This window comes from Myotis nattereri, assembly GCF_964212035.1.
Source record: "Myotis nattereri genome assembly, chromosome: 17".
Classification (NCBI taxonomy): domain Eukaryota; kingdom Metazoa; phylum Chordata; class Mammalia; order Chiroptera; family Vespertilionidae; genus Myotis; species Myotis nattereri.
The window spans coordinates 31,222,311-31,344,206 of record NC_138092.1 but is presented as its reverse complement, the minus strand read 5'-3'; the positions used below and the strand labels follow the sequence as shown (position 1 = coordinate 31,344,206).

Sequence of the window (121,896 nt, the reverse complement as noted above, 5' to 3'; positions counted from 1 at the left end):
CTGCCTGGCCATTCTGGCTCAGTGGTTGAGCATCGACCCAGGAAATAGGAAGTCACAGTTATATTCCTGGTTTGGGCACATGTCTGAGTTGTGGACTCGATCCCAATGAGGCGCATGCAGGAGGCATCAATGACTCTCTCTCTCTTTCATCATTGGTGTTTCTGTCTCTCTCTCTCCCTCTCTCTTCCTCTCTGAAAGCAATAAAAATAAAAAAAAATGAATTGTGCTACTGATGTGTAGTGTTAGTTATGCAAACACTAAAAGTAAATAATATAATGTAAGGAATCAAATATGGTCTTAGGTTGAAATACATTAAAATTATATAAAGGGATATGTGGAGTACTTGTGTTCAAATATAGAGCATGGATATTTTTAGATTCTTTGGTATTAGATTGAGGTGTGCTTGTTCTATTTTGTAAATCCAAGAATTGCCCTATATCTTTGATCTGTGTGCTTAGGTTTTATGGTGGCAGATACCTTATAATAACTAGAAATAGAAATTCCATCTTTAGTGATAATATAGTACAGGGACCTGAGAAGAGAAGGTCTTAAGGTGCTGTTAATTAGCAGAAATCTGAAGTATATAGTCTCAAAGCAATTAAGGCTGTTAATTGAATATTTGGATGTACAGTGAGTGGAATGGCTCATATGTTGATGGACAGGGTACCGTAGGCTTGAGAGGAGTTACATTATACACATGATGTTGAAAAATTCAGAAAGAACAAATGCGGATAAACATGTTTGTCTGGTAGTGAACTGCATGTATGAATGGTGATTCATTGCTGGCTATATGCGAAATTATCTGTTAGTGGCAAAATTCAGTATTAACAATTCAGTCTTTTAGCTTACCTGCTATAAATGTGGCACACCATTTACTTGTGGAAAGTGGAGTTTTTACCATGGTGACTTTACTGTCCTCTGGTTTGGTAAACATGTCTATCATTCATGTAACACTTTAAATACAACTGGTGGTCACACCATGGCTATGATGTAGCATCTACATACATTTGGGGGCAGAGAGAAAGGAACATTGCTGATGGGCTCAGGGTGGCAAAAGTATTTTATGGAACCTTCAATGAGGTCCATTAGCTGTAGCATTTGATGAATGCATGGACATATTTCTAAAAGAAAGTTTATAAAACTTTCAAGATTCTGAAAAAGTTTTCATGAAAGGAGAAAGAAATGAAATGTTCCTTTAGAAGAAAGTGGTTAATATTTGGGGTAGTGTTTCTTTTCTTTTTTAAACTAGCCATAGCTTTAGCCCAGCCAGTGTGGCTCAGTGCTTGAACGTTGACCTATGAACCAGGAGGTCAAGGTTCAATTCCCTGTTAGGATACATACTTGGGTTGTGGGCTCCATCCCCAGTGTGGGGTATGCAGGAGGCAGCTGATCAATGATTTTCTCTCCCTCTCCCTTTCTCTCTGGAAAATAAATAAATAAAAGCTATAGCTTTAGGATAGAGTTCTGCTCTGTCAAGCTCTGGCTCACTAAGGTGCAGAGGAGCGAGGCTACTCACTCAAGAACACCCAGAAGACACTTGGTAAAGAAAGAATTTAGTTTCTCCCAGACTGTGGCTCAGTCCTCTGAATGGTGGACTTTCTGGTGTGGTGTTAAGGAGAAAGACAAATTACTTGAATTACAGGAAATCCCTCACAGCTAAAGTTGACCAATAGTTTTCACCTATTTTGCTAAACATTCCAGAAAGTGGCAGATTGTTGAATCTTTTCAGTTCCAATCCATTTTCTGGAGAAATTTCTAATGGCCTGTGAAGTGGCTTTTTAAAAAAGGGGAGGGCTGAGCAGGCAGTGGACAACAGAACCCCAAATCCCCACACTGAGCATCTCTGTCTTTATACGAGGAATGAAGCATTCATAAGGACGGAATGATTTAAGAACCCACGACCCAAACTGCTAACAGACATTTTAATGAGTGCACAGCGCATATAAAAACAAGCTTTCCTGAAGGCCCACATCGGGGTTTATTATACACAGATACCGTCTAAAAAAGTGGTGTTACCTGCTCAGGGGTTGCTGGCTAAAGCGTTTAAAAGGCATGGGAACAGGGGGCTGAAGTCATTAACAGGGGGCTGGGAGGTAGCAATGCCACCTCCTTGGATCAGGAAAGTTCCTGTTTGTTATGCAATGTGTGCATTTCATTATTTACACGATTTCATTAGGCGACCGGGAGCTGTGTACACAGCCAGCTCGTCCGAACCAGCACCCCAGGGTCTGAAACTAAAAACAAATGCGCTTTATTGCCTTTCACTACGCTTGCCTTGGAAATATATTGTTTTTAATGGAAAAATATCCCCAAATTATATTTACTTCTCTAGATTAAAACAACAAAACATTTTTTTTCTTAAATGTTTTTTAGGAACTACAAATTTCTTGGAAGTTTTCCATACTCGTTTCCACTGTGTTGCAAGGACGGACAGAAAGTCGATCCTCAGTAATAACGATTCCGAGTGGGGGACCGCTCCTTAGCGTACGCGCCCTCCCAACCCTCTCTCTTCCCCTGCCCTAGGCAAGCCATCTCTCCTCCCCGACCCCCTTTCTTCCTTTCTTTTGGTAGTTCCTGGAGTTCGGATGAAAATAAGAGTAGAAAGGCCCTGGCTGGGCCCTGCACACCGGGGTCCTGAGGACAGACCCGGGTGACTCACGGGGCCGTGGACGGCAGGCGCGAGGCTCAGGAAGGGCGGCGAGAGCGGGGAGGGAGCGGACCCAGCGGCTTCCGAGGTTTCTGCGCGGTCGCCCAGGGCCTTTTCCTGCGGTCCCCCACCCCCCACCCCCCGCACCCCCCGCCCCGAGACGGGCCACCAAGCCAAGGGGGCGGGTCCTCCTGTGCCAGACACGCCCCCGCCGGGTTTATAATTCGCCGCCGTGGCTCCCGGGGCTGCCGCTGCCCCCGCGCTCCGCCCAGACTGGGGCCGCGCTCCCCGCGCTGACCGCCCGAGCGCTCCGGGCCCGTCGCACGCGCTTGCTCGCACCCACGCGGCCGCCCACACCCGCGCCCACACCCCTCGCCTTTCCCCCCCGAAGGCTCTCGCCCGTCCACCTGCGCTCCCGCTCGCACACGCGCGCCCCCACGCGCGCCCCGCCCCACGCGCCCGCACGCTCCCGCTCCCCCTCGGCCCGCTGACCCCGCGGGGGCGCAGGCACCGCCAGCGAGAGCGCGGAGGACCCACGGGCTCCCCATGGCTGACCTGAGCTTCATCGAAGATGCCGTCGCCTTCCCGGAGAAGGAGGAGGATGAAGAGGAGGAGGAGGAGGGCGTGGAGTGGGGCTACGAGGAAGGTAACCCGCCCGCCGCAGCCGCAGGTGGACGTGGCCCGGGTCCCTGGACGGCGCGTCGGGGGCTGCGCGCCGCGTGTGTCCCGCCCAGCGCGCGGCTCCGCACCCCGCCGCTCTCACGCGCTCCCAGCACCCCCGGGTCCCCGCTTTCCCACGTGGGTCCCTTGTCACTTTCCCGGTCCCCCGGCCGGTTTCGGGGCACAGGGGCACAGGGTGGAGGGCGGGCCTGCCACCTGTGTCCGCGTTGGGAAGCCTGGCCTTACTGTCCGGCAGGTGTTGGCACTGCCTCCACCCGGAGGGCGAGCATTACAGCTGCGTCTGGGACATTCCTGTTTTCTGAGTAGCAAGAGGAACAGCGCGCTACCTTTTGCTCCACCCCTTGGGAACACAGTGTTGGTGGAACTGTTGGTGGAACTGTTGGTGTCTTCTTGCGAGGAGTTCGCTGGGGGAAGCATGTATTTCTGCCTCTACTCTTTCCCCGAAGGATGCTAGCAAGGCTCCGCTCATGCCAGACACGTCCTCAATTTCAGGCTGAGTCAGTGGCTTGGCGAGAGGGGGGTGGACTCTTTTTTAAAAAGTTTAGATTCCTAAATTTATCCCTGAAGATGTAGGTCTCTTCATGGAGCCGACCCCTGGTGCTGATGTTGACTACATCTATTGAGAAAAAAAAAAAAAGCGTAGTTTATAATTTTAATTATAAAAATATGGAAAGAGTATATATGAGTGAATACATAGGTATGTGTACATGTACACTTCAACATACGGTATTTGCATTTTTGAGAAGAGGTGTTTATTCCCTAGCATCAGATTTATGGTTTTGGGTTCTCACTAAGCCTGTGGAGAGTTACAGGTTTTTCCCAGGTACCGCACGTAACTGAACGGATGAGCAGAGAAAAACTTTGTGGTATTACTTTTTTTCTGATCCCTTAAAGATGACCTAAATTTCTTAATCATAAATTACTACCCCTTTGTGGACAACTACAAGCAGAATATTTTGTTAGTTCAGGATTTTGTATGTAGTATTGGAGACTATTAGATCATACGAAGTATAAATGCAAAAATTCACACACATTTACCATAGTTCATCTGTATAGAGATGGTAGTCATAATCCACTTAATGATGTCAAGGATTATAAACAGTTTCAACTAGCTTTAACATGTTTACTTTTACTGTAACTTTTTTTGTAACCTGTTATAAATGTGCTTCATTTTGTCCTTAGGTGTTGAATGGGGGTTGGTGTTTCCTGATGCGAATGGGGAGTACCAATCTCCCATTAACCTGAATTCAAGGGAAGCCAGATATGACCCCTCCCTGCTGGATGTCCGCCTCTCGCCAAATTATGTAGTCTGCCGAGACTGTGAGGTCACCAATGATGGACATACCATTCAGGTTATCCTGAAGTCAAAATCAGGTATTTTAGAAGATGCTCTGCATACTCTCGTAAACTCAAGTCATCTTGGGGCTGTCGAACTCTACTTTAGCTTGCATGACCTTAAAGGTAGAACTAACATTGCTCTATTGTCAGGTACCCTTATATGTTACAAGGTGCATTTTGGGGATTTATTTTTGAAAGGATGAAGTTATGAAGATGCCAGTTTGGTTGTTTTATGTTGTATGATGTTACTCGAACAATCTTAGTTGGTCAACTTACACCTTGTGGGATTTGTAGACAGGGGTACACAGGTGTATCAATCTGCATTTTGTCCTAAATTTTTGATTAGCTTAAATCATTTGGATAATGATAATTCTTTGTTTTACTGCATTGTAAAACTAAAGATTAGGATTTCTTGACATTATCTGGCATTTAATGTAGACTTTCCAAATTTATTTTTTCTACTATGTTAATGACAAGAACATTTTTAATGAATAGCAATCAAAAATATCCTCTAAACTCAGCAAAAGATTTAACTAGTAAACACAGCTTTTGCTTTTATGTATTTATTTTATTTTTTAACTCCTCTTCTCCCCATCTGAACCTATTTGAGGTGGATCTGAAATGTTTTGTAAAAAGGGTGTTGGGCAGTTACCAAGGGAATTGGTTTTTAGCCTAAATGCAGGGAAGAGGAAAACAATTCTAAAAAATTAGCATTAATATTGTGCTATTCATAGTGAATAGTTACTTATTTCCCTTTTAGAAAGAGTGTAAAATTAGAAATGATAGGAAGTGCTTACTAGAGACCAACTGTGCTCAAATTCTGGATCAATAAGTTTGATATTTTAAAACATAAAATCTTGAGATTACTTATTAGGCTGGGCAGGTATTGAAGAGCAACTATGGCTTTTTCACTCATTGTGAATGTTCCTGAGCTTTAATTTAGAAGCTATGAGGTAGTCAGAGGTTCATGCAGCCTTCTCTGCCTTTCTGAGGTCAAAGTATGGGCATCGCCCAAAACAGAGTCTAGGTAGCATGCGTACTTAGAGAGACAGCTTCAGATGCAAATTTGAATTTAAATCAGAGTATTTGTGTAGGGGGGAGTTACCTATGAAGGGACATTATGTATTATTATTATTATTTTAAAATATATTTTTATTGATTTTAGAGAGGAAGGGAGAGGGAGAGAGGGACAGACACATCAGTGATGAGAGAGAATCACTGATTGGCTGCCTCCTGCACAGCCCGCAGTCCAGGCATGTGCCTGGCCAGGAACCTCAAACCATGATCTCCTGGTGTATAGGTTGATGCTCAACTACTCAGTCACTCTGACCGGGTACAGTATGTATTCTTTTAAAAATGTGTAGTAAAATTACTGAATACGGACTTCTGACCTATAAAAACATTTTAAGGTAATACATGTGTGTTGGTGTAATGACATGCTTTTGTACTGCTGGAAAGACAATATTTCTATATCTGTACAACAGAAATGCATTTCCTGTCAGGCACCACTGTGAGTCAGTGTTGGTTGTATATAGATGGACAAGATGGTTCGTGAGGATTCATAGTTTAGTAGGAACACAATCCTTTAAAGTACTAGTGTTAACACGACAATGGTGTTAGAAAGCTTTATGAGAGCACAGAGGAATGACTGAGTACAAATGCTGTCAGTTAAGACACAGCGTGCGTCTGTCCTGCGCTAAGATCAGATTTACTTGATCAAATTGAGGTTAACATTTTCTTCTGGTAACTTCTCAAACATTTCCCTTGGCCGCCTCAAAAAAGAGATTGTCCAGCACTGTGTTGGCCTTCTCACCTCAGGTATGTGTCTTCCTCAAGTAGCTTTCTTTGCCGGTTGATTCTTCTCCATCCTCCACCCCTGATCACTGAGGAAGAGCCGTCTGTTGGTCTGTCTAGGCCTGTTTTGGATACACAGGCCCCAGACCCCTTCCTCCTGTCTCCTCAGGGGAAACTCGCTCCTTCAGATGCCACATCTCCTTTCTGCCTCTATGATAACTTCTTCAGTGTTTCCCCAAACTTAAAGTAACAAAAAGTTCCATGTCTGGACCAGTTTGTTTATTTATTTTTCTAGGATATTTGAGCTTCGTAAAGGGATAGGTTGCAAGCCCAAACCCCCTGCCATTCATTTATTTAATGTAAGTTTTATCAAAATAGAGTCTAAATATAATTGAAATAGTTGACTCATACTGTATTTCTCTCTGCCTCAGGGTATAACCTGCTCCTCCCACCTAACACTCTTTGTCCTGGTGACAATCACTTTCAGCCCTTAGCTGTTTCTCCTGCTGTCACCGCCATTCTGCCATTCTTCTTAATACCGGGGGAGCTGTGGGCTCCCTTTTCTGAAGATGAGGCCAGTTCTCTTATTCCCCTCCCACATTGTGGTTTGCTCCCCATTGTCCCTATACTTAAATTATAATTTCTACTTAAGTTAATACTCATTGTTCTTCTTATTATGATTGTGTAGCTATTATTTCTGGCTGAGATTATAGTCTATTTTCTTTACTGAATAATATGTCCCCCCCCCCCCCCCCCCGAGTTAATGTATTTTTGTTTTTTTACTTTTTAAATTGATCTTTCATGATTTCATTTTCAAAGTCTCTGACAGATGGCAGATCTCCCTGGTTACTGACACATATCAGGTTATCCTTCCCTCCCTCTCATCCATCCTTTCTCCCCCGCCCTCCAGGCCTCTCTTCCATCTATTCCTGCCCGGCTGGTCCCTTTGCTCTCCAGGCCTGCTGCACGGCCATGCCCTGCAGCTCCCTGGAACCCAGGCCCAGGAAGTCCCTGTGCTTGTCTCCCGTGCCCAATCCTGTGTTTTCTAGATGCTGTGATGTGCTCTTGTGGGGTCGTTAACTCATTTCAAGGAATGTTCTAGGTTTATTCCCTTCTGCAGTTCATCCTCTAGTAACCTCCCAAGGAGAAGGGCACATGAGGGTAAACGTTGGGAGACCTGTGTGTTTGCACGTGTCTCACTTGTATGGAGTTGGCCTGGGCAAAGCAGCTGGGGCTGGAACGGTTCGCCCTCAGATGTTGGATGTCACTGCTGCATTACCAAGAGCTCTTCTGCCCTCCAGGGTTGCTGTCGAAAGGTCTAACCTGCTTGTTAATTCTTTTATATGACCTTTTCCCTCTTTTAGAAGCTTTACCATTTTCCTCTCTGTGGCGATTGCTTTGAGATTTTACAACCCTATGTTCTGGTGTGGTTCCTTTTTCACTCTGTGCTGGGTACTAGGTGGGCCGCTTCAAATCAGGATTTCTGAGAAGTTTTCGTATATTATTTCCTGGATAAGTGTTCTGATTGTTCCTTCTTCTTTCAGTCAATCTTATTTTTTGTTGGTCTTTTTCTTCTACTTTCTGTAGTGTCCTCAACGTATATCTTTTAGATTTCCTACTGAACTTTTAACTTCTGCTAGTTATTTTTAATTTCTGAGAAGTTGTGCTTATCCTAGGAATTGTTTTAATTTTTAACATCCAGTATCCAGCATTTATTTCATGAGTGCAGAATCTATCTCCATTCTTTGTGTATTGCTTTTTTTTTCTTTTTTTAAAAAAATCTTTATTGTTGAAAGTATTACAAATATCCCCTTTTCCCCGTTGACCTCTCCCAGCCCGCTCCCGCCCCCACCCCCAGGGCTTCACCACCCTACTGTCTGTGTCCATGGATTGTACATGTATGCGTACAAGGTCATTGTGTTGCTTTTTTTTCTCCATCATGTGTTTGTTTATTCTGGGTTCCTTCTTCTGTTTGTTTTGCTCTCTTTTGTTATTGGAGGTTTTCTGAAATGTCTAGTGATAGCTGGCTCGTGGTTCATTTTTTTTTAAAAAAATATTTCTTTATTGATTTCAGAGAGGAAGGAAGAAGGAGAGAGAGATAGAAACATCAATGATAAGAGAGAATCATTGATTGGCTGCCTCCTACATGCCCCCCACTGGGGATCGATCCTGCAACCCAGGCATGTGCCCTTGGCCGGCATTGAACCTGGGACCCTTCAGTCCGCAGGCAGACGCTCTATCCACTGAGCCAAACCAGCTAGGGCTCATGGTTCATTTTTAGGAGTGGGTCTGAAGAGGGGATTAGAAGTTCTGTGCACCTGGGCAGGAATATGGCCTGGTGGACGTCACAGGAGTGTAATGAGGTAGGGACCTGGCATGTTGTAGGAGGAGCCTTTGTAGGTTTTGTCTGTTTCTCTGGGGCAGGGCGCGTGGGGGCTCACAGCTGGCTGTTTGCAGCTGGTTACTGACCGCAGGCAAAAGTGTCACGAGAGAGTGCACATCTGTGACAGCTGGTGACCCTGCATTATTGGCACATCATCATCTGCGGAAGTCCACAGCTTACCTGAGGGGTCACCGTGGTGTGGTACACTCTCTGGGTTGGAACAGATGGAGAATGACATGTCTCCATCCCTGTGGCGTCATTCAGAGCAGTTTCACTGCCCTCAGGTCCTCTGTGCTCCGCCTGTTCCTCCCTCTCTTCCCAGCCCCAGGCAGCCACAGATCTTTCTACTGTGGCTGTCAGTGGCCTGGTCTCCGTTGTCTCACCTTTTCCAGAATGTCACAGGGTTGGAATCATACTGTATGTAGCCTTTTCAGTTTGACTTCTTTCTCTTAATAATATACATTTATGTTTTCTTGGGTGCTGCCTTTTTAAATAGAAGGTTCATAGAATAAGCACCGTTATTTTAAGAAATCAAACTCATTTCATACACACCACCCACTGAGACATCTGGCCTCACGGAGGCTCTCAGTGGCCTGGGCTACTTTGTTCTTTCTTTCTGTTTTTTCTTGGTTTGTTGTTGCTTTGTTTATAGTAACAATAAAGAAGAATTGCCAAAAAGAGTTACAAAAGTTGTAGCATAATTTAAGTGGTGACACTTACTAAATTAAAGCTTTTAACATAATTCTGATGATATAGTGCCTGTATATAAACCCATCTGGATATAGTGCCTGACTTTAAACTTGAGACATGCCCTGAGCATGAGCCCTTCACTCCCAACCCCTGCTGGAGCTCCCAAACCAAGGCAATGGATGATCTTCTCATCCCACAACCAGTGGACACTTACAATTTCTTTTTCTTTTTTAAAATATATTTTATTGAATTTTTACATAGAGGAAGGGAGAGGCAAAGAGAATTAGAAACATCGATGAGAGAGAAACATCAATCAGCCGCCTCCTGCACACTCCCCACTGGGAATGTGCCCGCAACCAAGGTACATGCCCTTGACCAGAATCGAACCTGGGACCCTTCAGTCCGCAAGCTGATGCTCTATCCACTGAGCCAAACCGGTTAGGGCACTTACAATTTCTTAACATACTTTAATTCTGCTGCATTTGCAGTGGGCTTTCTGGAAACTCTCTCTCAGATTGGTCTCTGCGACACATCACCTCCTGATGTTTCTTCTTCTTTTTGACTATTGCCTGTTCTCTTCCAGTTCTTGATTCTCCATTTCATTAAATAATGGGGTTTCTCAGGGTCTCCTCCTCGGCCCCCCTCTCTTGTACAACATGCATCCGTAAGCAGTGCACTCATGCAGACTACATGCTATCGGTTCAGTGTTCTGCTTTCCAGTAAGACAGCACGTGAGTCTGGGAAAGGGGCTAAAGTCATAGAGTCTCGGAGTGCAATGGGCCCTGGAGGGCGGCCAGTGCAGCCTCCTGTCTGAGGTCCTCTGGCAAGTGGCTGAGTGTCCTCAGCTTGAACAGCGCGGGAGAGGAAATTCATTCCTCACTGAGAAAACGCATTTTGTTTTTTGAGTAATTTCAAGGGTTGAAAAGTTCTGTGATCTCCCTCATTGTTTCCATTTCAGGGTTCTGGACATACTTAGGACAAATGTAATTGTGATTTCCACAGTGTCATCCTTTAAAATATTGACTGCCATCATCATATTATGAAAATGCCATTTTTCCTTTTGAACATATTCGTTTCTTCAGCTGTTCCTCAGACACAGTCTTTCATTCATAAGTATTTAGTTATTGACCATTTACTACAGGAATTACACACCTATCCCTGAGTCCAGGCAGGCACCACAAGTGAGAGCAGCCAGGAGAGCAATGGCTGTTGACCCTCTCCTTTCTGTGTCGTGTTGGGAGGCAATAGGGACTGGTGGAGACTGTGGGAAACTAGCACACCTCGTTTGCCAGATGTTTAATGTGTCAGGAAGAGGTGGAGTTGTGGGTCTGTGAGCCAGACACACAGCCACTGGGTTCACCTGGCCTGGAAGGTGCAGTCTGCAGTCTTTGCTTTACCTTAGGCAAGGTGCTCCATGCTTTGGGGAAGGTAAGCACAAATCACACCCAATGCTGCCCCACGAAGGTAACAGTGGTAGGTTGTGAAGAATAGGTGTACAGGGGGAGATTTAAAAAAAAAAATTTAATTGTTTTTTTGCAGAGAGGAAGGGAGAGGGATAGAGAGTTAGAAACATCTATCACCTGCCTCCTGCACACCCCCTACTGGAGATGTGCCCACAACCAAGGTACATGCCCTTGACCGGACTCGAACCTGGGACCCTTCAGTCTACAGGCCAACGCTCTATCCCCTGAGCCAAACCGGTTAGAGCGGGGAGATTATTTTTTTTACCTGAAATTGTTAGGGAAAGATTTGGGGGAGGAAGTGGCATTTGAGATGATCCTTGAAGGGTAAATAGCATTTGGATCTGGGAGAATGGGATGAGTGGGAAGGGAGAGCAGTATGCAGAAAAGATATGGATACGGGAAGGTCTAGAGATCGTACAGGGAAAACACATCCTTAAGGCACATCTAGAAGAAAAGTTTCATTCATGATAAGTGAGGTTAATAGGAAATATAATGGAGAGGGTATGTTGGAGCAAATTCATGAGGGACCTCAAACCAAGTCTACCGAGTACAACCACTTTTTATTCTCTGTCGGATAATCAGAATGTTGCTTTGGGGAAATTAACCTGGCAGCGCTGAATAAGATGGGATCTGGGGAAATTGGGAGTCAGTTTGCAAGTTATTGGGTGAGACTCAGTTTACCAGGACTGCAGCTACTGTGTTGGCAGCGTCAGTGGGAGGAAGGGATGACGCGAGAGATTTCGGAGGTGCCACCTTCGGACGTCAGGGGCTGGCTATGTGGACCAGGGGCGAGGAGGGTGGGCTGGGGTGGAGCCCCTGCGACTGGACCACATTTTAGATCCTGTCACTTTTCTTCTCCCTCTGCTCCGAGCATATTTCAAGGTGACAGAGTGCCTCCGACGCAGAGTTGAGCACAGGTTCATGTTCCAGGTGGGACCGACCAGGCTGTTGGCCCGTTGTCTCCCTCACTATGGAGAATTTCATTAATGCTCCCGCATGTGTCTCTATGGGACACATGCATCATTGTTCTGTGGGAATCGTAGCAATTTAGTGTACACAGACACATTTAAGATGGAACATACTTATGGTGATATAGAAAGTAGCTGAAGTGTAAAAATATAATTATTATAGGTTTCTCGCCTGAGTGGTTTGATACTTAACGTTGTGAAAAAGTGTGAGACTGCCCAAGCTTGTGCAATAGGACGTCATTGCATCTGACGGCAAGCAGTGTGTTAAGGGTGATGGCATTGTTAAAGGGCCATGGGCATGGGAGAAATTGCTAATCAAGGTAGGTCACTTGTGCCCTTCCCTGCAACTTATTATAGAAACCCTAATTAGAAAATTCCACTCCTGGGTCTTTTATAATTCTCAATACTAATTTTAGGCTAGATTACTTTTTTTATTATTAATCATACTTTAAAAAAATGACCACTTTTTATAGTGCTTTTTAGCAGCCTTGCTGATTTAAATAGGGGGCTGTCAGAAATACCTTAAAAATTGTTTTTTCTCATCTTGAGGCCCGACTTTGGCCACCAGTGACCTTTAGCTTCATTCTCTTGGGACACATTCAAGCTGCTTCCCATCTCGGAACCCCTCTCAGCCTGCTCTCTCTGCTGGCCTGCGCTTTCTCACTTCTCTTAGCTTCCTTTTCAAAGCTCTGCTTGGCAATTATCTCCTGTGCCAAGTTCCCTGACTTTCTGATGCCCTTGGTTCTGGCTCGGCCCTTGCTGGGTGTTCTAGTGCCTTATGCACTTTCCCTTACTCTTCTGATGCAATTTGTGTAAACTGTTGAATCCAGCTCCATAAGCACTGAGAGGCCCCGCCAGCACCGCGGCTGTATCCTCTCTCTGTGAACTGGGTGCTTGGCACAGGGCGTGGCGTCCATCTTGCAACGTGCATGTTGAACTCAAAGGCAGTGAGGGAGGTAAGCCTTGATGGACAATAGCCTTTGAACGATCTGGCAGATTTGTTTTCAGTGAAAGGAGAGAGAAGCTTTGATAGGTTGAGGTAAATGTATCTATATCATGTCTTTATGAGGTTCCCAAATTTTGGAGAAGGATCTCTTTATATCTCATTAGAGGCCCGGTGCACGAAATTCATGCATGGGTAGGGTTCCTAGGCCTGGCCGGCAATCAGGGCCGATGGGGGCCTTCCAGCTGCTGGCAGTGACCTTCCTTCGTTCTGTGCTGCCCCCTGGTGGTCAGCGCATGTCATAGTGAGCAATCAGACTCCCTGTCTCCCAGTTGAACTCCTGAGGGGGCACTTTGCATATTAGCCTTTTATATATATATATATACTAGAGGCCCGGTGCACAAAAATTTGTGCACTCGGGGGGGGAGGGGGGGTCCCTCAGCCCGGCCTGTGCCCTCTCGCAGTCTGGGACTCCTCAGGGGATGACCACCTGCTGGCTTAGGCACGCTCCCCAGGGGATTGGGCCTAAGATGGCAATCAGACATCCCTCTGGCAGCCCGGCAGCCCTCGGGGGATGTCCACTTGCCAGCGGGGAGCAGGCCTAAACTGCAGTCAGACATCCTTAGTGCTGCTGAGGAGGCAGGAGAGGCTCCCACCACCACCGCTGTACTGGCAGCCATCAGCCTGGCTTGTAGCTGAGCAGAGCTCCTCCCATGTGAGAGCGCCCTGACCACGAGAGGGCAGCTTCGGCATTGAGCGTCTGCCCCCTGGTGGTCAGTGTGTGTCATAGTGATCAGTCATTCCCAGTCCTTCTGTTAGGGTCAGTTTCCATATTACCCATTTACTATATAGGATAGAGGCCTGGTGCATGGGTGTCCCAGATCAGGGTTGGGGTCCTGCTTGGGTGCCTGGCCAGCCTGGATGAGGGGATGATGGCTGTTTGCAGCTGGTCACACCCCCTTCAGGGTGGGGGTCCCCACTGGGGTGCCTGGCCAGTCTGGGTGAGGGGCTGAGGGCTGTTTTCAGGCTGGTGGGCGACTGAAGCTCCCAGCCTCTCCTTTTTTCTTTCTTTTTTATTCTGGGATTAATTTACCTTCTATAGCTTCACTGGAGCTGAGAGCAGGCTCCAGCTCTGAGGCTGTTGCCGGCTGAAAGCAGGTACCTGGGTTTGTTTAGATTCTATAATTGAAACTCTGTTGCCATCCCTGGCTGCTCTAAGCTCTGAGGCCAAGCTGGCTGAAAGCAGGTTTCTGGGGTTTGTTTAGGTTCTATAATTGCAACATTGTTTCATCCGGAACTCAGAGCTGAGCTACAGCAGGCGGGGAACGTTTACTTCCTCCATCATTGGAGTAAGCAAGCCTCATGTTTATGTTCTCTTCAGCTGCCTGGGTGCCAGCCGCCATCTTGGCTGGCAGTTAATTTGCATATCGCCCTGATTAGCCAATGGGAAGGGTAGCGGAGGTATGGCTAATTACCATGTTTCTCTTTTATTAGATAGGATAGATAAGCATAGTAGCTGTGACTACTGTATTAAAATGGGTGCAACAGCAATGACATCAGTTTATTTTATGTTTTCCCCCCCACAAGTTTGTTATTCTAAGGAAATGCAGTATGTCATCAATACGAGTTTCATTGTGAAACATTTTACTGACCTTAATGACATCACAACTAATTAACCTGCCATATGGTGACACACTATCACACAGCAAAATTTGATAATCATAAATATAGGGGAAGTGTACACCTTTTGGTATGAGTGGTCTCCTTATTTTAAGAAAAGCTATACAGAGGCAGAAAAATGCCCTTACGCGGATGTTGCCAAATGGGTAAAACAGAGCTACTGTTTATTTTTAGTCTGAAAACAGTCATTCTCAGGGGATGCACAGGTAATACTTACCTGGCACCTCCTAAAATTCTGCATTCAGGATTTTGTCACTCCTTATGGCTTTGTACAGCCACGTGATTTTAGTGCGGTTTAACTTTGGAATATTCATCTGCGGCAAAAGTGAAAGGCCCCCAGTGCCTGATTCCTGGCTGCCGCTGCCTCTTTGTCACCTCTCCCTGGGGACCAGGCCTGGGCAGAATGCTTCCCTTTTTCGTACGCATTGTAAAAATCCATGAGATCACGAAATGTCTCTTTTGTCAAGATCAGTATATCTTGCCCTGGCTGATGTGGCCCAGTTGGAGCATTATCCTGTATACCAGAAGGTGACAGGTTCGGTTCTCTGTCAGGACATATACCCAGTTGTGGGTTCAATTCTGGTTGGGGCGTGTGAGGGAGGCAACCCATCGATGTTTCTTTTCTTCTCTCTGTCGCTCTCTCTACCTCCTTCTCTTCCCTTCTCCTCCCTCCCTTCCTCCCTGCTTCCTGTCTCTCTCTAAAAAAGAATCAGTGTATCTTTTTTTAAAAAAAATATATTTTATTGATTTTCTACAGAGAGAAAGGGAGAGAGATAGAGAGCTAGAAACATCGATGAGAGAGAAACATCGATCAGCTGCCTCCTGCACATCTCCCTCTGGGGATGTGCCCGCAACCCAGGTACATGCCCTTGACCGGAATTGAACCCGGGACCCTTCAGTCCGTAAGCCAACGCTCTATCCACTGAGCCAAACCGGTCCTGGCAAGAATCAGTGTATCTTAAACAGTGTCTGGTACAATGTATGTGATGAGTGGATCCCTGTGGGCCTTGAACTTCTCCTATCAAGACAGATCTATGGAGTTTCCAGATCTTTTTCTGGTCTCCTAAAGTCACTGTCAACATCAGTTATAGCATCCATTTTTTTTTTTTTTAAATAAGAAAGTACCAGTAGACTGCTCTGTAGTGTTTCAGAAACACGTGTGTGTGTGTGTGTGTGTGTGTGTGTGTGTGTTGAGTGTGTGCGTTAAAGAGGTTCTGGGGAATTTTAAAAAAATCCTCTCCCATTTCACATGACTTTATTTCACAATATTTCTTTCCTTTTCCTTAGCAATGTGGAGCTGAGCCTCCTCTAAGACAATTTTTACCTTTAGAAAGTAGAACGCACCCCTGTGAAGCGCTCAGGCTGTGCTCGCGCATGGTGAGGGGTGTGTTCTCCAGTTCTCACGATGAGGCTGGGGTTCAGCCAGAGACTTCCTTGCTTCCCCCTCTTTTTGGTTGGGGAGGTGGGGTACACTGTGGGTAGACCGCAGGCCTCCTCCTGGGTTTTCCTTAAGACCAAGTTAGGACAGCTGTGGGGAAGGAAGAGAGAGTTTTGAGATTATTCAGAAACTGTGGCACCTGGTTGGAAAAGAAACATGTCAGCCCTTCTTCCATCACAGCTGGGTGTTTATTGAAGATGCCCCGTGAGCCCCACTGCAGCTCTGGATATCTGTGACCCTTTGCGATCCATGTACTTAAATTTTTTTTATTGTCCTGGGAAATAGAACTGCAGTTTAGAACCCTAGGCTTAAAGAACTCATTGTTCGCCTGGCCACGGTGGCTTAGTGGTTGAGTGTCGAAGCGGGAGGTCACAGTTCAATTCCCTGTCAGGGCACATGCCTGGGTTGCGGGCTCCATCCCCAATGTGGGGCGTGCAAGAGGCAGCCGATCAATGATTCCCTCTCATCATTGATGTTTCTCTCTCTCTCTGAAGTCAATAAAAATATATTTAAAAAAAAGAAGTCATTGTTTTTCAGGTCATGCTTGCAGGTACTAACATTTGGTTTTCCCCATCCCTGTCTCACCCTGGGCCGTGGGTCAGGCTCCTGGAACTTGCCGGCTGGGTGGCCAGGGCAGCCACATTACCCCCTCTCAGCCATGTTCTTCTCTGCCGTCCCTGGGGACCATCCCACCGACCTCTCAGATTTGTTGTGAGACTTCAGTAAGACCAGGTCTGAGGAGGAACATGAAACTGTGAAATATAGTATCCTAAAGGCCATGCATTTCACCTCCTTCCCCCATGATGTGAGGTTTATACACTTGAAAAGTTAACCCTGCTTTTTGCTCTTGTAGCTCTTTTTCTTCACTGAGCTGGCAGAAAGCTTAGGAGCAAATTTGTTGGGCACTTTTAGTAAGGACTTCTGACGTTGGTTTGTGCGATCGCCTCATTTCTCCATCTGTTTTCTGCCTCTGTCTTTGTTTAACCTTTGTTCTTCTCTCTAATGTATGCTCTCTGGCTATGTCTTATGGACCTTGATCTAAAAGCAGCTTGAAATTCTTTTTGGAACAAGTTCTGGGGTGAAGAACCGACCAAGCAAGTAAATACCTGTTGTACTAGTTGGCTTCCTTCTCCTTTGAGTTTTAGAGTTAGATAGACAACCAAGCTGCTCCTCAGGAGGGCAGTTTGGACATTGTCACTTTCTCTGCAATGGCAACCCAAGTGTCAACGCTAACCTGTTTGAGAGACCACTTCTGGGGGAACGGGGTGAATTTTGTTAGCCTCTTGACTGAAAAACAACCTTCAATTCTTAGCTGATTCCATTTAGAATGAACATTTTTTTACAAGAAAAATGCAAGCAACCTTTATTTATATTGAAATAGGTAATTTATAATAAACTTTATTTCAAGTTTTTCCATATGATAATCAGGGAGTGTTTAACTAAAGTAAGTATTTTATTGCTTCAAGACAAGTTCTTGTACAAATTTATTTGTCATTACTATTAGAGTGGACTTTTTTGGGACAAAGTTCTGAGTCATATCCAGAAATGAGAACTAGAGACACGGCCCTATAGAATCGATGTTCATATTTTCAGTATTAATACTTTATTAAATTTTATTTTGTTTGCATTGTATATGACACTGAATGGTAAATTGCTTTTTAAGAGTGATTGCATTGTTGGAAAATCTGATTGGCTTAAAAATAATTCTCTTCATAGATAATTTTATTAGCTTACAACTATTCTCTAAATTGAAAGCCTTTTGCTACAAATGGATGATCTGAAAACAAGGTTTAATTTATTGATACATCTATAGCAAGTTATTGGCTAATCTGAGACTTCAAACAATATTTTTGCCTCCTGATGAGTGCTAAGCTTATATCTCAGTGTAACTACTGCATTGGTTTTCTTTGTCTAAAGTTAACAAAGTTAAAATGAAATGATATACATATCATTATCAAGGTATTCCAGAGTTTTTGTACTTCTGCTGTTATCTGAATGGCATTATAAGAATTTCAGCAAAACTCACATAGTGTAAATTCACAGTTGTGATGTAGTTCTCATTTCGGCTATATGAATTGAATCTGTAGAGCTCACACGAGATTTTGGTAAAACATGTCCCCAGTGTTTCTATTGCTGTGCTGATGAATATGTTTGAGATGTAATTAAATAGAATTTATTTTATTTTTTTTCAGTTCTTTCAGGAGGTCCATTGCCTCAAGGGCATGAATTCGAACTGTATGAGGTTCGATTTCATTGGGGAAGAGAAAACCAGCGTGGTTCTGAGCACACAGTTAATTTCAAAGCTTTTCCCATGGAGGTAAGAATAACAGATCATCTCATAAAACTCATATTGTTCATGGAAAGTATTCAGTGATTTACTAAAAATGGTTCAATTTAAAAGTAGATGCATAGCTTTTGAATTTTTACCAATTTACATTAAAATTAAAAAGTGTGCAATGAGATGTAAGCTTGGGGCAGCAAATGAGGCTTCCCAGGGACTTCCGTGGGCTTGGAGAGTGCACGTGGGCTGTTGGCCATAAAGGTAATCTATTGAGTAAAGCCATTAAGTTTCATCCTATTATTATTACTGTTGTAAGAATTTTGCCGCCTCTGCAAATTCAGTAGGTCACTTTTGTAGATGCTCTGAATTGGTAATAAGCTGAAAATAAATAACTTTTGGAGAAACCTCAATAGTAACTAAAAGTCTAGCTTAGCTCTGATTAAAATTGGTAGGTTGGCTCTATTCGCCACAAGCAATTAGAGAGAGAGATTTTTAGAAGGTCATTTTTTTTTTTTTTAAAGAACTTCTTTCCTCATTATCTTTTTAGTCAATTCTTGTTCTTTTTCCAATATCTAGTTGAAGTAGCAATTTCTTCCTTGGGACTTGAGTTCCTTCTCGAGGCAGAATTAATTTCTCCCTGATCTTTGCTCCTGGGGTGCTTGCCAGGTTGCTGCTGGGGCACTGATCTCTCATGGATTGTAAAACCTTTAGTATCTAAAGCAGCGGTTCTCAACCTGTGGGTCGCGACCCCTTTGGGGGTCGAACGACCCTTTCACAGGGGTTGCCTAAGACCATTGGAAAACACATATATAATTACATACTGTTTTTGTGATTAATCACTATGCTTTAATTATGTTCAATTTGTAACCATGAAAATACATCCTGCATATCAGATATTTACATTACGATTCATAACAGTAGCAAAATTACAGTGATGAAGTAGCAACGAAAATAATTTTATGGTTGGGGGTCACCACAACATGAGGAACTGTATTAAAGGGTCGCAGCATTAGGAAGGTTGAGAACCACTGACCTAAAGTGTGTTTCTCATTGACTGTGGGCTTCTGTTATGGACTAAATGCTTGTGTCCTCCCCAACACCCCAAATTCATATGTGGAAACTCTATCCCACCCCAGTGTTACGGTATTAGGAGGTGGGGCCTTGGGGAGGTAGTTAGGGTTAGGGGAGGTCATGAGGGTGGAGCCTTCATGAATGGAATTCATGTCCTTGTAAGAGTCCAGAGAGCTTGCTTCTCTACTCTGCCTGGTGAGGACAAGATTTGAAGACAGCTATCTACCAGCCAGTGGGCCCTCACCCGGCATCAGATCTGCAGGCACCTTGATCTTGGACTTCCCAGCCTCCAGAACTGAGAAATCAACGTTTGTTGGTTAAGCCTCCAGTCCATGGTAGTTTGTTACACAGGCTGAGCTAAGAAAGCTCCTGAAGAAAAAGTTTCCCCCTCCTCCTTTCTCCTCGAATCCTTTAGTCCAGTGCCAGGAACATCAGAGACAATCCAAGCTGGTGAAAGGAAGGAGATGTCTCGGCTGGCCCCGGCCTTGTTTATATTTCTTTTCTAAGGACCCGCAGTTCTGTCCAGGATGTAGCCCGTCAGTGGCAGGGAACAGTGTATTTTGGGGGATGCTGGAGCGCAGGTCCCCCTTCTCTGTTGTTCCCAGCTGCATATCTGCTTAATCTTGTATAGCACTGCTCATGGTCAGATCCGGGCCCAGTTCCGCCTCAGCAACAAATCACTGCTGTATAATTTAATAATTTATTTATTTAAAAATATATTTTTATTGATTTCAGAGAAGAAGGAAGAGAGAGAGAGAGAGAGAGAGAGAGAGAGAGAGAGAGAGATCAATGATGAGAGAGAATCATTCATTGATTGCCTCCTGCACACCCCTCATTGGGGATGGAGCCACAACCCGGGCATGTGCCCAGGCCAGGAATCGAACTGTGACCTCCTGGTTCATAGGTTGATGCTTAACCACTGTATAATTTATATAAGGATAATTATGCCTCAAGGGAAAAACTCACTGTAGTAAGTTGAAGAGAATATATAATATATACTCTTGTGATAGTGAGGACAATAACAGCTTCTTGATGGCTTGATGGGGGAAGGTTGGGTCTTCAAATGTCACCTTTCCAGGAACTTTTTATTCTCAAAGCCCACAGACACCCTCTCACTTCTAACTGCCTTAAAACACTCCTGCCCTGTCTCTGTGGTACCTCTGGCTACTGCTCTGTCCTCACCCAGCGTGAGAAGGAAAAATTCACACCAGATGCATCAAAGAGGAGGACATGAAATAATCCAAAACAACTAAACCTACAGGTGTGGAGGGCAGCGTGTGGGGGAGGAAAGACCGGGCCTCCAAGACCTACTCTAATAACAAAAACTTGAGGGAGAGCTGCGAGTAATCAGGTAGGCAGTGACTTCTGGCTGGGAATTCAGTGGCCCTGCTTGTGACACAGTCTTGGGAAAGTTTAATTAGATTAGGTGAGTCAGTGGTGTGTGCTCTTTGCTCTGCAGTTGAATAGAATTTCCGGACCAAATGTTTAGGCTGGTCCTGCTCCTGGGTGGTGGTGGTGTAGCTGCTCCGGTCCATTAACCACAGGTAATGGTTTGTTTGGAGTGAAAATTAAATTCTGCTAGTAAGGCTTTGTTTCTGCAGAAATATTTATATTTCACATCATGGGATTACTGACTGTAGTTTTTCCAAAATAGGTGATGAATAATATTTATATTCTTTGTCATCCCAGATTATTTATCTCTGACCCAATCTAAGAGAGAATCCATGTACCAATCATTCAGTGTTTGTTTAGTGCTGCATCCTACTGCGGGCATGAATGCTGTGGGTATGCAGAATTAGAGGAGGGTATCTGCAAGCCAGGTAGGTTTTTGGCTTGTTTGTTTTTTTAAATATATTTTTATTGACTTCAGAGAGGAAGGGAGAGGGAGAGAGAGAGAGAAACATCAATGATGAAAGAATCATTGGTTAGCTGCCTCATGCATGCCCCACACTAGGGATTGAGCCCAAAACCCGGCCATGTGCCCTGACTGGGAATCAAACCATGACCTCCTGGTTCGTAGGTCAGTGCTCAATCGCTGAGCCACATTGGCTGTGCTCTTTTGTTTTTTTAAAATATATTTTTATTGATTTCAGAGAGGAAGGGAAAGGGAGAGAGAGATAAGAAACATCAATGATGAGAGAGAATCATTGATTGGTTGCCTCCTGCATGCCCCCTGGGGGGGGGATCAAGCCTTCAACCTGGGCATATGCCCTGACCAGGAATCGAACCGGTGACCTCCTGGTTCCTGGGTCAACGCTCAACTGCTGAGCTAACCCCGGCTGGGCTGGGCTGGGCTGTTTTGTTTTGTTTAATGGAGCCTGTGAATACCAAGCTGGGCTTTAAGGAGGAGAGGGCTCACAGGGTGTGCTGAAGGAGAGGAGAGAAGGACTCCACATAGAATTTCCAGGATGGAATGAGATGGCGTATGTGGAGACGGGTAGATAACTTCCTGAACTGCCATCGAGGGCTATAGGACAGCTGTGTGTGGGGACCAAGTACCCTTTGGGGTACATGATTAAAAAAATTTAGGACGCTTTTCATATTTTATTTACATTTTAGGACTAACTTTAATCTCTAGATCACGTATCAATCCATATTTCCTTTTTGTTGATTTCACTTAAACTTCAATGGATGGTTTATTAAATAAACACTATAAATAAATACTTACTAGTTTATTACATGTAACAGGAATGGCTTTTAACAGAAATTCATCAACCTCCTTCTTGGCTTTTTAAAATTATAAATACAGATGTAAAAACAATTTTGAGTATATTTTGTTACTACTAGAAGCCAGCACCCACATCGCTTCAAAAAGTAACACAATTTGTGACATTAGACATTTAAACTCTGGCTCTTTCATTAAGCAAGATGGATAAAGAATGCCATTTTTGTTTTTCTTAAGATTTTTATTTTTCAGAAACACATTTTTCTTGCCATGCTTTCATCTTGTAAACCTGACTTCTGTTGTGAATACTCAAGTTTTATGCTTAACGGCAGTGCCTTAATAAGGAAAAACATAGTGCAGCATTTTTCTTCCTGTTACCTGAAAATGTAATTTTACTTAATGTGTTGAGGTTTTGCATTATGAAATTTAATCAAGACAGCCACGAGAGTAGAATAGAATGTTGTTGGTTTAAGATAAGTTTGAGATCCCATCAAATTAATTTCTGTATGTTTTCCTGGTGGCTATGGAAGCTTCATATTTTCTTCAACGTCATTAAATGTCTTTGCTTTTGAAATCCAACCATCAATACTATGTGAATATGCATTTAACTCTTTTGCTAACACTGGTATGCTGTGTACATCCACCATCTCACTAGAATTATTCCATTCTTACTGATATTTGCTACAAATCTAACTGATGGGAGAACTTCTAGGTATTTAGGTTCACATTCAACTTTCAGGCTATATATTCTGTTTTCATCATTTGCTTTTTCAAGGTAGCCTAATTCTGTGGTCTGTGTAACTCTTGCTAAATTGTGTTACTCTTTACACATGAGCAGCTACTTTCATACTTCTGTGGGACAGTACTTCCCACGCATTTAGATGTTATGCTGGATTAGTAAATTTTTTTAATTTTTATTTTTCAATTACAGTTGACATTCAATGTTAGACATTTGTATAACTTATGAAGAATCCCCCCCCCCCCCCCACAAGTCTGGCACCATACCCACCTGGCACCATACATGGTCATTACAATATTACTGACTACTTTGTAACTACTGATTGATAGTTTTGAATCACTTCACCTTTTTTACCCAGGCCCGGCTCAGTAAAATAAAAAAAATAAAATTAGCGGATTGGGAGATCACGGCCAAATTTTATTTTTCCAAATAAAACATTACTTTCTGCTCTCCCCATCATTCTTTTAAGAGAGGATCTTTACTTTAATAGCTAAATGTAGGAAGGATATGGTCTGAGAATAATAAACATGGACATGTAAATGTAATAGTTTTAGCGTTTAGAAAACTCACTGCCTCATTTCTGTTGGTCTCATTTCACTTCACATGAGCGATAGCTTTGTCAGGATGGGCACTGGTCCTTCCCACAGGCCAGCCGGAGAGCATGTATGGTGGGTCTGACTTCCTTGCTCTTTGGACCTAATAAAAGTTTATGGTTGGAGAGTAAATACCAACAAAGAGGCACAGCATATTGTAGGTGAAATGCTTACCGTAATTTGTATTTAAAGTGCAGTTATTGCTTTTGTGTACTCTGAAAGGGCTGTGATAATTGAGCTAGCCACATACCAGCTGGTTATGGAAAGTTGAGTGCATTAGGAAGTAGAAAGAAAAAAATGAGTTTCATTGTGGAGAGCAAGATTCTTTAATTGTGAAGAGTCCAGGTCTTGGTTGCAAAATAGGCCAAAAATAATTAAGAAGAAAATGTCTCATAGCGTAGTGCCAGTCCTGTATGGTACCCACCGCCCTTAGCTTTCCAGGTCTCCAGGTATCTTACATTTCTTCTTTGCTTTTCAGGCATATATTGTGCTTACCATTTACGTGTTCTTTTAGTGAGAATGACCTGGCCTTGTGGGTTGCTGCCTCCCAAGTCATTTGCGCATGCTCATTTATTTTACTGCTCTGAGAAGATGCTGGGAAGAGTTTGCTTGTTTAACAGTGAAATGTTGGTCTTTTCAAGCTATTTCACTTCCGTAGATATCTCAGTAGAGCTTCATGTTTCTGAATTTCCTCCAAAATAGAGACTCCCATTGACTTTCCAAAGGAATGTAAGAGGGTGACTTTAGTGAGACAGGACATGGGAGGATTAGATCCATGAGATATATAATTAAGAACTTATTTTTAAAAGGAACTTTAGAGATCAGCTGGTCCAGTAACATAGGAGAAATCTGAGGCTCCAAAGGGTCACAGGGCAACTTAGAGGAAACCATGATGTGTGGCCCGGGTGAAGAAAGGTCTACTAGTGTTTTGGTTAATTAAATATTTCATTTAAGAAAGAATCATCCAGGGGGGCAAAAGGGAGACATCTGTAATACTATCAGTAATGAAGAAGTGAAAGAATTACCCTTTATTACTCCTGTTTTCTTAATGGCATAGATGGAAAGAGACAACACAACCATCTTTATCCCTGTGAGGAGCTTTTATGTACGCGCACCCCCATTCAGAGGCTGGTGCCTTTCAACCTTGCAAAAAACCATGGTAGTGCAGCTGTGACCTCATGCCCAGGACCACTGTAGTGCAGCTGTGGCCTCATGCCCAGGACCACTGTAGTGCAGCTGTGGCCTCATGCCCAGGACCACTGTAGTGCAGCTGTGGCCTCATGCCCGGGACCACTGTAGTGCAGCTGTAACATCATGCCCAGGACCACTGTAGTGCAGCTGTGGCCTCATGCCCAGGATCACTGTAGTGCAGCTGTAACATCATGCCCAGGACCACTGTAGTGCAGCTGTGGCATCATGCCCAGGACCACTGTAGTGCAGCTGTAACATCATGCCCAGGACCACTGTAGTGCAGCTGTAACATCATGCCCAGGACCACTGTAGTGCAGCTGTAACATCATGCCCAGGACCACTGTAGTGCAGCTGTGGCCTCATGCCCAGGACCACTGTAGTGCAGCTGTGGCCTCATGCCCAGGACCACTGTAGTGCAGCTGTAACATCATGCCCAGGACCACTGTAGTGCAGCTGTGGCCTCATGCCCGGGACCACTGTAGTGCAGCTGTAACATCATGCCCAGGACCACTGTAGTGCAGCTGTGGCCTCATGCCCAGGATCACTGTAGTGCAGCTGTGGCCTCATGCCCAGGACCACTGTAGTGCAGCTGTGGCCTCATGCCCAGGACCACTGTAGTGCAGCTGTGGCCTCATGCCCAGGACCACTGTAGTGCAGCTGTGGCCTCATGCCCAGGACCACTGTAGTGCAGCTGTGGCCTCATGCCCAGGACCACTGTAGTGCAGCTGTGGCCTCATGCCCAGGACCACTGTAGTGCAGCTGTAACATCATGCCCAGGACCACTGTAGTGCAGCTGTGGCCTCATGCCCGGGACCACTGTAGTGCAGCTGTAACATCATGCCCAGGACCACTGTAGTGCAGCTGTGGCCTCATGCCCAGGATCACTGTAGTGCAGCTGTAACATCATGCCCAGGACCACTGTAGTGCAGCTGTGGCCTCATGCCCAGGACCACTGTAGTGCAGCTGTAACATCATGCCCAGGACCACTGTAGTGCAGCTGTGGCCTCATGCCCAGGACCACTGTAGTGCAGCTGTGGCCTCATGCCCAGGACCACTGTAGTGCAGCTGTAACATCATGCCCAGGACCACTGTAGTGCAGCTGTGGCCTCATGCCCAGGACCACTGTAGTGCAGCTGTGGCCTCATGCCCAGGACCACTGTAGTGCAGCTGTAACATCATGCCCAGGACCACTGTGGTGCAGCTGTGGCTTCATGCCCAGGACCACTGTAGTGCAGCTGTGGCCTCATGCCCGGGACCACTGTAGTGCAGCTGTAACATCATGCCCAGGACCACTGTAGTGCAGCTGTGGCCTCATGCCCAGGACCACTGTAGTGCAGCTGTGGCCTCATGCCCGGGACCACTGTAGTGCAGCTGTAACATCATGCCCAGGACCACTGTAGTGCAGCTGTGGCCTCATGCCCAGGACCACTGTAGTGCAGCTGTGGCCTCATGCCCGGGACCACTGTAGTGCAGCTGTAACATCATGCCCAGGACCACTGTAGTGCAGCTGTGGCCTCATGCCCAGGACCACTGTAGTGCAGCTGTGGCCTCATGCCCAGGACCACTGTAGTGCAGCTATGAAGACAAAAGTTAGAGTGGCTTTGTGAAGGTATGGGATGCTGGATTGCAAAGGTAGGACCCTTGCTGTGCCCTGAGAACTAGGCTGGGTTTACTGGACCATCTAGTCCCACCCACCTTGCTGAGTGACACCTGGAAATGGCAGGTCACACGAGGCCTGTGAGCTGAGTTCTGCTCTAGGGAGTGTTTTTTTCACCTTCTAGAGCCGACTCTTACTAGGAAAATCCACTCCAGTTTGAGATTTTATTTGCAACGATTGCTAATACTTTGGATTGAGGTTGCTTTATATGCAAAAAAGAAAGCTTGCATGAAGAGGAGTTAAGATGGATATGAAAGGAAATAATTTGAATTTGAATGTTCAGCTTCTTTGGGAAATTTTATTATTTTGACCAGAAAAAGCATCTAGTCTAAATATAATGACTTTTATGATTATTGTTACTTTATATTCTGGAATCTTCCATAGGGCTAGCAGCCTAAGCCTCATGGATAAACAAGAATTAGATTGTGCTTTGGCCTCTTCAGTGGTCTAATTACAAAACTTCTTCTTACGTATATATTTTTTTAAATGTATTTTTATCGATTTCAGAGGGAGGGAGAGCTAGAAACATCAATGTTGAGAGAGAACCATTGATCGGCTGCCTCCTGCATGCCCCACACTGGGGATTGAGCCTGCTACCTGGGCATGTGCCCTTGACTGGAATCAGACCCGGGACCCTTCAGTCTGAAGGCTGAGGCTCTATCCACTGAGCCAAACCAGCTGGGGCCTCCCTCTTACTTCTTAATAAAAACAAAAACAAATTTACGTTTCCTGAATTCTGATGAACACTTGCATTTTTACTCTGTAAAAATCATGTTCCTGCTTTGATTTAGCATGTTAATTTTCTGCATTTATTAAAATGTATTTAGTGCAGAAACCTCACAGTTTACTGAAGGAAAATAAATTATAATGTTGAGCAAACAGAAATGTTCTTTTAGATGTTCCACATGATGTGGCAGTCTGCCGTTCCCACTTCGAAAAAGAAGTGTATAAGGTCAACTTGACCTTTGAGTGGTCAATTTGAACCTACCTTTGATTTTATATTTGTAAGTATTTTTTTAGTATTGTCATTGTTTGAAGTTTATAAAAGGTCTCTTAGCAAAGTAAATTTGAAAGAAGCATTTATATTGTAGCTGAGTTTACAATGTAAGGCAAATTTGTAGAAAATAACAAGTTAGTTCTTATAAATGAATATGATATGTAGTTAATTTATAAGTACTTATAGACTTGCTGCTGATAAAAAATTAAATTGGGTTCTAACAGATCTGTTTTACTGTAAAATATATCTCTTAATATACCTTTGGATAAAAAATGCTCTGATTTAAATATATAATCTATAATCAAGTGGCCAACTTTAAAAGAATTCATTTCCACTCATTCATCCATTGTGTGCCCATCTGTCCACCCATCCGTCCATCCATCCACCCTTCCTTCCTTCCATCCATCATTCCTCCATCCATCCATCTGATCAACAAATATTTCTTGGGAACCTACTGGTCAGGATTTGGACTAAGTGATAGGGATACAACAATGAGTGCAATGCACAACTGACTCATGGGTGTTTATTAAATTGGAGGAGTCCAAATGCAGTGTAAATGATTTGTCTCCATCCCGTTTCTCTTAATGAGTGTTTAGAAGATATAATTAAGTGTATCTGTGGCATTTAAAGGGCTTCATCCCCTCCACCCACCCTGTATAGTATACAAATTCCACCATTAGAAGCCAATTGGAAGATTTTTTGAGACACATATTAGAAAGCAAATATGTTGCTCTTTGAGATGTAAACGATTGTCAACCAAACAAATATTTATCAACTAGTATGTGAAAAGCTCTGTGTTAGGTGTAACCTTGTTATAGGTAGTTGTGGAATGGAGGAGAAAGTTCGAAGTCTCTTTTTTAAAACCCCTACTCTCCACCTTAGCTGAATATAATTTTCTATAGGTTTAGTCAATATGACATTTTCTGGACATTTTTCCTGACACACCTTTTTATTATTATTATGCATGCATGTGCAGTACAAATTATATTAACAGCTTTTTTTTGTAGTAAAAATCAAACAAATATTTTCTGTGTAAGATAGTTGGGTAAAACCTCTGATTGCATGGAAAGATGTTAAACAGTTTTTAACTCCGTAAGATCTTCACAGGTATAAAAACTATGTGTTTTTTTTTTTTAAGTCTTCATAGATGAAGGCCACCTTTTTAAAAAAAATATATATATTTTATTGATTTTCTACAGAGAGGAAGGGAGAGGGATAGAGAGTTAGAAACATCGATGAGGGAGAAACATCGATTCAGCTGCCTCTTGCATGCCCTCTACTGGGGATGTGCCCGCAACCCAGGTACATGCCCCTGACTGGAATCGAACCTGGGACCCTTCAGTCCGCAGGCCGACGCTCTATCCGCTGAGCCAAACCAGCTAGGGCTATATGTATTTTTTTGTTTGTTTAATGCTGTATTTATGAATGGCAGCTGACAATGTCACAGTGATGTTAGTAAGATCATTTTGCCCTGGTCACTGCTTTGCTGTGCTTTGAATACATTCATTTCTTTTTTCTTCTTAGGGCTGCACACAGCAAAAACTCACCATGGAATTCTAGCACAACATACCATGAGTCCTAGGGGAAATTGGACCTTTGGTGCCAGGGTTCCCTAGGAGGCAGCCCGCTCTGGCGATGTAAATGCTCGGTTAGGGAGAGCTACAGCCTGAGTCCAGTTCACCACGGTGTTTGCTATCTGACTTCTGGGTAGCTGTTTAACCTCCATTCCTTCACTGGTACAAAAGGATCAGGCAATTGTACCCACCCTTAGGAAACGTAGGGAGAGACTGGAAAAATTAATGATGTATTGGAGGCACCATACCTTGAATAATTGGGTGGTAGAGAATACTGTTATTGAACATAATCTGATATTCACTTAAAGTACCTTCTGAAAGCATTTTAAGTACATAATTAGCTGTATTGGATGTAAATGTTGTAACTTGGTACAGTATAGCTGTGGTCTTTTTTAAGAAGCCTTGCAATGAAGAGCAGGTTTTAAACTGTTGACTATAAACATTAAGTGTAGAAGGAAGGCCTTTCTGCCTATAAGACCTGACAAATGAAAGATAGATCTTTTATCATCAATTAATGCATTCACTTGGGGACCCTAAGGCAAGAACATTCTCTGAACCCAGCTTAATGAATCGCTGAGCGCTCTGGGTGAGAGAGCTCATTCTGTGGAACCAGTTTATTTGGTTTCAGAGTTAATGTGTTTCCCATGAATACTCCTTGGTGAGTTCTGTAAGCTGGTGAGTTCTCTGTGGAGCTCCCATAAAGAGGTCCCTTCTCCCCAGCTCTAGTTCTGAACAAATGAGGAGAGAGGGCATTGTGAGGGTCATCAGATGGTTAACAAAATTTCACCTCTGTTGTGGAGGGAACAACATTGGAGACATACTTAGTGTGGACGGAAAGAAAGGGCCTGCCCTCTAGGTTATAGCCTGGGAAGGCAGGCGGGTGCGGGGTGAGTGAGGTTCTAGGTAGGGTTTATTAGCTTGCTCTCTAAGGGTATCTCACATTTCAAAAGAGGGGGAAAAATAGGGAGGAGTGAGTAGAGCGGAAGGTCAGCCTTGTTTAGGGAAAATCCCTCTTTACAGGCATCAAGAAAACAGGGAAGAGGCATTTCCTGCTAGTAAGACCAACTATTCCAAATTCTCCCACTTTACTACTCTATGGCCCCTAGACACTAGCGAGAGAGCAGCCTCATCTGGGAATCAGTGAAGGAATTCCCATTTCCTTTTATTGCAGGTTTGTTCACTTGAACCATCTGGGACCTTGTTCCTTTTTGCTTGCTGCTCCATTGTACCTGGGATAGTCATATGGTTGCCCACATTCTGGAAAGAGTTGGGGGTGGAGTGAGCAAGGACTTTGAAGCGTGTGTAGGATTTTAATTTTTTTCTTTCTAATTTGCTTGGGTGAGGTTTTGCCCAGTTCACCATTGAAGCTTGGGCCAATCATTGTTTAAACCAAAGGCTCGATGCAGGGTGGTTTATAGATGTTTCATTTTTCAAAAGCTGACCTGGGTCCAGGGCTTACATCATTAATCCGATTCCAGATTTGGGTTGTACAGGGTTGGAACTATTTTGCAATAATTTAAAAACACATACGAATGTTACTTATCTACCTTGTTATGGAGAACAAATATTATAGATTTTTATCAGCAGGCATTGTTCCTAATTAACTTAACCCTTGCATGCTTTAACTGTGTTCCCAATCTGGCTGGTTTCTAAGTGGTCTGCTAGTAGAGCTTGGCTGTACTAAAGAGCTTGACTGCAATGGCTTCGGTCGTAGTGGGATAAAGTCTACACCATCAGTAATTGGGTTACCTTTTCCTCAGCTGAGCTCCGTGGGCTACTGCTTCCCATGTCGCTCTTTCTCTTCTAGAGACCGTTTTCCCCGGGAGCAAGGGAACAGAAAGATACTGTTGAGTTTTGAGTCTGTTAGGAAGGCAAGATGGTGAAGTGGTTCAGTTAACAAACATTTGCTAAGTGTCTGTATTTAAAGGCAAACCCCAAGAGAAATATAAAATGCAAGAAAACAGTATTTGTTTTTAATGATTCCTCAGTCGGGTTGAAAGAGGTGGAATTAAGATAGAACCATGTGAAAAGATAGCAACTGAAGGGTGAAATGATTGTTCCTTCCCATGATGGGCCCATATTACTTTTCAGCAGAGAAGTCCTATCCAGTCAGTGAACCCGATGGCTCCCACAAATTTCTGTATTTTAAAAATGAAAGACAGTAGCAATAATCTAAAAGATATGGACTGCGAAAGGAACACATGAAGGTGCATCCAATGACATGGATATTTATTTTGAATTTGGTATGGAAACCATATTTTTACAAGTAACACAGACTTTTACTTTAGAGCATTAGAATTTGTGTGTGGGCATTATTGATCTGGGTGAGCTAAAAATCTCTGGACAATTAGACTTTTTTCTTTTTGATTCTAGTTAAATTTGAGCCCTCTTTATAGGAAGAATTATTCTTGGTTGTTTGAGTCTAATGTCAAAAACATGTAAGTCCCATTTCTTATTGAATAAATATTGAATCTTGTGAGGACAGAGATTTGAGAGAATGGCAGATAATTTTGCCTTTCTATCCCCGGCACTCTTTTTGGGGGGCAGGTAAGTTTGGGGAAGATAATTGGACTGACCGGCTGCTATAATATCTTTTGGAATAATTTTCAGTAAGTATGTACATAATGTTATGCTTGTGAAAAATGAATGGATATTTTGAGCAGGAGGCTTGGGGGAACTTGTGTTGTTCAGTGACATGGGGATGCCAGGAGAGAGAGGGAATTGTAGGAAATATGTCAAGGTCAACCATAGTCATGTTGAATTTGAGATTGGTTGAGATTTTTATGTAAATTAGCTGAAAGATAAATCCTAGGGGCTGAGGAGAGGTCTAACATTCCCATAAGCTCTTGGCTTTCTGATATATAAATGCACTTGGGGCTCTGTTCCCATGGAGGAAAGGGGAGGAACTGGGTGGTGAGTGGAAGTCAACTGTGTCTGCTGAGAAAGGGAACATCCAGTTACACCAATTAGATGCCTATCTGAAAAAGTGACTTTTTTTGCACCACTAGATGTCTCTTCTGCAGTTATATTGAAAACCTGCGAGATCTTTTAGTTTCAGGACAGCTTAATAAATAAATATTTTCTAATTGTGATTATGTTTTCTCGTTTTAAAATGCATTTTTGTAACATTATATTTTTATTGCACTTGCCATTCTAGACTAAATGTCCACCTTGTGCAGTATAGTTAGTCTCATTGAAAGTGTGCTATGAAGTGTTCATTAATAAGGTGTTACCATTTTCCACAGAAACATGTTTTCATTAAACTTCCAAATTAATTGAAATATCTAATCCTATCTAATAAAAGAGAAACATGGTAATTGGCGTACGACCGCTATCCTTCCCATTGGCTAATTGTGCTTTTTCTGGTTCACACCCATTGATGCCTTTCCTGTTCCTAGTTGACCTTTTTTTTACCCAAGCTGTTTTGGTACAAGTTCCACCTCAATCAACGAGAGTGATCCTTTACCTTGTCACAGCATTGAAAAAAACTTGGACTCTGTGTTTAAGGTCAATGGTAGGTGAAAATCCAGTTTTCTAAAATGTCTTTTTAAATTATTTGGTTCATATTTGGTTCCTGGTAGCACTGCTCCCATGTTAGCAGGAAAGTCTTACCCAAATCTCAAGGAAGCCTCGTCGTCTTTAATTAGCACTAGAAGTGATGTGGTTTATTGTGAGTTTGCTAAAGAATTTTTCTTTGTGCAACAAATAAGTTGCATTAGTTTGTTATTTTCAAGTACATTACCAAATTTATATAAATAAGAAAGTACTTTGTAGGAAAAGCATAGGTGTAGATTTTTAAAAATCTTTTCCTAAGGACATGTTTATTGATTTTAGAGAGAGAGGAAGGGGAGGGGAGAGGAAGGGGGCGGGGAGGGAAGGAGGGAGAGAGGGGGAGAGGGAGGAAGAAGAGAAGAAACATTAATGTGAGAGAGAAATATTGATCAGTTGCCTCCCATAGGTGCCCTAACCGGGAATAGAACCCATGACCTTTTGGTGTATGGGAAGACACTCCTACTAACTGAGCCACCCGGCCAGAGCACAGGTGTAGGCTTTTACAGAGCTTTTTGTCTGTAAGATTAGGAAAGCCCTCTTCTGTAGCCATCTAATGTAGATGGGGAAATTCCTCCATTCCGTGGGGAATGTTTTGATGAAATTTGGTTACATATGTCTGTATGTATACATTTATGTGTTTAGCTTGTCAAAGTTCATTCTCCTCACAATATTTTGAGGATACAGTATTTATATTGTTGGAATTTATATTGTTTTATGTCCCTTGCATTATCTCATGGCCATAATGCAAGATGCATTTTACTGCAATCCTCAGGGACTTGTGGGGAGAGAGTTAACACGTATGAAGACAATCTATGTGCCAAGCACATGCCATATCTTATTTAATCACTAAAATATTCCTTAGAGGTAGATGTTATGTCTGTTTTTCAGCTGAATAATCAGTTCAAGAGGTGTTAAATAAGTTGCCCAAGGTGAGACTCGGGCTAGCTACTGTTCTCTTCTCTCTACAATATGTACCTTCTCATATTTCTAATAAAATTGTTCTGACTTTTACTCTAGATAATTGCAAAAAAAGTGAAAGCCTGTGAGTATTCTGTGCTACCAGTGAGGATTAAAATTTGTTTTTCCTTTGACATTTTCAGATACGTGCATTTTATTGTAAATGGTAACATTTTGAATATTATTGTTCCTGAAAACTAGGTCAGTAGGCAGTGTCTTCAGTGTATAAAGCTGGGAATGCGAGAAATGAAATAGTGCTGAATTTTAAATCCAATCAAAATTGTTTTATATGCATTTTGAATACTAAACAGAGCTTATTATTATAATGGTTATCACAAACTTACCTGAAACAGTCAATACATAATAAATCAAAATTGCCACACTTTTAAAGATCACAGAAAGACATATTTTTTAGTGCATTGCCTTTTAAGGAGTTTCGACTCTACCCTGTGGACTGTAGCAAGCCCCGGAGAACTGTCCCAGCAGGGAGGCACGGTCAGCCTTGCCACTGTTGTAACTGTTCGGTGGAGAATGAATTTGAAAAGCCAACTCTGGAGGCATGGAGATGAGTTAGGAGATCTGGGTTGTGATTCTAGTAATAGATTATCTATTTGTAAACTAAGGAATTGCTCATGGGAATTAGCTAAGCAGGCAGATTTGGGAGATTTTAAGAAGGCAGGAAAAGGCAGGACATAGGTCTTAGTGATGAAGAGATTTCTGGCTTGGGTCCATTAGCAGAGCAAGGAGTAAAGAGGGAGACATAGGTCTAAGGGGTGGTGGAGGGACTGCAGTTATGCTAGTCCCTTCAGTTAGGGACTTTGCTAACTTCAAAATATTTCAGTAGGCAGTTTAGTAAAGGGATCGAGACTCGGGATAAAGACTTTGGTTAAAGATATTCATTTTGGAACTATAGGCTTCTGGATGACAATTGAAGACATGGGGGTAGATAAGATGACCCAATAGGAATATGCTGATTGAGAAGAGAAGAGGTGAGAGAATGGAGCCCTGACAGAGCCACCGTTTGGAGGGTTGTCCGGGGAAAGAAACCAGTAAAGAAGCCCAAGATGAAAGGGCTGTTGAGGGAAAACCTGGGGAGTGTGCTGCCATGGAACCCACGAGAAGGGAGTGGTTCGAGAAGAACAGGCAGAGGTTTCCGATGCTATAAAGTAGTCAAGAAAGCTGAAAGGTGTGATATAGCAGCAGGAGGTTCCTGGTGATCTTGGGGAGTGATGAGGATGAGAGAGACATTTCAGTGAACCATGGAGGAAAAGGGAGGGAGGAAGCGGCCATGGGGAGTGTAGGTAAGGTTTTGAAAAAGTCTGCTGCCGAGAGCAAGTACTAGGAGGAGATGTGAAGTTAAGGAAGTGGTTTTTTTAAAGATGAGAAAAAAGTTACACAGATTTATAAGATGGTGAGTGGCTAATAGAGAGGGAAACGTCAGGTCACACCTCGGGAGACTGAAGAACTGATGGACCAAAGCCCTTCATGGGGTCAGGGGAAGAATGGAGCAGAGCAGAGGCAGCTGCTGGTCCTAGACAAGAGGCTGGACAACTCAGCCGGCAGGATGGGGGAAGGAGGAAAGCACAGCAGATGTCTGGGAGGACATGGAGATAGCTCAGATGGTGTTAGTTTCTCTTCCAGGCAGGAGATCTTGATGTTAAAATATTAATGATATACATGAGAGGTTGCAAACTGATGGTCTTTGGGTTGGATTTAGGGATGGGTCCAGCTGGAACTGTCTTTTTAAGTTTTGCAATTTAGGTAGCTTTGGGCAGGGCACTGATTTTCCGGTTTTCACAGCTATCCCGGTCCCTGCTTCATTCCATTCTTCCCTCATGCATCAGCCCAGTTCCTGGACGACTTTGAATTTGTGACTCTGATGGAGGTGAGCTGGCTTTCTAGAATGGAAGGCATTGATAGTTATCTTTAAACCTTCAGGAAATAAATAGTTGTGTTCAAGCAGCATAATGAGAACATAACCAAACTGAACGGAGGTGAGCATTTTATTTTTAAAGATCATGCTCTTTATTTTCACTTATTTTTAAAAAATTATAGTTGACAAGCAATATTATATTAGTTTCAGGTGTACCACATAGTGACTCAACATTTATATACCTTACAAAATGGTCACAGTAAGTCTAGTGACCATTTGTCATCAGACATAGTTATTCTGAGATTACTGAATATATTCCCTATGCCATACATTAATGCCCATGATTTCTTTTTATAACTGGAAGTTTGTATTTCTTTTTTTAAAATATATTTTTATTGATTTCTGAGAGGAAGGGAGACGGGGGAGACAGAGATAGAAATGTCAGCGATGAGGGAGAATCATTGATCTGCTGTCTCTTGCACACTCTACACTGGGGATCGATCCTGTAATCTGGGCATGTGCCCTGAGCAGGAATGGAACCGTGACCTCCTGGTTCGTAGGTCAACGCTCAACCACTGAGCCATGCTGGCCGGGCTAGAAGTTTGTATTTCTTAATCCCCTCCCCTTCTGTGCTCATCCCCCTCCCCCGTCTTCTCTGGTAAACATCAGTTTGTTCTCTGTATCTATGAGTTTGTTTCTGTTTCATGTTTGTGTTCATTTGTCTTATTTTTAGGTAGCACATGTAAGTGAAATCATATGGTGTTTGTCTTTATCCTACTTATTTCACTGAAGACCGTGCTCTTTAAATACAACCATTCCTACCTTGCCTGCAGCTTCTCCTTTTCCTCCCCACTCTAGTCAGCATTTCCTTCCTATTTATCAGGAGCTTTCCAGATAGTACCTCTTGCCTTGGTAATGGCCTTGCAGGTTAGAGGCTATGAGAGCTCAGGGAATTGTTGCAGGAGATCATCGAGTTTTCGTTCACACCAAGTGTGTAACTTGTCACCGTGTGCTGTTGGTGTTGGGCACAGCCCAGCTGGATGACAAGCCGTTTCTTGGGTTTTACACTCTCCATTTCGTCCCCCTGGTTTTTCTTGCTTCTGTAGAGAATGATGTTTGCGGTGTGTGAGCATTCACACTGAATTCCACCCTGACCCATGTTCTACCCTCCCACTCTGGAGGAGAGAGCTGGCATGGAAGTGGTGGGCCCGACCATCTGGGCCACGCCCTGGATCTTGTTAGCTGTGCAACAAAGGGGCAGGCTACCTCACCTTCTGTATCTCTATTTTCTTCTTAAGATAAAGTGTTGGTGAGTGTCTTGGACTTCACCATGATAAACATGATAGTGAGGACTGAGCGAGGCAATGTTTGCGAAGAACAGTGCCTGGTGGAGAATGTAACATTGGAGCTCATTAGATACGTACAAATGCTAAATACCTTCTATCATTTATATTGCACACTAACCCTTTTTACTCATCTTTTTCTTCTGTTGAACTGTCAATTTTATATTTTTATTTATTCACAGCCTGGATTCTTTTATAAAAAGATTTGAGCTCTTTGTATTTACAATATTGAAAGCATTGAAAACTGCAACCTTGGATGTTATTAGGACTCGGTAAATGTTTTGATGGATGCTGACATTATTTCAGACCTCATTTGTCAGTTGTAGTTCTTATGTGGGGACACAGGAGGGAGAGAATGCAGGCATTTTTCACTGATTCACCGTACAAAGTGAACAGATGAAATCTCTATGTGACTTATGTTCTATAACACCGAGACACTTTGACAATCTCCTTACCTTCTTTATTTTATGGAATAACAAATGAAATATAGAGCATTTAAGTTATGGCAATCTAGTTGCAGCCATAACCCACAATTCATTTTTTTTTTAAAGAAAATAAGAGAGATTATTTCTTGAAAACCAAATGTCAAAGAATTCGTTTTAACTGCTTCTGATCTTACATTAAACAAAATATTTCAAAGTGATGCATTTTTGCTTTTATTTTTATGACTGTTCCAACAACCCTTTTCCAGCCTTTCAAAGTCACTTCTTTTATAAAGGAAGCTTCACTTCCTGGGAGCAGCGCTCCAGCAGTATTACTGTGCCCTGTTCCTAAGAGGGCCGCAGACATTGAAGTAAACAAAAGGAAATTAGCATGCAAAGGGGACATCATTTTGCTTTGAAAAAAATCTTTTTGTAAATTACATAGAACTAGTGCCTTTTAAAATGAGGATTCTGCACCCTAAGAACACTATAAATACCATTTGGTATTAATATATTAATGGATGAAGATGCTCTGAAATGCTCCCCACACACCCTCCTCTTTCTTTTCCCCTATATGAGACGGTACATAATTAAGTTCAGGCAAACATAATGAGGAGGTGATAGAGATAGGCTTTCAAATAATTTATTTTCCATTCCATGCTTTACAGCGCTTTGTCACTATTATATCTGTCTACACCTTGAATGTCCTTCTCTGACTAATAGCTGCATAATATATTGACAATGACATCTCCAAGTGCAGGAGCACCTGAAAATAATATACACTAAATCTCAATGTATCTGCAGACGAATGGCTGCCTCATGTAATTACGAGTGGACCTGGAGAGAGGGTGCCTTCTCTGCTGTTTTTCAGTTATTTAATGCTTCCATTGTGTTACTCAAACATTTCACCAGTTTTCTTTTTTAAAAATTTCAATGCTTAACACTTTCTTTCTTTCAACTCCTAGTATCATAAAGGTGGTTGAGACATTAACTCCCCCCCTCCTCCCACTCCCTTTTTCTAATTTGATAGCTCTTTCTGAGTGCTCTGAGAAGGATATTTTAGGAGTGATAGGGCATGGGTGAGGTGAGATACTTGGCTTCCAAAACTCCAAATCTAGCTGGATTTTTCACAGCTCCCCACAGTTGCATTTCCTTGTGACTGAGGAAAACAGTTAAGCAAAGTTGGGACCCAGAAACTGGGCTCTGCTCTTGCTGAGCCTCTTCCTCTGCGAATCTCTACTGTAGAGGCCCAGCTCGGAGCAAAGCTCTTGATGACAATAGATTGGCAGAAAAATGTTTTGTAGGGTCACTTACATCTGTGTTCATAAGCGCATTGAGTATTTCTGACATAAAAATTTATAGTAGTCTGTGTGAATTTTCAGGTTTTACTTTTACCCATTAAAGGATTAAAGAATCCTGAAAGTGCAAGGTGCATTTTGCCTCAACTCCAACACACTGTCTCTCCTCATTAAAAAGAAATCACCTAATTTGGAAACAGCCCAAATGCCCATCAGCAGATGAGTGGGGGGAAAAAGCTGTGGTACATCTACACAGTGGAATACTACGCAGCTGTAAAAAAGAAAGAACTCTTACCATTTGCAACAGCATGGAGGGAGCTGGAGCGTATTATGCTAAGTGAAATAAAAAAGTCAGAGAAAGATAAATATCACATGATCTCACTCATAGGTGGAATCTAATGAACAAAAAAGCTGATGAATCAAATAGATCCAGAGACATAGAAGCATGGGACAGACTGTCAAGTCTCAGAGGGAAGGCAGGGGAGAGTGGCTGGAGAGGAAGAGATTAATGAAAGAACTTGCATGCGTAGATGCATAACACATGGACACAGACAATAGGATGGTGAAGGCCTGGGGTGGTGGGTGGGGCAGGCTAGAAGAGGTCAATGGAGGGGGGGGGTGGGGGGGGAGGGGGAAAGATAAAGGGAACATACGAAATACTTTGAACAATAAAGATTTAAAGAAAAAAAAAAAGGTATCACCCAGTACTCACTTCTCCCTTTTGATGTCTGTTTTCTCATGCTGCCCACCTGGCCCCACTCATTTCATCCTGAGGCCTTTACATTCTTCCTCTGTTCCTTGTACAGCAACTGTCTTCTCAATAATCTAAAAAAGTAGATCCCAAATATCTTGTTGTCCTCATTTTCTTTCGTTTCTTTGTAGCTATTGTAGCCTTGACATTGTGGACCACCGTTTCATCTAGAAAGCCTTCCTCTTTTGTCCTAACAAGACCTGGGGATTTTCAGGGTTTCCTCCTGCATGTTTGATATTCTTTTCCTCATGTCACCACCTCCCAAAGCTTCAGTTTTTCCCCTCTATCAGTCTCCTTCATGCCTTGCTCCAGGGGTGGCCTGAGGCTCTCTGTAGATATCTGGGACGATCTGCATTCTGTACCTGCATTCTGTACCACCAGCCCCTTCTTCTCAAGGCAGTTCTGGTTCTGCATCTCTTCCTTTTGGGAGACCAGCTGGACTGTTCTGATGTAATTTTCTACTCATCTAAAACTGAGCTCAGCTTACTTTTGGTAAGCAATTTAGGGTAAAAACCCCGGTTACCACTTTTCCTTCATATCCGTTGGTTCAGGTTGTATTTCTGTCTCCTCTCCATCATCTCCATCCTCTGTCTGTCTATCAAATGCCTGTCAAGGTCTAGGAGGAGAGGTAAAATTTGGAGAAGGGGGGAACAGCATTTCAAGGGAGTGGAACATAAACCGAATGGGGGGCTATTGTGAGGGGCCAAGAGATACACTTGATTTGAGTACTTTGGGGATAGTTAGAGAAATTTAGGAGTTAGAGAAATTTAAGCCTGATATGGGTAAAACAAAGAAATTAGACATTTTTGAGCAGAGACAATGTGGTGAAACCTGCATTAAAGAGAGATTAGTTGGGCTTTGTAAACAACTAGAGGCCAGGAAAGGCCTTGGTGAGTTGGAGATAAAGGGGGAAGGGGTCCCAGGCCTCTAGCCTGGGAGGTGGCGACCTCCACAGGGGACCGAGAAGGTGCCTTTTTATTTCTTGAGGACACTGATGTCAGTTCTAGACATACTCAGCTTCAGGTGGCATGGAAAGGACATGTCCACTAAGCACTTGAAGACAGGAGGCTTTACAGAACTTGTGTGAGTGCCTGGGGCCGGGGAAGGAAATTTGTGAGTCATAATTGCCTTTGCAGTTTTTACTGCTTTCCCCATTGCTCATGATTTATTCTTTGGTACTTGAATGCTGTCGCGTTATTTATGTTAATAATAAACCTCATTTATCTTGCAGATAGCTTTCTGTTAGGCTGCCATGAAATCTTCAAACTTATTTTTCTCAGTGACAAAGAAATGATTATAAGGCTTCGGCTTGTCACAGTTTCATAACTTTGGACAAATTTATTGCTGTGAGTTAAGTACATTAAGATGAACATTTCACAGGTACTAATGGCGTCGCAGGGTAATCGATTGCAGGCCGCTTGAATTTGTGAGCCCTGTGGGAAAAGCCCCGTCAAAGATTTTCTCTAAACACATAAAAGGATGTTTTAGGGTTGTCATCCCGTGGTCAGATTTTTTCATGGGAAGGCATGGTGGTCATGATGCTGGCAGAGTCATAATGGACCTTTGCCTTTTTATTTCTTTGAGGTACAAACGTTATTAGCACACCTGAGGCCACATCCACCCACACCCACAGAGACCTCTGTGGTTGGGGAGTGGCAGGTGCGGGGGAGAATAGAAGTGAGGAGACTCAGCTTTAATTGTTGGAGAGAACCACCTTTCCCTACTCTGACAGAGCTGAGTTGGGAGGGAGCCAAAGCCTTTGGTCTTTTGAGAGAATCAGTGAAGGGAGAGGGGAGAACCGCCCATTGTGTCCGTTGAGGAAGAAATCTTGTTCCCTTCCCCCCCCCCCCCTCCAACTACTGTTGTTGGTACCATAGTTGGAGTTTGGGTTCAAACTGCAAGAAGCAGCCCCTGTGCCACCTGCTGTGCTGTGTGTTTACGAGGTTCCAGAAGGTCTGAGTGAGGCTGAGTCCTGCCTGGGGTCATCTCCAGGCCAATGGACCCTAAAGGCGCGAAGTGACTGAGCAGAGTGGGGCCGTGGGAGTCTAGGCAGCAAGGGTAGTAATAGCTCTATTAAACCCTTATACTCCTTAGAAATGCTAAGGGGCCTTTATGTACTTGGTCCTTCCTACAAATGGGTAAGCTGCTCTCCATTCTCACAATGTATGAGCCTGCTTCAGTGCCTTTGCTGGCTGCATATAACTAATGCTAATGACAACAAACTGTGATAAGAGTATAGGAATAGAGCCCTGGACGGTTTGGCTCAGTGGATAGAGCATCGGCCTACAGACTGAAAGGTCCCAGATTTGATTCCGGTCAAGGGCACATGTCCGGGTTGCGGGCTCAATCCCTAGTAGGGGGCGTGCCGGAGGCAGCCGATCAATGATTCTCATCATTGATGTTTCTCTCTCTCCCTCTCCCTTCTCTGAAATCAATAAAAATATATATTTTTTAAAAAAGAGTATAGGAATAGAGAGAGTACCAGGGGAGGTCAGAAAAAGGTGTGGAGAAGCCAAGCTTTTAAGATATAACACTCCTTATGTTAGACTGATGCTCAAAGAAGTTAGTGCCTTGTGGAGTTCACAGAGCTGAAGAGTTGCGGAGCTGAAACAGGAACCTGATTCCCACCTCAGAGGTCTCTTCCGAGAGCCTGTTGTCTCTGAGAACCCATCAGTGGAGTTGCAGAGTGTGGCGTGTTTCTGCCTCTGCATTCTGAATGCTGCTGTAGACCAGACTCGCCCAGAGCCCATCTCATTGCAGTTCATCTTCCAGCTCCACGGCCTGATTACAGCATCTGCTTGGACCTCTGCTAAGCCTCCCTTAGACTCAGTGGGCCACTTCTTCATTTCCTAAGCCATATTCGTAGTGCCATATGTCTCCATTCAAAACCATCCTATATGATAAAAGCTCAGTGACCGAACGGCAGAACAACTGGTAGACCAGTCGCTATGGCGCACACTGACCACCAGGGTGGCAGACACTCAACGCAGGAACTGCCCCGTGGTGGTCAGTGTGCTCCCACAGTGGGAGCACCGCTTGGCTGACTGGGATGAGCGGCTGCTCCCGCTACAAACCCCAGGCTGACGGGTAGGAACCCGGGCTGCAATCTTTGTCTCCTGGCCCCAGGCTCCGGCTCCTCCTCCTCCTCCTCCTCCTCCTCCTCCTCCTCCTCCTCCACCTCCTCCTGCTCCTCCTCCTCCTCCTCCTCGCTCCCTGCTGCCACCTCTGGATGCCCATAGGCCATGCAGTGCCGCTGGGCTTGCAGAGCTGACCCTGGAGGCTGGGGGCCATGCTCAGAGGCTGGGAGGTGGGTTCATGGCCGCTGCGGGACTGAGGCCTACTCCGCTGCCTCTCAGTGCTATTGTCCCTAGGCCCGGCCCTGACTGGGTTCCCTGGAGAGGCGAGTGCTCTGTTTCCACGGAAGATGCCGGATCAGGGAGCAGCTGCTCAGAGGGTGGGTCCACAGCCGCATGGCTGACCTGAATGAGCGGCGCTCCCACAGGGGGCTGATCCCCACAGGCCACGTCCCCCACCAGTGCACGAATCCCGTGCACTGGGCCTCTAGTGTGTCTATATTTTTAAATAAATTACATTCATGAACTAATATGTATATTCTTTCTATCATTTATCTCTCTCTTTATATATCTACCTTCTATCAAATCTACTTTATGAAGCATAGGAAACTTGAAATACAAAAGGCTTTGGATAAAAATAAAAATCAGTAAAAGTTCTAATATGTTCCTTCTGATCATCAGTGGATTGTTGTGTTCCCATTTCCCTTCCCCAAAAGAACCGTGTTTACTGTTAGGAGAATAAATTCCAAATATTGTAATTTTAATTGTTAGAGCCATGACTTTATTCCTTTTGCTACCAGTCTTATTCAGATTAAAATCTCCATTCATCTTTATACTTTTTAAAATTTGTTTGCACAACCTGTTCAACAAACCTGTTAGGGTTCTCCAGAGAAACAGATATATATCTAAACAGGTCTATGTCTACGTCTATGTCTATGTCTATGTCTACGTCTATGTATGTCTGTCTATATCTATGTGTCTATCTACCTATCTATTTATTGAGAGATGACAAATTAAGATTTATTTTAAGGAACTGGCTCATGTGATTGTGGAAACTGGCAAATCTGAAAACTTCAGGGCAGGCCATAGACTAGAACAGCCGTGGGCAAACTTCGGCCCGCGGGCCGGATCGGCCCGTTCGGCTGTTCTATCCGGCCCGCGGAGCCGAAAGAGCGGAGGGTTCTCTTGCTCTCCCCTCCGCTCCTTCACCAGCAGCAGTGTTAACATGTATTAGTTCACACAAACACTCCATCCATGCTTTTGTTCCGACCCTCCGGTCCAGTTTAAGAACCCATTGTGGCCCTCGAGTCAAAAAGTTTGCCCACCCCTGGACTAGAAGCTGAGGTGGAATTTTTATGTTATTATCTGGAGGTAGAATTGCTTCTCCTTTGGGGGACCTCAACCACGTTATGGAAGGTAACCTGCTTTACTCAAAGTTTACTGATTTAAAGGTTATATCTAAAAAAAATGCTGTCATAGCAACATCTAGACTAGCAGTTCTCAACCTGTGGGTTGCAACTCCTTTGGCGGTTGAACGACCCTTTCACAGGGGTTGCCAAGACCATCCTGCATATCAGATATTTACATTATGATTCATAACAGTAGCAACATTACAGTTATGAAGTAACAATGAAAATAATTTTATGGTTGGGTCACAACATGAGGAACTGTATTTAAAGGGCCAGAAGGTTGAGACCCACTGAGACAGATGTTTGACCAAACAGCTGGGCACTGTAGACTAGCCACGTTGGCACATAAAATGAACCATCCCACACCCCTATCATGGAACTGTTGTGGTAGCCTCCCAGGTCTCACACTTCCAGTTCACCCCCACACTGCCAGAAGGACCTTTGAAGGAAAGACATTGGTATGGGGAGTTTGTTTGGGTCTAAACAGCATAAGTAATGATAATATTCGCTGCAATATTACTTTCGTGATTCCCAAAACACAGTCATGATAAAATTGAAGGCTCTGTGCAATCTGAACCCCTCTAGCTTTCTAGCCTCATCTTTCCTGTCACTGCCAGCCTTATGTACCCTTTAGTTACCCACAAGCTACTCTGGTTATTCAAATGCACTGATCATTTTTCTGTATCTACATGGCTTTGCTTTATGGAACAGAGCAACACTAACATAAGGCAAAATACAAGATGATAGGAAGAAGGGACTGTGGGAGTGCAGAAATTGATGTAAACAATTCAAGCTTTTGAGATTTGAAAAGCTTCATTAAGGTGAGGAAAAGGTGAGATAAATGGTGTTTGGGCTGAATTGTGCTCCCCGCTGATTCATATGTTGAAGTCTTAACTCTTAGTACATCAGAAGGTGACCATATTTAGAGACAGGATCTTTGTGGAGGTAATTAGGTTAAAATGAGGTTGTTAAGATGGGCCCTAATCCAGTATGACTGGTGTCCTTATAAAAAGAGGAAATTTGGACATAGATATGCCCAGAGAAAAGACGATATGAGGACACAAGGAAAAGGCAGCCACGTACAAGCAAGGAGGGAGGCCTCAGAAGAAACCAAACCTGCTGACACCTTGATCTTGGACTCCAGCCCCCAGAACTGGGAGAAAACGAACTATTTGTTGTTTGCACCACCCAGTCTGTGGTACTTTGGCAGCCCTAGCAGACAGGTGGAGTGAGGAAGAGCTCGGGGAGCACAGAGTGAGCTAACGCTGAGAGACAAGAAACTGTAGAGTGTTATTATGTTTGTGGATTGCGCATCTGAGTTACTACTGCATATAATTAAATATGTAGTATTTACATAGGTTACAGCTCGTTTCCAGAATGTGTCGGAAATTTGCTTGGTAATTGAATTAACCATCGGTACTAGCAACATGACTGATAACTGTTGATGTTGACCTTGATCACCTGGCTCAGGTAGTATTTGTCAGATTTCTCCACTGTGAAGTTACTCTTCTGTATTATACTCTTTAAAAAAAAAAATCCTACCCAAGGTTATGTTTTTATTGATTTCGAGAGAGAGACAAAGGGGGTGGAGGGAGGGAGAGAGAGGATACAGAGAGAGAAACATTGATCAGTTGCCTTCGGTATGCACCCTGTCTGGGGATTAAACCCGAAACCTTTTGGTGTATGGGACAATGCTCCAACCAACTGAGCCACCCTACCAGGCCTATACTACACTCTTGGAAATGAAGTCACCATGTGCAGCACACACTTACGGAGTGGGTACCCTTACATTTTCAAACACACAAAAAAATGTGCACCAGTTTTTGAAGAGTTGGTGTGAGTGATGATGTTGCTGGATTGTGAGGGGTGACAAAAAAGAAAAAAAAAAGAGGCCATTCTTTTTTGGTTTATTTGTTTTGTATCAGAAAATATACCCCATAATGTGGCTATGAGAAGTAAGAAAAATGTTGATTTGAACTTTGTAATTTGTCGAATAAAATTAGATTTCAACCTTGGGCCTTCTTTGTTGATTTAACTAAGGCAGTCAGTTCTTATCTATACCTCTGTACACTTATCTGTACCACTGGGACGGCTATGCTATTGTTGCAGCCAGAAAAGGAAAGATTAAAATTGGTCGGTCTTTCATTATTAACGGAAAGGTTATAAAACATTGTTTTCTTAAAGGCAGTGCCTTGACAGTTAAATTTATTGGGTAGTCATAGTCCTTGCGGATTTTTCAGAGCCTGACCTCCCCTTACTTTGGGTATGCTAGTAGTCTTTCCCTAGGCTACCGTTTCTATTACACATGGGCAGAAGACTTCATTACCTCCCTCTGGTGGTCAGCTTTATACTTTCAGAATCTTGGACAAATTTAGCAGGAAAAAACCCCACCAAATTTGTGGCAATCCTCATGATAATTTCCCATAATATTTTAATATGGATGCTGAAATGACCTGGTGATTGAATTGTAGCTATGTATTTTTGGATTAGAACTAATTTTTAAATGAGGCAGTATTTTAAGGTGGTAAGTAATTATGATTAAAAGCTAGAGTGACGAAGATAGTATTCTAGGTAGAGGCTTACCTAGATACTGTTATACTAAGAACCTCAGTGGCCATTTAATTTTAGCCAGGGAATTGAATTTGGCTTCTTGCAAGTGTTTTGTCAGGCTGTAGGAACAAGTGCATATTCTAGATAAACTTGGAAGCTACAAAACTTTGTGAGACCAGGAGGGAGGCAGTCCTCTTGAGCATTGTTTGTCATTCCTTCACAGATTAAACTTTATCTCCGCTGCCGGAAATGGCCTTCTTTTAGAGCTCCACATCAGCATTTTTTATTTCACCATGGCTTTAAAAAGATGCAGTATTTTTTTTTATAGGATCCTATCTCTGGATATGTTTAGGGTGGGGTACCTTTATTCTGCCAAGGGCCATTTGGATATTTATAACATTATTCACGGGCCATACAAAATTATCAACTTAAAAATTAGCCTGCTACATGTTGTCATACGTTTAATGAAATCACCCCTAATGCCTTGGCAGGGCCAGACCAAATTATTTCGTGGCCCTTGGGCCGGATGTTCCCCACCCCTGGCTTAGAAGGTTGAAATAATTTACCAGAATTTGAGACAGGCTTTGCCTTATTCTTGATGGAAATACTGCAGGTACTAATCCTTTGAGTTCTAGTGTTTGCACCATTGAGATCCAGGGGGTATGACATTTAAAGAAAGGCAACCAAATCAGTGGGAAATTTGCCAGTCTCCTTCGATGTGGTCCTGATTAGGACTGAAGCACAACTGGAGAGGCAGCAAGCCACTAAGCATTGCTTCTGCTCAGAAGTAAGAAGGAAGAAATTCCTACAGGGGAATTGCTGTGTTAAGGCAGTAATCTATTAGTGTCTCTTGGTGATACTCTTGTTGCTTATGACACCATATACACATGGTTACGGAAAGTTGGTCTGTCTTTGTTTTCCTCGATGGGGGGGACATTAAGTAACGCAGCCACCTGTCTGTTGTTGCTCACCCAGTTGCATCTGATCCACTGGAACTCCACCCTGTTTGGCAGTATTGACGAGGCTGTGGGGAAGCCGCATGGAATCGCCATCATCGCTTTGTTTGTCCAGGTAAATGGTCTCCTATGATTGTTGAATTGTTCAAATGCTTGTTTCCAATTCATTTTGCAAGATAGATATATACTTACGAAATGATCACCATGATAAGTCTCTAATAATCATCTGTCACCACACAAAATGTTTACAGTAATATTGACTGTATCCTCATGCTGTATCCTGTACCCTTCTTACTTATTTATTTTCTAACCGGAAGAGCGTACCTCTTAATCCCCTTCACCTTTTTTGCCCATAGCTCCACCCCTCTGCCCCCAGAAAACCATCAGTTTGTTCTTTGCATCTGAGCCTGTTTCTGTTTTATTTGTTTGTTTTAGAATTCACATATAAGTGAAATGATACAGTATTTGTCTTTCTCTGTCTGACGTATTTTATTCAGCCTAATACCCTCTAGGTCTATCCATGTTGTTGCCAATGGCAAGATTTCTTTTTTTTAAAATATATTTTTATTAATTTCAGAGATGAAGGGAGAGGAGAGAGAGAGAGAGAGAGAGAGAGAGAGAGAGAGAGAGAGAGAGAGATCAATGATGAGAAAGAATCATTGATGGGCTGCCTTCTGCATGCCCCACACTGGGGATTTGAGCCCGCAACCCAGGCATGTGCCCTGACTGGGAATTGAACTGCAACCTCCTGGTTCATAGGTTGATGCTCAACCACTGAGCCATGCCAGCCAGGCAAGATTTCATCCTTTTTTATGGCTGAGTAATATTCCTGTGTGTGTGTTTAATAATATATATTACATCTTCTTTATCCATTCATCTATCAATAGTCACTTAGTTGGCATACATATCTTGGCCATTGTAAACAATACTGCAGTAAAATTAGGGTTGCATATCTTTTCTAATTAGTGTTCTCATTTCTTTTTGGATATATACCCAGAAGTGGTATTGCTAGATCATATGGTAGTTCTATTTTTAACGTTTTGAGGAGCTTCCATACTATTTTCTGTCGTGGCTGCACTAATTTACAATGCCACCAACAGTGCACGAGGGTTCCTTTTTGTCCACATTCTTGTGAATACTTGTTATTTATTATCTTTTAGAGAATAGCCATTCTGACAGGTGTGAGGTGGTATCTTGTGGTTGTTTTGATTTGTATTTCCCTGATGATTAGTGATGTTGAGTATCTTTTCATTTGCCTGTTGGTCATCTGTATGTTATCTTTGGAAAAATGCCCATTTAGATAATCTCCCCATTTTTAAATCATATTTTTTTTGATATTGAGTTATATACATTCTTTGTATACTTTAGACACTAACCTCTTATTGGATATATTTGCAAATATCTCCTCCCATTCAATAGGTTGACTTTTTGTTTTGTTGATGGTTTCCTTCACTGTGCAAAAAGTTTTTAGTTTGATATAGTCCCATTTATTTTTGCTTTTGTTGCTCTTGTCTGAGGTGACAGATCCAAAAAAAAAATATTGCTATGACTGATATCAAAGAGTCTATTGACTATGTTTCTTCTAGGAGTTTTATGGTTTCATGTCTTACTTTTAAGCCTTTAATACATTTTTAGTTCATTTTTGTATACGGCATAATAAAGTGGTTCTGTCTCATTCTTTTGCCTGTAGCTGTCCAATTTTCCCAACACTGTTAATTGAAGAGACTGTCTTTTCTCCATTGTATATCCTTGCTTTCTTTGTCGTAGATTAATTGACCGTATATGTAGGTTTATATCTGGGCTTGTTACAATGTTCCTTTAGTCTATGTGTCTGTTTTGGTATGAGTACCATCCTGTTTTGATTATTTTAGCTTTGTAGTATACTTTGAAATTAGGAAGCATGATATCTCTAGCTTTGTTCTCCTTTCTCAAGATTGCTCTTTGGGGTCTTTTGTAGATGTTTTTGTTTGTGAGAGGAGATGAGCTCAGGGTTTTTCTATACTGCCATCTTGAACTGGAACCCAGAGTATTTGTTGGTCTCCCTTAAATTTTAGTAGTGGTGACATTAAACACATGTACAGAGAACACTGGCAATTTAAAAGTAGGGAACTTGGTCTTTGTGGGTCATGAGAGAGCAGTCATATTCATTAGTAGAAACTGGTTCATTTACTTGTTAGATATTTTTTCAGAGTGCCATTGAGGGCCTTGGGAGAAATGATTTAAAAAATGTGTTCTGAAAGCAGAGGAAAAAGAATTTGAAAATATTTGTGGACCCTGGCTTACTGCAAAATCTAAGAAAAATCAATAATGCAATCCTGTAGTGGATTTCTTTTGTTCTTTGCTATTAATAATTTTCACTCCAAGATGATTTGAAGTGCCTTATAGAAAACATGGATAAAATAAGACGGGCAAAGACCTTGATAGATATAGTTAATATAAAGTTGAGATTTGATCTCTGTGGTGGACAAAGTATATTATATAAATTGAGTGAAATGTACAAAAGTGGACCATATGCTTTCAGAGGTAAAAATTTAATCGAAGGTGAATGATGGCCAGAGGGAAGGAGGGGCAGAGGCAGTGGGCAAAGTGGGGTGTGGGGGTAGGGACATGTGTAGTTGTATCAAAAATAAAAATATAAAAATAAAGTTATAAAAACAAAACAAAAAATACACCCCCCAAATGAATCTAATTCCTAAGATGAATCTGTTTAAATTTGTCTTATTATATACTTGATGTGAAAGAAGACTTAGAGGTGAAGGAAGCCCTGGACATTTTAGCCTTCCTCCTCCTCTACCTTACAGAAGAGAAATGACGGGCCAGAGAGGCCAAGTCAGTGTTTATAGTCATACAGCGATTTAATGTCACCAGTTGGCACCAGAAACCATCCTTCCACTCTGTTGTTTCAGTGTCTCATTCTTTAAAAAAAATAAAAATAGGAATACCAATGACCAAGTGGTCATATATGGAAGGGAAGGCACAGTTAGAGCATTGGGTGGAAAGCCAAGACTTTTGAAACCAGCATGAGTATTTCCAGGAACACGCTCAATATTGGAGGCAAGGGGAAGTCTGAGAGCATGCACACTTGTTCTAACTTTCCATACGTGTGCTGTGAGGAAACATTCTGGTTATCTCTGTGACAGTGCCTTTCAGGAGAAAGTAAAATTACACAAACTTGAAAGCAAAATTTCATGAAGGAAAAAAGGACTGATAAAGATTGTTAGTTGGAGCAGAGAGGAGAGGGACTGTAGTTCACCCAGGGTGTCACACTTGGGTGAGAAAATGGGGGAAAGGGGACTCAGGGCAGTGAGTATAGATGTCCCCTTCAAGGAGTTTGACTCAAGAAAAGAAAGACAAAAGGGATAATAACTTGGGGATGTACAGTGAAGGCCCGTTTGTTTCATTTTTGAGATTTGCCTGTGTTTTTATTCTGAGCAAAAAGAGGTAGTGAGGGTGTAAGGTTTAAAAATACTGGCAAGAAAGGGGATAATGGACATAGGAAAGTCCTGGAGGGGGCAGGAGGGCATGGGATGGAGAGCATACGGCATATGTGTATGGACTAACCTTGGGTAACCACCCTTTATTCAAAATAGAGGCCCGAAGGAAGAGGTGGGTAGAAAGGGGATGAATTTGTAGGTGGAAAAGGAAGGAAATTAGGGAAGTTCATGCCTGATGACCTTTATTATCTCTGAGAAAGGAAAACAAAATTATTTATAGAGCAAAGGAAATGTGGATTTGGAATTGGGTTTTGGAATAGCCCAAAGAAGAATGATAATAGACCTGACAGTTGGTGTGGGAGACCCACATGAGCCTGGTTATCTCAGATTATACAGGACAGTGTACTGTGGATGGTTCTCAATCCAGGTAGAGGAGCAGAGGATTCTAGCAAATTGTTCCACTGATCTGTTACATAGCAGATGATTCAGGAGGACAAAAGGATTAGATAATGGAGAGTGTTTGCAGAGATGTCAGTCAGTGTAGGCAGGAAGGGAAGGAGACCAAGCCAAGAGTCTCCTAAGAGTTGGCTCCTTGCGCTCCATTAATGGGAAGAGAGGCAAGAGGGGAGAGCTGGGCAGGTGAGAAGTTTTCAGAGTGAAAACAAATCCAGAGTGCGTTCCCAGGGTGGTTTGCAGAGGTAGGATGGGGCTGAGGGTAAAGAGACATGCCAGGAGGGGACGGGTCACTAGCGTGGATGATGAAGTTCTCCAGAGTGAAGGCAGGGGGTGATGACTGCGAGGGAGTGACCAGTGTGTCAGTAAATGACCAGAAGAAAATGATAGCGACAGTGGCGGATGGTCCACTCAGAGGACAGCCTATGCATATGGGCTTGACGGTAACAGCAGGGCACTGACCACAGCTTCAGTCTCATGTGAGGGAGCTGCACAGTGTCCAGTCCAAGCCTGGGAGAGCTATGACTTTGTGTGGACCCGAGGGCATCCACATAGACCAGGAGGTGGTAGAAGAGCTTGTCAAAGATGCGGAATTACCCTATCTCAGAGGGCATAGTACAGTGGTTCTCAACCTTCTGGCCCTTTAAATACAGTTCCTCATGTTGTGACCCAGCCATAAAATTATTTTCGTTGCTACTTCATAACTGTCATGTTCCTACTGTTATGAATCGTAATGTAAATATCTGATATGCAGGATGGTCTTAGGCGACCCCTATGAAAGGGTCGTTCAACCACCAAAGGGGTCACGACCCACAGGTTGAGAACCGCTGGCATAGTGGGAAATGAGGGGAGGTGGAAAAATGCAAGGCAATGAAGAGCTGAAATTCTAGGAGAGGAAAGTGACCAGAGGACTTGCCTTTTGGGTGGTGGTGAAAGATGGCAAAGGTGAGAGGTAAGAAGTGAACTGGTCTCCTAGCTCCTGGTGGACTCTTGGCACCAGGTGTGTTGTCACCTCGGTTACTGTAGATTTTAGGGGTTGGGGTGTGCAGAGTGTCATCTGTACTTGCTTTTTGGTGCTTGTAACCTCTTCAGATAAAAATCTGGCCGAGAAGGGAAGGGAAGAGATGGGACAGTAGCTTGAGTTTGTGGCTGGATACAAAGCTTTGCCCACAAAGCGAAGAACCTCTATAGACTGAAGGGGCCAGTGATAGTTATTGAGTGCTGCTATATGTAAGAACGTACTTGATGCTGTATGGCTTTCTGAGTAAGAACAATATGGGTGATATTAATTGACTTACTTTGCACTGTGCCCTGGTCTAAGGTATCTGTTTGGTTTAGTCTTATCTTCAAGCCCATCGCTTTTATCCTCCGCACTGTACAGATGAGGCATAGAGGTTAAGTAAACTTGCTCAAGGCTGAAAAGTGAGTCAGAGTCGGAACTCAGGCATCCAACCCACATGACCTTGCTCCTGAACCACTACTTTATGTGGCCTTTCAACATTCACATGCGGACTCTTCGGAGTTATCATGTGACGGAGATGCAGGAAATGAAAACAGCTCTAGGCACAGACATCCAAATGCTACACCACAGTTAAACCAATAAAACAAAGAAGGGCCCATGTCGGCTTTTGCACTCAGGAACTCCAGGAACTCGGCTTTTGCACTCAGGAACTCAGTTGCCTCAGGTATTTCTTTCACCAGAGAATTTATTTCCTGTTTTTAGAGCCTACCTCAGGAATGGCAAACACTTGGAAAGTAAAGTCTTAATTATTGTTAACTGATTGGCATATCTTAGATTGTGCAGATTTCCTCTCTCTTTTCTTTCCTCCTTGATGCCTTTCCACTAGCATGTTTCACAGTTGATTCACATAGAGAGAAACAGAGAATACGCCTTAGAGGTCATTCCCTAGAAACTTATGTGGAAGAGAAAAAGTGAGCGATAGCAATGATTATCTGAGATTATAGATCCTCTCCCCTATCAAGGTGTCCCATTATCCTGGACCAGTGAAACTTGGTTGAAAAGTGGAAATCAGATTGCACTTACAATTTTTAAATGTAAAGTCAAGAATACTTAATGTAAGATTTTTTTTTAAAGTCTCAGTTTCCTTGGAGCATTGCTTACAAGAAAAAGATGTCATGATATATAATGTTTTAACATAAAAAGTCATGAGCAGCATATTATTATTTGAGAATACAAAGGTGATTATAGAAATTATGTGCAGTTGTAATCAAGAAATGTCCTGATGTTGGTGACTTTAGCCTATAAAAGCACATACCCACTTTTCTGAGTTAATGAAATTTTTCAACATTGATAAAATCTTTATAATAATGATCTAGACATGTCAGATATACTAGTAAATATGGGAGGGTTTGGGCATGTGATGAGGAATTTTGATTCAGAAATATCCTTGAAACTTTTGTATTGCTGTGTTAGATGATTTGACATATTTGCAGCCTTGTACACAGCATGATGAATTTAGATGAGTTCTTGGAAACGTCCGAGAACATATCTAATATTTGATTGTGCTGTAGCTTCTGTTACAGCTTCAGTTACCTTCAGTGAATGTTTCCCCGGTTATTCATGAAAAGGTCATTGATTTATTCCCCAAGGAGGAAATTTAAGTGGACTTGATCCTCGCTACTATAATTAGTTATTTTGAGCAAAAGCTAATATTCAATACTTTTGTGGTTAATGGCATATGCTTTATATATTTCAGATAGGAAAAGAACATGTAGGCCTAAAGGCTGTGACTGAAATCCTCCAGGATATTCAGTATAAGGTAAGTCACTGTTTTAAAGAAAATCCTGGTTGTCTAAGAGGTCGGTCCCCAAAGGCCACCCTCAGGCTAGAGGATTCACTAAAGGGACTCACAGAAAAGCTGTTATTCTCATGGTTGTGGTCTATTGCAGCGGAAGGAAACAGGTGAAAACCCAGTGCAATGAAAGGCTCATGGGCATAAGTCAGGAGAAACCAGGCACAGGTTTTGGGTGGAGTGGCATGGGGACACCCTTATTCTCCCAGGAGTGATGTAGCATAACACGTGTGAGATATTTATTGCCAACCAGGGAACCTTACTTGACCTTGGTGTCTAGGGTCTGCTTGTCTGTGTGACTGACCTCAGCCACTCTGACCCCAGCCCTTCCACCCCAATCTGCTGAACTAGACATTCATCATAAGTCACATTATTAGTCAACTTGTCTGGTCAAACTGGTACAACATGGGCCAAGGCCTCCGGCACACACAACACTCTTTAAGGTAGAATATTCCCCAAGCTCGGAGATGGTCAGCCAAGAGCCAGCCAAGGGCCAGTCTTTTTTTTTTTTTTTTTAACAGGTATTTCTTTAAAAAATATTTTTTGAAGAAAATGTGGTGTTGTGTTACTTTTCCATTACAGTTGACATACAGTTTTATATTGACAAGGGCCAGTGTTGAAGACAGGCCATTTTTTGAAATGTGAAGATTTGAGCAACCCAGGCCTGCTGGGTGAACACTTTCCGCCCAGAAAGTTGTGTAAACAAAACGAATAAAAACTATGGCAACCTTACCTCACAGTACTTAGGTAAGAAAAAGAAAAGAAAAATAAAGACAAGTACACATAAGCCATAGGATAATGTATTTCACAGAAGGTGATGAAGATTGATTTGACCCTGCAGTGACTCAGCCTAGCATTGCTGGGAAGCCAAGTTCTGTTGTAAACAGTACCTTTACGCTTCCATTAAGTCAATAGAATTCAGTGGCCTTGGAGCCGACCCAAAGCCAATTCTGAAATCCATCTGGGAATGAAGTCTGATTAGCTCTCCACTAGCACAAGCCCATTGCATCCTGAACCAGACAAGAGCCTCTCACAGAGATCTGAGCGGCTCAGAGCGAATTCAGGCACCAAGGGAAAGCACCGAGTCATCAAAGAAGCTGGTAAAGGGTGTGAGGACACATTTTTTTTTATATATTTTATTGATTTTTTACAGAGAGGAAGGGAGAGAGATAGAGAGTTAGAAACATCGATGAGAGAGAAACATCGATCAGCTGCCTCCTGCACATCTCCCACTGGGGATGTGCCGCAACCCAGGTACATGCCCTTGACTGGAATCGAACCTGGGACCCTTCAGTCCACAGGCCGACGCTCTATCCACTGAGCCAAACCGGTTTCGGTGAGGACACATTTTTCACTGACATTTGTCTGATAGAAATTTGGTGGAGAAATTTTCCTTTATTTCTTCAGCTAATATGACATAAGTCAGGAGGATGGTGGGAGGCAAGTAAGCTGGATTCTCTTTTTAAAAAATAAATATATTTTTATTGATTTTTTTAGAGAGAGGAAGGAAGAGGGATAGAGAGATAGAAACATCGATGAGAGAGAAACATCATTTGGCTGCCTCTTGCACGCCCCCCACCTGGGATCGAGCCCACAACCTGGGCATGTGCCCTCTTGGTTCACCAGTTGATGCTCAACCACTGAGCCACACCGGTCGGGCAAGCTGGATTCTTTAATGCAGTGGTTCTCAATTTTCCTAATGCTGTGACCCTTTAATACAGTTCCTCATGTTGTGGTGACCCCCAACCATAAAATTATTTTCGTTGCTACTTCATAACTGTAATTTTGCTACTGTTATGAATCGTAATGTAAATATCTGATATGCAGGATGTATTTTCATTGTTACAAATTGAACATAATTAAAGTATAGTGATTAATCACAAAAACAATATGTAATTATATATGTGATTTCCGATGGTCTTAGGTGACCCCTGTGAAAGGGTCATTTGACCCCCAAAGGGGTCTCTACCCACAGGTTGAAAACCGCTGCTTTAATGAGTCAAAGAGTCTCTGAAAGTGAGGAAGAGGAGATGTAGAGGTTAGGCATTAATTTTCTCTATTATGTCTGCATGCACAAAGTAATCTTATAAGATATATCCAACTGCTGTGACATGTCTGTCTGCTTCAAAGGCCTGAGCAATTTAAATAGCACTATTTACAATACTGGCTATTAATATGATTATTGAATAAGGACACAAATACTTTCTTTTTTCCCCTAAATAAATTTTTATTGATTTCAGAGAGTAAGGGAAAGGGAGAGAAGAGAGAAATATCAGTGATGAGAGAGAATCATTGATTGGCTGCCTCCTGCACGCCCCTCACTGGGGATCAAGCCCGCAACCTGGGCATATGCCTTGACTGGCAATCAAACCTTGAGCTCTTGGGTCATAGGTTGACACTCAACCACTGAGCCACTTCGGCCAGGGACAAATATTTTCTTTGAAAATGAAATTTAGCTTTGATAAAAATGGATTGAAAGAGAATGTTTTCATGTGAGTGACAGATCTCTCTCTCTGGAGGAGGAGATCTGAGAGCTGAAATACCAAGTCCAAATGGGACAAAATGAGAATTTGGGAGGCAGGTTGTGATGCCAAGTTCAAAGTACCAGGAGGAAAGTCAAGTCAAATTAATTACCTGAGCCAGGGTTCACGCATTTTACTCCAAGGCCCAAGTCTCTGGTATGGATGTGCTAGGAGCAGGAAAAGTAGGTGACGGGACAGACAGACACTAGATAGGCAATTGTACATTTCACACCAGGAATTACAGGGAAAACTGAACTGTGGTAGGAAAGGAAATAGCATAGACTCAGAGCAGCATTGTCTTGTTGGACCCCGTCACTGTTGTTCCAATGAGAAGATAGGAGACACAAATCTATGGGGTCCAGTGATGTCCTTTAGAAAAGATGTCAACTGGGTTTCTTTAGTGCTAATAACTCTTTTATTGTAAAATTAAGACATTTTATGTTAACATGGGATATATATATTTTTTATTTTTTAGGGGAAGTCTAAAATAATACCCTGCTTTAATCCTAACACTTTGTTACCAGGTAAGTGTACATGGATGAATTGTATAAAGATGAATTTTAACTATGGCTATGCATTTATTGCTTTCCTCAGAATATATAACTATGTATTACTAGTTAATAAAGGTTTCTGTGGTAGGTTCCCCTTACCTAAACACAGGAGTAAACCTTTTGAAATAAATACTTTACCACTAGTTTCATTAATCATGAAGGGTTTCCTTTTTGTAAAAATTGCTACCCCTGTGTAAGCACCAGCATAATAACGTAACCTTGGTATACTTCTAGAATTGATCAGTGAAGTTTTTATTAATCTATAGAGTGAAATAAACTTTACATCTAATTTTATAAGGTAACCTCTTTGCAATGATACTTAGCTATTAATTCTGATTACTTAGGTCTGCCCTAATAGGTAGGGATTGTGTTTAAAATACTCAGAATATAATTTGTAGTTAAAGGCTATTTTGTACAAAATTTTGGTCTTTACAAATCTCTACCCAAATTATGTGAAATTTCTTGGTGTTTCAAATGTAACCAAATAGGTCGATGCATCGTATCTTCTATTTTCTACATTTAATTGCTCTACAACAGCGACCCCTGAAAATACATCCTGCATATCAGATATTTACATTACGATTCATAACAGTAGCAAAATTACAGTTATGAAGTAGCAACAAAAGTAATTTTATGGTTGGGGGTCACCACAACATGAGGAACTGTATTAAAGGGTCGCGGCATTAGGAGGGTTGAGAACCACTGCTCTACAACAAACCAAACATTTACCCATCATATTTAATCATGAATTTCTCTAATACAGAGCTAAAGATTTTCATAAGAATAGTTTATTTTATCCTATCATAATATGCTTTTAAAAATTTGTTGTTAAAAAAGCAATACAGATAGAAGTAGCTAGAGCAGAATGGTTAAAAACACTGGCTTTGAAGCCAGAATGCTTTGGTTGGAATCCTGGCTCTGCCAGTTATTAGCCCAATGACTTTGGGCAAATTATGTAACCCTTTGTGATTCAGTTTCCCCATCTGACAAGTTATGCTAATAATAGGAACTATCTCATTGGTTTGTTGTAAGGGTTAAATGAGTTAATGTTGAATAGTTCCTCCCATGTAGCAAGCTTTGAAGAAATATTGGGTGTAATTAGCTAAGTCCGCCAATAAAGTAAAAAAAACCCAACAACTATGGGTACACTTTTGCTAAACTGACTAAATTTTACATATATGTACACATCAAGTGTATATGTATTAAGTTTATATATCAAGTTTATATAGCATATTTGGATAGAAATCACTATAAATAATGGAGGACTCATCATGTTTCCCATCAATTATTTTCTTTATGATGATTAGTTAAGAATACAAGTAAGGTTCTAGTTTAAAAATGACATCAGTCTGAGAAGTGTTATTTGGACAATTTGTAGTTTTGAAAATTATTGTGGGAGTCTCAAAATTATGATTAATTAACTTGTCTTTGTGTGACATGTCCACGTGGTTGCACAGATCCTCTGCTGCGTGATTATTGGGTGTATGAAGGCTCGCTCACTATTCCACCTTGCAGTGAAGGTGTCACCTGGATATTATTCCGATACCCTTTAACTATATCCCAGCTACAGGTGAGTGCGGTACCTTAAGTCTTTTAGAGTGAAGTTCTGAGTTAAAGGTTACATTTTGTTTCTGTAAAAGGGAAATGTCGGTTTTATGTTTTAACTCTCTTTAGATCAGTCGCTTCTTTGCAGATGAAAGTTAAATGTCTCGAACTTGTGAAAGCAATTGAAAGGTCAAGGATGAACAAAACCCAGCCATCCTTTATGATCTGTATTTTAAAAGTCAGTTTTTATGGAGTAAATAGAAGTCACTGAAATAGTCAAACTTTTGATTAGTCTAGTTATTCCTTTATGAGGGTTTTCTCAAGCATGGAGAGGAGAAAGGTCTTGGGAGTATAGTGAGAATGCTGGTTATTTCTGTAAGTCACACGTGGACTTTGAAATAGCTCTTCTTATGCTAGCACAGGAAGAATATGTATGAAGAAGGATGAGGTATTTAGAAAGAATACCTGGGAAGTTCTGGATTGTTCCATAACCCCACTTTTGGTCACCTCCCTCCCCCACTGTGGGCTCTGAATAGGTGCTATAGATGCTAACGCACAGGGAAGTAACCTGGTGGAGAATGAGGCAGCATAACTATAATGTTTTTAAACAGGGACTTTGATATTATTATAAAAGAGGTACTTTATATGTCTCCTATTCTCCAGGGATCGATGGGATCTCTCTTCTGGAAGGCTATATTTTTCCTTCATGATGAACCTCAAAAGGCTTGAGCAATACTCTATAGCAAGCATGTCAAACTCGCGGCCCGCGGGCCACATGCCTCGTTTTTTTGGCCCGTGTTAGCCTTTGAGTTTGACATGCTTGCTCTACATAAACTAAGTTTTCTTTAATAATATTTTATTATATTCCCTGCCATTTTATAAGTTCACATTTATTGAGTTTATGGTTGTAAATATTTAGAGTTTGGGATGCGTATGAGACATCCACGAAGGGAGTATAATATATAGGTGGTGGTTGAAGCCATAGTGTAGAAGAGGAGAGGAAAGAAGTGGTGCAGAGAACGGAGACGGGCAGTCCTAAGGGGCACACCTTGGAAGATTGCCCCCAGGGAAGGTTTGAGAATTTTGAAAGTCAGGAGGTTGATGTGATGTGTGGGAGCCAGGGGAGGTGTGAAGTTCAAGAAGGAGGGAGTAGAGAGATGAAGAGTATCAGATTCTGAGCACACATTAAGTTAAAGACTGAAAAGTTTAATTGGATTTAGCCACAGGGAGAGATCTCAGAATTGGGGATGAGATCGAAGAAGCTTAGGGTCTACAGTCATGTGTATTTAGCATTACAGTTTTTTTTAGGGGTAGTTTTCTTTAAAAGTGGTAAAAAATTTTAGTGAAAAATAAAGTTTTTCTCTATAACAATAAATTTCTATTTTTTTTAAAAAACTAAGGATTAACCTTGCTGAGCCACAAGAAAGAAAATTCTCAATTTCACTTAGAACTCCATTAAGGATTTCCCTGCTAGTCTGGTGTTGGGAATGTTAATGTTGAGCCGCATTCTGAATGGTACCTGATGTTCTGTACATGTGAGATATAATGTTTTACTCTCACATTGGCCAGTGTGTTATGCTAAACTTCAGAGATACTACATTGCGCCTTTGGCTCTCACTGGCTTCAAAGAAAACCTTGCTTTGTGTCATCCCTCTAAGTAAGGCCAGTGACAGTCTAACTCTGGCTCACTAAGTCATGTTCCTCCATAAAGGGGAGCCGAAGCCAATAATCTCACCTGCTCTGGAAAATAGGTGACTTTTGCCCTGGTGGTTAGAGCATTGGCCTGTGCACTGGAGGGTCTCTGGTTCGATTCCCTGTCAAGGGCATGTACCTGGGTTGCAGGTCTGATCCCCACCCTCAGTAGGGGTGCTTGTAGGAGGCAACCAACTGATGTGTCTCTGTCACATTGATGTTTCTCTCTCACTCCTTCTCCCCCTCTCCTCTTCCTTCTATCTTTAGAATCAATGGAAAAAATATCCTCCTCGAGTGAAGATTTGAAAAAAAAGAAAGTAGGGAAATAAATGACTTTTTAGTAGCTTTTCAAGAGAAAAAATTTAGGTGCAGTTAGCACAAAGCTCCCTATAGCATCTGTTCAGAGGGCAGCAGTGTTAAAATGTGAACACGTGTGCGCACAGAGGCATGTATATTAAAATGCAATTTGTAGTGATTTAGAAAAAAGTTATAATCTTAAGAGTATATAAATCAGTCTGTTCTTGACTTACGTGTCTCACTGTTGCTGCTCATACAATTTCAGAGAAAGCAGAGCCAACATAGAAACAGTCTAGAGAAAATAGTAAAAATGAGAATCTGAACCAAGAAAAATTGAGGTCTCATATTATTGTACTTAAGAGCAGAAAAAGAGATAAAGATCGAGAGAATGAGAATTGATATATAAGATAAAAGGAATGGCGAATGGCAGGTGGAGTCTCTACATAGCTGGTGATATTGAGAAATATGAAACTTGTATTGAGGAAAAAATGTTTCATCTCACATCATAGGGTTAACATGTGATTAAGCTGCTGGTATTAGTATGGAAACAATTGCTCTCTCAAATGCATAATCTGCCACAGGGTAATAATGCCTGCACCAGCCACATTAACCCCTAGAGTGCTGGGGAGCGCGATCGCACTCCTGCAGTATCACTATTAGATGCTAGTAGTTGACTCTTTATTGACAGATGGCACCTAAGTGCAGATTACTTATGATGCCGAATGATTGTAGTTCTAAAATTGACCGCTGGCATTTATCTGTCTAATTTTTCACAGGTACTACGATTTTATGAAGTTTACTCAGATTTTGTAGCCCTAAAGCTTCGAAAAGGCATCCAGTTCTAAGTCCGCTTTTATTTGTGGTGATGATATTGCTAAATATGTCAATTATTGCTGTGAAGATGACGATTTTCTAGAAGATATTGGAGAAGGGTGTCCCTCTATTTTAACATGATATGTTTTGTTCAAATATTTTTTCTACTAGTATTTTATAATACAATCAGCAAACAATATGTGTCAAAGATGAAAACAAATGTAGTAAAGGTTTCATTAAGTTTTTGAATATGTAACTTCATTTACTTGCGATTCATAATTTTTTTCCTGAACTGTTGTAAAATCAGCAAAAATGCCTTGGCAATTTTAGCATAGTTCCTAGGATATTGGTTGTCACTCAAAGGGTTAAAGAGACAAGCTCCAAGTCATAAGGCTCTCCTGTGAAGTGCACAGCAGCTGAGCTGGAGGCAAGGAGGAGTTTTCTGCTGAAGTGTACGGCTGACAATTGCACCCATTGTGGAACATCCCCTCTTCCTGAGAACCAGGGAGTCTAGACTCTGGAACTGGAAGTGCCTGCTTAGTTGAAGTTTTCACATTATACTTGGTTAGCATACCAAATGCTAAGGAAAACACACACAATTGGGTGGATTTGAATGAGTGTAATTTTCTTTTTTTTAAAATATATTTTATTGATTTTTTACAGAGAGGAAGGGAGAGGGATAGAGAGTTAGAAACATTGATGAGAGAGAAACATCGATCAGCTGCCTCCTGCATAACCCCCACTGGGGATGTGCCCGCAACCAAGGTACATGCCCTTGACCGGTATCGAACCCGGGACTCTTGAGTCCGCAGGCTGACGCTCTATCCATTGAGCCAAACCGGCTAGGGCTGTAATTTTCTTTTTTTTTTTAATGATCAATCACCACTAAATGACTTTAAGCGAGACAGTGTTCTAAGCGTTAGGAAGCCAAAGTAAAAAAAATTTTTTTTTCAGCTTTATTGTTATGTTTGGAACTGAGATTCCATGAACATACTAATGTCATTGGATCCAACACCAGAAATTGTAAGACATAGAGCCATTAAAATATGAACAATACTCAGAATTAATAAAATGTGGTATTTTGATATAATAGCATATGTACAAGTATGTGCACACACTTAAACGCACACACGTGCATAGACATGGATTGATCATTAAGTATTACTCTCTTCTTCCTGTTTCCCCCCCTTTTCCTGCATTCTCCCCTCCCCAACTAATCTACTTCTATTTCTTAACTTACCTATCACCTCAAGTCTGTCTTTGTTATTTCCTGTCCCTTTCTACATCAAATAACACCAATGAAACAAAAGATAATGGATTATGTCCATTGTTTTTCACTGTGTGGATCTATGTCTGTTAGAACTTGGAAAACCATTTTCAATTTTGTTTCTTTTCATCTTGCCTCCTCTTCATCCTGCCCCATTCCCTGTTTCCTGTGGATTGAAGGCAGGGTGTGTGCCTGGCCTGGGGCCTGGGAGCACACCTGGCCCTGGATGGCTGAGAAGGTCTGATTACGCCCAGGACTCCTCAGCAGGGCTTTCTTGTTCTTGTGTTCCTCATGGGATTTGAGGGGCTGTTAACCCTAAAACCACGTTGTTGCAGGGCCACAGCATGGTCATGTTTGAAAATGAGTTCAAGTGCTTTGGAACGATTGTTGTAAATTGTTGCCTGTATCCGTGATTCTCAAACAGTCTCCTGGAGGTTGCTGGGCCTGTCTCCAGATTTGCTGGCTCAGCAGGTCTGGGCAGGAACTTATTCCAGGAGGCACACTTTGGGAACCACTGTTTTTTATCTACCGGCAGTTATCTCCAGCTGTAATTTCGACCAGCACTCTAGCACCAGAATGCCGTTTCTGACAGCTGGCACTAGGCCAACCCTGTCCAATGGAAACATGATATGAGCCAACTACTAGATTAAAATGTCTAGTAGCCACAGTAAAAAAAAAGTCAAAATAAAAGGTGAAATTAATTCATGTAGTCTATTTGGACACAATTTATCCAAAGTATCATTTTAACATGTAATCAATATAAAAAAAATCATGGATATGATTTTTTGCATTCTTTTTTCACACTAACTTTCAGAGTATTCTGCACTTCAGCAGATCTCAGCTTAGACTAGTGGCATTTCAAATGCTCGGTGGCCACAACTGTGTTGGACAGTGCAATTCTAGGACTTTCTCTCTCCTCTGAGACTCCCTCTTTCCTTTCTTAAAATGCACTATTTTTAGGCACTTGTAGGAAATTTTGTATATATTTCCTGAGTGTCTTTCATGATAGAGAGCACATCCCCTGTGGTTATATACTCTGTAAATGTGTAATTTTTGAGTAAGTTTCAGTATGTGTGGCTTATCAGATCCTAAAGTGAGGATCGTGTGGCCGAGACCAGACTCAGGGTTGGAGTAAGGACACAGTTTCCATCAATGTTCTGGGGAAAGGACGGGCTCTGAGCTCTTCCTCAAACAAGAAAAAGATCAGATTAAAGAGTAAGTGATGGAATGAGGGTTGGTGTATGGATGTGAGGTTAGTACGCGAACGGGGAAGCGATGATTTGACAGATGGGGTAGAAGAAAATGAAACAAGCAAAAACAGCAAGGCTGCAGTACCTGAAAGGTGGATAGCTACATACAATCTCACTCTGTGTACATACATGTAGACTGTTTCAGTACAGTTTGCTTTCGGCTTTTTTATTTGATTGCTACCGTAAGGAATTATATTATTCGAATTCACATATCACCATAGTCTGATGATAAAAGAAAATAAGATGAGAACACCAACTTTTATGTGTTAGTTTTCTCTTTTAACATGATAGCCAATAATATGTAAGTCCCAATAAGTCAGTTAGAGGATGTACATAGGATCGTGGGAACTCCTGAACATAATTAGTGCCAAACCTCAAACCCTGGACATTAGCCCTTTAAATGCACTCACAAAGAAAGCAGCTTAAAAGTTGAACTGTGAGTGAATAGCCTGGTTGGCTCATGAGTCAGTGAAGGTTGGAATAAATGTCTTAACTTAGATCAAGTGGAGTGCCACCCAGGTTCAGAGAACAGTGAATATTCAGTGCTGCTGCCTTCAGAAGATGAGGATTTGTCCCTGAAGAGTGGGATCCCTCTTTTACATTGTTTAAAAACAAATGCCACGCTCAAGTAGAGTAGCATTAAAAATCAACGAAATCACGCATACGGATATATATGATAATGATGGTCTCTCTACTGCCTGACATTTGAATTGTGTTGAAGACTTTTATCCTGGGATACTATTTTTTTAATTTCTCACTATCTCTCATTTCAGCGTGGGATAACGCAGTATGCACTTGAAACCATTTGAAGTGACTAAAGGGTTTGAGGGGTGGTTACTTCAGAAACACTGGCATTTCAGAAAGACGTGTTTTTCTCTGTCGATGTTTGAAGTCTTCAAAGTGTTGCTATGATCAGAGAAAAGCATTTCTTGTGAAATAGCGCTCTCCAAGAACACAGTGCCTGAGACTGGCTCGCTGTTGATTCAGATCATCTCGTCTAGAAGCTGTTCTCACTGAAGGTGTGCAGGGGAGGCCTGGAGCTTGAAAGGTTTATCTTCAGTTCACAATACGTAAATATAAAGTTAACCTCGCTTTAAAATAAGCTTCAAAGCCAATGAAAGTGGAGAATTTCTTAAAATACATTGAAGCCGTCAAGTTTCTAGTCCACGTTGCTCATCGGGGACCCTGCCCAAGGTTACAGGTTCTGGTGGCAGCTATGACATATGGTTCCATGGAAACTGAATGCGAGGAGGATGATTTTCCATTTTCTCAGTCAACTGGTTTATTTTTTTCAGTCTACTTTCTGCATATAAAATTGGAGTTAAATATTTATCCAAAATGCTAAAGGTTTGACTTCAAAAGAAGTTGCCTAGTAGATATCAAATACCGTGTGCTTGGACACTATGCTGAATACTTTGCATGAAATATTCTATTTACTTCTAACACCATCTTTGCCCATGCTGTCATTTCATCTCCCTCGTACACATGTGGAAACTGAGGCTTAAAGAGGTGACGTGATTTGGTTGTTGGGGTCGTAGGTGGCGGAGCCAGGATGAGAACCTGCCTTTTGATGATGAGCCCACTGCCTTCACCTTCATAATCTTCTTTTTGAAAAAGCATAGGATCCTCTCACTGACCAGGGTCCTTCCCACTCTTCCCCTAGGGAAAACTGAGTGAAATACATCCCACAAATAAGTACAGGGGATTCTCATGCAGCCTCAGCTCCAGAAACCTCCCAGACGTGGCCTGCGATAATTGCCACTCATATCTCCACTTGAAGACCCTGAGAAGGTCTAGTGACATTATGTAGATTAAACAACCAATTGCTCATCTGACTGGCATCTTTATATAAATACAGATACTACTTTAAAAAAAGTAGCAACATATGCATATTTTAAGTCACTCTTGTTAATGTCTGGTAAAGGATTAATCTATATTGTTCCACTTTTGTTTTCAGATTGAAGAATTCCGCAGGCTGAGGACACATGTGAAGGGGGCAGAACTCGTGGAAGGCTGTGATGGGATTTTGGGAGACAATTTTAGGCCCACGCAGCCACTTAGTGACAGAGTCATCAGAGCTGCATTTCAGTAGCCAAAGGGAACAGGAACAAGCCCGGCTTCCTCCGGTATGTGCGGGTTAAGTAAGGACGTGGGCACATGGTTGTGTAAACCTGCCAGACCAGAGGTACTCTCGTGGTGATCCTGATAATTCAGCAATATGAATTTTATTTTGATAAAATTTATGACACATTCTCAAGCCCTGTTAATTTAGAAGTGAGGCGGCTTTAAGAAAAATTTCATGCATTGTTGAAAAGAATCGACAATCCTCAGATTTTCCCACTAGAGCAGCCTTTCATTCCAAATGTTGCTTTAATACAGATTCTCCTAAGGACAGAGAAACAGGGATATGAAAGCACCCCTTTACTATTGTACTGTACTGTGTTGAACCCCTGAAGCTTCCGCAGTCACTGCCTCATGACGGAGGAACATGAAGGAAGGGACTGGAGGAGTGTGTGAGCTTCAAAACTGATCCTCATTGTCTGACACAGATTTGATTGTATTGTTTTTGGGGTAGGAGATGGCAGATCTGTCATGAATGAAAATACTTGTCCTATGGAAGTGCTATTATTTGATAATTAAGAAGCACTGGTTAATAATCAGAATATGGTATTTTTTGATTGATTAAAACATAATATATATATTTTAATATATTAAATTCAATATATGGATCACTTACATTAGCTAACAAAATAAAACATCATAAACATGGGAAAGATAAAGTCTACAAAAATGACTGTACACTGCATTATTTCTTTACCTTGTAAATTGCCTGAGTGTGTAATAGGTCAGCGCATGGCCGGCAAGCCACTGCTTCCCATAAGAGTCGTATCTGTGGAAATAGTTTTCTAGGTAAGCAGGACGGAGCTTTCACTGTTTATTGGACCATTGGGAGTAGATAGTCACACATTAGGCGAGCGGTACAATGAGTAGAAATCTCTGGCGTCCAGGAGCTCACAGTCTCATGAGCTAGACAGTCAACACAGGAATTGCAAAAGGTGATGATCGTTTGTCCATGTGTTTCCCAATCCAGTCTCCGTGCCTCTCTATTATTACTACACTGTATGTACCCAGTACTCCAGCCAAACTGTCTGTTTACATCTGTGATTGTGCTTTGCTCACTCAGTCCTTCCCGTCCCGCCTTTTGCCTATTGAAATCCTTGCTACCCTCCAGGCCCAACTCAAATACCACTCTCAGCAGGAATTCTCTGCTTCTCCTCTAAATTGTACCTCTCCTTTCACATTATTTCTCCCATTTAACTTTGTGTATTTCTTTTTTTTTTGTTAGATTTCAAATTTCTTGAGGATTGAAACATGTTTATTTTACTTGGAATCCATCATGACACATAACACTTTGTATCTTGAATGTCCGGGCAAATTAGAAGTTCCTTAGCACTATAAAATCCCATATTCCAGTCATGCATTCATTCTCAGTTTCTGTGTTAGAAACTACAGTGCCTTTCACCCTCCTAGTTTTGAAGTTGATGACCAGGCAAGTTGCCTTTGGTAGGAATGGGAAGAAACTTGTAGTAACTCCATGAATGAGAACAAAGAAATGTAGCGATGGAGATTTCTGATAGTGGGCATATCTTTTGGAAAGGTCCCAAGGGGCTGCTCCTTGTGGAGGAGGTAAAAATTTAATGCACTGGGGTACCTGAAGGAAGACCCTATGAGCTTGAGGATAGAAATCAAAGCGGGAAGTTAGGCAGGGCCCATTCTAGGAGGGCCTGCCAGCCACGTGAAAGCATCTTTATTTTATTGTTGATGCATTGAGAACTTATACAGACTTTTACTCAGGGGAGTGGCCGATCCCATGTATGGTTTCAGTAGATCGCAGGGACTGAAGATCGAATGCACCAGATTATAGTGGAGGGACTTGCAGAAGCCAGCCGGGTGGCCAAGGTGAAAGACATGCAGGCTCAGATTCTGACAAGGAGCAGTGGAAGGAGAGAGACGTTCATGTATGTGCGTCAGACCTTGAAGGTGATAGCTAGTGACAGATTGGATGAGGTAGAAGAGGGTGGAAATATCAAAGATAAGTTTTGTGTGGATAGAGTGTAATTGAGTGATAACAGGAAAGCTGGAGGAGTCTCTGTTCGGGATAGAAAGGAAGATAAAGAGTTGAGTTGGGATGGTAATAGCTTGGAAGCCCCGGGGGCTGGGTCAGAGTGAGGTAGGGGAACCCGAATCTGCTGCCACCACCGCTCCAGCCTGTTCCACGTGGCCCATGTGGGCACCGTCTTTACCGTGATGATCCCTGGCTTCCAGATCAACCACTGGGACTTCTTTGGGCCCTGGAAGCTTACGGCAGCCAAGACCCACATCATGAAGTTGGCAGAGGTGGAGAAGTTAGCTGATGAGTTGCATGTGCCGTCTACCCCCAGAATGATGTTTGGTGACAACGTTTTAAGAATGCAGCATGGTTTTGCCTTGGGATTGAGTCCATACTACAGATGTTTTAAGATGTGTAAACAACTGCCAAGGAAGCTTCAAGTAGCCTGGATGGAGGGTGAACATTCCAGGGAGGTTATTAAACCCTCCGATTGAACCTATGCAATAGATTATAAAGGAACATTACATGGAGAACCACTCAAGTTAAAGGTAAATCATATAGATACAGTGCAGTTGAAAGCCAGAGAGCAGATTAAGTTTTTTGCAGAAGTTCCCTTGTTTGAGGATGAACTTCACGATCATGGAGTTTCAAGTCTAAGTATGAAAATTAGAGTAATGCCTTCCACTTTTTCCTGCTGTTGCAGTTTTCCTTGTGAATTGATGGAGGGCTTATCAGGATGAATGACAGGAGACTTTACCACGAGGCCAACAAGACCTACACGTTATGAGAATACACATCACGAGAGAGCAACATTGCTAATTTAGTCCACGTTTTACCTTCCCTCTTCACGGAACCTAATGAAATATCACAGTATTTACCGATCAAGGAGGCAGTTAGTGAGAAACTAATATTTCCAGAAAGAATTGATCATAACCCCACAGACTCACAAGAAAATGCATCTGTGGAGTAGAATGTGATGTACCACATACTCACCGAGGAATCTGATGGAGAGACCTTGGCTATGCGGATGAGGGAATTTTTATTATGCGTCTTATCTAGGTGCAGATTTTTCTGTAGCTTTAAAGGGGTAGTAAACAATAAAAAAGATTGTTTTAGGCAGGTTCCACTCCCCGCCACCCTCCCAAAGAGAGCTGAGTTGGCGCATGTTGAATGAGAGATGCCTGTCACTCACCAATGGTGGATCCGCCATGAAGGTAGCTGGAATTTTGAGAGTGGAGATCAGAGAAGAGGCCTAAACTGAATATGGGGGTTGTTGGCATAGCGATTAAATATATATGTATAATGTTCTAATGCTGCATAGGCATTAATTCCTTAAATGTTCATACAGTCTTTGAGTCTTTACAGGTACATTAACCAAAGCGCAGAGAAGTTAGGTCAGTTGCCCAAAGTAATGCAGTTGTGCAGCTGAACAGAGGTCAGAATGTCCCCACTTTGGCTGTCTGGGTGGAGGATGCTGAGCAATGCGTGTTGCCACGGGACAAAGTTGAGCGTCAAGGGAGGAGGCAGAGATGCTATGTGATGGCAGAGGCTGCAGCAGCAGAGAGGGGATGAGATTGAAGGAGACTTTAAAAAAATTGACATATACTTGACATATAACATTGTGTAAGTTTAAGGTGTACATGGCGTTGATTTGATTCACTTACATATTACAGTGTGATTACCATTGTAGCATTGGCTAACAGTGTCACATATATGTCATTTCTTTTATTGTGGTGAGAATGAGACTTCTTTTTTTTTTTAAAACAAAAGAAATACTGGAACTTTTCTTTATGCTGAGGAGGGTGAGCCAGCGGATGGAGGGGCTGAAGATGCTGTCTCTCAGAGGGGAATCCTAGCTGTGAAGTGTCTGAAAAGTTGAAAGGGGATGAAATCCTAAGCAGATTTGTAGATTGACTTTTGTAAGAGAACCAACACTTCATGTGCTGTCATAGGAAGAAAGAAGAGGTGGTGATTTATAGACTTTGTGACTTGCTTTTATTATTTAAGGGAGAATGGGGTAGCGGCCAGGAGGGGCCAGAGCAGCAGGGAGGATGGGAGATTGGAGCAGGAGAAGGGTGCAAGGGTGGGCTCACAGGAGCCACCCAGTAAGAGGGGCAGGAAGTGAGGTGTGATGAGGTTTGTTCAACATGAATTTATGACTTTCTCCAGCCTAGGCTTAATATACTGTCTGTGATTACCAGTGACTATAAATGACCCTTTTTAATGAAATAAGATTATCTTGAATTTTTGATCTATATCATCCTAGACCAGAGGTGCCTCTCTAAATATCTAAATAACCATCACTGTTTTAGCTCTCTTACACACACACAGCACAAGACTTTAATGTTATTGAGATTATGTATATTTCAGATACTTCATATTCACTGTATGATAGGAAGGTAATGTATAATTTTGAAAGTCTTAAGTCAATTACAATTTAGGTATTTTGAAAAGGAGGATGGATTCATGTCCTTTTTTTGGAGGCTGAGATTACTTAAAGGAGGTCATTTTTCCAGAAATTCCTATGAATGGTGCAGGAATTCTTTCAAAGGCGACCCCAATTCTGACTTCATCCTTTTATGAATACATTTTTGATCCTTTTATCTTGAAATATGTTATACAAATCTAGTTATAGTTCTACATAAAAATTATATTGGGAAATCAGACTTATGGATGTGTGCTTTTAGTTGATATTTAATAATGCCCTAAGGCAGTAATTCAAATTTTTATTAAAGTGAAATGATTTGACAGTCAGACTTTGAATTTAATGCATGAATGTTTCATTTAAGCTCTTGGAACTGAAAAGAAAAAAAAAAAAGCCCACACTTTTTTCCTGGTAGTTCTCTAAAAAATGTTTCAAATAATTTAGATTTATTTTAGCTATGTTTTACTAAAATAACTTTAGTTTTGGGACTTAAAATGGCATTTTTTTTGCATGACATGTCTAGACATCTGCAAGGCTTTGATAACCAAGACTTATTATTCCCATGAATAATCTGTAACTCTTTATATTACCATTTCAGAAGTAAGAACTCTGATTTTGTACTTGTATAGAGAGTTAGTATATAACTCACCCAGGTGCATTGCTAGGTCAGATTTCTGGGAGCCAGTTGACATTAAATGGTTCTTTACCTATTGAATTTTCTATAGAAAGACTGGAAATATCAAAACTTAATAACAACAAACAAAAATATGGCCAAGCATTAGGCCCAGTTTCTTTGTTGCTCTTGGTGTCATAATATTGGTACTAATCTATCAATGAAATGATTATTTACCTATTTCTTTCATTGAGTATTATCCCATTTTTAAAAGGCTATTCTTACTGTTTAGTAAGAATTATCTATTTCCCCTGTGACTCAGGTATTGTTAAACTGCACACATGCTTACAGTAACTATAATTAATTATAATTATTTAATTTATTTTCTGTAAAAAGGAATACCACAAAGCTCTTTAAATATTTCCTTTTTTTGCCTATCTTAAAAGGGGAAATGTAAGTATGCCCCAAATAGATTTTTAAAAATGCCCAAAAAATGTAGAAGAAAAAAGAGGGGTGATTAAGCAACCTTCTCTGAACAGTTGCTTTGTCAGACTTGCCCTTATGATTCTTTCTGGGTCCTTGTAGTCACCCTCGGCTGTGCTGAATTCTTCTCCACGTATACTTTTGCAATTGATAATGTTGTCTTTTGAGGGTTAATGTAGCTGTAGCTAGCATCAATTCCATATCGGTTTTCTTTTGTAACCTAAAAGAGCTATAGGGGAGAAAAGGATAAGGCATTATAGGAAAGGAGGGGCTATGTGGGGAAAGAGAGAATGTCAACTTGGAATGACCACGTAGGTAAAAGCTGCTGTTATGCTTTTTGGATAAATGGAAAGCTCAAAGCCATGCTTTTAGTCAATAGAACCTGGACTCTCCTCAATCTAATAGTTAAACATGATGCACAGCATTAGGGTGAGGGATGAAAGCTCGATGGGTATTGCTGTTTTCTATTTACTGTATCCTATAGAACTTCTTGAAAATATGGAATGAATTTCCTAAAGGGTTTCCAAATGATTTCAGGAAGAGGCCCTAATACCAAGGGTGTTCAGCCTATCTATTGTGTTTTGATTATGTGATATAAAATTGTTATTAACCCAAGACTGAACATATCAAAACTGTATAGGCATTTCTTCAAAATTACTAAACAAAGAGAATATTCCCTGCTTCCATATTTGTCCTTCCCTCTTTTTAAAGAATAGTTTATTGATTTTTAGAGAAAAGGAAGGGAAAAGAGAGAAACATAGATGTGAGAGCATAACATTGACCTGCTGCCTCCTGCACACCCCCCACCTCAGATCAAGCTGGCAACCCCGGCATGTGCCCTGACTGGGAATTAAACCAGAAACTGTTTGGTGGTGAGTCGACGTCCAACCGAGTCACTCTGGCCAGGGCCTTTTCCCCTTTTGTATGTTTTAGAAATGTTAATTATTTATTGTGCATAACAATTCCAGAATAATTTAGTGCCCCTCTTCTCCCATGAATTCAAACAAAATTGTGTTTGGGCAGAAGAAAAGAGACCATTTTGCAGTCATGGGCCAACTTGTATGTTGAACATTAATATATTCTGATACCTTAAATCGATTTTTTGATTTTAAACCTGAAGGATATATTTTCCATAAGAAAATCACTGAGAACAGGTTATCGCCTCTAAAGATGTTCTGTTATGCCTTTCATCTCATGGATGCTCATTTTTGGTAATTTCCTCAAATCAAAATTTTAGCTTTGTTTTTTCACTTTGCGACTTATGGAAACCTTATAGAGAGGTATGCATGTCAGTTTCTTTCTTCTTTATATCTTGTCTATTCTCTCTAGGTCTCTTTCCTGTGATAAGGTTCACAGAGGTTTAGGGAAGCAGAGGCGGCATAGAACTGGGGAGCTGTAAAACCCCAGCACTCACTTCCTGCCGGAGCCCTCCCCGCTCAGCCTCACGGCCTGCTCTCTCCGTGGCTGACCCACCCACACCCACAGCTTCAGTTGCCACTAAACACAGATAGCCCACTCCTTTATATTCCTGTACCAGGTCTCTCTGTGAAGTTCTAGAATTGAGTGCCTGACTGTCAGTCTGCCTTTTCTTTTGGGTATGTCAAAGGCATCTCCAATTCAACATATACGAGATTGAATTTATGATGTTTCCTCATAGACTTGGCTCTCCTAGAAACCTGAGTCAGACTTGACACTCCTCTTCCTCACCTCACCTCACCTCACCTCACCTCACCTCACCTCACCTCACCTTTCCATGTATCATCCAGTTTTAGGTTTTCCTTCTGATAGCTCCAAATCTATCTATCACAACCCATAAAGTTAGCATCATCTCTCACCTAAACCTGTGGTCGGCAAACCGTGGCTCGCGAGCCACATGCGGCTCTTTGGTCCCTTGAGTGTGGCTCTTCCACAAAATACCACGTGGGGGCGCGCACGTACAGTGGGATTGAAACTTCGTGGCCCATGCGCAGAAGTCTGTATTTTGTGGAAGAGCCACACTCAAGGGGCCAAAGAGCCGCATGTGGCTCATGAGCCGCCGTTTGCTGAGCTGCAGTTTGCCAACCATGGGCCTAGACTGTTGCAAGGGCGTTCTTCCTCTCTTCTACATAGGATTGTTTGAGAAAGATTTATAAAAATAACAGACATTGATGACACAGAACACTCAAACGTGCGTGCCAACTCTTGAGGGATTGGCACAAGGGTGTTGAGTAGGATTCTGAATCCACACCTGAGCACAGTGGAACACAGTGACATAACTAATTGTCACCATTTGCCATATGAGGCTGGTGGTAGTATTGTGGTTTGTTATTGCCATCCACATGAACTATAGTATTGTGGGCGTCTGATTTAAATGTCTCAGCTTTTAAAGTGCAGTCTTTTAAATGGGCATTGGAAAATTGATCTGCATTAGATCTACCAATATGTAGCTTGGTGCTAGCGATTACAAGGAAATACAGAAACATGATGAAATTATGAAGTTCTCTACTTTCTTGTTAATATTTTCATTTCATTATGTGATAGTTAAGGTACTGCTGATTATGCTAGCAAGCTGCTTACATATAGCACAACCTGGGAAATGTGAAATCTCTGCATGGACATGAACATGGCCTAATATTGTACGGGCACTTCCTCTTTGTTAGGGGTGGGAGCCATCTCCTGTAAGTTAGAGAAGAAGCCGCATTAGAGGAAAGGTGGATGTTGACATCACTCTCACAAAGGTGTGAGACAATGTCTTTTAAAATATAAAAAAAAAAGCAACACAAAAATTTTGCTCATTTATCTTGGAGATATTTCTATGTTAATACAAACAGGTTTGCCTTGTTCTTTTGGCTACTTCAGTTTTAATTAAACAAATATTCTAGTTAAAACTTTTAACAAAACAATAATCTAGACAATGCCCAATGTCCTGGACAAAATCCAAAATATTTATTAAATATTATGGAGGTTTCCCTAATCAATCAAGTTGCCACTAGACAACACATTCTCAAATAAATGAATTGCTACATTTTCGTTTTCCATTACAGTGCTTTAAACTCTTTCAAAATTTCTGAATTCTTCTCATTTCAGTGGTCACAAACTCATAAAGGCCTTTAGGCCTGGTCTACATAAAATATTTTCCAGGACATCTTAGAAGCATGGCGTTGAATTGGATCTCAAAAAGTTATTTAATCTAGTCTTCTGCCCAAAGTGGTCTTCAACCAAATTATTCCAGGTGGTTGCTCCCCTTATCTGGAAACAAACAGGCAAACAAACCCGTGTTGTCTGAGAATACCTACTTCAGAGTTTTTTACTGCTGCCTAATTCAATGAGAAAATACCCCACAAGAAATACTATCTGTAAAGTATTAACTAAATTGGAATGCCATTCTGATAGTAATATTTTTATGGTTTACTGTAAATAAATATCTTTTATTAATGTAATGGGTTAGATTACAAGTATCCCAAGATTTATGTTTCTTTTTCTTTTTGCAACATGCGTGAAGTCCTGTAACCTTTATGCTGCAGAGAAACTCATAATTTTTCACAGATATGAATGTTCATTCTGATTTCAGTATGGGGACAACCAGCGGTTCTCTAATATCTTTTCTTTAAAGAATGATTATATTTAGTGGTTCCCAGCAATAAAATCACTGTAATTAGGAATAAAAGATTGTAAATAAGAATAACAATGTTATTAATCATCTAAGTTAGTCATTTATGGCACATTCCTGTACTTGAAATATTTCCATAGGAAATCATGCTAAAATCCACATTTACTTATAATTAGACATATTACAAACCTTCTCTCATTATAATAGTTGCCCAAATCCCAATTCAACTTAATTTCCTTGAATCTGATTTCTGGACTAAAAGCATTAAGCTTGAACTAGTGAAAAATGTATAATATGTGCTTCAATTAAGAAGTAATTAGATACTCAATCACCCTTACAACACACCAGGGATTAGGGAGGAAGGAAGAAAAATATGATGCACTGTAGTGTATAAAATAGTTTTGTTAATTAGTTTAGTGCTAATTGAGATTGAGAAAGTGTCAAGGTATCATAACATAGGTTTACTTCTGAATTGCTTTAAAAGCTAACAGTGTTTAATATTTTAGGATACTTTGATGCAGAGAAGTGTGGCAATGACCCAGCTATATGATTTACCCTAGAGTTTTGATTGAAGTTTATACATTCATTCTAAGGTATACATACTAGTGAGTGATGGAAGGTAAAAACAAATGCTGTTTTATATTTCATACATCCTGTTGTATTTTACATCTAATTTAATCCTCACAACAATTCTGTGAGGTATGTGTGTTTATTTTCATTTTAGAGATAAAGAAACTCAGACTGAGTGGGGTTGAGTAACTTGCTCAAGGTCACAGCCATTAAAGTGCAAAGCAAGGATGCAAAGCCAGGTAGGTTTAACTGCAAACGCTCAGCTCTTTCCCCTGCACCCCATTTCACATAGCAACGGGCAGAACATGATAAAGGCCTTTCTATCTGTGCCGCCGTCTCTCTTTTAGAAAAGTTCCTGGGAGTGAGGTTTCTGGGGGAAAAGGACATGCCTGGTTTTGTTTGGGGTAACATATTGCTAACCCCCCCCCATAAAGGGTTATATTAATTTTTTGCTTACATCATTGACTGAATCCTTTATAGAGGGTGTTTTTGCCATTTATCTGTATCAGTCCCTTTGTATGCCTCTTCCCTCTCTCTCATCTTGTTACTCTTCACTTTCTTGAAATGTGTTCATCTCCATCTACCTATTGAAATGGCTGTGGCAAAGTCACCTTTGATTTCTTTCTCCTTTTTTTTCCCCTTTATTCCCATATCTCCACATATAATACATGGTCATGGAAGAAAATTCAAACTATACAGAATAAAAAGAAAGAGGAAGCCAGCATTTCTCAGACCCTCCTCCCTGGATGGCTGTCCCTAGTGCCGGGTGTTCGGGTGTGCATGGGTGAACTCTAGCACTGTGGGGGACGGCTGGGGTTCCATTCTGACTCCACCACTAATTAGCTGTGTGACCTTGAAAAAGTTACTAATATCTCTAAGTCTCTTTTTTTCATCACTTAAAAAGAAGACCGTCATAGTGTCTACCTCATAGGGTGGTTGTGAAGATAGGATGAGATAATGTAATCAAAGTTGCTTAACATGGTTTTGGTTCATAGTGTAAGTGTTCGATAAATGTCACCTTTAACATTATTTGTGTCCATTTGATCTCTCCTAGGCATATATTTCATATGGATATGCATACATATAGTGATTCTTATGGTATTATGTTATACAGACTGTTTTCTATTGCTTGATGATACATCTTTTCATGCCATTGAAGAGATGGCATACTTTTAAATGATTGTACTAAGTTGCCTTTAATATGTAACAAAATTTATTGAGCTATTTCTCTATTATTATACATTTATGTCATTTCCAGTATTTAGCTATAATCAACAATGCTATGTTTAATTTATGCATTTATTACCTTAAAAATTCTTAGTGATAATATTACTGGCTCAGAGAGTTAATTGTAATATATATATATGTATATATATGCAAATTGCTCTTTCCCAAGAGTTGTATCAGCTTATGTTCCCACTAACCATGTGCCCAACTACACATTTATTTCTCTTTGCCTTTGTTAACATTGAGTATTTTCAATTTTTTTTTATTCTTGCCGATCTGATTAAAAATGACTGCTGCATTATATTAAGTATTCCTCTGAATACTTGATTTTATTCCTGAATTTCCTGTTCTGTTTATAATCTGTCTATTCATGAGCATCGACCAGGATGTTTGTGGCAAGAATGCATATTTTAGTGTCTTGTAGGATAAGGTCCCTTACTGATCTTTTTGACAGAATTTTCCTGGCTATTTTCATATGTTTAATTCTTCCAGAAAAAATATAGGATCATTTTATCAGAAAGACTGACATAAAGAATATAAGAAAAAGAGAAAAAGAAAGGAAAAAAGAATCTTGCTAGGATTTTTAAATCGCATTGAATATATAGAGTAATTTGAGAATTGATATCTTTACATTATTAAATCTTAGTTAAGGAACAATGCACAGGTGTATACTTATTAAAGTTTTTTATGTTCTTTATACTTGTATAGTTTTCTCTTCTCACTAAATTTACCCCAGGATGTGTGCATTTGGGCTCTGGAGTCAGCCTGGGGTGTTGCTTGATGAGGAACACAGCATGTCCACTTGCTGCTCCACAACTTGTGCAAATCATTGATATTCTTTCAGCCTCAGTTTCCTCATTCATGAAGTGAAGGCACTGAGAGTCACACCTTTTAAAGATGTTGTGAGGATTAAATGAAACATGGCAAAATGCTGAGGACAGTACTTAGCCAAGGGCTAGCACTCAACAAATGTGAGCTATTACTATCAGTTTTGATTAGTGATATTTCCCATTATATTCTTACATTGGTTAATATTATTTCATTGAAAAAATAATTGCTTAAGTCTGTCCTTGGTTTTCTCATAATCTTTTCTATAGTTTCCAATAATACTTTAGCTGATCGTTTTGAGTTTTCTAAATAGACCGTGATCACATCTGTCAATGACAATTTTATCTCCTCCTTTCTAATTTTAATACTTACTATTTTATTGTACCATCTAATACTTTCAGAATAATGTTCAATAAATTAACAATGATGTCTGGTACCCCTTTCTTATTTCTGATATGCTTGGATTTCTATTTCCCAAATCCAGAAGCATTTTTTCCCACTCTCTTTAAATCTTCAAAAGCATCTGATGTTCTTGACCTCTTTCTTCCTCTCTTTTTCTTCCTCGTGACCATTTACTGTTTGTTACTAGTGGGTATGTTGGTAAAGAAGGTAGCTATATGCCTTTGCTTGTAATGGAAGGACATTTATCTTGAACCTTCTGTGTTGTGTATGCCAGTATTCAAGGGGCTATGTGAAAACAAACATAGTCAGACATAGATTTTCCCTGAAGGAGTTGATAGCCTAGTATTGGAAGTTAATCAGGTACACAGCCAACTCCAAATCAGAGCAGCATATAGAAACCTCCCTGAGATATGGTTCTACTGGTGTACAGGGGAAAGAGACCATTCGGAAAGAGAAAGCCCTTATGGCTGGCATATAGCTATTTCTTAAAAGAATCCTATTTTGGAGATGTTACATTGAATTATCTTGCTTAAAGAGGGATGTGTTAGTGTGTGATCAAGGAGCTGAGCCAGACTCACTGGGATGTAGATCAGGCCTGGGACCTGCCGTGGCCTTGGAGAACAAGGACATGTGCGCTCATGTGCTTTCTTATTTTTGATAGCTTTTCAGGAAATTCTCCAATAGTGATTTGATTTGCACTCATTCCCAAGGGTCTCCTTGTAGAAGATAATTGAAGGTTCTGAAACAGTCACATGAAAGATAGCATCTGTTATAATTATATTGAAATAGCTGATAATTTAGAAGACTTCTTAAGATATAGTCATACTTCAAGGTCTCATTACGGACAATGACCACTGTATAATAGAACATTTCCTTTTATAGTTCAGCTTTTTTATTATTTATATACTAGTGACCCAGTGCATGGATTTGTGCACATTGAAAGGAAATTAATTAGATGGTGGCCGGCAGGGTGGGACTGGGCAAGACAGGCAGGACATGCCCTGGAGCCAACCTCCCGCGGTCCCTCCCCAGCCTCTGTGGATTGAGCGGGTTCCCTCTGGCAGGTGAGGTCCCTCGGCCTGGCCTGTGGGGAGTGGGCTGAAACCGGCTGTCCATCATCCCCCGAGGGGTCCCGGAGTGCGAGAGGGCACTCTGCAAAGTTGCTGTCTACCGGGTGTGGAACGCAAATGCAAGTGTGCAATAAACCATATTCGGGGCCGACAGTGCCCCAGCAACAACAGAACCCATGGCCGAAGGTGGAATCCCACGAGGAATCGGGCTCCCTCCTCTCTGGTTTCAGGGTTTGTCACCCGAGAATCCTCGCTGCCAAGTCAATGCAGCTCGGCAGCTCCTGCATTGAGTGTCTGCCCCCTGGTGGTCAGTGCGTGTCATAGTGACCAGTCAGATGGGTGGAGGGACACTTAGCATATTAGCCTTTTATATATACAGCTAGATAAATGGGTATTTGGAGGAAGTCCCAAGGGGCAGAAAGTCAGCCTGATCACTTTTGTATATTCATAGTGTCATTTCTTTCCTTATATACTGATTACCAAGGAATACAGTTATTGTGGAAACTTTAGAAAATATGCAAACATATAAAAAGGAACTTTTATTTAAACACTGATGATCCATTAAACATAGGCAGTTAATTTTGTTTCCATCACAAATTGCAGTAAAATAACAGGAAATATATTTTTAAAGTGCACAAACCTACAAGGATAGCCAAAACAAAAGAGGAGACAACAGTGACATTATTTTGGAAGCTAGAAGCAGATGCTTGTATGATAATGGACTTAGCAGATGTGAGGAGCAAGCCTGTGTACATGACAGAAACTCTTAAAGTCCCAGGAATTGGTGACAACAGTTACCAATTTCACTAGAAGTTGGAGTGAAAGGAGGCTCAAATCATCTGCATTGGTTAGAAGCTGTTTAAGAAGCACTTACATCTCCAAATCCTCTCCCAATCTTCGGTGGATACCTGGAGATACCCTCTGGAGATGATGAAGAGAGAGTATTAGGGGGCATAGGCATAATTGATCAGGGTCAGGATACCGCAGTGAAGAGAGGGTGATTAAAGGACATCCTCATACTTCCTATCCCCCTCCTTCCCCACTCGCCCTCCAATGCATTGGTAGAAAGGCCTCTACCCAGACAAGTGGCCGGAAGGTTCTTTCTGGAGAATCTGACACTCAGGGATTTCTCTACTATAGCCCAGCTGGCTCCTCCTGTGGTGAAGGCACAACAGATAAGGCCCCCTGTGTGCTAGGAGTCTCCATTCTGGTTTCTAGCAGTGGTTGTTCCCTTTCTTAGATATGAGCAGTTAAGGATAGTTGAAGAAATCCTATCACATTTAAGAGTCCACAACGAACAGAAGAAGGCAAGGTATAAGAAAAATACCTAGGAAGAGAAAACTTCAAGAAGATAATCATTCAGATCTTCAGAGAGAGAAGGAAAGAAATTGCAACCATGGCATAGGAATGGGATGCGATTAAGAAACTGAAAACATCCCTGACTGGTTTGGCTCAGTGGATAGAGCATCGGCCTGCGGACTGAGGGGTCTCAGGTTCAATTCCGGTCAGGGGCAGGTACCTTGGTTGCAGGCACATCCCCAGTAGGGGGTGTGCAGGAGGCAGCTGATCGATGCTTCTCTCTCATCGATGTTTCTGATTCTATCCCTCTCCCTCTCTGTAAAAAATAAATAAAATATATTTTTTTTAAAAAAGAAACTGAAAACATGAAAGCAGAAATGAAAAATCTTATAGCAGAAACAGAAGGCAGAATTGAAGAAATTTCTTAGAAAGTAGAGCAAAACAGGAGAGGATAAAATGAGAAAATTGGAGAACCAATTTAGGAGCTCCATTATCCAAATAATAGGTAAAGTAGAGAGAGACCAGAGAAAGTGGATTAGAGGAACTAGCAACAAAATTATTCAAAACATTTTCTCAGAACTCATGGACATACACTTACAAATTATGAAGGTCCCACTGAATTTCCAGTATGGTACATCAAAATACATCCACACCAAGGCACTATCATTGTGACATTTCTGGATGCTGAGGGAAAATCACAGTGAAAAAAAATAAAAGTCAAAAGGTCAAAGAACCTGGAATTTGAATATCAAACATCTCAATAGCATTCTAGAAACTAAAAGTCAAGGAAGCATGTTCAGAATTCTGAGGGAATTTACACCCCACTTAGAATTCCTTACCCAAACGTTTGATAATTTGAAATGGCTTCTCAAAGTCCTTTTCAGGTATCAAAGTCACTAAAAACTTATTTCCCAGGAAACTACTGGAAAATCTGCTTCACCAAAAGGGAGTAAACGAAGAAAACAGATGTGGGATTCAGGAAACAGGAGATCAGACAAAGAAGAAAGGCAAAGGAGATTGCCAGAAAGATGGTGACCTGAGGTTGTAGGCAGAGAGGGTCTCAGTCAGATGTGAGCAGAGGAGAAGGTTCTAGAAGAGTTTCCTTAGGACAATGAAATTGATAGACTGCATGATGTCTGAACTTCCTGAGAGTCAGGCATTTGGTAAATAGTTTTGAACTGAGTATATAGGAAGCTAAGGTGGAAAAAATCTAAGATAATTAACTCCAGAGAAAACAAAAAGTTGTGCAGGAAAGGAGAACTAATAATATATGAATACACAGAGCTCAGCTCTGAATACTATTTATGTCATCACAATATTAGAAGCTGACTATTGAACTAGCCAAAATTACTGGCAAAATGGGGTAAAGGGAATGATGATATGTGTGTGTGTGGTCGGGGGGTGTCTGACAGGAGGAAATTCATGCATTTTCCCAGGTAGTATGATATCTGCAGTGAACATCTTCATTCTCCGTAGGAAAGGTCAACAGACAATACTGGAATGGAGCAATGCAGTCATGCTGCTTAGCTTTATGGTGTTAATAATCAGCTAAAAGAGTTGAGGAGGAGGAAATTGGTGGCATATGGGATGTGACTGATAGTTTTCATAAGAAACCTTTTAGAATTATTTAACCTTCTAAACTGTGTGCATGCATAATTTTGAGGAAAATAAATATAAATAGGAACAATTGCTACTCTCATTTTGTTACATTTTTAAAAATGTTTGTACACAGGTATACACTGTACACACATACGAATTTTCTTGGAGTGTTTGCTTTGGGCCAGATATTGTGTTGGACCTTAGGAACCCAGCATAGTGTAGATGAGACCACGTGTGCTTCCATCCCATGAACACTTTCTCTAAAATGCTGAAAAGTTAATTTCAGACACCTGCTATGGAAAATAATAGACCATCCAGTGCAGCAGTTCAATTTTCAGCTAGCGAGATGTCTATAAAATCAACTGAAATGGTCACTGGTAGTTCAGTCATAGGCTTTGGAGGCGATGCCACATTATATCTATTGTCATAATACATTCTCACACAATCTCTACGAGGTAGATGTTGTTATGTGAGGCTCAGAAGGGTCAGGTAGATCGCCTAAAACCTTACAACAAGTTGGTGGTAGAGCTGGGATTTGAACTTGGGTCTTCCTGATTCCAGATTCATACCCCAGACTGTGATCAATTGAAACATTTTCCCAGGTAGTATGGTATCTGCAGTGAACAAGATTGAACATCTGTCTTTGGGGGGATCTAATATCAAGATCACTATGAGAGTTCCTTGCTTTGAGAGGTGACATTTTCTTTGAAAACTATAGAGAAGGAAAAGCTCAGGGAGCATAGGGTATTATCTTTAGTTTCTTCTAATGGATGTATGTTCAGTGTTAAAATGCTTTGGATTAAGACATGACCTTGCATGATTAGAGTGATTTATTTATCCATTTATTATTTATCCATGTACTTAATAGAATTGTAAAGGTATTTGGGAACTAGGAAGAAGTGATTATTAAACATAAAATTAATGACAATAGCTGGAAGCTTTATTTTATTAAACACTAGAGGCCCGGCACACGAAATTCGTGCACAAGTAGCGTCCCTAGGCCTGGCCTGCGATCAGGGCCGATATTCCCTGGCTGCTGGCAGCTGGCCCAGTCCCCTGCTGCCATGGCTGCAGGTCACTCTCTGTGTGTGGGGCAACCACAGGGGGTGACTGGTGGGGTGGTTGGGGCCCTGGCACTGCCCACGTCCGCCACCACCCACCCCCCCAGTTCCCTGTTCTCCATTGGGTGTTCGGAGACTGCTGGCCAGGGGGAGGGAATGAGAGGTTGGCTGGCAGGTTGGGCAATCGGAGCCTGTTGAGTGTCTGCTCCCTGGTGGTCAGTGCACATCATAGCTAACCAGTTGTTCCACCGTCTGGTCAATTTTTATATTATGTTTTTATATATATACTAGGGGCCCGGTGCACGAAATTCGTGCACTGGGTGTGTGTGTATGGGGGGGGGGAGTGTCCCTCAGCCCAGCCTGCCCCCTCTCACATACTGGGAGCCCTCAGGCGTTGACCCCCATCACCCTCCAATCGCAGGATCGGCCCCTTGCCCAGGCCCGACGCCTCTGGCCCAGGCATCAGGCCTGGGCAGGGGACCCCCAGACCCCTCCGATTGCTGGCTCTGCCCCTTGCCCAGGCCTGATGCCTCGGCCAGAGGCGTAGACCGCCATCACCCTCCGATCGCCTAATCGGCCCCTTGCCCAGGCCTGACGCCTCCGCCAGAGGTGTCAGGCTTGGACAGGGGACCCCCATCTCCCCCCGATCACTGGCTCTGGCCCCCGCCCAGGCCTGAGGCCTCTGGCCCAGGAATCATGCCTGGGCAGGGGACCCCCATCTCCCTCTGGTCGCTTGCTCCACCCCCCGCCCAAGCCTGACGCCTCTGACCCAGGATTCAGGCCTGGGCAAGGGGACCATCATATCCCCCCAATCCCCGGCTCCGCCCCCCACCCAGGCCTGATGCCTCGGCCAGAGGAGTTGACCCTCATCACCCTCCAATCACCAATCACCGGATCGGCCCCTTGACCAGGCCTGAGGCTTCTGGCAGAGGTGTCAGGCCTGGGCAGGGGACCCCCAGCTCCCCGCGGTTGCAGGCTCCGCCCCTGCCCAGGCCTAACGCCTCTGGCCTAGGCGTCCGGCCCAGGCAGCGGGGACCTGCAGTGGCAGCGGGGGGCGCCGCGATCGTGGGCTTCGCTTTAGGCCCAGGCAAGGGACCCCTAGCTCCTGGGACTGCCAGCTTCGACCGTGCCCAGCTCCCATTGCTGGTTCCACCCCTACTTCCTGCTATCACTGGCCAGGGTGGAACAGGCACCTGATTCTCCGATCATGGCTGGGGGGCAGGGCAAAGGCGGCCGCAGGGCCGCCTTTGCCCTGCCCCCCAGCTCTTAGCTCCCCCCTGGGTTTCCGATCACTGTCAGTGGCAGGGGGCTTCTTCCTGCTTTCCCTTTCGCCTCCCTGCATTGTGCCTACATATGCAAATTAACTGCCATCTTGTTGGCAGTTAACTGCCAATCTTAGTTGGCAGTTAACTGCCAATCTTAGTTGGCAGTTAATTTGCATATAGCCCTGATTAGCCAATGAAAAGGGTAGCGTCGTACGCCAATTACCATTTTTCTCTTTTATTAGTGTAGATATTTATATATATATATATATATATATATATATATATGATTATTTAATTATTATTAAACATTTTTGTTTAGAAAACAGTTCAAACATTACTTTATTTATTTGGGGGTAAAGTGCTTGTTTCTATGAAATTTTGCATTAATAGGTTCTGCCACCCCAGTAAAATTATGGTAGACTTTGCAGAAAATTTGTAGAAGTGACAGACTTGAGCATGAAGATATTTTGAAATGTCTACATTTTCTTACAAAGGTTTTAGGTCAGTCGTGGGCAAACTAAATAAAGAATAAAACTAAAAAAGAAAAAAAGACCGTACCCTTTTATGTAATGATGTTTACTTTGAATTTATATTAGTTCACACAAACACTCCATCCATGCTTTTGTTCTGGCCCTCCGGTCCAGTTTAAGAACCCATTGTGGCCCTCGAGTCAAAAAGTTTGCCCACCCCTGTTTTAGATTTTACTGTCTCTCATTGGACTGTAACAGACTTTTCAGTCTGCTGTAGAGGAATGTCCGTAACATAATTGACTCTTTTTTTTTTTTTTTTTTTTTTGCATAAAGGAGGAAGACAGTGGTGGTATAGTGCCCTAGGATGAGAACGGAAACGTCTGAGCTGCAGCTTTGGTTTTTCCTGAAAGCCTGCATTGTTTGTCTTCATCTAACCCAGCTTTGATGGACATCTCTGGCAGTTGCCTGTACACGTGCTCTAATGAAATATTAGGAATGGCTGTACATTGAAAAGAAGCCCCATATTATATATCACTGCTGGTAGTATTCATATTTTTTACACACACTGTTTATTGCTTATATGTAGAAGAAATGAAACTAGTTTTCAGAGTTGTTATTAATATGAATATATATCATGTACTAATGTCGAGACAGGAAAAATACATTTCCAGCATTAGCAGTCCTTCATTTCCTGTCTCCAACAGAAAATCCACTCCTTCGGAGAATAATGTAAGTCTTGATAATAAAATAAGAGCTTTGATTAAAAACAGCATACAGCTTCAAAGTGGAATGTAAAGGATTAGTAAAAATCATATCTCATGTTATTTCCTAGCCCTCACACCACAGCTGATGTCAGGCTGGGTTGTTATTATGGAAAACAGTTTGGGAATTAATGCAAAAACATACTCACTTTATATATTTCTGTCTTAGTAAAAGGATTTATTTGAAGATACGAATCTAATCATATTTATTTGACATATTAGAAGCTGTGGTTTCTAAGACAAAAAGAAAGTAGGTACCTTGAATAGCTCCTTTTCCATGATAGAAACATAAATTTAATAGTACCTCTATAATAATTTAGTGTTGTACATTTTGTAAGACTTCAAAATATTTTATTCTGTGAATTTCATGTCTTCAGTATATTGAAACTTTTCTTTCAAAGGTGGCCAACGGTATATTTTAATTAATTTTAAGCGTTACTAGCAAATTTTAGCATATGTTTATATATAGTTAAGTGTGACAGAATGAGATGACTTATGTAAAACAGTAGAGTGCCTGGTGCAAAGCAAGTACTTAATAAATGTTTATTGTCATAATTATTGTCATAAAACTAATAACTTCAAAAACATAGTCCTGATTTGGAGGGATTCTGTGATGCAAAACATATGTTAGAAATAGAAATAATCCAGGTGGAATAAGCGTGTGTTGAGAGATTTTAGATGTGTTGAGTATCGGGGAGCGTGGAGGTGTGGAAGGTGTCGGGTGGAGCCGTGGGCAGGGAGAGAAAGCACTAGAGCTGCAGCCGAGTGAGGAAGGTGGCGTCTTGTGAAGGGCCAGGATGTGTGGCTGCCAGGTCCACATCGGGGCAGCATGAGGCAGAGCCGCTGAGGGGCAGAGGCAAGCCCTGGATTCTTCCTTCCCAGGGTTTCTCGTGTGTATACAGAAATGAAGCAGTGCAAAGCATGGCTACACACACTGGCATATTTAAACATTTATATCTTATAGGAAAAAGTGATAAACCACACACTTGCCAAACACTGACTGCAGTTGTGGCCTCCTTTGTGGTCAACATCAAAAGACAAACTCCCAACCCTGTCTTGGAGGAGAGGCCCTGGCACGGAGGTTCACGGGCACCCACCTCTCTGCTCCTGGCCCGGTTGGGTTGAGCAGCCAGGGGCTGTTCCTGGACCCAAATTCTGATGCTTCTTGTAGTCTCCAACCTTCTGTCCCAAGAATACAAAGTAAACATAACAAAAATGAATCCAAATGACTTTCAAGGTGGTATCCAGTTTCCATATTTTCCCTTTTCCTCCCTAATACATAAATATATATTATATATAAAATTAAGGAATCACATTTATTTGCTGTATATTTTCTGAGTCAAAAGACTAAAATCAACTACTTGGTTCAATGTGTGGTATCCATTGACTAGATTGTGTGGCAGTTTAATATTCTTTAATGTGGAAAATCGCTTGTTTCAGCAGCTAGTACCTCAGAGTCAGAGGTGAACGCTGTTGGACAGTGATGCTTCTGTAGAGATGAATTTGAAAGGGTCATCTGTCAGTGAACAAAAGTGCAAATAACTATTCTCAGATCTATCCTGTTTTGATGGTGGCCTGGGAAAGGAAAGGTATGCAACAGACCCTGAAATAGGGGAAGAAGCTTCCTAAAGCAGAAGTGTACGTATGTTTGGGGAGTGGCGTGGGAGGAGGTAGTTAACTAGAAATAAATGATACATTTCAAAGATTGTGACATTTAGGGTAGATTTTGTTGACCTAACAAAGGAAAAAGGGCGACAAATGGAGGTGCTTTTCCACATGGCTTACATTGGAATCACCTCTGACTCATGGTAATAAGGGATCTGGTCCTGTGTAAAGTCATATTGTTCTCAGAAGTTTTGTCAGGTAAGATAAGTTGAGCCTTCTCTTTTTTTTGTCGGTATATTTAGCTGAAGGCTTGCCAATAGTGTTGCTCCTTTCAGAGAACTGACGTCTGATTTTGTTGGTTTTCTCTATGTTTCTGTTCTCTATTTCATTCAGTTCTACCCTTTCTTTATTATTTCCTTCCTGCTGCTTGCTTTGAGGTTCGTTTGTCCTTTTTCAGGTATGGTAATGTGAAAGGGTAGGCTATTGATTTGAGATCTTTTTGTAATACAGGCATTTACAGTTATGAATTTTCCTCTAAGCATTGCTTTAACTGCATCCTATAACGTGTGGTATGTTATATTTTTTGTTTTCATTCATCTCAAAGTATTTTCTAACTTGCCTTGTGATTTCTTTGACCCAATGGTTATGTAGGCACACGTTGCTTAATTTCTACCTATTGATGAATTCCCAGATTTCTGTTATCGATTTATAATTTCCTTGCATGGTCAGAGGACATGCTTTGCATAATTTCAATCCTCTTAAATCTACTGAGACTTGTTTTATGGCCTAGTATATGGTTTATCCTGGATTGTATTCCATGTGCACGTAGTAGGACCTCTGCTCTCTGAGTGGGGCTGTGTGGAAGAAGAGGCTCATGACCTCTTGGTTGTTGTCCCCAGGGATTTAGCCTCTGCAGCCTTTCTAATATTCCTTGATTGGGGGCTGATGGGAAAGGGAGTCCCATCTTCTTGGCCATACCCACCTAGAGTGGAGATTTAATCATGTCAACTTAGGGGAGGGGAAGGGAAGAAGTGGATTTGTGGCTCAAGTTCCAAATACACTGTTCTTACTGAGATTTAGGAGGTCTTCTTCAGTAAATGTTTCCCTATTTGCTGTATGTCCTTAGGAGAATTTCCAGACACTTTAAAATTCTTTTTATTCCCCCGTGATAGTTGTTTACAGGGGGCAGCAGATCTGGGGCTCCTCACATTGCCATTCTGGGTATAATTCTCCGTCATTTAGGGTAGTGCAGTACTCAAACTGTTAGGCTGCCAGTTCCCTTTTGGAATTTTCACTTGAATAAGCACATTTTTCAAAAATTTGTGTCAAATATCAACATTGTAATTAAGGGTAGACTCATGCACTTCAATAATTTAAAGTTTCTTAAAATGAAAATGAAGTTGACATATCAGTCATTAACTTATTGAGTTAATAACTGCAATTTTATTTCACCATTTATTTCTCGAATTAATTAATTAAAAGCAATTAATTTGTATGTGCTGATTAATGCTTTTCATGTCTTAACTCTTGACTCTTGAAACTTAACCATCTTGAGGATAGTTCATTTTCCTTAGAACTATCCACATTTAATGGGAAATATTAATATAGCAAATATTGACATGATTAAAAAGCAACCTCTATTAATTTAATGCAGAATATTATCTTGGGTCATAGTAGAGGGTATGATGAAAAGGAAGAGGCATTATACACTGATGATGTAATGCAGCCCCTGAGGATATGCACACAGAAACGGTCTCCTCTTTTTTCCTGTTCCTTTCCTGTATTTAGAGTTGTGTGTCTGGCATGAAACTCCTAACGGGCTCTCACCGAGATAATGAGGTGGTGAGACCCTTCATACATTTTTTTAAGAAAGATAAAAACAATACAGAAGAAAGGATTTTAAATTAGAAATTTTTGTGTCATATCAGACTTAGATTACATTTTAATAAGGCACACTAGAAGTTTTATATTTTGAGTCGTACAGGAATACTCATTTGGAAATGATGCTATTGAGTTTTAAGAAACGTTTCAATTTCTGAAACTTAAGTGGATCTGCATAAACTACTGCCTTGCAATGCTCTTACTCCCCAACTGGAACACTGTAGTTTTAGTGAGTCAGTAGAACTTAAGAAATTTCTTAGAGCTGTTCCAAAGACCTGAATATGCTTGCTTCATACCTTGGGGGCCTGATTCACTTCCAGAATAACTCTACCACACAATTCCTGTGTTAAACTTTAATTGCTTCCAAATTATATTGCAATTCAGTCAACCTCAATAGGAATTTCCTGTGAAATTATATTAGAATCTGGCCCAAAGGTGTGTGTGTGTGTGTGTGTATTTTATAAAATGCAGATCAAAGTCTGTACATTGCATGAAAAACACTTTATCTTTTATAACATAAAGATGCTTCTTCCTGGCATAAAGGAAATCCACAGTATTATCATAGCAAAAGACTGGGATGAAAATGGACTCCTTGCAATTTCAGTCATATTAAATAAATTTCCTTGCAAACATTTTTTGAACAAATCTCATTCGAATGAAATAATCTTACTACAAAAAACCCTATAACCTACATGATTTCTTTTCCCTTCTTTCTACTTACATTTAGAAGTTATATTTATGTGGAATAGTTCCAGATATTCAATAAATACATTTGAGGTCTTATTAAAAATTCATATGCAAGTCTAGTGAAGACTTATGATGGTTTTGCAGGGAGGGAATGGTAGTCATGGTGGCCAAACCCAGCCTTCAGTTTGGGGAAAAACAGGAGCCAGGTTTAAAAAAAAAAAAAAAGCCTTTAATTCCACACATTTTTATTTGCTAAGTCCACAGAAAGGAAATGTGAATACAGTTCTTACGGGGAAACTGACCTTAGTGCTTCTGGAGCACCAACGGGGTGATTTCCTCTTCTGTAAAAGTGTGCGAAAATGTCCTACGTGGCCCTCTGTTGTGAGAGACAAGTAGCAGGCGGGCAGTTAATCCAGGGGACAGTGCATCCCACGTCGGTTAGGATTACTGTTACTGTCAGTCCTTGCACAAAGTACGTAGTGAAAACGTTCTGTGGACATTGCTTATGCCATTATTTCTCAGTGCAGTTCTGAGCCTTGGGCTCCGGCCTTGCGTTCTTCCGTCCTGAGGGCCTCCCCAAGAAGATTGTAAGACCCACTGTTGCTAACTCACACTTCCTCCTTGGAGGCCTTTTCTTCTGGGTTACTGACAGGTGGCCTGTAATTTTACCATCTCATGCATTTGTATTAAATATCTTTAATGATCAAAATCACTGTATGATGGGTATTAGGCTAAGGGTGTAAGCCAGAGGAAACTTTTGCCTTCTCTTTTTCTAACTCGCCTTTTAAAAAGAGGCCAGCTAGGCTGACATAATTAATTTCCGGCGTTTCTTAATTCTGTCTTCTGATTGAGCCAAAGGTAACCTTCTTTCCTTTTTTGACCAGAAAGAAAAATGTGTCAAATATTATGTGTGGTCAAACCTAAGACATCTGCTGAAGAATTATCTTTTATTTGGAATTCCCTTAGGATATTTCCAATGGGTTGCACAACACTCTTAACAAAACAAACTTTCCCCAACAGCATTAGTTCCCGTCATCTCCCTGTGAGGCAGGAACACAAGTAGCAGGAAGCTGTGGTACATCTCCTCCAGCTGAAATGTGGAAAGAGCCACAATACAGCCACGTGGAGGGCAACAGTGCCTCCAGGCAGAAAGTGACCTGAGGATGAATCTGTAAGTGCAGAAACGAAAGGAGCCCTGAAGACTTCACCAAAGAAGCGGAGAATTTCAGTGAGGCCAGACCTCCAGTGCAGCAATGACTGTAGTAGATACAGGTCGATACCTTCAATGATTCAAAGTGGTCTTCGTAACATCAGTCTTAGGGCAAAGTTTTGTGACTAACTCCAGGTCATACGTTCTTGTGCTCCCATCACGTCATGGGGCCAGATGGTGGGGAATTATAGAGGGTCCAGGGTGGGCTGAGTCTTGTGTGCAGGCCCTTTAAGCGGATGCCTGGGTTTCCAGCCACCTTCTGGCTCACCTGGGGGGAATCTCCACTGATTGTCACAGCCAGGTGTTGAGGGGATTCCTCTTCCAGCTGGTGCTCTGGGCTGGGGAGACCCTTCCCTCTGCAGCTGAGATCTCTCTCCTGATTCTGATCCGACACACGTGGTGTGGGACCGGCATGGGTAGTGTCTCAGCCCCTCTCCCAGTCTCCGAGGGGCTGCTTTATATCCTTAGTTATAGGCATTCAGTCCAGCTAGTCCTCAGATAGTTCTCCAGGTTGATTGCTCAGTAATTTAGTTGTAATTTTGATGTGGGTTTAGGAGGAGGGGAGCACAGCATTTTCCTGCTCCACCACCTTGGGGGGAAATCCCACAGCCCCTTCCCTCAAACAGAGAGGCAATAGGCCCAGAAGAGTTTTAAGCATGGACTAATGTTTTCTGCAGATTAACCCCCATGCTATTCCTGCTGTATTAGAATGGGGTAAACTGGAGGCAGGCAAGCCTTCCACCCAGAAGTATGGGCAGGTGGGGAGAGATCAGAGCCAAGAAGCAGAAGGTAGGACCGGTACCTCCTGGCTTGAGAGCAGGTGTCTGAGGCTCCTCCTTCCCCTCATCCCAAGCTCTTCTCCTCTCCCTGAGTCACTCATCTAACAAACACATGAGCCCAGATGCAAGGTAAGCTGCTGCCCCCAGTTTATTTTTTTTTGTGTGTGGGGGGGAGTCATTTGCAAGTTTTTATCCTTAGTCTCTATCAAGTAAAAAATAGTGATCTCTCTTCTCTTCTCTTCTCTTCTCTTCTCTTCTCTTCTCTTCTCTTCTCTTCTCTTCTCTTCTCTTCTCCCCTCCCCTCCCCTCCCCTCCCTTCCTCTCTCTCTCTCTCTCTCTCTCTCTCTCTCTCTCTCTCTCTCTCTCTCTCTCTAAATGTCTTGCTTATAAATTGTCCTTATTGTGCTCATGGCTAATCCTCCCAGGTAGCATTTAAACACCTTAGAGCAGCAGTTCTCAACCTGTGGGTCGCGACCCCTTTGGCGGTCGAACGACCCTTTCACAGGGGTCGCCTAAGACCACCCTGCATATCAGATATTTACATTATGATGCATAACAGTAGAACATTACAGTTACGAAATAGCAACAAAAATAATTTTATGGTTGGGTCACAACATGAGGAACTGTATTTAAAGGGCCAGAAGGTCGAGAACCACTGCCTTAGAGGTAAGGACTGTGTTTTCAATCTCTGTGATAGGTTCCCACAGCACACTGTCCCCCCATACACCTTTGACGATTCCTCAGAGAGATAAAAGATCCTGACCTTACTAGCAGGCACAAACAAACCTCAGTAACAACTCTACAATTTACTTATCTTTTCAGAAATGTAAAATAAAACCTCTCTCTTTCTCTCTCTGTGTGTGTGTCTTTCTACCCCATCTTTTCTCAGCTCTCAGTGCTGAATTCATGGTAAACGTATTTGCAATCTGGAAAACACAGCAGCTTCTTGCCTTCTAATATTGTCCTAAAACCACATCACCCTTTTTCTTCTCAACTTGCTGACAACACACTCGTTAGGGGTCATACACTCAGGATGGGCGTGCTTTCTCGATAAAAACGAATGGACGTGTGGTTGTCCTATCAGCTTTGGATCTTGTGCTATTTTCTGAAGTGTTCTTAAGAGGATTCATGGGTCCGTTGTGACACACCCGGTGCCCTCAGCTCTTCCTCAGTATCCTGTAACGTTGTAGGTCCCTGTTTTCTCCAGGCCCATGCAGTACAGGACAATCTAAAAGGACTCCAGGGATGGGCATCTGCAAGGCAAACTTGAGGAGGTGGGTGCTGGGTGTTCTCCTCTGCCTGCTGATGGGGAGTTGGGGGTAGCAGCTCTGCAGGCCCAGGGGAGTTGGCAAATCCCTGCGGGTGCTGTGGCCCCGCCCACTCCTTACCTTATCAGCATCCAGTCTTCTAACGCTCTTTTTGTTTGTTTTTAAACAGAACTCCTTTGGATATTTGTATTCCTGTAAAAGATTGATTTATTCTATCCACTTTATGCTACATGAGTGATTTTTCATTTAATGTGAGCTACTGCTCTATTTCTCATATTGATGGGGACTCATCTTTAGAATTAATTTCAGTCATTTCTTTCCTTCATATCTTTAGCAACTCACAAACATTACTTGGAAAGACCATGATTTATTGGATCCTTTAAAAACCATTAATATCTCTTTCTATTCCATAATTATTTTATTTAAAAGGTTGTAAAGTTATATATTTTTCTTACTGATCAGTGAACATAAAAATAGTGTCGCTCTGTTTATGCAGTAAATAGAAGATAAAAGAAATATCAGGATTAGTTGTTATGCCCACATATTTAATTGGGTTTTCTTCAGCCTTTGCAAATACAGGAGCAACACTAGGATATTTTTGCCTCTCTTAACCTCCCAGAGGAAAGATAGCACCCCAAGCAGTGTTTTGATCAGCTTAGTCTTTGTTTCCAAAATGGTCTAACAAGAATGTTGCCCGAAAGCCTTCTCCCTTCATGTTGGAGAGATGAACCATGCCTGGCACAGTGCCTTGCTTTGCCATGACATCTTTTTCTGCACAAGCATTCTCAATTGACTGTGGATGGATGAACTGTCTTAAAAGGACAGCCTACTGTGATTCGTAATCTGAGTACTGCAACAGTGGGCGTAAAACAAAAAGGGGTTTTCTTTTGTTTTTTTTGGTGTTTTTTTTTTTTGCAGCTTGTATGAATCATCGCTCAAGCATCTAAAAACATGGGGTCTGTTTTTTCAGTGCCAAGCCCACTTGTTAATGAAAGTCACACATTTACCTCAAAGCCAGACGAGGTGCCTCCGTCTTCCCCCAGGAGTCCTAGATGATAAAGAAGAGAGAATCTGTTCTTCTTTTCCTTTTGTAGTGGAGCAGAATGGAATAATGAAGCTTGGGCAGAATCTGGCAACTTTTAAAATAAAGCTTCCCATTTGTTGACACTAGAAAAATACCTCGTGTCGGAGCACGCATGCAAATGTCTCCCTTTGTGCGGGACACTTTGCAGGGTCGTCCCTCTTTTTCGCTTTGAAGGGAAAGTAAAAATCATTTTGATTTTTGAAAGATAAAACAGCTTTTTAAAACATGTTACAGACACTAGCCACTCATTTTCTCACTAATTCAAATCAAGCGTTCTTATTGATAGAATCTGAGAAAAATAGAGGACATGAAACACAATAGATGAAAGACACGGACGGGAATAGTGGCAGCGTAATGGTCCTGTTCCCATCTCCTACAGGAGCATATTCTATGCCTCTTATTGAGCTAAACTACCTGTGATGTTGGTGGGCTCAGTGCACCAAAAATGCTTCATTTTCAAAGTACTAGCAAGATCAATTAGCAAATCCTTACATCCAACAGTAAGAGAAAGCATTTGATAATAGGGAAGTATCATGTACTCTTGTTTTTCTAGAATTAACTGTTTTATGTTTCAATTTTCTATGTCAATCCACATGATGAACCCTGAGAATTCACGTTGAGAATTTTGAGGTAGCTCAAAAATTAGGGGGCTGCCAGTGCAATGAAAAGGGCCTGGGTTAGGGGGTGAGAACACAGGCTCAGGTTTATTTAGTTGGTAAATACTTCTGTGTTATGCACTCAAGTGTTCGCCTCTCAGTGGCTGTGGAGATTTTTTCATGGAATGTCGTTTTTATGAGCTTTAGTATTTTGGAGATCCATCACATTTAGCCTGTTCAGCAATTTTCTTTTAGGATTTACCGCTCTCCTACCTAACAAGATTGCCCAAGCTGTGTCTCCTCCGTAATATGACTCAGGTTGGGCAATCTAAACCAGCGGTTCTCATCTCAGAGGCCCAGAAATCAGGATTTTAAAAAGATTCCCAGGTGATTCTAATGTGCAGCCACGGTTGAGAACCACTGATCGAAACTCTCACTCCTAATGGCCATAGTGATTATTCTGGGAGGGACATGTGGCCCAATCTGAGCCAATCTGGAAATTTTGCTGGAGCTTCCCAGAAAGAAGAGTGAGTGAGCGATATAATATGTTTTGAGTCACTGCACCTAAACTTACCTGGATCCAGTTGTAGACACTTCAGTTATATGGGATCAAACTTTTCATTTCTTTTTTTAAAATTTCATTTTGTTTAGACTAGTTTGAGTCTGGACAAGACCAATTTCGTTCTTTATTGGTAAAATTGGAACAATCATACTGTTTACTTTAAAGACATGTGGTGATGATTGAATGACATAAGATAGGGGAAGGTGAAATATATTACTGTGGCATGCACGACCTATGGCATGCATCAGTGACCATGGGTGAAGGGCTTGAAAGAGCCCCACTAACCTTGGGGTGAGGAAGGTAAGAGAATCATAAATACTGTTGAATTAATGGCTGCAGGGATTTTACTCCTTTCCTGTTAGTGTAAACATAATTCACTTGGAATCATGGTACTTTTGAGCAGAAGACCAAGATTCATCTTAAGAATGCATCACCTCCCTACAATACACGAGAGCTTAAGCATAGGTAAGAGAGAGTGGCGAGGAGGTGGTGAACCAGCCCATGTGATGCTTACATTTCAATAGAGATGCAGGACTGTACAGAAACTGAGCTCCAAATGGGATTTGGGTCAACACTTGAAAATATGAATAACAATTCTGGTTTCATTGCTTAGCTGTTTGTGTCCCTGGTCAGGAGTATTAGGAGTTTAAGCATCAGGTTATTTGAGTCCTTTCTTCAGTCGCCTGGTATGTTTGATCCAGATCTACCCTCATTTTCTTTTCATTAAAATTGGCAAAAGGGCAAGGTATATTTACAGGTGGCCTCAGGATCCATGAATGAGACACACACAGTGAGACAACTGTAGGTACTTCCCATTCAGCAGGGGCCCACCCATACTGGCAGACCGCCACATTCATTGTACCAGGTCTGTTTGCTCACCCTCGCACTCCCTAGAAGTATCTTGTTTGGAGTAATGAAAAATAACCCTCTGCCAGTGTAATACATCAAATTATTTATCTCGTTTACTTTAGGGTTTGTGTTGAGTTTGGCTTACACTGTGTTTTACCCATTCTAGCACTGGGTACAAAATGCAGTATCTTGTTGAATGTGCTGTGGTTAGTGGAAGGAAGCAAGCTTTGGAATCAAAGAGATCACTTGGAGTCCTTGCTCTGCCACTTAGCATTTGGGAAAGGGGTTTTCTTCCATTTCTAAGTCCACAGAAGACTTAACTGAACTCTTGCTATGAGTTTCTGTAGTTATTGTTTTCCCATTTATTCTAATCATCTTCCACCTAAAGCCAAAACTGCTCTCTAAAGCTAAAGGGACTAAGAAGTACACATTGATAGTCACCGGGATGTGAATTACAGCATAAGGAATACAGCCAATAATATTGTAATGACTCTGTATGGTACCAGGTGGGTACTAGAATTATCAGGGGAATCACTTCGTAAATTATACGATTGTCTAACCACTATGCTGTACACTTGAAACTAATAGAAAATAATGTTGAATGTCACCTGTAATTGAAAAATTAAAAAACACACGAAACTTCTCTTTAGATTACTGTTGGCACAACTGATGGAAAGGGGTGACAGAGCCTCTAAAATTATTATAAGGGATCTACAGAATCAAAGATACTTTATTGCCTGTAAACCAAATGAATAATGTCATATCTATGTCTATATCATCTATATCTACATCTATATCTATGTCTATGTCTCTATCTATCTATCTATCTATCTATCATCTATCTATCTAATCTCTTGTATGCTACTATTTTGCAAGTATGTAAACATATTCTTGAATTAGTAACTAAATAAACCTTATTTAAAAATATTACCTAATTCAAAACAGCTTTTTGCAATTATTTATTTTTTAAATCAGTGGATGATAACTACATAAATAATATATGTGACAGATTGTTTAAAACTTCAAAAGGAGATTTCTAAAAAGTTATGAATATTTTTAAAAGATTTTTTGCTATTTATTTGTTCAGGTTATTTTAATCCATTTCCAGTTCCCTACTTCCTCCTCCCACCCTTGTTTTCTTCAGCTAAGTTTCACTAGTTTCTTTTTAAAAAAATGATTTTAGAGAGAGAAACATTGATATGAGAGAGAAACATCGATGGTTGGCCTCCTGCAAATGCCCTGATGCGGGATCCAACCCCGCCACCTCTTGGTGTACAGCAAGCATGTCAAACTCAAAGGCTAACATGAGCCAAATAAACAAGGTTTAAGTTTATGTGGGCTGCAAAAAACCCACAAGCTTCAGTTCTCATAGAAATGTAGGTTTATTTAGAAAAGTATAGTATAAAATAGAACAAGAGCAATGATAAAATTAATGTTTTCTAACATACTGTTATATTGGCTGGGCTGCAAAAAAATTCATTGTGGGCCACATGAGGCCCGCAGGCTGCGAGTTTCTCATGCTTGGTGTACAGGATGACAATCCAGCTCTGGGCAGAGTATCAGAGAGACGGGGCTGCGCAGAGAGCTCAGGAGATCAGCAGAGACATACCAATCTGTACACGTTGGGAGTAAATCTTCATAAACCAAGAAAAGAGCCACTGGAAAGCAGTGAGCTAAACAAGTTTCAGAGCTCACATGGGACTGGGGACAATTTGCATTCTCAGCAGCCTGAGTGAAGAAATCTGAGGCGGGTATTGGGCCGAATTCTCAGAGGCCACACCATTGTGTCAGGGCTAAATTGGCTCTAGAATAATCTGCGTGGGCCCTGTGTAATACAGCTTCACAGCAATCCTTGAGAAGGTCAACATGATGTGCCAGTGAAAGCACCATCACAAAGCCAATACTGATTAAAGGAAAGAAAAGCCCAAAATCAGTGACGTAAAATTCACAGAGGCCAGTAAATGATTAACAAAGTTACTCCGCAAGTAAGTAGGAAAATATGTCCAATAGGCAGGAGAAGGATCAATCAGAATAAAACAACAACAACAAAACCCCCACACAAACCAGAGATAGAGGAATTAGGAGCCAAGGATGTTAAGACAAAATTCATGCCCTAGCTGGTTTGGCTCACTGGATAAAGTGTTGACCTGCAGACTGAAGGGTCCCGGGTTCAATTCCTGTCAAGGGCATGTGCCCAGGTTGCAGGCTCAGTCCCCAGCGGAGGGCATGCAGGAGGCAGCCGATCAATGATTCTCTCTCAGCACTGATGTTTCTCTCTCTCTCCCTCTCCCTTCATCTTTGAAATCAATAAAAATATTAAAAAAAGACAACATTCATAAATCTTAAATATGTTCAAGGATGTAAAAGAAAGCATGAAAAAGATGAGAAAAGAAATGAGTAGACAAATAACCAAATGAGACTTTGAGAATTGGAAAATACAATATCCAGAAAAAATAGAGTGAATGAGATTACTATCAGATTAGAGACTGCAGAAGATCAATGAGGTTAAGACAAAGCAATAGAAATCACCAAAATAAAGTGAGGGACAAAAACAAACAAACAAACAAAAAAACTGAAAGGATCTCCACAAAATCTCTGTGACTCATGATATAATATCAAACAGTCTAATATATGTTTAGAGTTCCCCAGTAAGAGCAGAAAGTTGGTGGATTAGAAAAATATTTTAGGATGCAAAAAGATCAACAAACCTCAGCAATGGTATAAAGAAAACCACACTGTGTCAGCAGGGTCCAATGAGAAGAGAGAAACCACACAGTAATTTGAACGGAAAAGGAATTTTAAGGGAACGTTTAAGCAATTATTCACGGTAGTGGTGAGTTGGTGTAATGAGAGGTTGGTTAGTAAGAACTAAAGAGCACTGTAAAGAACACAGGAGTAGCAGCTCCAAGGCACCTCACTGCCACTAGGGCTGAGGGAGAGCACCCAAGGGCTGAGACCCAGATTTCATTGGAGAGGGCACAGCTGTGGCTCATGAATGGCAGAGAAGCCACCACAGTGCCCTGCTGTGGAACTTACTGGAAATATGTCCTTAAAACTTGCTAAAAATCCCATATAATAGGGGGTTGGGGAAAGCTCTTCAAGGAGAGGAGTTTCATGGAAGGAACTCGGCTACAAAAGCCCCTGATGGGGGTGCAGGACAGGGGAGCAAGCTGCTGGCCATGGAGTGCTGCATGCTGCTGTCTCTTGCCAAATGAGTACACCACAACCAGATGGGAAGTCTTGTCTCTCCTGTAGCTTCTCTCCAATACCCACAACCACTTGGCAAAGGAAAACAAGTAATTAAAGGGGTCACTCCCATTTTTTGAAGAACAGATACTGAAGTATGAATTTGGAGCTAAGAGAAAATGGATTGGTAACCTGCACAGTCCACCGGTTGATGACTCAGCTTCCATATACACTCTTCTACACAAGTTTGAGCTTCTTACTCCAACAAAACAACCCTATATTTGCACCTAATCAGATACAGCCATCCATCTGACAAATCAAAGTACTTATCCTCCCCTAAAAGGAAAAACACACACAGTTACAATAATCATCATTGTATCACTTGCTGAGTATACTAGTATTTAGCCAGAGATCTTTTGAGTATTCTGTTACTTAAAAACTGAAATTTCAAGTTGACTTCTAATAATTTACATATGAAATTAAAATGGGAAGAAAGAAGTTGGCTAGGGTATAAAACAAAACATACAAAGAGGAAATATGCAAAGTTCCTACAGTTTGCATTTTTGTAATTGGTCACAAGATCGTAGTTGTTATCTGCGTTCCTTCTTCAACTGCCTGTCTCATATCTCTCTCGCACTCAGTTGGAATCCCAGCTGCTCTAGATTCGTCACCTGGTGAGTGGCCCAGTGTTTTCTGAATGGTCTAAGTTAGTGGTTCTCAACCTGGGGGTCGAAACCCCTTTGGGGGTCGAATGACCCTTTCACAGGGGTCGCCTAAATACATCCTGCATATCAGATATTTACATTACGATTCATAACAGTAGCAAAATTAGTTATGAAGTAGCAACGAAAATAATTTTATGGTTGGGGGTCACCACAACATGAGGAACTATATTAAAGGGTCGCAGCATTAGGAAGGTTGAGAACTACTGGTCTAAGTCCTCAAATATTCTGCGTTTTGTTGTAGCTTATAAGTAACTTTTACTATTGGCTATGGAAGTACCAAGAGGCATCCCTGTGGACCCCCTGGGCTCTCCACGTAGTCCCCTTTGCCTCCATTGTGCAGCAACAATTCAATTTCCCTTTGGTCGTTGGAAATAATCACTCTAGTCCAGCCGTGGGCAAACTACGGCCCGCGGGCCGGATCCAGCCCGTTTGAAATGAATCAAACTAAAAAAAAAAAAAAAAAGACCGTACCCTTTTATGTAATGATGTTTACTTTGAATTTATATTAGTTCACACAAACACTCCATCCATGCTTTTGTTCCGGCCCTCCGGTCCAGTTTAAGAACCCATTGTGGCCCTCGAGTCAAAAAGTTTGCCCACCCCTGCGTCTAGTCAGTAGAATTACCCCTTTTTTACATGTTGGTTTGAGGGTGTAAGAAACCCAAAATGGCCAGTTATAAATTTCATTGATACCAGTATTGTGTTCTTGACGGCAACATTTTCCTATTGAGAAACATTGCCCCAAAATTTTAAACCCAGACAAATATTTTTCAGAAATAATGTCAAAATAAAGACTCTATCAGGCCAACAAAGGTGCTGACAATCATTGTTATTTTTGTTCCTTTGTGTGTATAACTTACATGAACCTATCCTTTCTTCACTGGCTTCTTCTAAAATTGTATATTTTTGATTTTTTGCCCTTTCACTATGATATTTCTTTTATAATTTCCAACTTGGTATTCATTAGGTTTCACAAATATGTGGATTGATATCCTCCATCATTTCTGGAAAATGTTTAGCCATTGTTTCTTCAAATATTGCTTTTGCTTTATTCTTTCTGTTCTCTCTGTGTCTTCAACTGGGCATTTGATAAATCTTCTTATGCTATGTCTTTTACACTTTTACTTAAAAAATATTTTCTATCTTTTTGTTTTTTCATGTTTCATTCAGCTGCTTTCTTCTACCCTATCTTGTTTTACTTTCTCTTCAGCTGAGTGTAATTTGATAATGCCTTCCATTTCGTTCTTCATTTCAGTTATTGTATCTTTCAGTTTTATAATTTCTGTTTTGTTCTTCTCCAAATAATATGTGTCACTGTTTAATAGTACCATTTTGCAGCTTATGATTTTAAACTTGGCTTATAATAATAATTTCATAGTCTGTTGTCTGATAAGTCTACCACCTTGAGTTCCTGTAGGTCTATTTCAGTTTTCTGTTATTTCTGCTGATTCTTGTTCATGGGATCTTGTTTTTTGGATGCTTGGTTATCTCTGACCTTGTTGGACACACTGAAATATAGAAATAATTTGAGGTCCCAAATGTTACAATCTTCTCTAGAATATCTTTAGGGTCTCTATAAATTATAACATTCTGTGGTATTTATCCATATGAGTTGATTAGTGAGCTACAAATGAGTGAGATTCCATTGTATTATTTAGAAATATATGTGTATATCTTCCTCAATCTATTCATATCATTAAATGCTTTAATGTTGGGAAGCTAATTTGATCTAATAGTTAATTTTGGACCAAGCATTTACATTCCTTTTTTGCATATTTGATTAAAACAGATATGATTAATGTTCTAGTTTTTTTTAAGTTCCTTGTTATATACTGCAAACCTTAAAAAAAATTATTCTAGTCTGGCCAATGTGGCTCAGTTGTAGAGTGTTGACCTATGAACCAGATGGTAGGGTTCAATTCCTGGTCAGGACACATGCCCAGGTTTCGGGCTCAATCTCCAGTGTGGGAGTTGCAGGAGGCAGCCGATTGATGATTCTCTCATCATTGATGTTTCTATCTCTCTGTCCGTCTCCCTTCCTCTCTAAAATCAATAAAAATATATTAAAAATATTTTAGATTTAACATTCTGAGTCAGATGACCTTTAGAGCTTTAATTGATTAATATATGTGTTTATATTGCCTGAGTTAAAAAGTCATGTTTATGTTAAAAATAATTTGTATACATGATGTTCTTTGTTCATACTACTTTTAGAATATGGGAGTGCAACTACTAGGAAGTAACAACACTTTTGCACAAAAGAAGTAATACAGATATTACACTCTAATTTGTTCTGATTATATTGATGATATTTTACAGATTCTGAGAGATTTTGATCACGGAGATATAATCCCCTGGGAACTCTATTCAAGAGCCATATGATCTTATAGAATGCTGTAGATAAAAGTAATAAGTTTTGAAAGTTACTTTGAAAAAATTTAAGTTTATTAATCATTGAGCATGGGATTCAGTCTTTTCTAAGAGCTACTGTAATTGTGCCTCCTCGAATTCGATATTCATTCCAACAAAATGATAAAATCAAATTGCAGCAAGTCATAAGAATTCTTCCTTTTTAACTCTAATTTCTTGCCAGACTATCATCTTATTCCATTTTAACTCTTTCTTTAACTTTATTACATCCAATCATAAGTATCTTACAGTTATTCCTCTGGTTAGAACATCATTCTTTCTGGGGAAATGAAGTTTTGCATTACACTATTTTTCCACATGCTTCTAGGATTAGAAATACAACACTACTCAAATAAGTAGTATATATATTAGTTTACTTAAAATTTATTTCCTTTGAAATACAAGAATAAACACTGGTCTGTTTATAACTGGATCACAAGATATATTTCTCTTTTTCTACTGGGGATGAAAATCATACCCAGGCTTTAGATATAAGAATATGTATACATGAGGGAATTAAAATTATTTTGAATCTGTTATCTTTTTTTCTGCCCTATACCTCTCTTACTTCATCACATTACCTTCTCCTCATAGAGATTCTATATTAAAACAAACCAACACAAAAATGAGATAATAGGTTCAGGAATGGATTTTTCCTTCATTCACATACAAGAAACCACTGCATTTTAGTGTACTTTGGAGAGAGAGTAATTTAGCTTTTCTTTGATTTGTATTTTCTTATTTGTAGAATAGAAAAGTAATTTTCAGTTTTTTAAGGCATTTTTTGAAGCAGAGATGATCATAATCTTCTTTCAAAAATTCAAGTGCTATTTTGTTCTCTGTGCAGTTTGCTCTTAAGATCTTCAGGAGGATACAAAAAGGAGGGACTAAAAGAACAGAGTAGTTGCCTAAACCATCTTAGACTAAGATTATATTTCATTAGTCCTCTTAGGTTCTTCAACGACATAAGATCACGGAAAAGTCAGGAGGGAGACAGACCTGCAACCCTGGGGCAAGAGGCCAGATGCCACAACAGGCACCTGAGCCTCAACGCCATGTGACACCCAGCTCCTGGGTTCGTGACCTGATCCCCAGGATGGATCTCACAACTAACAAACTTGCAACAATTTGCGTACTTTAACCAAACGAGTGTAGTATTAAATTAGATGCAAAACACACCCATCAAGAGACCTGGATTATATCATGGTGTCTGCATTAATTAGCTGAATAGATAAAATAGTATTTTGAAGAACCCACTTCCTTCCCTGTGTGGAAAGAATAATATGGGTCTGAGTCTTTTTTCCTCCTTACCTGATTAAGCTCCTTGTGTCCTACTGATTGTCTGCACGAGTCAGCGTGTACTCATCACGTTGGTGGTACTGGATGCATCTTGAAACCCCCAATATGTTCCCCTTAGTTCTTTCATAAACATAACATTGGTTTCCCACTTAGTTCAGTTAAAGCTTTTGTTGTTTAATTCTTGCCTTTGTAGAGCTCACTGTTAATATCATTATAATGCCTTTGATACTTAAACCTGGACAAAATCCTTCTTCTTCCTATTGTATTAAAGGTTAACGGACAGGGTAGTCACAGGCTCCAACATTGGTTTAAGAATGCCATTGACCAATCCTGGTCTAAGTCACCACAGCACAGGGCAGACGTTCCCCCACGATCCATTTACTGCTCTAGCATATTGACCACCCTTTCCTCTTTGCTAACTCGAGCTTGGAACTTGCAAGGGAACACTGCTGCTTGAATCGTACGATATAGGTGGGAACACAAGTGCCAACTGATCCAATGCAGCATTTGTGGGAGCCAGAGCAAAATCTCGCTTTTGACTCGTGTATTATCAGGCAAAGTAACCAAAAACACATCCGCACCAGATGGCTCCAGAGATGATTCTGATAGTCCTGTTCCATTGCTATTATTGCACGCACCAGAAAGAAGAGTCTTGGCAGTTGGCGGTCCTGCTCTTACTCATCTGGTCGAAAGCTTGCATCAGACAGTTCAGGCCAGCTTCATTGTTCCCAGAAAAGCTCACACACTCATTGCAAATGGTCAGCAACCAGCACACAACTTTCTTTGTAACCCTTCCTCCAAGACTAGAGGAGAGGCAGCAAATGTAACAGGTTGGCTGGGACGGGAGGCAGGCAGGTCATACTGGTTATTGGTGGCATTCCCTTCCAATAGTTCACTTCCTTCTTCTGTGGTAGGCAGATTAATGACCCACCTCTCCCCCACAAAGAGGTCCATGTCCTAATCCCCAGAACTGGTGAAGAATGTGTTTGGTTACATAGCGAAGGGGAATTAAGGTGGCAGATGGAATTAAGGCTGCTGATCAGCTGACCTCGATATGGGGAGAGTATCCTATATTATCGGGGGAGGGGGGGAGGCGGGTACAGGCAGAGTAATCACAGGGTCCTTAAATGTGGAAAGAAGAGGCTGGAGAGGAGGTCAATGAAATGCAATGTGAGAAGGGCTGCTATTGCTGACTGAAAATGGAAGAGAGTCATGCTAAGAAACAGGTCACTAGAGAGGGCAAGGAAGAGGATTCTCCCCTAGAGCTTCTCAAAATGAACGCAGCCCTGCTGACACCTTGATTTTGAGACCCATTTCCGACTTGTGAACTACAGAACTGTCAGATAATACATGTTATTTTAAGCCACCAAGTTTGTGGTAATTTGTTACAGCAGGAATAGAAAACTAAGACAACATTCTGAATTATCTCAGCAGTCATACAGCTGGATCATGAAGCTTAATGATGACAAAGTGGATAAAGCATTTGTTTAAAATTATTTTAAGGTCACTTATACCATTGTCAGAGACACTGTCATCTGATCACCCTAGAACTGCTGTTGCTGACACAGACATTTTAAGTGACATCAGGAACATTTTGTGGAATTTAGAGTTTTAATACAATTCAGGAAACCTCTGCCTCTGGAATGTCTCTCGATAATTCAGATAGAGTATTTTTTTATTTTTAAAATAATTTCTAACTATCTAGTTAAAAAAAAAAAAGGGAAGGGCTAGAGTCAGTGATGTACTGAAGCCAGCTTGTGCTGGCTTGGGAGAGACAGTTGTTAAAATTTTGTGAGCCATGAATTTGTCTGCAGTGGATGTATTTTCTCCTCAGAAACCAGCAGACACTAGCTACAGTGCGAGAGCTGGCTGCTGACCCCGCATTAGCACAGCACCTGCTAGAGTCCTCCTGGAAAGGCCTCCTTAACTTGTGCTGTACCTGCCACTCCCACGATTTACCCACTACTATCAACAGAGCATGCAGCCTCCAGATTCCTTTCAATGTGCTTCCAAATAAAGCATAATTTTATTAGCATTTCTTCCTCTTTATTTTTTTATTTTTATAACTTTGCTTTTTATTGAATTTATTGGGGGTGACACTAGTTAACAAAATTATACAAGTTTCAGGTGCAAAATTTTATGACACATCATCTGTACCCTGTATTGTGTGTTTAACACCCCAAGGCAAGTCTCCTTGTATCACCATTTATATGGATACAGGAAGTGGTCCTAAGCTGGCAGTCGGACATCCCCTCAGGGCTCCCGGACTGCAAGAAGGTGCAGGCCAGGCTGAGGGACCCCCCACCCCCAAGTGCACAAATTTCATGTACTGGGCCTCTAGTTGTAAATAATGCTACAATGAACATAGGGGTGCATATATTCTTTTTTCTTTATTTTTTAAAGTGTCACAACAAACTTACTGTTCTGTAGCATGCTTTTCTCTTCCTCAAAATCTTGGAGATCTGTCCACGTATGCTCATATAGATCTGCTTCATGCTTCAAGCTAAAATATAACTATCATATTTGTTGTGTATATATGTCATACCATTTAATTGTCATACTGTTTAATTTGTGTAACAACTGCTCTACTTAAAATTTTACCACTACAAGCATTGCAGCAATAGATAGCCTCATACCCTCTTTGTGATAATTTGTGTCTAGGGTAAAAAAATAACATTTGGAATTTCTGGGTTTAAGAGTATGAACACTTATAATTTTAACATATATTGTCAAATTGCTTTCCAAAGAGGCTGTATAACCCACAGCCCCACCAGCATTGACTGCATAACAATGCATTTTCTCTCATTTTGACCCAGATGTAGTCCATTTACATTTGCCAACATAATGAATAAAAAGCAGTCATTTTAATTTGTGTTTCCTTGATCAGTACTTTCATTTAATGTAATTTCATTTTATTGGCTATTCGTTTATGTCTTCAGGGAATACCAGTTCTGATGCTTTTCTCACTTTTCTAATTTTTGTCATCAATTTGGAGGCTACATTCTGGATAGTAATAATTTGTCTATTATGTTACAAATATTTTCTCCCAGATTGTCTTTTGATGGTATTGTTTTTTTCTAACTTTAAATAATCATTTTATTTTAAAATGTTTGATTTACAGAAAACTAGAAAGGCAGTATAGAGTTTTATTATACTTCTCACTCAGTTTTCCTATTGCTAACATTTCATATTACCACTGTACATTTGTCATAACTAATGAACTAATATTGACACAATATTATTAACTAATGTCCACACTTAATTCACATGTTGTTTTGTTTAATTCACGGCCCCTTTTCTGTCTCAGGATTCCATTCAGGTCACCAACGGTTTATGTTAGCTGTAAAGTCTCCTTACCCTCTTTTCTGACATGTTCTCAGGTGCTCTGCTTTCTTCTTTAAAAAAAAAAAAGAATATTTTATTGATTTTTTTACAGAGAGGAAGGGAGAGGGATAGTGAGTTAAAAACATCAATGAGAGAGAAAAATCGATCAGCTGCCTCCAGCACACTCCCTACTGGGGATATGCCCGCAACCAAGGTACATGCCCTTGACCGGAATCGAACCTGGGACCCTTGAGTCCACAGGCCGACGCTCTATCCACTAAGCCAAACCGGTTAAGGCTGCTTTTTTCTTTTTAATCCTCACCTGAGGATATTTTTCCATTGTTTTTTAGAGAGAGTAGAAGAGAGAGGGGAGGGCAGAGAGAAACATCGATGTGAGAGAAAAACATCGATTGGTTGCCTCCTGCATGAGCCCCGACCAGGGCCAGGGCCAGGGAGGAGCCTGCAACCAAGGTACATGCCCTTGACCAGAATTGAACCCGGGACCCTTTGGTCTGCAGGCCAACACTCTATCCACTGAGCAAAACTAGCTAGGGCTCTCTCTCTCTCTCTCTCTCTCTCTCTCTCTCTCTCTCTCTCTCACTTTCTCTCTCTCTCTCTCTCTCTCTCTCTCTCTCTCTCTCTCTCTCTCTCTCTCTTTAAAGACCTCAACAGTTGTGAGGAGTTCTGGTCATGTATTGGGTAGAATGTCTCTCAGTTTGGGTTGGCCTGATGTTTTTTCATGGCTTGATGGGGCTGTGGTTTGGGGAGGAAGATCACAGCAGTGAAGCGTCATCTGCCCATATCTTCTCTTCATGACTTGTTCCTGATCACGTTCGTCCTAACCTCTTGGAGAAGGGAGCATCAAGTGAATGCAGACTTGCAATAATATGTCTTTTTTTTCTTTTATTTTATATAAATTGAATATTGCCTTCATAAAAGCGACTCGGCACAAAACGAGAAATCAGAATATAGATAATTGAGTTTATTGAGTAAGCCTGAGTAATTGCATATTGAATATGTATAAAGTCTGTTGTTTTTATGAATTTATTTATGAAAGACAGATTTTGCCCATGAGATTATACTGGTTAAACTTCCTCTGAGGCTATTTGGTAAAAAAAAGATGTTTTTGTATGTTTTGTTTATTAATAGTAGGTAATATGACAGGAAATAAACAGAATAAAGAATAGTACAGCACATATTACATTTATAATGGTATAAATTTGCAATTACATCTAATGACCAACATTAAATACAGTGTATTAAATTATTCAGATTGCTCTACAGTATAAATTATGCCATTGATTAGATTTACTGCGGTAGCTTTGAGATGTAAACTAAATATTGTGACATTCTTTAATTGAAATAAATGCTTGTACTTCAATTAATGGCAATTTTTTAGATCATTAACTCTAGAAATTTGTTTTTATAGTCTATTCAGAATTCTACAATCAAATGGATTGAGACATAGGCACACGGTTTTATTAAGAACAAACCAAATGTTATATAAACCTGATAAATTTTTTTGATATGATAAGGTAGTGATAAAATTTGCAACACAAAGAAGTGAAAAATGTCTATGTTTGTCTTTTCTAAATATTGTTATTGCAAATATTTCTGTCTTTCCAAACAGTTGATTTGTGGGCAAATGATATCTAGACCTTATGGTGTATAAATTTTGCTTAACTCACCTTAGAATTCTTCATTAGCCCAAATAAAATGCAGCCACATTCTTCCCTAAAGTGAAGAGTAGGCAACATTAGCATGGCTGTGCCACAGTACATGGCTGTCATATGGAGAAATGGGCAGCATTTTTATAAAGTATCTTATAAAATTTCACCAAACCCTTATTACTTCACTTTAGTAATGTTAAAGGAGTAAAATCATTGTAGGACAGTGAACAAAATAGCAATGTCTAAGTAATATTTCTCAAAGTATGGTTACCCAGCATGCATCGCCCCTTCTCTGTCCAATTTCTCTTTGAAAAAAGCTTCTCTCCCACTGTGCCTAGCCTGGGAGGGGGATGGTACCCTCAGGAGCCTGCCCTTCTAAGAGGGAAGCCAGAGGGATCTCTGTGTCTCCTTCCTCCAGTTCTTGGCATCACCGTCTTGCACATGGCAAAGGTGAAACCACGTAAACTCTGCGGAGCTGCCTTTTCTTGACTTTTCAAAGCTGAGTTTTTCAGTCTGCTCTCCAGACTTGGGAACTGTTCTAGATTTTTCTCCTAAATATCCCTGTGTTTCATATAACTAGAGTTCAGCTTTTGTTGCTTGAAATTGAAGATTGCCCAGCCAGTAAAAAGGGTAAGTGGCGAGGAGCGTTGCGCTGCCTGGGAAGCGCTGTTGGTTATGTTTTATTCCAAACCCATCTTTAATATCATAGTACTGTTATTGGCAACCTATGATTGCCTTAAGTGTAGCATTCTAGCCCACGAATCAGGAAAGTGTGTTCACATTTACCCTCTTTACCTCCAAAAGGATTTACAAAGGAAACATTTACAAAGTAGTAATTCCTGTGGATGAGGACATCTCGGGGAGCCAGGCGACCTATAAAATGTTGTCAGTTCTATGACATTTAACATATAGTCATGTGCCACATCCTTGAAACTTTACACTAATCAAAATCATTAATGAAATTAGCAACACAAGCCGGCCTCATTAGTTTTAATTCATTCTGTAATGTGTAAAGAAATACAAAGAACATGTGGCCTGTATCAGCCTGAATAGCTCTCAATAGCTCTCATCACTGCTTTCAGTGAATGCTGCTTCTCACCCAGCTCACGGGTGTGATTGCCACATAAGCTTAATTAATTCATAATTGATAACTTAGCCCTTCAGGTCCAGGAAGGACTGCTGTTGTTTACTGACTTCTATAATTTACTGCTGGGAAAAAAGGCAGTCCCTGTGGGGTTTGCAGTTTGAAGCATCGAGGACCACAATCATCAGGTGGGGAAATGTCACGGCAGCACCTCAGACTGGATAGTTTCAATTGAACTTTAACTTTATAACAAAGACATCCAAACAATGCATTTTTCTCATTTTTGCTTGTGAAAGAATATTTAATTTTAAACATTAATTTTCCTCCAGCTTTATTGAGGTATCATTGACAAATAAAACGGTATGTATTTAAAGTGTACACATCATTTGATATATAGGTATACACTGTGAAATGATTTCCACAACAAAGTTAATTAACACATCCATCAGAGTTACCTTTTCTTGTGTGTGGTGAGAATATCAAATTTCGAGTAGACCATACAGTATTATTTTTTTTTAGTTTTTATTTTTTTAATATATTTTATTGATTTTTTACAGAGAGGAAGGGAGAGGGATAGAGAGTTAGAAACATCGATGAATGAGAACCATCGATCAGCTGCCTCCTGCACACTCCCTACTGGGTATGTGCCTGCAACCAAGGTACATGCCCTTGTCTGGAATCGAACCTGGGACCCTTGAGTCCTCAGGCCAACGCTCTATCTGCTGAGCCAAGCCGGTTAGGGCATAGACCATACACTATTATTAACTGTTAACTATAGTTGTCATGCTGTGTATTAGGTCCCCAAAACTTACTCATCTTATAACTGAAAAGTTTGTGCTCTAACATCTCTCCATTCCACGCATGTTCCAGCAACCACCATTCTACACTCTGTTACTATGAGTTCTACTTTATGTGTGTGAAGTCATTTAAAAGATTTTAGTTTTTGTGGAACAATAATTTGTTTATCTTTGTGGAAATTAGTGGAGAGGTATCATATGAGACTTTGTCTTCCTAAAAACAGATTTGCAAGGTCTCTACTTTTCACTTCCAGATTTACCTGGGGGGAGAGGATGCCACCAGGTGTTAAGAACTCCGACAGCAGAATGACTAACTTGTGGCTAGGTTTTCGAGATGTCTTGAAAGTAGCCGATTTCTCTGGTGCTATGTGAGTGTCCTGGGAAGTGCGGGTGGTGAGGAATGGGGCTGGGCAATGAACCTTCAGTTGTATCAAAAGTGATGATTCTCATTGTCACCACCAGAGGATGTTCTAGGCACACTTTTTTGTCAGAGCAACTTACATTCACTCAAATCGCCAGTCCTTCCCACAGAGGTAGCACAGCCGCTCCGAGGATGGGAAAATCTCCATGCCAACAGCAGTTCGTAAAATGGAAAAGAACATGGTATTGGCTATGTGTTTAGAAAAGTCTGAGGCATTTAACCCAACTGTTCTGGAATCATTACCCTGATGCTGACAAGCAAAGTTATTTCTGAAAAATCTGTCAGATTTAGTTCTTGACTGCTTTGTAAATAGAAAAAATAGCTAGGCTCCTCACATTATAATTCTTTTTTGAGTTTTGGGAAAGCAGCTATTTTGGTTATTAGATTTTTTTTTTAAATTACTGTAATTGTGGTGAGACTAGAGTAGGAAGAGACACAGGGAAGAGAAAAAAGAGAAACGTTTTTAAGAGAATTTTAGTGTAGTGGTCTTTAGATAGGGAATTATGCCTTCCATTCACTTAATAAATAAAAAAACCATGAAATACTATCAAGAGAGTAGTAAAAGTGCCTGTTGCAGATAAGACTTTTAAAACTGCTATCGTATGTCAAGGTCTGCTGTTAAATGTCAGAAACTAGGTTGAATCTTGTGTCAGCTCAAAGGATGTATAGTTAAGCTGCAAAGCAACCAGTTCTCCCCAGTTTACCTCATTATATAAATTATATCCTTTCTGCATGGTGAATGTGATACTTGTTAAAATGAGTAAATGTAATATATTGTTAAAGGTAAATGTGTGTGTGAGTGTGTGTGTGTGTGTGTGTGTGTGTGTGTGTGTGTGTACATACACATACTGAAGAGCACAAACATGTTTTTCAAATTTACGGGCATTTTAAAAATTAAAATATAACTGACATACAGCATTGTGTAGGTTTAAGGTTGATTTGGTACTTTATCTGATGCAGTGTGATTGCGACTCTAGTGTTCACTATCTCCTCTGTGGTGTCAGTCACATAATTGTAATGTCTTTTTCGTAGTGGGGACAATTAAGATCTAGTATCTTAGCAACTTCCAAGCGCAGGACACAGCATTACTGCCTGTGGTCACTGTCTTGTGCATTACCTCCCCAGGACTTCTTTACCTACCAGTTGCATGTTTGTAACTTGAAACAAAACTCTAGTGAAATAATAGTTAGCAAATGAGCATAAATAGGTACTCCACATAAATAAAATTACTAATATAGAAATCTCATGAAATACTATTTATCCCACATTCACAAATTAAAATGCGTCTCTTATCAGTTAAGTGACTTGTGCAGCTAGTAGTGGGCGGAGACAGAACTGCCTGCTCTCTCTCTCTCTCTCTCTCTCTCTCTCTCTCTCTCTCGTCTGTGTGCCCATTAGTAGATGAATGGATAAAAAAGCTGTGGGACATTTCCACTATGAAATACTGTACAGCTGATCTCTTACCCTTTGGGAGAGTATGGATGGACCTGGAAAATATTATTCTAAGTGAAATAAGCCAAACTGAGAAAGAAAATATCACATGATCTCACTTATCGGTGGAATCTAATGCGCAAAATGAATTGACCAACAAAATAAGACCTGAAGCAGGGAGGTATGGAACGGACTGGCATACCTCAATGTGGGGTTGGGGGGAATGAGGAGAGCTAAACCAAAGAACTTACATATTTTTATGCATAGCCCATGGACACAGACAATAGGGTAGTGAATGTCTGAGGGTGGGTGGGTAGGGGTTGTGAAAGGGGGGGGGCGGAGAGGGGAACATGGGAAATATCTGTAATACTATCAACAATAAAAAATATGCCCCAGCTGGTTTGACTCAGTGGCTAGAATGTCAGCCTGCAGACTGAAGGGTCCCGGTTTCAATTCTGGTCAAGGGCACATGCCTGGGTTGTGAGCTCAATCCCCAGTGTGGGGTGTGCAGGAGGCAGCTGATCAATGATTCTCTCTCATCACTGATGTTTCTATCTCTCTCCCTCTCTGAAATCAATAAAAATATATTAAAGTACTAGTATATATGTACTTTTTTAAAAAAATCAAATCAAATACACACACACATAAGAAAAAGACAAAATCAATACCCTCAATTGGGTTTCATATCTCCTGAGGCCTTGATGCCGGAGTCTTACTTTGGATGATTAATAATAACAATCATCATAATCTACAATATTTATAAAACCCCTTACAGTTTATGTAGCAGTTCATACGCTAACTCTTTTTGGATCCTCATAACTAATCTGTGAGGTAGGCAAGAAAGATTATTATCAGCAAAAATCACCCAGTGGAGAAGATATTTAGCATAAAAGAAGAAATCATTATTTTTGCATGTGAGAAAAACAGTGTCCCCCTGATTTTAAATATCACCCCAATTTTAAAAATCAACTCTGGCTTCTTTGTAGAATCATTGGAATGAATGGTAGAAGACAAGAAGCACTACTCTGCATGAATAAACCATGAAATATATTTGACAATAACTTTTTCAATTAATGTGGAAATATTTGCTCTGAATCTTGGCTCTTGAGGATTTAAGTCTTGGCCAAATATTAAGAATGTGTTTTACCTCATTGCCCAAAATACATGACAGACACTTCGATCACTGAGAAATGGAAAACTGCTGTTTTGAAACTCCTGCATGTGGATTAGGCTGATGGATTGATTTGTTGGGATAGTTGGATTCACTGTGACACTTCATCGCAGCCTTTAACCCCACACAGTATGGTTCTGTTAGAGAACAACTTGGCGAGGGTAGTTTTCCTGGGTCTCCTGATTATTTGTAGAATCCTTTTCACTTCACTGAACATGCCCCAAATAAAAAATAAAAACAAGGAAGTAGATCAAAGATCTTTGACCAAAGAATTTATTTAGAACTGTACACCTTCAAAAAGATCTGTGATGTCTCAGGCAAACATATAATAACACATTTGAAGTTAATCTTTTAAAGATTTCATCATAGGCATGTTAGTCAATGTGTTAGTAGATCCTACTTTTTAAAATATATTTAAAATATATATATATATATTATTGATTTTTTACAGAGAGGAAGAGAGAGGGATAGAGAGCTAGAAACATTGATGAGAGAGAAACATCGATCAGCTGCCTCCTGCACACCACCCCGACTGGGGATGTGCCCGCAACCAAGGCCCATGCCCTTGACTGGAAGCAAACCTGGGACCCTTCAGTCCGCAGGCCGACAGTCTATCCACTGAGTCAAATGGTTAGGGCAGTAGATCCTACTTTTAAGAGTTATGCTTTGCTAAGAACTGGAATTTGCTGGTGATCTTTACCCAGTTTAGTTTATTAAACATGCATTCGACACCCGTCTTCTATGTGTAGTACCATATGTGAGACACTCATTCACAGCCCTGTGCTGAATAGGAAGAGATGAGAAAGCAATAAAAAGGGAGTGTGGAGGAGGGGGGCAGTAGGTGAAGGAGTTAAGTTAGACAAGACAGAATGGCAGCTTTGCCCACCCGGACAGGTAGCTCTGCCACCCCTCAGGGCTTTCCTTGTATGTAGAAGTGCTGCAAAGACCATTGGCCTCCAGGATGAACCAATGCTCTCCCAGAGTAACTGGGGAATGCAGAGCACTTAGCTCTTCTACATAAACATGCCCTTGCCTTGCATTTAATTTAAAAAGGTGCAGTTTACAAAAACCATACAACATATATCAACACGAATTTTAGGATCAGAAATTGTATTTGGGGGGCATTTTATTCAAACAATGTATTGAAATGGACATTGTCATTCAAAATTATTTATTATTTATTTTAATTTTTTTAAATCCTCACCTAGCAATATGTTTATTGATTTTAGAGAGGGAGGAAGGGAGAGAGAGGGAGAGAGAGAAACATCATTTGGTTGCTTCTGACATTGGAGAATGCCATGTGTGCCCTAACCGGTTTGGCTCAGCGGATAGAGCGTTGGCCTGCGGACTGAAGGGTCCCAGGTTCAATTCCGGTCAAGGGCATGTACCTGGGTTGTGGGGACATCCCCAGTAGGGGGCGTGTAAGAGGCAGCTGAATTGGTGTTTCTCATGGATGTTTCTATCTGTATCCCTCTCCCTTCCTCTCTGTAAAAAATCAATAAAATATACTTTTTTTAAAAAAAGGAATTCCATATGCTTCAAGGCCAGGGTATTCCCGTCACTACAGCACAAATCATTCTGCTAAGGTAAAAGTAAGCAACGCCAAGGTGATCACAACCAGTAGAGGGAATCAGGAAAGGCTTTATAGTTATGGTGACTTTTGAGTTAAATCTTCAAGAGCATATAGGCTTTTGTAAGCAAAGACGAGATGAGGCCAAAGCAAAATTCTTGAGATGAAAAACAGTGTGAGAAAGAGGAAAGAGGAAAAAGCAGAGTTGGATTTAGGAAAACTCAGGAAAATCTGGGCTCTGTGGCAGAGAACTATTTATTTATTTATTTTCTCAGCTCCCTCATTGCTTTTCCTACATGTGAAATGGGGATTTTAACATCTCCTTTTTTTATGTCTTTGTTTTGTGAGGAAGAACATGCTTTAGAAAAGGGTCAACACGTACCCATTGAGTCAGTTACTAATTTAATGCTACTGTGATCCGTTAATATGTTCAGCCGCATGTGACAGAAGCCCCTTCCCACCAAACAACTGAAAAGAGTGTCTTAAATAAGAGTAGAAGTCTTTCTCTCATAAAGAAGTCCAAGAACATTCCTCAAAGGCAGCCATAGAAGCGTTCTGGAGTGAGGAACCCAGATACTTTATGCCATTTCTCTGTCATGTGCGCTTCCACCCAGTGTAACAGAGAGTTCTTGTTGGCAAGGAGATTGGAAAGGAGGCTTTTGACATATTGTGACCCATCTTAAATGTACTAGAAATTGAGGCCATGGAGGACAGGCTACAATACATAAATATATGTGTTTATCAAATACTTTAAAGAGTGAAAATTTCATTTAATAACTTCGAAGAATAGAGAAATTTAGTCCAAAATATCACTGATAGTCTTTTTAATAAACTCCAAAACTATTATTGGTATTTGGACATACATTTCCCCCCAGTATTTTCCACACATACATTATGCAGATTATAAACGTCCTCTAGATTTTCATACTATTCATTTTTGACTCAATGAAAACTTTCCAATGCTCATCTAATTTTAATTTATCTCTTGTTATGTCAGCATAATAGTTAAGATCAGCATAATTTAATGGACATATTCTTTAATGATTACTCTGTTGTTGAATATTTAGTCTTTAAAGAATCTTTTGGTATTTTAAATAATGTTTTTAATAATTTTTATATAGACAGTTTTTCCCTATATTTGATATTGTTTCTTGGTGTGATTGTTGGGTACAGGTTTTATTTATTCTGTTCTAGCTATGCATGGACTTCAGGCCTTTATGTGATTTTTTAATATAATCTATATATATTTTTCCTCTGGGCTGTAATACCTGTTGAAAATATTTTGCTTGAATAACTTGTTGCCCTTTTTATTTTAATTGTATTTTGACATGCCAAGAACTTCACTTTCTGCTTTTTTAAAATGTTCAGGATAAATTCAAAAGGTTAATTGTACCAAATGCCACAAGGACATGGATAAAAATAGTACATGAACAAGTTTTAACAAATATTTTCCACACATTGACATTGGCATCTATTCAATTGATTAAAAATATAAAGTCCTATCATTAATTTGTCTTCTAGAGCTTCAATAATAATAATAATAATAATAATAAAAAGACCAAGAATTTTCTCCTTTTTAAACATCACTTAAATTTAGGCATATTGCATCTCTCACCTCAAAGAGATACGGTTCAACAGTTTTTATATTTTAAAATTAACATTCCATGGATGCTGTGGTCTGAATGTTTGTGTTTCCCCTGAATTCGTATGTTGAAATCCTAATGCCCAAGATGATGGCAATAGGTGTTGGGGGTTTTGAATGGTGCTTAAGTCATGAAGGTGGAGCCCTCATGCATGGAATTTGTTCTCCTTTTTCCAGTTCTCTGAGGTGTAAATTTAGCTTGTTTATTTGAAAGTTGTCTTGCTCCTTGAGGAACTTCCCTCTTAGAACTACTTTGCTGTATCCCATACATTTGGGTATAGTATATTTCCATTTTTTAAAATATATTTCTTTATTGATTTCAGAGAGGAAGGGAGAGGGAGAGAGAGATAGAAACACCAATGATGAGAGAGAATCATTGATCGGCTGCCTCCTGCACACCCCCTACTGGGGATCGAGCCCGCAACCCAGGCATGTGCCCTTGGCCGGAATCGAACCTCGGACCCTCCAGTCCACAGGCTGACACTCTATCCACTGAGCCAAGCTGGCTAGGGCTATTTCCATTTTTGTTTGCCTCAAGATGTTGTTTTTTTTTAATTTCTTTTTGATTTCTTCCTTGAAGGGTTAATCAGTACAGAGCATGTTGTTCAGTCTCCAGACAGTTGTGAATTTTCCAGTTTTCATTGTGTAATTAATTTTTAGTTTCCTGTCTTTGAGGCCAGAAAAGATGCTTGCTATGATTTCAGTCCTCTTAAATTTATTAAGAGTTGTTTTGTGGCCTAATACATGATCTATCTTGGAAAATGTTCCAATTGCACTTCGTAAAAATGTGGTTCTGTTGCTTTTAGATGAGATGATCTGTAAATATCTATTAAGCCCATCTAGTCTAAGCTGTATTTTAAAGCTGATGTTTCCCTACTGATTTTCTGCTTCGATAATCTATCCATTGGTGTACTAGTAAGTGGGTTATCAAAGTCCCCTGCTATTATTGTATTGCTGTCTATTTCTCACTTTAGGCTTGTTAATATTTGCTATATATATATATATATATATATATATATATATATATATATATTTCTATGTTGGGTATATAAATATTTGCAAATATTAAATCCTCTTCTTGGATTGACCCCTTTATCATTATGTAATGTGCTTCTTTGTCTCTTCTTACAGCTTTTGTTTTAAAGTTTAGTTTGTCTGATATAAGTATATAGCCACTCGAGCTTTTTTTGTGTTTCCATTCGCATGGAATATCATTTTCCATCATTTCACTTTCAATCTGTGTCATTACATCTAAAGTGTGTCTCTTGTAGGCTTTGTTTATTTAATTCATTCAATGGTTCTATATCTTTTGATTGGAAAATTTAGTCCACTTACATTTAAAGTAATTATTGATAGGTAAGGGCTTATTGATGTTTGTTAGTTGTTTGTTAGCTGTTTTTATAGTTTCTCTCTGTTCCTTTCTTCTCTTTCTTTGTGGTTTGAACTTTTCTTTAGCATTATATATTTTTTCTTTATTTTTTGTGTATTTACTATAGGTTTTGCTTTGTGCTTACAGTGAGCTTACATATAACTTATAACAGTCTATAACAACTTAAATTTGATACTGTTCTGAAGCTCAACATATTTACTCCCCCTTCAATGTTTCATGTTTTTGATGTCACATTTTACATATTTTTATCATATGTATCTTTTAACTAATTATTGTAATCATAGTTATTTTTATGACGTTTACTTTTCAACCTTTATACTAGCTTTATAATTAATCCACTAACTTTATTATATATTTACTTTGTCAGTGAGATTTATACTTTCATGTGTGTTCCTTTTACTAGTTAGCACGCTTTCTTTTCTTGTAAAGCTAGTTTAGTGGGGTGGGTTCTTTTAGTTTTCGCTTGTCTGAACAATATCTTTGCTGGATAGAGTATTCTTGGTTGGAAGGTTTTTTCTTTTAATAATTTGAATGTACTGTGCCATTCTCTCTGCAGGCCTATAAAGTTTGTGCTGGAAAATCTGCTGATAGCCTTATGGGGGGTCCTTGTATATAATAAGTTATTTTTCTCTTGATATGCTTAATATCCTCTCCTCTTTAACTTTTGACATTTTAATTATAATGTGTCTTGGTGTGGGTCTCTTTGGGTTCATCTTACATAAAAATTTCTGGACTTTCTGGATCTGGATGTCTGTTTCCTTCCCCAAGGTAGGGAATTTTTCAGCCATTATTTCTTTAAATAAGATATCTGACCCACTTTTTTTTTTTAAAAAAAATACAAGAACAATTTGTATTTTATGGGAGTTGTTACTAGAGAGTTTGAAAATACCATCTTTGCAAAGAACAATCACAAAAATTTGGCACAGAGAAAGACAGTAGAAAACAAAAACATAGTCTTTAATTTTTAAAAGTGTGCCACTTTACTCTCTCTCTCTCTCTCTCTCTCTCTCTCTCTCTCTCTCTCTCTCGTTATTATAATGATTATTTCTAGGTTAGTGAAGCTTTCTTGTCCCCATATTAGGAGTTGGCATTAAAGACTGGTATCTCTCATTTCCTTTTATCACTATTTTTGACTCAGAAGATAGAATGTGCATCATCTATTCATGGCATTTTTTATCTTCTTTAATTGACATTTTGCAACCATTCTTTGATTCTGAAGTAAGTTCATTGCTGGCTCTTGGCTTTTGGTTATTGTTGATTCTTCCTATTTTATGCTTTATAAGATACTAAAAGGAAGTTTTTTTTTAAAGTTTTTATTTTATTTTATTATTTCTCAACTAGAGGCCCAGTGTACAAAATTGGTGCACGGGTAGGGTCTCTAGGCCTGGCCAGTGATCAGGGCCGATTGGAACCTTCCTGCTGCCGGTCAGGGCCTTCTTTCCACCTGCTGACTGGGGTCTTCCTTTGTTCTGCGCCACCCCCTGGTGGTCAGCGCATGTCATAGCAAGTGATTGGTCTCCCGGGCGAACTCCTGCAGGGACAATTTGCATATTAGGCATATATATATATCAGTCGCATTTTAATCTGGAAGTTCCATATTGTGGCAGAAATTATGCTGTGCAGAAAAACTTTTGCTTCTGTTTTTCAGGAACCCAGCTGCCATACTGTAAGGAAGCTCAGACTATTCTGCTGGAGAAAGAGGTCACTTGAGGAGACCATGTAGAGGTGACCCCAGTCTTTTTGGACCTTCCAGCCCAAAACTGATGCTAGCCTACACCACATGGAACAGAAGGAACACAGACCACCCAAAGAATCAAGTTCAATCATCACTCATTGTTTTAAGCTGCTGCATTTCCAGGTGGTTTGTTACACAGCAAAAGATAACTGACACACTCTGGTAGTTTTCACATTCTTCATTGAGAGACCACGAAAAGGTAAGACACTATGAGTAGAATTTTATGAGGAATTTTATTTTATTCTCTCATATTCTCGAATGTTATGTTTATTCTACTTGTTTATCTATTAGATTTTAATATTATTCTGCTTTTTAGTGGGCTTATCCCCACATCTGTGTTTATTTCAAAACATATAAATCCTCAATTTTCAGTGTAGAATGATTTTGTTTCACGCCTGCTTGAATTTCCCTGTGTGATCTCCAGGGGAAAATTTCTACTCAGAGCCTAAGAATTATTATGTTGCTTATGGATTCTAGCCATGTGATGTTTTCAGAGGTATATTCACAGCAGTGCATTCATAGCATTTATTGGGAATAAAATTGTTAAGATCTGATGATGATCTCTTTAAAACATTTATTTGGTAAAATCTGCAGGTTCAGGGGCACAATATAATGGCAGGATAATTGCAAATCACTGTGAAGGCATTGCTCTATTTAATGTGGGCAATTTTGCACAGCCCAAGTGGAACTGATCAAAATACTGAAGGTAGGTTCTTGCTGTCTGCATTCCCCCAACATTTACCAGTCCAGCTGTTTACAAGACCAAAAATATGACTTCTTATATCGTGAATGAATTGGATTTTTTGGGTAATAAACTACTGTTGAAATTAAACAATAATTCCTTCTAAAGAGACCTATTAGTGATGTTTCCAGCTATTAAGTTCTTATTGCACCTGCCGCTGGCTCATCAGGGGTAACACAGGCATAGGCTTACACAACTTCATAATTTTCAACCCATTTTCGGTATGTTTTCCCGTTTTTCACAACAGAATATCTCTACGCATTTGTTGGAGCCTCTGTGTGAGGTATGGTCTGGCTTCCTCTTTAACATCCCCTCCCTGTGTCTGCCCTTAACTAGGACTAACCCCCGCATGTGTTCATGGAGACTGGGAGAGGTAACCCCATTGATTCTTTGTTGCCTGTCACCTTGTTGAGCTTTCTCCAAGATGCTTGGTGCTGCCCCCCCCCCCCCCCCGCCCCACCTTTGGCCCCTTAAAGGCTCCCATTCAGATTCTCCCTCTCAGTCTGCTCTCTCTACTCCAGAATATGGTTGACCCTTCCACCAAAATTTTCTGTCCTGTTTTCTTTCCTTCCGAACTCTGTTCCCTGGTGGTGGGAAGGCCTCTGAACTAACAACCTGAAACAAGAAAATGTGTTAACCCAAATGAGTGTCCCTAAGGATGGGATTTTTAGGCTTCTAGAAAAATATTTTTAGACAAAAGACTACTTTTATTACCCTAAATTAAAACCAAATTATTAGTGGTTTTGGAAAGTAGAACTACCACAGCTTACAGACAGACTTCTGGAGCATTGGGAATTTCATTAGCTCTAAGTCTCTTGAGCACAACAGTGATCCCAGAGGTAAGAGGCAAAGCTGAACAACAGTGAGAAAAATCTGTCACAATCACCTTGTTCTTTCTTTTATATCAAGTGAGGAATCACTCTCAGAACCAGGGATATAGACTCAGGTATGTAATTGGAGATTTGATTGGCAATTGTCAGGCTAAAATAAGTGCAGAGACAAGTAGACGGGAGACCAGGGAGATGGAGGAGGCATGCCCGACTGGGCTCCTTGTGTACAGGGCATGTGAGATTACAGACTTCAATGGCTATGTGGTCTATTAATATTAGAGAGAATATATATTAGATAATAATTTTATTAATAATGATTGCCCTATATCAGGGGTGGGGCCACAACATTAGTAACAAAGAAACAGAATTTTTGGAGGATGAGGCCCAGAAATCAGGATTTTAAAAAGATTCCCAGGTGATCCTAATGTGCAGCCAAGGTTGAGAACCACTGATCTCTAGATAATAGTATTTCCAAAGGTAGCTTCAATAATAGATCCATTACAAATCATTTCACTTCCACACTCTGCTCCGAGGGTGGGTTCCTGCCTGAAAACTCACCCT

General features: G+C 41.0%; 1 protein-coding gene and 1 pseudogene across 2 annotated transcripts; both read left to right on the top strand.

Moving 5' to 3' along the window:
* Positions 1–3,193: 3,193 nt before the first annotated feature.
* CA8 (carbonic anhydrase 8) lies at positions 3,194–85,953 on the top strand (the record flags this gene model as incomplete). The annotated part of the gene is made up of 9 exons (XM_081111498.1): positions 3,194–3,293; positions 4,511–4,702; positions 18,218–18,342; positions 46,998–47,093; positions 53,583–53,645; positions 56,676–56,724; positions 58,209–58,321; positions 65,573–65,741; positions 84,961–85,953. The coding sequence occupies 8 exons, from the start codon at positions 3,194–3,196 to the stop codon at positions 65,705–65,707; spliced, it is 873 nt and encodes a 290-aa protein (XP_080967624.1). The 3' UTR covers positions 65,708–65,741; positions 84,961–85,953.
* On the top strand, positions 67,924–68,696 carry LOC308533521 (TIP41-like protein; annotated as a pseudogene). The gene has a single exon. The product of its transcript is annotated as a TIP41-like protein (transcript).
* Positions 85,954–121,896: the final 35,943 nt, after the last annotated feature.